The 121,896-nt window shown below is 35.1% G+C and overlaps 9 protein-coding genes and 2 long non-coding RNA genes across 14 annotated transcripts; 7 read left to right on the forward strand and 4 right to left on the reverse strand.

The window, feature by feature from the left end:
* The first annotated feature begins 20,631 nt into the window (after positions 1-20,631).
* On the forward strand, positions 20,632-26,802 carry LOC110682471 (putative pentatricopeptide repeat-containing protein At5g65820). Of its 3 annotated transcripts, XR_002503420.1 has the most exons (4): positions 20,632-21,275; positions 21,392-23,464; positions 24,069-24,319; positions 26,353-26,802. XR_002503420.1 is itself a non-coding variant. In XM_021858810.1 (2 exons), the coding sequence occupies exon 2, from the start codon at positions 21,429-21,431 to the stop codon at positions 23,391-23,393; it is 1,965 nt and encodes a 654-aa protein (XP_021714502.1). In that variant the 5' UTR covers positions 20,632-21,275; positions 21,392-21,428; the 3' UTR covers positions 23,394-23,585. The 3 variants fall into 3 exon arrangements, 1 of the variants encoding a protein (XP_021714502.1); XR_002503419.1 differs by lacking the exon at positions 24,069-24,319; XM_021858810.1 differs by lacking the exons at positions 24,069-24,319; positions 26,353-26,802 and having other exon boundaries at positions 21,392-23,585.
* Positions 24,667-27,391, reverse strand: LOC110682472 (DUF21 domain-containing protein At2g14520-like). The gene is made up of 11 exons (XM_021858811.1): positions 27,214-27,391; positions 26,970-27,046; positions 26,796-26,879; positions 26,594-26,707; positions 26,394-26,480; positions 26,155-26,294; positions 25,961-26,048; positions 25,634-25,707; positions 25,386-25,507; positions 25,023-25,291; positions 24,667-24,936 (listed from the first exon to the last, which is right to left on the reverse strand). The coding sequence occupies exons 1-11, from the start codon at positions 27,389-27,391 to the stop codon at positions 24,904-24,906; spliced, it is 1,266 nt and encodes a 421-aa protein (XP_021714503.1). The 3' UTR covers positions 24,667-24,903.
* Positions 27,392-33,539, forward strand: LOC110682473 (GTP-binding protein At3g49725, chloroplastic-like). The gene is made up of 14 exons (XM_021858812.1): positions 27,392-28,521; positions 28,595-28,851; positions 29,603-29,667; positions 29,772-29,837; positions 29,951-30,040; positions 30,175-30,287; positions 30,958-31,026; positions 31,477-31,621; positions 31,730-31,785; positions 31,867-31,917; positions 32,030-32,084; positions 32,168-32,224; positions 32,579-32,698; positions 32,793-33,539. The coding sequence occupies exons 1-14, from the start codon at positions 28,424-28,426 to the stop codon at positions 33,297-33,299; spliced, it is 1,749 nt and encodes a 582-aa protein (XP_021714504.1). The 5' UTR covers positions 27,392-28,423; the 3' UTR covers positions 33,300-33,539.
* A 6,756-nt stretch (positions 33,540-40,295) lies between these two features.
* On the forward strand, positions 40,296-44,483 carry LOC110682474 (uncharacterized protein At3g49720-like). The gene is made up of 7 exons (XM_021858813.1): positions 40,296-40,661; positions 41,260-41,443; positions 41,637-41,676; positions 42,187-42,216; positions 42,793-43,167; positions 43,430-43,485; positions 44,128-44,483. Exons 2-7 carry the CDS (start codon positions 41,321-41,323, stop codon positions 44,278-44,280), a joined length of 777 nt encoding a protein of 258 aa, XP_021714505.1. The 5' UTR covers positions 40,296-40,661; positions 41,260-41,320; the 3' UTR covers positions 44,281-44,483.
* A 5,244-nt stretch (positions 44,484-49,727) lies between these two features.
* LOC110682475 lies at positions 49,728-52,644 on the reverse strand. Of its 2 annotated transcripts, XR_002503421.1 has the most exons (5): positions 51,730-52,644; positions 51,457-51,559; positions 50,923-50,983; positions 50,740-50,817; positions 49,728-50,034 (listed from the first exon to the last, which is right to left on the reverse strand). It is a non-coding gene; the product is annotated as an uncharacterized LOC110682475 (long non-coding RNA). The 2 variants fall into 2 exon arrangements; XR_002503422.1 differs by lacking the exon at positions 50,923-50,983 and having other exon boundaries at positions 51,730-52,643.
* A 6,699-nt stretch (positions 52,645-59,343) lies between these two features.
* On the reverse strand, positions 59,344-62,013 carry LOC110681721. Its single transcript, XR_002503343.1, has 3 exons — positions 61,727-62,013; positions 60,701-60,791; positions 59,344-60,340 (listed from the first exon to the last, which is right to left on the reverse strand). It is a non-coding gene; the product is annotated as an uncharacterized LOC110681721 (long non-coding RNA).
* A 7,620-nt stretch (positions 62,014-69,633) lies between these two features.
* On the forward strand, positions 69,634-72,375 carry LOC110682477. The gene is made up of 6 exons (XM_021858814.1): positions 69,634-69,862; positions 69,975-70,028; positions 70,202-70,259; positions 70,389-70,524; positions 71,310-71,477; positions 71,758-72,375. Coding segments are annotated over exons 1-6 (489 nt in total). The 5' UTR covers positions 69,634-69,861; the 3' UTR covers positions 71,830-72,375.
* Positions 72,376-80,751: 8,376 nt separating this feature from the next.
* LOC110682599 lies at positions 80,752-87,162 on the forward strand. The gene is made up of 5 exons (XM_021858954.1): positions 80,752-80,962; positions 81,009-82,765; positions 82,866-83,024; positions 83,112-84,032; positions 86,683-87,162. Exons 1-5 carry the CDS (start codon positions 80,752-80,754, stop codon positions 87,160-87,162), a joined length of 3,528 nt encoding a protein of 1,175 aa, XP_021714646.1.
* A 132-nt stretch (positions 87,163-87,294) lies between these two features.
* Positions 87,295-90,045, forward strand: LOC110682601. The gene is made up of 7 exons (XM_021858955.1): positions 87,295-87,412; positions 87,578-88,056; positions 88,100-88,575; positions 88,711-88,950; positions 89,137-89,236; positions 89,320-89,691; positions 89,764-90,045. The coding sequence occupies exons 1-7, from the start codon at positions 87,295-87,297 to the stop codon at positions 90,043-90,045; spliced, it is 2,067 nt and encodes a 688-aa protein (XP_021714647.1).
* Positions 90,046-100,166: 10,121 nt separating this feature from the next.
* On the forward strand, positions 100,167-102,759 carry LOC110681722 (1-aminocyclopropane-1-carboxylate synthase 9-like). The gene is made up of 3 exons (XM_021857849.1): positions 100,167-101,034; positions 101,142-101,302; positions 101,418-102,759. The coding sequence occupies exons 1-3, from the start codon at positions 100,756-100,758 to the stop codon at positions 102,382-102,384; spliced, it is 1,407 nt and encodes a 468-aa protein (XP_021713541.1). The 5' UTR covers positions 100,167-100,755; the 3' UTR covers positions 102,385-102,759.
* A 15,069-nt stretch (positions 102,760-117,828) lies between these two features.
* Positions 117,829-118,926, reverse strand: LOC110682602. The gene has a single exon (XM_021858956.1). The coding sequence runs from the start codon at positions 118,924-118,926 to the stop codon at positions 117,829-117,831; it is 1,098 nt and encodes a 365-aa protein (XP_021714648.1).
* Between the last annotated feature and the right edge of the window lie 2,970 nt (positions 118,927-121,896).

Below are 121,896 nucleotides of genomic sequence, written 5' to 3' on the forward strand. Positions count from 1 at the left end.
CAGCCAATCCAGTTTGGTTGGTCCATGATATGGGTCCAATAGTAGTGTAGTTGGATGGGGCTTGACAAGAGCTTTCCAACGATATATTATAAGCCCAATTCCGATGAATATTGAGGAAGTTATGGCCAATTTATTAAACTGGGCCTGGTTTGAGCCTTATATGCGGCCCAATGATCTAAGGGAGGGCCTAATATGATTTATCATTCCTAATGCAATTAGGAATGGTTTTAGTCCTCTAGATTCTTCTAGAAGGTTCTTTTCATTCCTAATTCAATTAGCATTGATAAATTGACTTTTCAGAGTTTTAATTAAAATCAAAAAGCATTTTCGAGGAAAAGATACGATTTTATCCTCCAGTACGGCAAACTTATCTGATTTTCGAAAACGCGTCAAAAACAGGACTAGCGCCTGACGCCAGGAATTGGCGCCTGGCACTAGGACCTGGCGCCTGGCGCTAGATTGGCGCCAGGCGCCAATCAGCTGGTGCTGGCGCCAGCTCTGTTTCACGTGCGCCAATACTCTGTTTTGTTAATTTTATCTTTTGCCTAATTTTCTCTATAAATAATGACGTAAAAACTCCGTTTTCATTCACCTACAATCAGTTTTCATTCGCAATCATCAATTCTCTCGTTCTCCTTTCATTCATCTTTCTCTCTACAACTAGCTTTTACATACAAAATTCCGCATTCACAAGATCTAGAAACACCTAGCCATATTCTAAGTTGCCTTCGCCCTTGACGTGAAAAGTTTAATTTCTGAGGGTTTGGTCCCAAATCTCTATTTCAATTATTTAATTTAATTGTTTGTTTTATTATTTTCCTTGAAGTTACTAACGTGTGTATTTTGTTATTAGAAAGAGGTACGAGGCATCAAAGTAAGTATTTTAATTGATTTTTATTGATGTTATGATGTAGAAATCATGTTTAAATTGTTATTATGGTATTCCTAGTACCATGTCTAGGGTAATTTTAATATTAAATATGACTGTTACGATGCTTCCTATGTTCTCCTTAATATTTATGATTGTTAGTATCATGTTAGGGTTAAAGATTTGATTTTTATTGCTTAGTGACATGCTAGGAATTGTTATTAATCTTGTTAGTATCATGCCTAGGATCTTGCTATTATTATGCTTTAATATTAACATGAACATGATTATGATTATAATTGTTATAATTTATGATGATTATGAATATTATTATTAATATGATGATTATTTTATTTATTATTATTATTATTATGATTATAATTATTATTTATTATTTTGATTATTATTATGTTGCTTGATCACCCTTTTATGCATGTTTAAAGGGAATTTGTACTTGTAATCACGCTTAATAAGATAATTAATAATCTTGTTTAGGGTTAATTTGATTATAATTTCAAGTGATCGCCAATAATAGTTTATTTGTGCATTATATTCAACCAACATAGATTAAACAGGTTTAGGGTTAATCCTATTGATTGTATGTTAATTGAAAAGCGCACATGAATACGATCAGAACAAAGTAGAGGCCTATTATTAGGGCAGGTTCAATCTCTTTTAGGTTGGATTTGTACCTTCATCCCCGAACCCTTATCTGGTTCTAGACCTTATGGAGTTGACGATCTCATGGATCGTTAAGGGGTGTAACCTTCACCCTGTGAGCGGTTTACAAGTTCCTAAAACTTGTTGGCGACTCTTTTGCTCTATCTTCTTCCGTTTTGGACGCCACCGTACTTTAGTGTATGATCACATTGGGGTTCGAGCTAGGGGTTAACGTTTGGAACCATATATGATCATTATTTGTTGTCATAAATGGTCGTGGTTGGCTTGTATTAATAAAATCGGTGAAAGTTGTAAACCGGTAAATTGGTCGTTTAAAGGCAAATTGGATGGTTCCAACCACCCAATTGGACTCCCGGAGGGTATTAGGGACCATGGTAAACATTTCAGCAATTTTTATTTATGGGCGAAAAATAGTCAAAAAATTCCAAAATAGAAGGCTAATATCTACGCTTTTTTAGAAATTTTGGTGGTTTCGGGTCCCGCTGTCAAAAAGTATTGTAATTATGTGGGATACATCTTGGGGTCTTATAATGCCATATGGAACCATATATGATCATTAAATGTTGTCATAAATATTCGTGGTTGGCTTGAATTAATGAAATCGGTGCATGTTGTAAACCGGTAAATTAGTCGTTTAAAGGCAAATTAGAAGGTTCCACCCACCCAATTGGACTCCTAGGGACCATGTTAAACATTTCAGAAATTTTTATTTTCGGGCGAAAAAAACAGTCAAAAAATTCTAAAATTGAAGGCTAATATGCACGCTTTTTGAGATTTTTTTGAGTTTTCAGGACTCGGTTTCAAAAATTCTTGAAATTTTAGAGAATAAATCTAGGGGTTATATAATGTTGTTTAAAATCATATATGATTATTATTTGTTGTCATAAATGTTTGTGGTAGGCTTGAATTAATGAAATCGTTGTAAATTGTAAACCGGTAAATTGGTCATCTAAAGACAAATTGGATGGTTCAACCCACCCAATTGGAGTCACAGAGGGTATTTATTTGGGATCAGGGTAAACATTTCGGCAATTTTCATTTTCGTTTGAAAAATTGTAAATAAAAATTCCAAAATTGAAGGTTAATATCCACGTTTTTGAAAAATTTTAAAAGTTTCGGGTCCCTGTGTCGAAAAGTTTTGAAATTTTATGTGATACATCTCGGGTTCATATAATGCCGTTTGGAACCATACATGATCATTAATTGTTGTCCTAAATGTTCGTGGTTGAATTTTATTAATGAAATCGGTGTAAGTTGTAAACCGGTAAATTGGTCGTTTAAAGGCAAATTGGATGGTTCCAACCCCCCAATTGGACTCCCAAAGGATATTAGTGATTATGGTAAACATTTCGGCAATTTTTGTTTCCGGGCGAAAAATAGTCAAAAAATTCCAAAATTGAACGCTTAATATCCACGCTGTTTGAGAAATTTTGGAAGTCTTGAGGCCTTGTGTCAAAAAGTCTTGAAATTCTATGGGATACATTTTAAGGTAATATAATGTCGTTTGGAACCATATATGATCATTATTTGTTGTCATAAATGTTCATGGTTGGCTTGAATTAATGAAATCGGTGTAAGTTGTAAACCGGTAAATTGATCGTTTAAAGGCAAATTGGGTGGTTCCACCTACCCAATTGGACTCCCAGAGGATATAAGAGACCATGGTAGACATTTCGACAATTTTTTTTCCGGGCGAAAAATAGTCAAAAAATTCCAAAATTAAAGGCTAATATCCACGCTTTTTGAGAAATTTTGGTGGTTTCGGGTCCCGGTGTCGAAAAGTCTTTTAATTATATGGGATACATCTTGGGATCATATAATTCTGTATGGAACCATATATGATCATTATATGATGTCATAAATGTTCGTGGTTGGCTTGAATTAATGAAATCGGTGCATGTTGTAAACCGATAAATTAGTGGTTTAAAGGCAAATTGGAAGGTTTCACCCACCCAGTTGAACTCCCGAAGGATAATTGCGGCCATGTTAAATATTTTTTGGCAATTTTTATTTCCGGGCGAAAAAAAAAAAGTCAAAAAATTCTAAAATTGAAAGCTAATATCCACGCTTTTTGATATGAGTTTTCAGGACTCGGTTTCGAAAATTCTTGAAATTTTAGAGAATAAATGTCGTGGTCATATAATGTTGTTTGGAATCATATATGATTATTATTTGTTGTCATAAATGTTCGTGGTTGGCTTGAATTAATGAAATCGGTGTAAGTTGTAAACCGGTAATTTGGATGTTTAAAGGCAAATTGGATGGTTCCACCTACCCAATTGGACTGCCGGAGGGTATTAGGGACCATGGTAAACATTTCGGCAATTTTTATTTTCGGACAAAAAATAGTCAAAAATTCCAAAATTGAAGGCTAATATCCACGCTTTTTGAGAAATTTTGAAGGTTTCGGGGCCCTGTGTCAAAAAGTCTTGAAATTCTATGGGATACATATTGGGGTAATATAAAATTGTTCGGAATCATATATGATTATTATTTGTTGTCATAAATGTTCGTGGTAGACTTGAATTAATGAAATTGTTGTAAGTTATAAACCGGTAAATTGGTCGTCTAAAGGCAAATTGGATGGTTCAACCCACCCAATCGGACTCATGGAGGGTATTTTGGGTAAGGGTAAACATTCCGATAATTTTTATTTCCAGTAGAAAAATAGTAAAAAAAATTTCCAAAATTGAAGGTTAATATCCACGCTTTTTGAGAAATTTTGAAAGTTTCGGTCCCTGTGTCGAAAAGTGTTGAAATTCTATGTGATACATCTCGAGATCATATAATGCCGTTTGAAACCATATATTACCATTATTTGTTGTCATAAATGTTCGTGGTTGGCTTGAATTAATGAAATCGGTGCATGATGTAAACCGGTAAATTAGTCGTTTAAAGGCAAATTGGAAGGTTCCACCCACCCAATTGGACTCCCGGAGGTTAATTGGGACCATGTTAAATAATTTTGCAATTTTTATTTTCGGGCGAAACAAAAGTCAAAAAATTCTAAAATTGAAGGCTAATATCCACGCTTTTTGAGATTTTATAGAGTTTTCAGGACTCGGTTTCGAAAATTCTTGATATTCAAGAGAAAAAATCTGTGGGTCATATAATGTTGTTTGGAATCATATATGATTATTATTTGTTGTCATAAATGTTCGTGATAGACTTGAATTAAAGGCTAATATCCACGCTTTTTGAGTGATTTTGAAGATTTGAGGGCCTGGTGCCGAAAAGGCTTGAAATTTTAGGGGATATCTCTCGAAGTCATATAACGCCGTTTGGAACCATATATGATCATTATATGTTGTCATAAAAGTTTGTGGTAGGCTTGAATTAATGAAATCGGTGCAAGTTGTAAATCGATAAATTGGCCGTTTAAAGGCAAATTGGATGGTTCTACCCAACCAATTGGACTCCAAGAGGGTATTAGGGACCATGGTTAACATTTTAACAATTTTAATTTTCGGGCAAAAAAGTCAAAAATTTCCAAAATTAAAGGCTAATGTCAATGCTTTTTGAGAAATTTTGGAGGTTTCGAAGCCTGGTGTCGAAAAGGCTTGAAATTTTAGGGGATACCTCTCAGAGTCATATAATACCGTTTGGAACCATATGAGATCATTATATGTTGTCACAAATGTTCGTGGTAGGCTTGAATTAATGAAATCAGTGCAAGTTGTAAATCGATAAATTAATCGTTTAAAGGCAAATTGGATGGTTCTACCGAACAAATTTGACTCTCAGAGGGTATTTGGGGCCATGGTAAATATTTCAGCAATTTTGATTTCCTGGCAAAAAAAAAGTCAAAAATTCTAAAATTGAAGGCTAATATCCACGCTTTTTGAGTAATTTTAGAGATTTCGGCCTGCTGTCGAAAAGGTTGAGATTTTAGGAGATACTTTTCGGAGTCATATAATGCCGTTTGAAACCATATGTGATCATTATATGTTGTACTAAATGTTCGTGGTAGACTTTAATTAATTAAATCGGTGCAAGTTGTAAATCGGTAAATTTGCCGTTTAAAGGCAAATTGGATGGTTCCACCCACCCAATTAGAATCCCAGAGAGTATTAGGGACCATGGTAAACATTTCAACATTTTTTAATTCCAAGAAAAAAAATAGTCAAAAAATTCCAAAAATGAAGGCTAATATCTACGCTTTTTGAGAAATTTTGGAGGTTTCGGGGCCCGTAATTGAAAATGCTTGAGATTTTAGAAGATATATCTTGGGGTCATATAATGTCATTTAGAACCATATATAATCATTATATGTTGTTATAAATATTCGTGGTAAGCTTGAATAAATGTAATCGGTGCAATTTGTAAATCAATAAATTGGCCGTTTAAAGAAAAATTGGATGGTTCCACCCACCAAATATGACTTCCAGAGGGTATCAGGGACCATGGTAAACATTTCGGCAATTTTAATTTCCAGGCAAAAAAAAGTAAAAAAATTCCAAAATTGAAAGCGAATATCAATGATTTTTTAGAAATTTTAGAGGATTCAGGGGCTGGAGTCAAAAAGCCTTGAGATTTTAGGAGATACTTTTCGGGGTCATATAATGTAGTTTGGAACCATATATGATCATTATTTGTTGTCATAAATATACGTCGTTGGCTTGAATTAATGAAATCGGTGTAAGTTGTAACCCGCTAAATTGGCCGTTTAAAGGAAAATTGGATGGTTCCACCCACCCAATTGAACTCGCGGAGGGTATTAGGGACCATGGTACACATTTCGTCAATTTATATTTCCGGGCGAAAAATAGTCAAAAATTCCAAAATTGAAGGCTATATATATCCACGCTTTTTGAGAAATTTTGGAGGTTTCAGGGCCCGGTATCGATAAGTCTTGAAATTTTATGTGATACATCTCGAGGTCATATAATGCCGTTTGGAACCATATATGATCATTATTTGTTGTCATAAATGGTCGTGGTTGGCTTGTATTAATGAAATCAGTGAAATTTGTAAACCGGTAAATTGGTTGTTTAAAGGCAAATTGGATGGTCCCAACCACCCAATTGGACTCCTGGAGGGTATTAGCAACCATGGTAAATATTTTGCCAATTTTTATTTCCGGGGAAAAAATAGTCAAAAAATTCCAAAATTGAAGGCTAATATCCACGCTTTTAGAGAAATTTTGAAGGTTTCGGGGACTAGTGTCGAAAAGTCTCGAAATTCTATGTGATACATCTCGGGGTCATATAATGCCGTTTGGAACCATATATAGTCATTATTTGTTGTCATAAATGGTCGTGGTTGGCTTGCATTAATGAAATCGGTGAAAGTTGTAAAGTGGTAAACTGGTCGTTTAAAGGAAAATTGGATGGTTCCAACCACCCAATTGGACTTCAGGAGGGTATTAGAAACCATGGTAAACATTTTGGCAATATTTATTTCGGGGAAAAATAGTCAAAAAAATTCCAAAATTGAAGGCTAATCCACGCTTTTTGAGAAATATTGAAGGTTTCAGGACATGGTGTCGAAAAGTCTCGAAATTCTATGTAATACATCTCAGGGTCATATAATGCCGTTTGAAAACATATATAATCATTATTTGTTGTCATAAATGGTCGTAGTTGGCTTGCATTAATGAAATCGGTGAAAGTTGTAAACCGGTAAATTGGTCGTTTAAAGGAAAATTGGATAGTTCCAACCACCCAATTGGAGTTCCGGAGGTTATTAGCGACCATGTAAAACATTTTGGCTATTTTTATTTTCGGGCGAAAAATAGTCAAAAAATTCTAAAATTGAAGGCAAATATCCACGCTTTTTGAGAAATTTTGAAGGTTTCGGGGCCCAGTGTCGAAAAGTTTCGAAATTCTATGTGATACATCTCGGGGTCATATAATTTCGTTTGGAACCATATATGATCATTATTTTTTGTCATAAATGGTCGTGGTTGGTTTGTATTAATGAAATCGGTGAAAGTTATTTACCGGTAAATTGGTCATTTAAAGGCAAATTGGATGGTTCTAACCACCCAATTGGACTCCTAGAGGATATTATCGACCATGGTAAACATTTTGGCAATTTTTTTTTCTGGCGAAAAATTGTATAAAATTCAAAATTGAAAGCTAATATCCACGCTTTTTGAGAAATATTGAAGGTTTTGCGGCCCGGTGTCGAAAAGTCTTGAAATTGTATGTGATACACCTCGAGGTCATATAATGCCGTTCGAAACCATATATGATCATTATTTGTTGACATAAATGTTCTTGGTTGTCTAGTATTAATGAAATTGATTAAAGTCGTAAACCAGTAAATTGGTTATTTAAAGGAAAATTGGATGGTTCCCACCACCCAATTGGACTCCCGAAGGTTATTACTGACCATGGTAAACATTTCGGTAATTTTTGTTTCCGGGCTAAAAATAGTAAAAAAATTCCAAAATTGAAGGCTATATCCACGCTTTTTGAGAAATTTTGGAGGTTTTGGGGCCTGTTGTCGAAAATTATTGCAATTCTATGGGATACATATTGGGGTAATATAATGCCGTTTGGAACCAAATATGATCATTTGTCATAAATGGTCGTGGTTGGCTTGTATTAATAAAATCGATGAAAGTCGTAAACTGGTAAATTTGTCGTTTAAAGGCAAATTGGATGGTTCCAACCACCCGATTGGACTCCCGAAGGGTATTAGGGACCATAGTAAACATTTCAACAATTTTTATATCCGGGCGAAAAATAGTCAAAAAATTCCAAAATAGAAGGCTAATATCTACGTTTTTTTAGAAATTTTGGTGGTTTCGGGGCCCGGTGTCGAAAAGTCTTGTAATTATATGGGATATATCTCGGGGTCATATAATGTAGTTTGGAACCATATATGATCATTATTTGTTGTCACAAATGTTCGTGGTTGGCTTGAATTAATGAAATCGGTGTAAGTTGTAACCCGGTAAATTGGTCGTTTAAAGACAAATTGGATGATTCCACCCACCCAATTGGACTCCCGGAGGGTATTAGGGACCATGGTAAACATTTCGGCAATTTCTATTTCCGGGCAAAAAATAGTTAAAAAAATTCCAAAATTAAAAGGCTAATATCCACGCTTTTGGAGAAATTTTGAAGCTTTCGGGGCCCGGTGTCGAAAAGTCTCGAAATTCTATGTGATACATCTTGGGGTCATATAATGCCGTTTGGAACCATATATAATCATTTTTTGTTGTCATTAATGGTCGTGGTTGGCTTATATTAATGAAATCGGTGAAAGTGATAAATCGGTAAATTGGTCGTTTAAAGGCAGATTGGATGGTTCCAACCACCCAATTGGACTCCTGGAGGGTATTAGCGACCATGGTAAACATTTTGGCAATTTTTATTTTCGGGCGAAAAATACTCAAAAAATTTCAAAATTAAAGACTAATATCCTCGCTTTTTGAGAAATTTTGAAAGTTTCGGGATCTGGTGTCGAAAAGTCTCGAAATTTTATGTGATACATCTCGGGGTCATATAATGTCGTTTGGAACCATATATGATCATTATTTGTTGTCATGAATGGTTGTGGTTGGCTTGTATTACTGAAATCGATGAAAGTTATAAACCGATAAATTGTTCGTTTAAAGGCAGATTGGATGGTTCCAACCACCCAATTGGAATCCCGGAGAGTATTAGCGACCATGGTTAACATTTTGGCAATTTTTATTCTCGGGCGAATAATAGTCAAAAAATTCCAAAATCGATGGCTAATATCCAAGCTTTTTGAGAAATTTTGAAGGTTTCAGGTACCGGTGTCGAAAATTCTTGAAATTCTAAGTGATACAGCTCGGGATCATATAATGCCGTTTGGAACCATATATAGTCATTATTTATTGTCATAAATGTTCGTGGTTGAATTTTATTAATGAAATCGGTGTAAGTTGTAAACCGGTAAATTGGTCGTTTAAGGCAAATTGGATGGTTTCAACCACCCAATTGGAATTCCGAAGGGTATTAGTGACTATGGTAAACATTTCGGCAATTTTTGTTTCCGGGTGAAAAATAGTTAAAAAATTCCAAAATTGAAGGATTAATATCCACGCTTTTTGAGAAATTTTGGAAGTCTTGAGGCCTTGTGTCAAAAAGTCTTGAAATTCTGTGGGATACGTATTGGGGTAATATAATGCTGTTTGGAACCATATATGGTCATTGTTTTTTGTCATAAATGGTCGTGGTTGGCTTGTATTAATAAAATCGGTGAAAGTTGTAAACCGATAAATTGGTCGTTTAAAGGCAAATTGGATGATTCCAACTACCCAATTGGACACTCGGAGGATATTAGGGACCATAGTAAACATTTCAGCAATTTTCATTTCCGGGCGAAAAATAGTCAAAAAATTCCAAAATAGAAGGCTAATATCTACACTTTTTTAGAAATTTTGGTGGTATCGGGGCCCTGTGTCGAAAAGTCTTGAAATTCTATGGGATACATCATAGGGTCATATAATTTTGTTTGGAACCATATATGATCATTATTTGTTGTCATAAATGTTCGTGGTTGGCTTGAATTAATGAAATCGGTGTAAGTTGTAACCCGGTAAATTGGTCGTTTAAAGACAAATTGGATGGTTCCACCCACCCAATTGGACTCCCGGAGGGTATTAGGGACCATGGTAAATATTTCGGCAATTTTTATTTCCGGGACAAAAATAGTCGAAAAATTCTAAAATTGAAGGCTAATATCCACGCTTTTTAAGAAATTTTGGAGGTTTCAGGGCCTTGTGTCGAAAAGTCTTGAAATTCTATGGGATACATATTGGGGTAATATAATGCCGTTTGGATTCATATATGATCATTATTTGTTGTCATAAATGGTCATGGTTGGCTTGTATTAATGAAATCGGTGAAAGTTATTAAATTGGTCGTTTAAAGGAAAATTGGATGGTTCCAACCACCCAATTGGACTCCCGCAGGTATTAGCGACCATGGTAAACATTTTGGCATTTTTTATTTTCGGGGGAAAAATAGTCAAAAAATTCCAAAATTTAAGGCTAATATCCACGCTTTTTGAGAAATTTTGAAGGTTTCAGGGCCTGGTGTCTAAAAGTCTCGAAATTCAATGTGATACATCTCGGGGTCATATAACACTGTTTGGAACCATATATAATCATTATTTGTTGTCATAAATGGTCGTGGTTGGCTTGTATTAATGAAATCGGTGAAAGTTATAAATCGGTAACTTGGTCGTTTAAAGGCAGATTGAATGGTTCCAACCACCCAATTGGACTCCCAGAGGATATTAGCGACCGTGGTAAACATTTTGTCAATTTTTATTTTCGGGCGAAAAATAGTCAAAAATTTCCAAAATCAAAAGCTAATATCCACGTTTTGGAGAAATTTTGAAAGTTTCGGGTCCCTGAGTCGAAAAGTCTTGAAATTCTATGTGATACATCTCGGGGTCATATAATGCCGTTTGAAACCATAGATGATTATTATTTGTTGTCATAAATGTTCGTGGTTGGCTTGAATTAATGAAATCGGTATAGTTGTAAACCGTGAAATTGGTCGTTTAAAGGCAAATTGGATGGTTCCACCCACCCAATTGGACTCCCGGAGGGTATTAGGGACCATGGTAAACTTTTCGGCAGTTTTTATTTACGGGCGAAAAATAGTCAAAAAAATTCCAAAATTGAAGGCTAATATCCACGCTTTTTGAGAAATATTGGAGGTTTCGGGGCCCGGTTTCAAAAAGTCTTGAAATTATGTGGGATACATATTGGGGTAATATAATGTAGTTTGGAACCATATATGATCATTATTTGTTGTCATAAATTTTCGTGGTTGGCTTGTATTAATGAAATCGGTTAAAGTTGTAAACTGGTAAATTGGTCGTTTAAAGGCAAATTAGATGGTTCCAACCACCCAATTGGACTCCTGGAGAATATTAGCGACCATGGTTATCATTTTGGCAATTTTTATTTTCGGGCGAAAAATAGTAAAAAATTTTGAAGGTTTCGGGGCCTGGTGTATAAAAGTCTTGAAATTCTTTGCGATACATCTCGGGGTCATATAATGTCGTTTGGAACCATATATGATCATTATTTGTTGTCATAAATCTTCGTGGTTGAATTTTATTAATGAAATCGATGTAAGTTGTAAACCGGTAAATTAGTTGTTTAAAGGCAAATTGGATGGTTCCAACCACCTAATTGGACTCCTGAAGGATATTACTGACCATGGTAAACATTTCGGCAATTTTTGTTTCCGGATTAAAAATAATAAAAAAAAATTCCTAAATTGAAGGAAATTCACGCTTTTTGAGAAATTTTGGAGGTTTCAGGGCCCGTTGTCGAAAAGTCTTGAAATTCTATGGGATACATATTGGGGTAATATAATTCCGTTTGGAACCGTATATGATCATTATTTGTTGTCATAAATGGTCATGGTTTGCTTGTATTAATAAAATCAGTGAAAGTTGAAAACCGGTAAATTTGTCGTTTAAAGGAAAATTGGATAGTTCCAACCACCCAATTGGACTCCCGGAGGTTATTAGGGACTATGGTAAACATTTCGGCAATTTCTATTTCCGGGCGAAAAATAATCAAAAAATTCCAATAAATACCTTAATACAACCACAACCAAAAAAAAAAAAACCAATAAATACCTTAATACGAATTAGGATGTTAATTTCTCCTCGAATTTGGTTTAATACGGCTAAATTCGGCCATGAAATCTCTAGATCTAGAGATTTCATGGTCGAATTTGACCATATAAACCATTAATTAATATGAAAGAAATAGAGAAATTTAGAGAGGAGAGAGGAAATTCGTGAGGAAAGAAATGAAAAGAAGTGAGGAAAGAAGAGGAGAAGAAAGAGAAGTGAGGAAAGAAAAGAAGTGAGGAAAGAAGAGGAAAAGAAAGAGACGTGGAGGAGAGAGAAGCAGAAAAGAGGAGAAGGAAGAAGAAGAGAGGCGGGGTGAGAGGAGAGAGAGAACTCAAAAATAAATGGGGGGGGGGGGAAGGGCGCCGAAAATATTAGGGTTTGGGGGGATTTTGTTTGTTTGTTTGTTTTTTTTTATGTTTTTTTTTTAAACTTAAAATCCGTCGGGAAGGTATTAAATTCCGTCGGAAAATATAACACTTTCGACGGATTTTCCGTCGGAAGTAAAGAATTTTCCGACAGATTACAATTCCGTCGGAAATTTCCGACGGATTTCCGACGAAAATAGAATCCGTCGGAATTTTCGTACTTTTCGACGGATTTTAGTGTCCGTCGGAAATGACCTGTTTTCTAGTAGTGGAAATCGGTGCAAGTTGTAAATCAATAAATTGGTCGTTTAAAGGGAAATTGGATGGTTCTACCCAACATATTGGACTCCCAGAGGGTATTTGAAACCATGGTAAACATTTCTGCAATTTTGATTTCCGGGCAAAAAAATAAAGTCAAAAAATTTCAAAATTGAAGGCTAATATCCACGCATTTTTAGAAATTTTAAAGGTTTCAGGGCCTGGTGTCGAAAAGGCTTGAGATTTTAGGAGATACTTTTCGGGGTCATATAATGCCGCTTGGAACCATATATTATCATTATATGTTTTAATAAATGTTCGTGGTAGTCTTGAATTAATTAAATCGGTGCAAGTTGTAAATTAGTAAATTAATCGTTTAAAGGCAAATTTGACGGTTCTACCCAACCAATTGGACTCCCAGAGGGTATTAGGGATCATGATAAACATTTCGGCAATTTTAATTTCCGGACATAAAAAAGTCAAAAATTTCCAAAACCGAAGACTATTATCTATGGTTTTTTAGAAATTTTGGAGGTTTCGGTGCCTGGTGTCGAAAAGGCTTGAAATTTTAGGGGATATCTCTCGGAATTATATAATACCGTTTGGAACCATATATTATCATTATATGTTGTCATAAATGTTAGTGGTAGGGTTGAATTAATGAAATATGTGCAAGTTGTAAATCGATAAATTGGTCGTTTAAAGGCAAATTGGATGGTTCTACCCAACAAATTGGACTCCTAGAAGGTATATGGGACCATGGTAATCATTTCGGAAATTTTAATTTCCGGGCAAAAAAAAGTCAAAAAATTCCAAAATTGAAGGCTAATTATCCACGCTTTTTGAGAAATTTTGGGGGTTTCGGGGCCTGGTGTCGAAAAGGCTTAAGATTTTAGGAGATATTTTCCGAGGTCATATAATGCCGTTTGGAACCATATATGATCATTATATATTGTCATAAATGTTCGTGGTAGGCTTGAATTAATGAAATCGGTGCAAGTTGTAAATCGGTAAATTTGCCGTTTAAAGACAAATTGGATGGTTCCACCCACCCAATTGGACTCCCAGAGGGTACTAGGGACCATAGTAAACATTTCAACAGTTTTTAATTCCGGGCGGAAAACGTTAAAAAATTCCAAAATTTAAGGCTAATATCCACACTTTTTGAGAATTTTGGAGGATTCGAGTAGAAGTGTCAATTTGGGTATACGAGTTCGGTTTGAGTCGGTAAGAGTGGGTCGGGTCAATTCTATGACCTATGCGGGTCGGGTTAGGGTTGGGTCATGCTTGATTCGGGTCATGTCGGGTCATACTTCTTATCGGGTTTGGGTCGAGTTTTGGTCAGGTTGTTATCAGGCTGGGTTACATTCGGATCGGGTGAACAATAGGTTGGGTTTAGTTCGGGTTTTCACTGGTTAAAATGGGTTAGGGTAATTCTCGGGTTTGAGTTGGGTTCGATTCAAGTCAATAATTTGCTGGTTTGAATCCGGTCGGGTCATTCTCAGGTTTGTGTCTGATCTAGTTCAAGTCAATAATTTGCGGGTTATAATCAGGTCGGTCATTTTCAAATTGAGTCATTCTCGGGTTTAAGTCAGGTTCGACTCAAGTCAATAATTTGCGGGTTATAATCAGGTTGGGTCATTTCCAAGTCGAGTAATTCTCGGAGTCAAGTCGGGTTATGTTCAAGTCAATAATTTGCAGGTTACAATCAGGTCTGGTCATTTCCAAGTTAGGTCATATTCGGGTTCAACTAACTATAAATAGATAATTATCATTTTTATCAAGCTAATTATTTCCTTTGACTATAATATATATGGCAATATACTAGGGAACTATAGTTTATATCAGGAAGATAATTATCTCCTTTGACCATACAACAAATATATACGTAGTACTATATTTAACTCTTAAATTTGAGGATGATGCTCCTTTCTTTTGCTAGCCTAGACCGACTTGGTCTCCTTAGACAAATGCTTTGATCAACAATAATAAGGTGGTCGAAATTGCATTTAAGGTGATTTGAAATCGGGTTAGGAACAATTTGGGTTGAATTTAGGTCGGGTCAATAACAAGTCGTGTTGATTTCGAGTCGGGTTAGTAACAGATTGGGTTGAAATTTCGGGTCGGGTTAGTAATAGGTCTGTTAAAATTCGGGACGGGCAGTCAATAACAAGTCGGGTTGAATTTGGGTCAGGTCAATAACAAGTCGGGTTGATTTCGGGTCGGGTTTGTAACAAGTTGGGTTAAATTCGGGTCTGGATGAATTAAGGTTAGGTTAGTAACACGTCGGGTTAAATTCGGGTTTTGACGGGTTAAAATGGGTTTGGGTCAATTTCGGTTCAAGTCGGGTTCGGTTCAGGTCAGTAATTTATGGGTTACATTCGGGTCGGGTCATCTCCAGGTCAGTTCATGTTCGGGTTCGAGTCTCACATACTCGGGTCAACTCGAGTCTAGGGTTGGTTTCATGTCGGGTCAGGTCGGGTTTGGGTCACCATTTTATCGGGTTCAGATGGGTCGGTTAATAATCGATTTGAGTCGATATTTCGAGTCGGGTCAACTTTTGACAGCTCCATGAGTACTATTTCATTTATCACATACATCACATAAAATGATTGATTAATATTTCAAATAATAATAATAAAAAAAATGTTATGACCACACAAGTCACAACGAGAAACTCGAATCCAACATAACACGAGCACAAATCAAGCCTAAATCTAAGCCAAACAAGTATACTACTCGTATTGTTTAGGAAAACAAAACATGCTATTCATACGAGTACTATTTCATTTTTTTTAACCACGAGTACTATTTCATTAATCAATCAATAACTATATACTAAAAGACACACCAACAATGACACATGTCATCTCCTGGTGTGTCCTTAGATTTTTTTTTTTTAAAAAAAACTATTTAAGAAAAAAATATTTTTAAATATATAAAGTATTATATTAATTTCCTACAAAGTGTACGAAAATATTTTGATGAATCTTTCCAAAATAAAACAGATTGAGAATCATAAACTTAAGCAAAAAAATTAAGTATAAATTCTTAAATCTTAACATAATTTGTTATGGACTATTTTTGGTAGGAAAGACATATTAGGTACTATGTACGTTTATTAAAACAAGATTATATATTTTTTTCTTGATTTTGTTTAAATTATGTAATAGAATGAAGCTACAAGCTTAAATAACGAAATGCGAATATCAAATCATCAAATGATACTTTATTTATTTATTTTTATTTCCTTGAATGATTTATGATTAGAATTTCAATCCATTAGTACTGTATAGATACTTCAATAATACATGCCAAGAACAACACATATTGATTATTCTTAGTGTCCTTTTTCCGGTCTTTTTTTTTTTTTTTTTTTTTTTTTTTGTAGATTTTCAATATTCAATTGATATGAATATAACATATGGAAGTTAAAAAAATATAATACAGTGTTACGTTTAAAAATAGTTATTGAAAATTACCGTGCATGGCACGGGACCTAACCTAGTCACATACAATACTCAAGCTTCTTCCTTTTTTCTTTTTTTTTTTTAATTTTTATTTTTTTACAAAGTCTACAATAATGAGTAATTACAAATCAACTTGGAAGCAAGCACAAATATAACGGAAATTTCACCAAATGCCCCTAAGTTATTTTTTTATTCACCAAATACCCATCAAAACTTTCAAATTCACCAAATACTCCTGAGTTTAAGAAAAATGTCACCAAATGCCCTTATGACTAACGGCGGTAACACCGTTAGTCATTAATGGCTAATATGCCACATGGCAGGCTCTAATTGGTTGTTTTAATCTTAGTTAATTAATTATTAAAAAAAACTTTAAAAATTAAAAAAAAAATTCATGAAATGCCCCTGAGTAATTTTTTTATTCACCAAATACCCATCAAAACTTTCAAATTCACCAAATACTCCCGAGTTTAAAAAAATTTCACCAAATGCTCTTAATGACTAACGGCGGTTAACACCGTTAGTCATTAAGGCTAATTATGCCACTTGGCGATTTCTTATTGATTCATTTTTATAATTATTATATTTAACAACAAAAATAAAATTAAAAAAAAAACCCAAACCCAGCCACTCTCCTTCCCACTGCACCACCACCCTCACGACAACCCATCCGCTTGCCCCCCCACTACCCTCACCGCCGGCACCGGCACCGGAGGCCACCCATTCACCCCTTATCTCATGTCGTCGCCGTCCCTATTCTTCCCAGAACCACCTTCCCCCCACCCCAAAACCCCATCCTACACTCGAAAAAACCCCGACCTACCCACTTTTCCCGGCCCCCTTAAACCACCTGAGCCAAAATCCTTCGTTGGCGCCAAGTTCTACCCACCCACGTCGCCGGATCGCCGTTGCTTATCATAGCCAAAAACCACCACCCCAAAATCGAAAACCTAGGGTTTCGATTTGGGGTTTTTTTGTTTTTTATTTTAGGGTTCGACGTGATGGTTCAGGGGGTGGATACGACGGAGGGGGGGTGTGGTTTGGGTTCGTCGGTATGGGGATGGGGATTTCGACACCGGCGGTGGGGAGGGGAGGGGTTTTCGAGAGAGAGATGAGGGGTTTGAGGATAGTGGAGTGGTGGTTCAATGGCGGTGACGGGTTCGGGGCAGCGGTGGTTTGCGTCGAGTGCCGGCTGATGCGGTGGTTTTCATTGGGTTTGGGATGGCGCCGACGTGAGGGAAATATCAGAAACGGCGGCCTGGCTGCTGCTGGTGGTGGTTGGGGCTGGGTTGTGGTTGTGGTGGGTGGGTTATTTTTTTTAAAAAAATTTTAATCATTTTTTTATAATTTTTTAAAATTTTAAAATTTAAATAATTTAAATGGTAACCAATCATAGGTTGCCACATGGCAAATTTAGCCTTAATGACTAACGGAGTTAACGTTCGTTAGTCATTTGGGCATTTTGTGATATTTTTGTTAAATTCAGGGGCATCTGGTGAATTTGAAAGTTTTGATGGGTATTTGGTGAATAAAAAAATTACTCAGGGGCATTTCATGAAATTTCCGTAAAAAAAATTAAATTTTTTTTTTTAAAAAAAACCCCACCACCCCAAGGGCCGACCACGCCAAATCGCCGGCGAGGGCAGCCCCCCACCCTCCGACACCCCCTTCCCTACCCCAGCCCCTTCTCCCTGCGTTTTCCCCTCCCCTTAAACCCTTCCCCCACCTCGAAAACCCCCCTTCCACGGCCGGCGCCCAAACCCCCTCCTCGGCGCCGACAAACCACTTTCGCCCCACCCCTTTTCCCCCCTAAACCACCACCCTAAAAACCGAAAACCCCCCAAATCGAAATCTAGGGTTTCGATTCGGGGGGTTTTCGATTTTTTTGGGTGGTGGTTTAGGGGGGAAAGGGGGTGGGGATGGCAGGGGTTAGGGCGAAATTGGTTCGCCGGCGCCGGGGAGGGGGTTTAGGGCGCCGACCATGAAGGAGGGGGGGTTTTCGAGGTGGGGGAGGGGAAAACGCAGGGAGAAGGGGCTGGGGTAGGGGGAGGGGGTGTTGGAGGGTGGGGGGGCTGCCCTCGCCGGCGATTATGGACCACCGGCGCAAGGTGGGATTTGGCGTGGTGGCTGGTGGTCGGCCCTTGGGGGTGGTGGGTTTTTTTTTTAAAAAAATAATTTAATATTTTTTTTTTAATTTTTAAATTTTTTTTTAATAATTAATTAACTAATATTACAACAACCAATTAGAGGTTTCCACGTGGCATATTAGTCATTAATGACTAACGGTGTTAATCGGCGTTAGTCATTAAGGGCATTTGGTGACATTTTTCTTAAACTCGTAAGTATTTGGTGAATTTAAAAGTTTTGATGGGTATTTGGTGAATAAAAAAATAACTCAGGGGCATTTGGTGAAATTTCCGCAAATATAACCTACATTGATCTGATAATAGACTCTTGTGATCTTGTCTTGTAATAAAAAAAAAAAGGTTTTTCACCATATGCCCTCGAGTTTTTTGTTTATTCACCATATATCCCTGAACTTTTATAAATTCATCAAATACCCTCGAGTTTTTACAAAAATACATCATATACCCTTGATGACTAATGATTTTTTATTTTGTCAATCATTAGAGCTAATTATGAACCGAAACCATTCTAAATACATTCCTCTACATCCGAAACTACCCACATTCTTTTTTCTCACCCACAAAACCACCCTTAAATTCCTTTTCTCATTCTCAAAATCAATCATACAAATATGGTTATGGAGATTTGGAGTGGTTTTAGGGGCTAGAAAAAGAAGAGGAGTGATTTGGGGGTGAGAAGAGAGATCTAAGGTGATTTTGAGGTATATTTAACCAAATTCCATTCATCTTATTTTCATTAGGGGTATATTGTGAATTTTGGTAATAACTTAGGAGTATATGATGAATTTGAAAATTTTCATGGATATATGGTGAATAAACAAAAAAAATACTCAGGTTATGTGGTGAAAAAACCGTAAAAAAAAATAAAATAAAAAGTATCACCTTATAGTGTTCATCACCTTTTTTTTTTAAACACACCGAGCAATTTATTAATCAAGGGACAAGGTGTCCGAGAGTACATAGGAAGAAACCTACAAAGGACAATGATTGACCCAAACTTGTTCAACCCCGAACGGTACTACTCTTGCGAGATTGTGGGCGATAGTATTCCCACCTCTCTTAACATGAGACCACTTAAAGCTATTAAAATTACAACTTAAAGTTAAAACATCCTGCAGAACACTATCGAAATCAGAGAAGAAAATTGCAGCTTTGGAGAGACGGTTAATTAAAACTTGACAATCCGACTCCAATAATACATCTTTGTAGCCAAAATGCAGAGCCAATCTAGTTGCCATCGCAAGAGGCTTTACCTTCAGCAATTTCCGTGGGCCACGTAGCCTTGATTCTTCTGGTTGCAGCAAAGAGAACTTCGGCTTTGTGATTATGAGCCACTGTCCCCAAGCCAACCCAGCCTTCACCACCCAAATTTGCATCGGCATTTAGCTTTATGCACCCTTCTGGTGGAGCAATCCACTTTGAGGGGCTGTGTTTTACCTTTTGCACAGGGGTAGCATAAATTCTCTTGATGAACTTCCCATATTCCTCCACTAACCTCTCTAATCTGGTGAGAAGCAGAGCATTTGGCATGCTTTTGCTTTCAAAAATCTAGGTTTTTCGCTCAGCCCATATAATCCAAGCTAGATAGGCAGCTTTTTGCTTGAGCTTGGCATTAGCACCTCTCCACCTCACAATTAATTCGCACAAGGAGCCTGATAGGTCTTCAATTAAGCTCGAACAACCACCATCCTGCCAAAGCTCCTGCACTCTCATACACTCAAATAGCGCATGAGTGCTGCTCTCTTCAACTCCCTCACACCACGGGCAGCTTGCATTTGCAATCAAGGGACGGTGACTAAGCAGGGCACAGGTTGGAAGGGTGTTTGTGCATAATCTCCAAAGGAAATGGCGCACCTTTGGAGAGACTTCCAGACCCCAAATTTCCACCCAAGCGAGGTGGAAATTATCAAAATTGCAGCCCTTCCCCAACATATATGCCGTCTTTGTTGAGTATAATCCATCCAAAGAAAATGCCCATGTGATAGTATCAATTGGCAACCTTGGGCTGATGGGAATTGAAAGAATGCAGTGCTGGTCCCTGGCATTGAAATTTTGAGCTATCAGATCGTAGTTCCATTCCATCCTCTCCATATCTATCAAATCAAAGACCTGCTGCAACCCTTCGACCTCAGCACTTAACACAAACCTTCCCTCCGCGTCTGCTAGCCAGGGGTCTCGCCATATGTTCACCTTTGAGCCATTCCCAATGCGCCATATCACCCCCTCCTTTAGAAGCGCCTTCACACCCCAAATACTACTTCAAGAGTATCTCCCCCCATACCCCAAATACGCATCAAGAAAAGACTTATTCGGATAATATTTTGCCTTGAGAACCCGATTGAGCAAAGAGTTCTCATTATGCACTAAACGCCACGCTTGCTTACCAAGGAGGGCGTCATTAAAGATCGCAAGATCTTTAAATCCCATTCCCCCTAAACACTTGGGTGAGCACATATCATCCCAGGACTTCCAGTGAACTTTGCGAGCATCCCCCTTTCCTCCCCAAAAGAACCTCGCCATAACAGACCGGATTGACTGTAAAATAGAACAAGGGAATTTATAAACCCCCATCAAGTAAATAGTGTTCATCACCTTGATAAACAACCCTTCGATATTAGCGGTTAGTCATCAAATAGATCAAGTTGGGGCGCCCTCTTCACTCTCCAACTTACTTGAACCACCGACCTCATTCTGTTTGGCTTCCATGGTGCTCTTGTAAAGTCGTGAAGGAAAGCAGTATCCTTAAAATCCTAATCAACAGAGAAAACTGTCAATGAGAGAAAAATCAGAAATTTCAACTATTTATCTCAACTTTCGTGATCCTAACCTATAGAAAGATTTGAAAGGGAAAAATAGCAATTTGTGATAGCTTTGCTGAAGCCATTAAACTCCTGAACAGGTAAAAATGTCATCTTTTATGTGTTAATAGCATCTCAACTCCATTAATTCTACTCTAGGATTCAAACTATTTTTTTTTTGAATTTGTAAATTTTTTTTTTTGGATTGATTTTATAGATATCAAACTGCATAGCTAAATTGAAAGAGAGAGAAAATGCGTAGATTATCATTGTATCTCTGCAAGAACAGTCTCCCTTCTTTATTGGTACCCTCTGAATCCTATGCTGGATTAACATTTGCTGCCAATTTCTCCAACATTTCTTCCCCTTTTAATAAATTCCCTGTTCCTCAAAATCAATTACCCCAATTCAATCCTGAATTTGTGAACCCGAAAAATGGGTTTGGATTGGTTCATTTGGATAGTGATTCACAAAATAGTATTTCCCATGATCGTCAATTTGATGAATTTGAGGCTGATGTTGAAAAAATCTATCGAATTTTGAGGAAGTTCCACTCTAGGGTTCCAAAATTGGAGCTTGCTTTACAAGAATCTGGTATAATTATGCGTCTCGGGTTAACAGAACGGGTATTAAACCGATGTGGGGATGCGGGGAATTTAGCTTATCAGTTCTTCACATGGGCATCGAAACAGCCTGGTTACAGGCATAGTTATGATGTTTATAAGGCCATGGTTAGGACTCTAGCCAAAATGAGGCAATTCGGAACGGTTTGGGCAATAATAGAAGAAATGAGGAGAGAGAGTCCGCGGTTAATTACCCCGGATGTGTTTGTTGTGTTGATGAGAAGGTTTGCTTCTGCAAGGATGGTTAAGAAGGCAGTTGAAGTGTTAGATGAAATGCCTAAATACGGGTGTGAGCCTGACGAGTATGTCTTTGGGTGTTTGTTGGATGCGTTGGCTAAGAATGGTAGTGTCAAGGAGGCAGCCTCACTTTTTGAGGATATGAGGATGAGGTTTACACCAAGCCTCAAGCATTTTACTTCCTTGCTGTATGGATGGTGTAAAGAAGGGAAACTGTTGGAAGCAAAGCATGTCTTGGTCCAAATGAGGGAGGCTGGGTTTGAACCAGATATAGTAGTCTACAATAATTTGCTTAACGGGTATGCAGTGGCTGGGAAGATGGCTGATGCTTATGATCTTTTGAAAGAAATGAGGAGGAAGGGTTGTGAGCCAAATGCAGCATCTTACACAGTATTGATCCAGGCGCTTTGTTCCATGGAGAAAACCGAGGAAGCAATGCGAGTCTTTTATGACATGGAGAAAAGTGGTTGTGATGCTGATCTCATAACCTATAATGCCTTGATTAGTGGACTATGCAAGTGCAGAAAAATTGATAAAGCCTATGAGCTTCTAGACACTATGCTTCAGCGAGGCCACACCCCTGATCAAACTACTTATCTGCATATACTTTTGGCTCATGAGAAGAAGGAGCAATTTGAAGAGTGTAAGGAGCTTGTGGATGAGATGAAAAAGATCGGTTGCTTTCCAGATACTAAAATATACAATACCTTGATCCGTTTGGCATACAAGTTGGGGGAGGTAAAAGAAGGAATTGAACTTTGGAATGAGATGGAAGCAAGTAGCCTTAGTCCCGGCAAAGATAGCTTCACTATAATGATTCATGGTCTTGTTGAGCAGGATTGTCTAGTCGAAGCTTCTGACTATTTCAAGGAAATGATTAACAGAGGGCTTTTATCTGCTCCCCAGTATGGTACTTTTAAGGACCTACTGAACTCCCTTTTACGAGCTGAAAAGCTTGAATTAGCTAAAGATGTGTGGGATTGTATCATCGTAAAAGGATGTGAGTTGAATGTCTATGCATGGACAATCTGGATCCATGCACTCTTCTCAAAGGGGCATGTGAAAGAGGCATGTTCTTATTGCTTGGAAATGATGGATGCAGATGTGATGCCAGAGCCCAGCACTTTTGCAAAATTAATGAAGGGCCTGAAAAAGTTGTATAACAGACAAATTGCTGCAGAAATAACAGAAAAAGTGAGGAAGATGGCAGCTGATAGACAGATTACCTTCAAAATGTACAAAAGAAGGGGAGAGAGGGATTTGAAGGAGAAAGATAAAGCGAAAACTGATGGAAGAAAGAGGAGGGCTCGTCGACGTCAGTGGGGCCAAGGTCGTAGTAAAGCTGACATTGTTATTTGATGAATTGTGTGTGAGCTTTAAAAGCTAACCTTAGATGGAGTTTGTAAATTGGAAACATGAGCCCATATCAGGTACATTTTCTTGCCAACCACAACTCATTAACTTCTGTTATGCCTTGTTTACTTTTTTAATCAAAGTTAGTTTCACCTTTATGTAATTTTCAGAACCTTTAAAGAAGATGCCTTCTATTCTGTCAATTTTGTAACCCAACGTTTTCTACATTTGTTGTCATAATGTAAGTCATTTATGTCTTTCAAAATATTTCTCAGATAGGAAAGCTGATATCTGTACCTCCTTACTCCTTAGACTGTTAGTCAATCTCTGGATTGCATACTGGTTGACTTGGTTCTGTGGTGAAGCTTAGTTCTACCAACTACTAATCCCAAGACAATTAGAGTATTAGGCCCATATGCTCTTAATTGTGCATATATTCTACATTTCTATGGATAATTGGACGTAATACTCAAGAGAACTGCATTCTGTACTAGTTGTGCCTAGAGGCTAGATCAGTCTTTTGAGGGAGCAGGATGTTCTATAGGACTTTTTTTTAGAGTAAAGCAACGTGAATAAGGAAAGAGGGAGGACAGGATGTCAAAGAATTTTTAATTTGAATAAAAATAGGTTTTCCAACGGACATGCTACTTACTGTATTAGAAATAATTTTTGGTTTTCTAGGTTTTTATTTGCTGGGCAATATTGGAGATTTGACATTGCTTGGCTTGAGCAATGGGAGGGACTTCTCAGGGTGCTTTACCTGTATAGAAGGCTCTCTATATTGCAGATCCTTATGGATGTATCGCCTGTATGCATGTTTGGAGTTCTGAATAAGTCTACTGTCCAATTGAGGGAATAAACTGCACTTCTTGTTAATTGCCATAATCTGATCAGAGCTGATTTTGGGGGTTGTGCTGATCTAGATAACATAGGTAAGCAAAGCTCTCAAAGTTGAACCATGTTTCTATTTCTTCCATGGCCACAGCAGCTCAACCTAATTTTATGCTGATCCCTTGTAAAAGTGATGCTTGATTTTTTTTTTTTATTCCCATTCCTAGTGTTCTGGTAACTTATGCTTATGTGTGTGAATTCTGTGAAGTGCCTTCAATAGGCATCGTATCCCTACTCATTTAGTAATACCTTTGATGCATCAACTAGAATGCTGTTAATCTCACACAGGTTCTCATTGTGGTTATGCTGTCATGGGTCATTCCTGTTGAACTTAGCATTTGTGTAATACAGAAATTATCAACAATTAACCCACCTTTTTAGACCAGAATAAAAGGAATGAATGAGTGATGTTGTTTGCAAGAGCAAAGTACAGTTATTGTAAATGAAATACAGAAGTCATACTAGTTTGAATTATCAGTATCAATACTTCCAGAATATTATATTACAGCATGATTTTCTTTTTTTATTGTCACCCAAAAAAAAAAAAAGTGTTGTTAAAGATTAAACCTCGCAACTAAAGCGGCTATGTTAGCACCTGATCCTGATTCCTGTGTTATAAATTTTCTCATCTGTAATCAGTCTCATCATATATTTCCTCCTGCACATACAACAGAACCAGGAATATAGAAGGTTTAGAATCTTGGCATATATTGAATAGTTATATGCTTTTATAATGTGACTCACCTGTAGCAGTTCTTCTATGACATCTTCCATCGTGATTATGCCGATAGCTTCTCCATCTCCTGAGAGCTCAGAAAGTTGTTTCTCTTTGATGTCCAAAATTTCAGATTCCACATTTTTTGACCACTTTTTTCCTTTAGAAGTTTCTCTATGAAATTCATGAGTAGTCTTAGGCAAGCTCTTCAACTTCTTCAGTGATCTCTTGCTTCTCAATTCCTTTTCTTGGGGTAGTTGTTTTCCATCCTTCTCCACTTTCACCTCTCTCAAAGGTTCTATAAATTTATCATAATCGAGGAAGGAAAATAAATTGGATGGAAGTTAAGAACTTAAGACATTAACTTTTAGAGCATAAATGTAATTGCTTACCTTCCTGTGGATGTTTGCTGCCTGACAGCTCTGAATCACTATCTCTAACAACAACAGCCATATGACTATGGCCTTTTCGGAATTCGTTGAGTATGTCATACAAAGGCATGTTTTCTGAAACCCTGGGATAGAAAACTAAATTATGAGATAAAAACTTAGCACCTCTTTTCTAAGAATTTGTATTATGGCATGCAGGCTGCATGCCACATTCTAGCCTTTTATTACTTCTGTGTAAAAAGCTATTGTACCTTGGGATTTTACGAAATGTGACATTCTTTACCGGTACCTTGTCTTCTGGGTTAATACTCAGCAAATTCTTCACCTGCATTGGCATGAAGCCATTGGAGTAAGAGGGCAAGACATAAACTGCTTCTGCCTGAATTTTTTGTATTTATCCTTATGAAAGCCATATGCATTGACAATAAGCTGTCACTGACAGCTTCATTACTGCAACTTAACGGCATCTCAAATTCTCAACATATTTCAAGTTTACTAAAGACCATCAAAATCAATTCTGCATAGAAGTGAAAACTGGATTTGTCAATTTTACAACTTCAAAGATAAAAGTGGAGTACCAGGACAAGGCCTATGATATTTGTTGGATTCCCATAATAAACCGGAACCCTGCTATGTCCTTTATCCAATATCATATTCATCAAATTCCTGTCATATTACAAAAGAAAATATGAGATTTAACTGCTTGGACCCCGACGTATTCATTTCCATCAGATTCAAACTTTCAAAGAGATCTTGTGATAATAAAGTTCACCTATCGAGATTAGAATTAATATCGATGGCAAAAGTGTTTTCTATAGGAGTCATAGCATCTCTTGCTGTTTTTTCTGTGAGTCCAAGTGCTCCGCCTATGATAGTAGTCTCATCATGGGTAAGTTCTCCTCCTTTTCCTGCCTGTTCATATGTATAGAATATAGATTATCAGCTTATGTCTCGTTGTCTTGTTTACCAGGTTTCTGTTCATTAAGGAAGAAATAGTAAGGTGCAGTCTACCTCATTTCCATGCAAGTCAACTAGAGTTTTCAATTCAGCTCGCCGAAACATTGCTTTGTGTCTCTTCCCCAACAAAAGGTCCAATAGCTGGTAAAGGAGAGAAAATGAGGAAAGAATGTATGTAGATTCTGAAATATACCTGTTATTTGGAAGGTAAAAAAAGGAGAAAAATGGAGAGCATATTGAGTTAGTTCTATCACCTTGCTTATCGGATATGCAACAGGGAAACAAATCCAGACAAGAACTCGAACAAGAGGGGCAACAGCAGCACCAATTGCCAAACCATACCGTGAGCAAACAGCTTGTGGGATGATCTGTAATGCAATATAATATTAGTTTAAATCCGTCTGGTTTCTAATCTTGGTTAATGAGTACTTCTAGTATATGCTATAGGGATCTCACCTCACCAAACAATAGAATCAGTGTCACTGAAAGAAGAATAGCACCCCAGGCTGCAACCAAACTGTCAAGAAATATCGGAAGGGCCTGCAACAATGTTATTTTTTCAGTTTTACTTTTTTGCATATATACCAAAATACCTATATTACTCAGCACTCTTTCTTTATGGTAAATTACCTCCATGGCAGCTGCATTGCATATTAAGAGGGTACAGAGCAACAAGTGCTGTCTCTGGACAACAGGTAATATCTTTGCTGCATACCAAAAAAAAAAAAAAAAACCTTACTACTGTTGAAAGGATGAATTATACTGCAACTTTCTGTTCATCAAACTATCACATCAGGGATTCAGGGCTTTAGTTTTTTTTTTTTTTAATTAACGACTTTAAAGACGAAGCAAAGAATCAAGGTGTGGAAATTACCAGCATTTTTACGATCAGAGGGAGATCCAGCTTTAGCTATTACTTCAAGGTCTACAAGACTGAGGGACATGAGTCCCAGGGTGAGTCCAGACATCAACCCAGCAAACACTACCAGTATGAAGCATATCGCGATTCGTATGAAGAATTGTGAACCACAACACGAATACTGCACTGCCATTCAACTTCACTGCCTCCTTTTATTCCTTTCTTTTTCTTATTGATTATGAACTCTCAGGTTTTCTCTGATCAAATGAAAGTGAAAGAAAGAGTTCAATGATTCTAACAGTCTTGATTGAGATGTGAATGTTTCAAGATTTTTTCTAATACTGGAAACGTCTGGAACCGGAAGCTGACAACTTTTCTGCCTGTATTCTCTTGGTTGCTTTTTTTTGAAAGAAAGGATAAATAATTTTTAAGGCCCACCGAAAGTATAAATCAAGAGTTAAACTGGAATAAAATTTCAAGTAGGTTTGATTGAACAGAATAAGCAGAATTCTTTTGAAATGAGGAAGATTTGTACTGTTCCTGATTCCCTGCTGTGTTGTCTACAAGCAATATATCCACAACTCACCATCTTCTATTTTGGGTTATGTCAGCATGTCACCTGTAAATTCTAGCATGTCTGATAGTATTTTCTATTGCTATATTTATCTGTTTGGTATGTTTATATTAAACAATTTTTGTCAATGTGTCAAGGAATTCTTGATCTTCTTATCTCTACAGCCTACACGTATAAAAAACCCGAAACATCATTTGAGGGTAAAGTTGCGAACTTCACTTGTATTTTTCCTCAATTTTACACAGTAGACATAGCTCTGGGTCATGCCACTAATGGGCGGCATGGCCCAAAGCAGTTCACCTCCTTTCCTTGAACGAAGAAGTTATTTAATGCCAATATAAGAAGCCATTCTGATCGATTGGTTTGTACCTAACACGGTCCAATAACGACCAAGGAGCCTCGAGACACCATGGGTTTTAGCCGGACCATACCTCGAGTGTGCTAAAGCCCACTGCAACTATAAACCATCTAGTGCCAAATTTGCCAATTTAAGTTCGGACCATGTCTCGAGTGTGCTAAAGCCCACTGCAACTATGAACCTTCTAGTGCCTAAACCTCAACATCTACGGCAAGTCTCAGAGATTCAGAGTTTCAGACCATCAGTGATCTAATTTTCGCAGCATTATTTCATCAAGAAACAAGAAAACAAGCATGATAAACAAGAATCAATTAGCAATCAAAGGAATTTCTCTTTTACAATCACAACTCAGGCGGCTTATTCACCTTCAATCACGTCATTTCTTCTCTCAATTTTCTCTCTCCTAACCACCTTTTTCTTCCCCTGCAATCCCTTCTTCAAACCCATCACTCAAAACCCCATTTTGCTCCTTCTCTCACACACCCCTCAAATGAGGAAGACCCAAATCGAGGTTCTGAAGGTACGCCGAAGCTTTTTGTGGTTCAGCCACGTGTCCGACCAAATGCCAATTTACAGGCCAAGCTTAACGAAGCTCTTAACCTGGCTAATTCGTTGGATGAACAAAGAGATGGCTACTTTTCTACTGATTTGAGTCTGAAACAATCGCCCCCGCATGTTGTTGTTCAGAACCCACTTTCTAGTTCCGGCAAGGGCCGCTCAGGTTGCTTCTTAGTCTTTTGATCGAATTTTGCAAAGTTCCCTTTCCTTTATTTTATTGATTTAATATATGTTTATGTAGGATTTTATGACAAAATCAGTGTCGGTTGTAATTTATTACAGTGTAGGGAGTTGGGTTTTAAATGGGGGTGGGGTAATCCAAAATTGAACACTGGGTTGATATGTGTTATGCAATGTACTTCTTAGAAAATTGGTAAAAATGTCATGTACTTGTGTAGTCGTGTATGTTTGTGGCATATTTTTTGAAGTGATTTTTATGTACTCGTACTCTCTTAATCCGGAAATAAAGTCGCACTATGTTGTTTTGAGATAATCAGGAAAAGTGTCACCTACTATGTTACTCGGACTCTTTCATTTACCTCACATGTCTGTGTCGACACGACTCGTGTCGGACACCAACACTTGGACACTTGGACACCCGTGTCTAATTGGACACTTCATCCGAGTCCAAGTAACATAGGTCCACCTTTACTAAAATCGTAATGACTTATTGCTTTTCTTTAATATGTTGGAATAGTATGAGAAATATTGATTTGAGAAAGGTTTAGTTTGAAGATGAACATAGACAGTAGACAGTGATTGTGAAATAATGCCTGATATAATTGAGTTTGACATAAATTGGTGAGTTGAGGGTTGGGGTGAATAATATTGTCATGGTGTTGATTTGGTTTATGTGTTGAAGATAAGAGTGTTTAGATCATTTTGTGAATGCACTTCATTTAATACATGTGCAGATACGTTCTTTGGACCGGGGACGGTGGAAAACGTTAAGTGCCATATACATGCCATTGAATCAGAGGCAAGGAACTTGTGATTTTGAATAATGCCTGTACAAGTGATACTTCATGGCTTACATAATATGGATTGGTTGTGTTCTGATGCATTATCATTATGTTCGTGTAGCAAGGTGAAATGGATGCTGTATTTGTCAATTCAATACTGTCTGCAATTCAGCAGAGAAATCTGGAAGTAAGTTGCTTAAGTTTGTACTTTTTACTTTTTCAATTAACCAAGTAAAATATTGCAAGGGAAATTGTTGTAGTATATTGAGTACTTATGAGTGAGCATTCATTCTGTTGTAGAGGGCTTGGGAGAAACCTGTTTTAGATCGTGTCGGCCTTATCATAGAGATTTTTAATGCCCATGCATACACTAAGGAAGCAAAACTTCAGGTATAGCTATTGTTTTCATCTATTCATTTCTGTGGTTTTCCTGATCAAATCAGAAGTTATTACCTTACATTTATCAAGACATGGCTTTGGTTTGGAACTAGGTGATTTTTTTTCTGATCTTTTTAGAATTTCAGGCTGAGTTAGCAGCTATAATGTATAAGAAGAGTCGGCTTGTTCGAGTACGGGCTTCTGATGGACGTTACACTTTTGGAACAAAAGGAGAAGCTGAAGTTGTGAGTGCTCGAGGGTAAGTCCCCTACTCTATATACAGAATTGCCTGGGCATACTTCGGATGGTTAATTGAAGCTAATAATTTGTTGGGCTGGTGGCTAAGAAAGTTGATTTCTTGCAATTCTGCCAATGTTTTATTAAGCTAAGTTGCTTTCTAGTTTCTACAAAACTTAATAATGACAGATATTAATCCTAAACAGCAGGAGAATGACGAACTTGTGAAGGACACAATGACAATTTTGATCTGTTTTATCAAGTTACTTGGCTGTTTTCTTGATTAGGATTTAGGCTGTTATTGATTATTGCATCCTAATTCCCAAAGTCGAGTGGTTTGTGTATTGATTTCTGATATCTAGTCTCTATGGGCCTATTGGGTTAGGGTCAAATGAGAATATTGATCATGGAGTGGTACATGGTGATTTTGGGCTCTTCTAAACACTGCTGTTTCATTTGGCTGTTCATTGTGTCCCTGCTCTCTTCTGACTTGAGCCACTAACCAATTCTACCTGACAATCTGATTAAAATTTGAAAACTGTTCTGCTGTAGTGCTGACCCTTCATATGCTATTGAGGTCTATGTCTCAGCTGTTTCTCATTTCTCATCTAAGCTTACAACGTTTTGAGCTTGATTTCAACCGTTAGTCTGTAATTGAAAATATTTCTAATTTGCACTATTGCACATTACAGGAGAGGAAGTGGTGGTCGTGGTTTTATAAGTGGTGCTGGAGAAACCGAGCTTGAGCTTCAACGTCGAAGGTTTACTTCTTAAATCAGATTTTACTAAAACTATATGAACTTGGTGATTACTTTTCTTGTCTTGTGAAGGGTTTTATATAATGAAGGATGCAGTGCATATTGCTATGTGATAATAATAAATCATACAGAGCATCATACTTGTCCAGTTGTTTCTAAGTCTTTCTAGATATAAACCCTGATGTGTTTGGATCAGGGTTGAATTTGGCTCTTATAATTGTGTGATCAATGCTAGATTGCTAGTCCTGAAAGCAGTGTACATGCTGAAATCGCACACTTTGGAGGAGCTCTAGCTTTTTTGCGTGGAAGTGTACCTAGGATTTTCTCAACATACTATATGTATCTCCATGAGCAAAACTCTGTTACATGCTTGGACGACATGCTTATTCTAGTATATGCAGATATGCTTCTACTGAAATTGTAGTGAACTTAATTTTGGACTTGCAATGGCAGAATCTCAGAAAGAAGAAAGCGCCTGCTGGCTGAAATTGAAGAAGTTCGTAAAACACGTGCTGTGCAGCGTGCTGGTCGGAGAAAGCAAGGTGTTTTAGATGCTCCAGGGCTTGCCACTGTTGCTGTAGTTGGGTACACTAATGCTGTCAGTGATCAATGCCTCCTACACTAAATGTTTCCCTTGCCTTTCTTTTGCATCTCAGAGATGTATTTTTTATCTTATGTTTTTGACTGAAAAATTCTTCAATTACAGGGGAAGTCAACTTTAGTTAGTGCGCTCTCAGATAGTGATCTGTATAGTGATGATAGGTAAATTCACTATTATAATTCAAAAGTGCTCCTTCCATATATGGTGTAAATTAAATCACCGTGTTAGTTCAATGTGTGCAGATTGTTTGCGACAGTTGACCCAAGAGTCAGAGGTGTTGCTCTTCCGTCTGGGTAATTAACTGCATAGGGAGCCCCCAACATTCATTCCTCTGGCTGCTTTTGGAGTACGGTGAAGTAATATGCCGACAAGTTAGACCTAACCTTATGAGTTATTTATTTTCAGGAGGAAGGTCTTGCTTAGTGATACAGTGGGATTTATATCAGATTTGCCAGTTCAAGTGAGTTGACAGGACATGTAAATTATACTTTTTTTTTTATAGAATGTGAAGTATATTAAAATTCTAATATGCATAATTTTCAGCTAATTGAAGCATTTCATGCTACCTTGGAAGAAGTTGCTGAAGCAGATCTGCTTGTGGTAATTATCTTTTATATCTTGATTTTGCATTGTCAATGCTATCTTCAAAAAAAAAAATGCTATATTCATAAATGGGGAACCAACAAGGTAGCTCTACTTGTAGTTTTAGACCACTAGGTAGTAAACTAGAAATCCTTCTAGTTACGGACTTACGGTGTTTGAGGATGGGGTTTTCCTCCCCTCCCTTCAGCATGGCCTGCAAATCTGGGCTGAGTTCCATGAGGGATCTGGCGTAGTAGGATTTTCTATATCTTAAGGTCTTACCCGAAAATTGCAAAAATGATTTAGAACTTGATGTGCTTCACTCAATGATCATGAAACTGGTTGGTGATTGATTATGCACATGATGTACAGCATGTTCTGGATTCCAGTGCATTGAATCTTGAGGAGCAACGAGAAGCTGTATTAGATGTCTTGCGACAAATAGGTGTTTCAGGGAAAAAGATTGAAGACATGATTGAGGTTTGGAACAAGGTATATCAATATCTTAATCTTTCCATTTCTTTCTTCTTCCTTTTTTGTCATTCTGGACCATTGATGAATAAAATTTTTAAAAATTAATTTTCAGATTGATTTAGAAAGAGATATAGACACAGACACAGACATAGACACAGACACTGGGGTCGTAAATTTCAACGATGACAATGACTACAGGTTTGTTGAGGATGAAGATGAAATAGCTGATAAACAACTGCAGGAAGATAAGGAGGAGAACCAACAAAATGACGACTTAAGTGGCTGGCTTGGATCAAGGAATGGCAATGAAGATGAGGACGATCAACTTTGCTCTTCTAAGATTTTGACGGGAGTAGTTGATCAGAAAATAAAATCCTTAAATGAATCAAGCATGAAGGAAGATGGCCCAGACACTCATTCCGAATTTAAACACATTACACATGTCAAAACTTCAGCAGTAACAGGGGTAGGATTGCAGGAGCTGCTTGAGCTCATTGATGATAAGCTGGTGCAGATTGACAAGGAGCAACATTCATCACAGAGAGTACTGGAGAAGAGTGGATTTGACCGTAAGTGGCGGCCTATTCAAGCTGAGAAGGTGGGCATTGCCGTGGAATAATTAAGTGCTTTGGTTACCTTCATAATAGACGACTCGTACGACCATACAAATAATGTGCATGTTGGTTATACTCCATACCTAGTTAATAGTAATTAACTGTCAAAGAGGTTATCAAAAAATGTCGGTCTTTTAATTTCGTGTAGAATTTTGTATCTTACAAGTAGCCCAACAATTGTTAGTTCTTGTTAAGATTTTCAATCACATAAATAATGTAGTTGGATGTTAAACTGCTTTTGTTGATTTGGAGTACTTGATTAGGAAGAGTCAGTGTTGTACACTACGTACATAGAATTAGAAAGTATTTTTAAGTTGGTTTTTGAGCACTTTCTGGAGAGTTAGGGCATGGAAGATTAGAGTGATGGTAAGTTAATTTAGCTATGTAAATAGTGTCATTTTGGTGGCATTTCACCTAAATTATTCTGAATAAAGGGGAATAAAAAAAACCATGGTTCAATAATTTGTTTTAAGTGTGTTCGGTATTGGTATGAATATGAAGAAGCCCCAGTTTTTTCTCTATGAATATTGGAAAAGAAATACTTAAATAAGAAGAAAGGGTAGCATAAAGGGTTACCAACTTACCATTATTTTTTGTTTGGTATTCACAAGGAAAGAAACTCCTTGTATCAAATTGGAAATTGTGGAAGGAATCATTTTTGTTACCATAAAGTTGGGAAAGGTAACAAATGGGGGGCAATAGTTACCTTAAGAAATGAGGTGTGTTACCTCACCTCTAATTTTAGAAAGATAATAGGTAATGTCAATGGTTAAATGATTCAATTACCATTGCTTAAAAATACTAAGCCAAACATGCTATAAATCTAATACTTGGGCAACTGTATACAATAAACAAAAATGAGGTTATTTCATTAGGTTGCCTTAATATAATCGATTTCAGCCAACATAGTCCTTTCGCAATTTGTGTTCTTTCCAACATTGGAGGCGAACATGCTTAACCATTTGCTTTCTTTTGGAAAAATGCTAAGTATGGGATTGGGACAAGGCACGATGCCTAAAGTTGGGGTGTTGGATGGTGCGAGGAGGCATGTGGACATGGGCACAAGACATGTGCACCCAAGGACAAGACATAGAAATAAATATTTTGACATTTGAGGGTATGTCATCCTTGCCTTAAAACATGATAATTAAGGAAGGAAAAGGCATAAATGAGATGGTTCGGGCACTAAGTATGACTCTCAAGGCCCTTTGGGAATCCTTGGAAGTTCCTGGATGCATAATCTTGTCGGGTGAAAAAATGATCTGCGGAAGCTAAATTTAAAAGCTATAGTACACGAAATCGGAGCAATTTAGGAGAATTCGAGACTCGATGTCAAAAATTCATGGAATAATATGGGATGCGTCTCGGGGTCATATAATGTTGTTTTGACTCATATATAGGGGTGAAACAAATTCGGGTTAAAACCGAACCGAACCGAAAACCGAACCGAATAAGAAATATGGTTCGGTTTTTTTTTTGAAGTGGTTCGGTTCGGTTTTTTAAAAAAAAATATTTCGGTTTTCGGTTTGGTTTCGGTTTGAGGAAATGGAAAACCGAAAAAAACCGAAAACCGAAATTTAGGCCCAGTATATAAGGAAAAAAAAAAAACCCTAACCCTCATTCTCTGATTCTCTCTCCTGACTTCCTCAATCCTCAGTTCGCCTCTTCCTCACTCCAACCCACCTAACCCTCATTGCGAATTTCTCAGTCTCTCACCCTCACCTTCTCAGTTTCTCAATCATCTCTTTTGTGTTTCTCAGAATTCTCACTCTCCAATTCTCCATCGTTCACCGGCACAGCGCACTCGTTCAGGCGTTCACTGTGACACCGTCCACCGTCCAAAGGTATGCTTTTAAGTTTTGATTATGCTTGATGTTCATATTTTTTTAGGGTTTTAATTATGATTAGTGTTAAATGTTAATTACGAAAATCTGCAAATTACATGTACAAATTTGTTAAACATTCTGATTAGGGTTTTAATCTATGCTTGATGTTCATATTGCGATGTTGTTTCTGAATTTTCTATTCTGTACAAATTAGTAAAACATTCTGAATTTTCTGGTATTTTGATGCTTCGGGGTTTTGGTCTATTCAAGGGTATTTTGGGTTTTGGTCTAGTAAAACATTCTGATTAGGGTTTTGGTCTAGTAAAACATTCTGAATTTTCTGGTATTTTGAAGCTCTATTCGATTGGACTCTGTTGAAGATTGTTTCAGATTATTAGTTAGTTATTAATTCAAGGGTTCGCATGATTAATAGCATTATCATTGTCTTGATAAGTGTTTATTAGATTGTTGATCTTTGTTATTATTGTTAATTTTGATTTTACTTGTTTTGGGTACAGTTAGTCAGTTAGTGCTTAATTTGATTGTTTTTGGGTGGTGGGGTGGAATCTTAGGGGGCTAATTATTATTGCTAAATTGTTATTGTCTTTGGTTTAGTTAGCCAGTTACTACTGATTTTGTTTATTAGGGGTATAATTATTATTCCCTTTAAAAGATCCAATATTCTTAATTTATGAGTTTGCATGTATTCTTACAGATTGTTATTCAACCACGAATTATTGAATGACAACCAACGTGGGTGGTGTTCCTGACCAGCCTCAATCCGAACATGAGACTGACCAAGTCTCTCAAAATCAGAAAAAAGAACAGGGAGCAAAAAGGAAGAGGATGAAAGAACGCTCTGAAGTTTGGGAGCACTTTGATAAAGAAGACTTACCTTCTGGAATGCAGGCAATTTGCAAGTATTGTGGGATGAGCTACAAGTGTGGGGCAAAGAAAAACGGCACTAGTGTGTTATGGGCTCATATTTCGCGATGTCGTAAGTATCCCTTTAACACCCCTAAAGATTCAAAACAAAGTTTGCTTTCATTTAAAAGTGCTAAAGAACCAAGTGGTGGTACTAGTGGGTTGACATACCACAAATTTGATGCTGGTAGTATTAGAAAAGCTTTGTCATTTATGGTGATTGTTGATGAACTTCCATTTAAGTTTGTTGAAGGTATAGGTTTTAGACATTTTTGTGGTGTAATAGAGCCTAGATTTAATGTTCCTTCTCGAATTACAGTAGCCAAAGATTGTTTTGAAACATATTTAACTGAAAAACGAAAGCTGAAAAATGTGTTAAAAAGGTGTAATTCAAGAGTTTCTTTAACCACTGATACATGGACCTCTATACAACAAATCAATTACATGTGCTTGACTGTCCACTTTATTGATAATAATTGGAAATTACACAAAAGAATTCTGAATTTTTGTCCTATTTCTAGTCATAAGGGTGATGATATTGGCAAAGAAATTGAAAAGTGTTTGCTTGATTGGGGGCTTGAAAATGTCATGTGCATAACAGTTGATAATGCTAGCTCAAATGATACTGCAATTGGGTATATGAGAAGGAAAATAAATGGGTGGAAAACTGGGGTTCTTAAGGGTCGTTTCCTTCACATGCGTTGTGTTGCACACATTGTCAATTTGGTTGTTTCTGATGGGTTGAAAACTGTTAATGAGTCGGTTCAACGTGTTAGGCATGCTGTTAGGTTTATCAAACAATCTCCTGCTAGGTTGCAAAGGTTTAAAAAATGTGTCTTAGATGAAAAAATCAACACAAAAAAGGGATTGTGCCTTGATGTGCCTACTAGGTGGAACTCCACCTATTTGATGTTGAATGCTGCTATTGAGCTTCAAGATGCTTTTGAGAGGTATTCTGGGGAAGACCCTCACTATGTAGTTGATTTGAATGAGAGGGATGGTAAGGGTAGCCCAGATTCTGATGATTGGAATAATGTAAGAAGACTTTCTGAATTTCTACAAGCCTTTTATGATCTGACCTTGCATGTCTCTGGCTCTTTATATGTCAGTTTGAATTTGTTTTTTCATGAATTGGTGAGTGTTGCTGTACTTATGAAAGATTTGGTTTCAAGTGATGATGTGGATATGTGTCTTATGGCTTGTAGAATGAAAGAAAAATATGAAAAGTATTGGGGTGATCCAGAAAAAATAAACCTCCTGATTTTTATTGCCGTTGTCCTTGATCCTCGTTATAAGCTTGATTATGTTGAGTGGATGATAACTGAAATTTATGACCCTATTGTTGCATCAAAGTTAGTTGATAATGTGAAGGTAGCTTTGAATGCTTTGTATGAGGAGTATCGTGTTTCTTCTAGTAATGATGTGAATAGGGAGGAAGTGTCTTCAAGTAAGGATGGCAAAACTCCATTGAGTCCCAAACATAAAAGTATTGAAGTCTTAAAGAGTAAGTATAAGAAACACAAGTGTGAGAGAGATGGAGATGCAAAAATAGAGTTAGACAAATATTTGGAGGAGGATACAGCGGAGGATATTGATGAATTTGACATTTTGAGCTGGTGGAAGTTCAATTGTTCAAGGTTTCCTACTGTGGGGAGAATTGCCCGTGATGTTCTTGCTGTCCCTGTTTCGACAGTAGCTTCTGAGAGTGCATTCAGCACTGGGGGCAGGGTTCTAGATCAGTTTAGGAGCTCATTAACTCCTCGAGTTGTAGAAGGTCTTGTTTGTGCTCAAAATTGGTTACGTGCTTCACCATTTCCAAGTATTGAAGAATGTTTAGAGGAAGTTGAGCTTCTTGAAGAGGGTAATATATAAGAACATCTAATCATAAGTTAGTTATTTTCATTATGTGTATATATTTTTAACTTGGTTATTTTTGTTATGAATTATGATAGACTTGAAGAATATGGCAGTTGGTGATGCTGATATTGATGAAGTGCTTGAAATAATAGACTGATGTGGCTCTTTGCTCATTGCTGACTTGCTGTTGCCACTTGCCAGACTTGCTACTGCCTTGCTCTATCACTGCTTTTGCTGCTGACCTGCTGTTATGATGCTGCTGCTGCCCTGCTGCTTGTTGCTACTTGGTCTATGCTGCTTGTTGCTACTTTTTTTACTGCCTTTTAGAACTTGGTCTATGCTGCTTGTTGCTACTGCTGTTAAACAATTGTTAAAGTTGTAATGTTGAACAATTTTTTTTTTTTTTTGGATGAAGTGTTGAACTTTTAAAACTTTGAATTATAACTTTGAAGTTTTAGAACTTGTTAATGTTGTTTAAATCTCATTAAGCATTTATGCTACTACATATGTTGATGAATATAATATTTATATGATTTAAGCCCACAAAAATTGCAGATTAAAGCCCAAATAAACAAGGCCCAAAAAAATTCGGTTTGGTTCGGTTTTTTCTTTTGAAACCGAAATTTATATGGTTTGGTTTGGTTTGGTTTCAAAAGTAAAGTGGTGCGGTTTGGTTTCCAAAAACCAAAAACCGAATTAGGGTGGTTCGGTTTCGGTTTGGCCTATAAACCAAACCGAAAACCGAACTTTCACCCCTACTCATATACAACCATTAGCCAGCTACATAAAGATCCCGTGGAAGCTTAAAGCCAATACAAGAGGCGTGTATGAAAACGACTAAATTAACTGTTTGAAGGTAAAGTGGATGGTTCCACCCACCAAAATGGACCTCCAAAGTGTGTTGGGGTCTATGGAAAGCATTTCGACAATTTATATTTCAGGTCCCAAAAGTCCAAAATTGAAGGCTATAATTCACATTTTTTGAACAATTTCGAAGGTTTTGGGACCCGATGTCAAAAAATCTCGAGATACTAGAAGAAATAATCTCAGAGTCATATAATGCTGTTTGGAACCATATATGATCATTATATGTTGTGATAATGTCCGTGGTGACCTTGAGTTAATGAAATCAGCGTAAGTTGTAAGCGTGTAAATTTAACAGTTTAAATGAAAATTCGATGATTCCACCCACCCAAATGGACACCCAGGGTGTACTGGAGTCCATGGAAAGCATCTCGGCGTTTTTTTTTCAAGTCCAAAAAAATTCAAAGTTAACCAAAATTGAAGGTTATATAATACGCGATTTTTGGTCAATTTTGGATTATTTTTTTTTAAAAAAAATGAATTATATGCATGGGGGTGACCCTTGGGGTCATATAAGTTGTTTTAAAATCATAAGACACCTATAAAAATGTCTATAAAGTCCCAATTATGAGTTTTGTTTGATTTAGTTGTGTTGTTATTTTGAAATTATGTTACATTATTATTGGTAGTAAAAAAGATGGTTCCAATAATAACCAATATGGACTCAATCATCTTCTTTTATATTGTTGGTTATTCCCAAATTCATTAAAATGTTGATTTTTAATATTATACTATTTAAAATATTTTTAAAATTAAAGGCTTCAATTCATGCTTTAAATCCAATTTTGAAAATTATTAGAAAATTGAAGTAGATGTAAGAGGTGTTCCCTAGGTCACAAAAGTTAGATTAAACCATAATAAGCATACCGATCTATTTATAAAGTCTTAAATTTGAGTTTGGTTCTATCACAAGAGTATTTTGAAACTCTCAAAGGTGAGCTACTCAACAATTTCTATCCCCTAAAGTTGCCCTAGAACCTAAATGGTCCTCTTAATGTCTCATAGGTTCCATGGGAAGCACCACATCCACATTTTCAAACTAATTTTGGAATTTTTTTTTCCAAATTTAAAGTAAATATTATGGGTGTTAAGTGTTTACGTAAGTCATAAAGCTGGTTTGAAACCATTATAAGCTAATAAATATGTTCATTAAGTCCTCATAATGAAGGCGAATAGGCGATACATCCACTCCGTATTTCAAAATTTTGTTATAGTAGTAGTTAAAAGCTGCAAGCTTCCATAATAGGCAGTTATTAACAACATATGGGCTGTTTGGCTGTTACATAGTTTAATCCCTTTCGAGATCTACACAAAAATCACTATATAAAAGTACTAAAAACCTCTTCTCCTAGGACACCTTGTACATACATTGCTTTAACAAATGTAAAATGTCTGAATAAGATCGAAGAAACAAGGACAAAAGTACCCCTTAAAATACAAGTAATTGCAGCAACGCCGACACTTCTTAACACACAGCACTTGAAAGCAGCAGCACAGCAATAGCAAGTGGGCAGCAGTGAGTGTGAGAGTGATAAATAAAGTTGCAATCTTTAAAAATTAAATAAAAATGACAACCCTTTAACAATGGCTTATTCTGCGCCCCACCGCGTATTATAAGATCTTCACTCTCTTCTTCTCTTCTCTTCTCTTTCCACCTTTCATACAATAAACGCGCTCTATCACTCTGTTTATCCCTCTTTTCCTCTTTTTCTCTCTCCTCTTTGAGCAACACTATCTTCACTCTCATACTTTTTTAGCAATTTCTAACATACCCGAATCAAATTCTAGATTCTATATCAAATACCCACATAATTTATACTTGCAAGATATATATTTTTTTTTTGTTTAAGTGGATCTGATTCATAAGTGCATCAAACTATTCAATTGGTTAATGTGGTAATCTCAAACCCCATTTCTTGTAATTTCTATATCTTTTAGTAGTTGTGATTAGTAATTTGTTAAACTGGGTTCTTCGTTTTTTGCGGAATTGATTTTTTTTATTTTTATTTTTATTTTTTTAATTTTTATGGATCTGTATTGCTTCAACATATGTTCATTTATTTATTAATTGTTACATTTTTTTATATGGTTTTTAGTCAAGGGCGAATCTAGATAATAATTTGATTTTCTTCGTTGGTAAGATCTGTGATGCTATGCTTGATTGATGATTGCTCTGGAATTGCAATTTACAAATATTATACTAAGAAATGTTTTGCACATTTATATGATGAATAGTATTGATAATGTTAGATTTAATTTTTGTGTTTGGTAGAATAATATCTTGATTTATCTATGCATTGATGTGTTTATGTTAATTTTTCTGATTTTATAATTGTTTGAGTTATATACAATTCGCCTTTTAATATAAGATCTTGTTTTTGTTATGAATGTATTTAGACAGTGTGATTCTTCATGAGATGGTTCACTCCTAGATGTGATTAACTTGATTTGTAGCTCAACTCATGTTGTGTTTTTCATTTATCTTTAATCTCAGGTAAACTTGTATCATCTACATACATTGGAATATATATATTTACTGTAAACAGAAAGAAGTCATGTCAAGGAGACCTGTAAATCCTACTCGCCGTTTGGTGGGCAATGGAGGGTTTCCGCTAGCAGGAGCGTTCCCATCAAAGACACGCTCATCTCCCTTGGTTTCGGTTACCCTTGTGGCACTGGTACGTCTTTAGCATTCTAGCAGTTGCTTCATTAAATGACTGTATCTTCACCAGATCAATGTTTTTACGTCGTTTATAATTGAATCGTAATCATCTGATACCATGTATCCTGTCCATTTGTCTAGGTATATTGATACATGATATGTCTACTTAAAGATTTTGCTTCTAACCCTATCATTTTTTTTGTTTGCAGGGTGTATTCCTTATTGTTGGGTATCTATACAGTGGCTCAGGTGGGTCTTGCATTCTTCTCTAATTATTTCATTTCTGTTTCCTTATATGCCTATGATGTTATAATATGATCATATTGAACGGAATATCTGGTTGTCGTTAATCCTTTCTAGATTTCATATATCTTTATAGAAAAGCTGCAATTCTTCCCGTCTTTTAGTATTTTGGTGGATTAGATATGTTCCATAAACAATTTTACTACTCTTTGAGCTGTATATTAGAATATTGAAACTCTGCTAATTGAACAAGGACATCAAAGGGTTGCATTTTCACTCATACTGTTGGACCTCCACTTCTGTGCAGATGCAGTGTCCTAACTGATTTCTTAAAGAAACCACATTTTTGTTTCTTGTTTTAATGGAAATTTCATGTCTCCTTTCCATCTTTTTTCTATTTGCTTATACAGTGGCTCCTTAAGCATTTGATGTCCATTTTTAACCCTTACCTGGTTCCCCCTTCCCCTAAGGATTATTTTGTGATCACGTATTGAATTGGTTGTTTGTATCTTGCAGGTAAAAAAGACATTGTTAGCAGAATTGAAGGTAGATACACTTGCTCATTTCAAATTTATGATTGATTTCCTAGCACACATCTTCTGTCCGTTTCTTTGTTTCATGTCTCATGCCTGATTCAGTTTAATATTTTGTATGCTTTGTTTGCTTTTCTTCTGTGTATATTAAGGAAAAGAAGCGATGTAATCTTTCTCTTGATTGACATAAATTGTATCAGCAGGCTGTCTGTCAAAACCAAAATTATGCTAAGTTCTTTGATGCAAATAGGTTTCCACTCCTTTTTTTCTTTTAGATAGCAAGCTAATTGAATTTCTCAGTTTTGTAGCTCTTTTAAATCAAAACCTACTTACTGTATAGCAGAAAACTTAGCCTCTTTGTATGGAAGCTTCTGGTCAGTGGTTCAAATATACCTTTCTAGAGGTTTTGCTTGGAAAAGTAGTTCAGCAACACTTAGTCTGCACTGCAGCCCATTAGTTAGCAACTAGACATCTTTCTGTTTGTTTTTGCAAAAATTGTTCACCTCTAGTAGTCTGGTTACTCTTCCTACTTTCCAATTTTAGCCTTTGCTCTGATTGATGTAACTTTTATTGTTCACCTCTTATGCAGGCGAGTTTTCTGGAACACAAGAACTTCAGAAGGCAATACCTCTTCTGAAGAAAGCTTACAGTGATGGCATGCACAAGGTTTTGCATGTTGGGCCTGATACTTGTTCCGTGGTCTCTAAGCTGTTAAAAGAAGAGGATACTGAGGCATGGGGTGTGGAACCATATGACCTAGAGGATGCTGATTCAAACTGCAAAAGTCTTGTGCGAAAGGGCATTGTGCGTGTTGCTGATATCAAATTCCCATTGCCATACAGATCACAATCATTTTCATTGGTTATTGTCTCAGATGCGTTAGATTACCTCTCACCAAAGTATCTGAACAAAACTCTTCCAGAATTAGCAAGAGTGGCTTCTGATAGCATAGTGATATTCACTGGTATGTCAATATCTTTTTTTTTTTTAAACTCCTTGTTCAATATTACTTCTAAAAGCATTGCAGCAACTCATTTGAAAGATTGTGCCTTCGTTAAATATCTTCATGGTTTCATACATGTGGGCCGCCTTTAATGCAAGCTTTGAGATGAATTCTAATAAACTTCTGTAGATCCCTTGATGCTGCTGCTTGAAAGGCCACTTTGCTTAGCTGTCAAACTTTTGTTTAGTTACCTATCTAATCGGTTATATACATTTAATTGTAGGTTTTCCTGGTCAGCAGAGAGCCAGAGTTACAGAGTTGTCCAAATTCGGACGCCCGGTGAGTTCTTAGTTACTCTTATCCAATGCCCAATTATGGTTTATTTCAGAATTTGATCTGCCTAGTTGTAATTGTTAGCAACAACAAAGCCATAGCCTTATCCCTAAAGAGAGATTGGGTCAGCTACATGAACCGGTAGTCTATCTTATGTTTTTATCCACAAAGACTCTCCTTCATTCGCTATATTGTTAATTTTAACATACAATATAATTTGAAATGGATCTCATTACTTGTTACCCTCTTCTGAAAGTTTGGCTTAGTAAATATAATTTCAAATGTTTCCATCCCTTGAATTGGCTATTTCTCATCATTGGATTCCTAGGGAAAAAAGGAGGGAAGCAAAAGAGATTACCAGCTTGGCCTGAAATGAAAGGTGGATTAAAAGATAGAGATGGTAGATCCATCTCAGCGTAAAATATATCCTTGACAAACATAGGGCCGATAGGGGCATTATGAGGTTTTCTTGACTAATCTTTTTTCAAAAAATAAAAAAGAAAATCCTTTGATGTTGGGTGAATTGTCTATTTATGAGATCAGATCATCCTGACTTAGGTGTTTGGTCTAATATGCTAATTTTCAATGTTTAATATCTGGGAAACCTGAAGTGAAATGACATTTTGTTTCTGATGATTCTTCCTGTAGGCTAAAATGCGCAGTCAGTCATGGTGGGGGAGGTTTTTTGTTCAGATTGGATTGGAGGTAAACGAAGCTGCTGCCAAAAAGTTTGATCAAGCTAGCATCAAAGAGTCATACAAGCCAAGCTGCCAAGTTTTCCACCTGAAATCGTTCCATTAACATTGCAAGGGCTTCAGCCTTTTTAGGTGCTTGATGCATATTAATAGAAAGGGTGCTTCAACAGAGTATACACCTGATGTTGTGTAGTGCTAGTTTGGTGTAGGATACGTTGATTCAAAATCACTTTTTGTTGTGTTATCAAATGTTTTACAAATCCATACATTCAATATTTATTAATCAAAGTGCGGAAATTATTTATTTAATGGTCTATGTACTGATTAGCAATTCAGAAGTAATTTTTCTAAATAAACTGAAAAAACTGTCTAACCATCCTCCTCTTCCCTTGATGAATAAATACTATCTACTCTACTTGGTAGTGGGAAGGTGAGAGCTTGATAAATAAATTTACATTATGATAAGCTAATAAGATAGCTTTAAGAGGGCCACTCTATAGCCTAAAATCCTAAATATAATGAAAAGACTAGCGTTTATGCGTATTGTGGCATTATATTAACAAGATAATTCTCATCTAAATATTTTCCAAAAATCAAAAGGCCAGAAGAATATATGGGCATAAGAGTAGGGCAAACTTAATCTGTTACTATTACGAGTAATACTTTATGATATACAAAGAATACTCAGTATATTAACATAAATTTAATAGTGAAACCTTTAGAACCATGCGATTGAACTTATACTATAGGAGTACTATTTTTACTAATTAGACTGCAGCACCTTGAGCTTGAAATGTGCTGGGACACTTAAAGAATACTCAGTGACATCATTGAAACTAGAGTTGTCAAAAGTTGACCCGATCTGAAATACCGACTCAAACCCGATTATTAACCGAGCTATGTGAACCCGAAAAAATGGTGACCCAAACCCGACCTGAAACCAATCCTAGACCCGAGTTGACCCGAGTATGTGAGACCCAAACTCGAACATGAACTGGCCTAGAGATGACCCGACCCGAATGTAACCCGTAAATTATTGACCTGAACCGAACCCGACTTGAACCGAAATTGACCCAAACCCGTGTTAACCCGTCAAAACCCGAATTTAACCCGACTTATTACTAACCTGACCTGAATTCAACCCGACTCATTCCTAATCCGACCCGAATTTAACCCAAACTGTTACAAACCCGACCCGAAATCAACCCGACTTGTTATTGACCTGACCCAAATTCAACCCGACTTTTTATTGACCCGACCCGAATTTTACTTGACCTATTACTAGCCCGACATAAAAATTCAACCCGATCTGTTACTAACCCGACTCGAAATCAACACGACTTGTTATTGACCCGACCTAAATTCAACTCAAATTGTTCATGACCCGATTTCAAATCACCTTAAATACAATTTAGACCACCTTATTATTGTTGATCAAAGCATTTTGTCTTGGGAAACCAATTCGTTCTAGGCCAGCAAAAGAAAGGAGCATCATCCTCAAATTTAAGAGTTAAATATAGTATATATTTGTTGCATGGTCAAAGGAGATAATTATCTTCCTAAATTATAAATTATAGTTCCCTAGTATATTACCATATATATTATAATCAAATGAAATAATTAGCTTGATAAAAATGATAATTATCTATTTATATTTAATTGAACCCGAATATGACCTGACTTGGAAATGACATTGTAACCTGCAAATTATTGAATTGAACATACCCCGACTTGACTCCGAAAATTACCCGACTCGGAAATGACCCAACCTGATTATAACCAGCAAATTATTGACTTGAACAGAACCCGACTTGAACCCGAGAATGATCTGACTTGAAAATGACCCGACCTGATTATAACACGCAAATTATTGACTTGAACCAGACTCGACACAAACCCGAGAATGACCCGACCTGACTCTAACCGCAAATTATTGACTTGAACCAAACCCAACACGAACCCGAAAATTTCCCTAACTCGTCTTAATCCGTAAAAACCCGAATTAAACCCGACCTATTGTTCACCTGACCCGAATGCAACCCGACGTGACCCGACTCAAGCATGACCCAACCCAAACCCGACCCGCATAGGTCATGAAATTAATCCTAATTGACCCGACCCACTCTTACCGACTCAAACCCGACACGCTTACCCGAATTAACAGCTATACCCGAAACCTCCAAAATTCTTAAAAAGCGTGGCTATTAGCCTTTAATTTTGGAATTTTTTGCTTTTTTTCACCTAGAAATAGAAATTGACAAAATGTTTACCATGGTCCATAAAACCCTCAGGGAGTCCAATTGGCTGGGTAGAACCACCAATTTGCCTTTAAATGTCCCATTTACCGATTTACAATTTGCACCGATTTCATTAATTCAAGCTTACCACGAACATTTACGACAACATATGATGATCATATATGGTTCCAAACGGCATTATATGACCCCAGGATGCATCCCCTAAAATCTCAATGCTTTTCAACACCAAGCCCCAAAACATTCGAAATTTCTTAAAAAGCGTGAATATTAGCCTTTAATTTTTGAATTTTTTGACTTTTTTCGCCCGAAAATAAAAATTACCGAAATGTTTACCATAGTCCCTAATACTCTCTGCGAGTCCAATTGGGTGGGTGGAAACATTAAATTTGCCCTTAAACAGCCAATTTACCGATTTACATCTTGCACCAATTTCATTAATTCAAGTCTACCACGAACATTTATGACAACATATAATGATCATATATGGTTTTAAAAGGAACTATATTACCCCGAGATGAATCTCCTAAAATTTCAAACATTTTCGACACCAGACCCCGAAACCTCCAAAATTTCTCAAAAAGTGTGGATATTAGCCTTCAATTTTGGAATTTTTTGACTTTTTTTTTTTACCGGAAATAAAAATTGCTGAAATATTTGTCATGGTCCTTAATACCCTCTAGGAGTTCAACTGGGTGGGCGGAACCATCCAATTTGCCTTTACACGGCCAATTTACCGATTTACAACTTGCACCGATTTCATTAATTAAAGCCTACCATGAACATTCATGACAACATATAATGATCATATATGGTTCCAACGGCATAATATGACTTTGAGACGTATCCCCTAAAATCTCAAGCCTTATCGACACCGGACCCCAAAATCTCCAAAATTTCTCAAAAAGCGTGGATATCAGCCTTCAATTTTGGAATTTTTTGAAATTTTTTCAACCGGAATAAAAATTGTCGAGTTGTTTACCATGACCCCAAATACCCTCTAGGAGTCCAATTGGGTGGGTGGAACCATCAAATTTCTCCTTAAACGGCCAATTTACCGATTTGCAACTTGCACTGATTTCATTAATTCAGACCTACCATGAACTTTTATAACAATATATAATGATCATATATGGTTCCAAACGACATTATATGACCCCGAAATGTATCTCCAAAAATCTTAAACCTTTTCGACACCAGGCCCCGAAACTTCTAAAATTTCTAATAAACTGTGGACATTAGCCTTCAATTTTGGAATTTTTAGACTTTTTTTTTGTCCGGAAATAAAAATTTCCGAAATATTTACCATGGTCTCTTATATCCTCTGAGAGTCCAATTGGTTGCATAGAACCATCCAATTTGCCTTTAAACAGCCAATGTACCGATTTACAACATGCACCGATTTCATTAATTCAAGTCTACCACGAACATTTATGAGAAAATATAATGATCATATATTTTTCCAAACGACATTATATGACCCTGAAATGTATCTCCTAAAATCTCAAGCCCTTTCGACACCGGGTCCCGAAACCTCCAAAATTTCTCAAAAACTATGGATTAATTTTGGAATTTTTTTTTCCCCTTGAAATAAAAATTGCCGAAATATTTTCCATGGTCCCTAATACCCTCTGGGAGTCCAATTGGGTAGGTGGAACCATCCAATTTGCCTTTAAACGACCAATTTACTGACTTACAACTTGCACCGATTTCATTAATTCAAGCTATCCACGAACATTTATGACAATATATAATGATCATATATGGTTCCAAACGGCATTATATGACCCCGAGTTGTATCCCCTAAAATCTCAAGCCTTTTCAACACCTGGCCCCGAAACCTCCAAAATTTCTCAAAAAGCGTGAATATTAGCCTTCAATTTTGGATTTTTTGACTTTTTTCGCCCGGAAAAAAAAATTGGCGAAATGTTTGCCATGATCCCTAATACCCTCTTGGAGTCAAATTGGGTGGGTGAAACCATCCAATTTGCCTTTAAACGGTCAACTTACCGATTTACAACTTGCACCGATTTCATTAATTCAAGTCTACGACGAACATTTATGACAACATGAAATGATCATATATGGTTCCAAACGGCATTATATGACTCCGAGATGTATCCCCTAAAATCTCAAGCCTTTTCGACACCGGGCCCCTAAACCTCCAAAATTTCTCAAAATGCGTGGATATTGGCCTTCAATTTTGGAATTTCTTAAACATTTTTTGCCCAGAAATAAAAATTGCCGAAATGTTTGTCGTGGTTCCTAATACCCTCTATGAGTCCAATTAGGTGGATGGAACCATCAAATTTTCCTTTAAACGGCCAATTTACCGATTTACAACTTTCACCAATTTCATTAATTCATGACTACCACGAACATTTATGACAACATGTAATGATCATATATGGTTCCAAACGGCATTATATGACTCCGAGATATATCTCATAAAATCTCAAGTCTTTTCAACACCAAGCCTCGAAACCTCCAAAATTTCTCAAAAAGCGTGGATATTAGCCTTCTAATTTGGAATTTTTTGACTTTTTTTTGCTCGGAAATAAAATTTGCCAAAATGTTAACCATGGTCCCTTCTATCTCATGTGAGTCCATATGGTTGCGTAGAACCATCCAATTTGCCTTTAAATGACCAATTTATCGATTTACAACAGGCACCGATTTCATTAATTCAAGCATACCACGAACATTTATGAGAACATATAATGATCATATATTGTTCCAAACAACATTATATGACCTTGAATTGTATCTCCTAAAATCTTAAGCCTTTTCGACACCAGGCCCCGAAACCTCCAAAATTTCTCAAAAATAGTGGATATACTAGTAGAAAAAGGCTCATTTGCGTCGCTCATTTATAGTGTATTTGCGTCGCTTCTATGAGCGACGCAAGTGCTCGCGACGCAAATGACCTCATTTAAGCCATTTGCGTCGCTCCTAGGCCAACGCAAATAAGAGTTATTTGTGTCACTCCTATATAAACAAGTGACGCAAATAGCTGTTCTGAGCAACTTCTATTTTTTAATTTGCGTCACTTGTTTATATAGGAGTGACGCAAATGACTTACTGGACAATACAAAAGTGAGTTATTTGCGTCACTTGTTTGTTTAATGAGTGACGCAAATGATGTGAATTTTATTTTTTTTTAAATTATAATAATTGCTTGTATATGTTTGTAGTACCTGTTTCCCTTGGTAGTGGTATAACGTAATATGCTAACGCCAATAATTGAAATTAAAATGCAATATTAATGAATTCAAATGTAAATTTCGGCAGAGTTCCCTTTGTATTTTGGCCTACCCATAAAATTGGGAATGACGGCGGCATATTATAAACCTGTCCAATAAGTTTACAACTCAATATCATTAACATTATGGTCATCATCCAACACAATCACCAATACCAACCCAAATTGTTGGTAAACCAAATACATTCATGTCAAGCCTAACAAATAAAACAAGAGTCTAACAAGTAAATGGAGTTTGCTAAGTGTAGATCTAAAGTTCAACACAACATATAAAATAGTCTGCCCAAATATCTCGAACCTCGTTTATCTCCTCCTTTGTATACGGTGTAGATCTTGAAAAATCCTATTAGCACAACACAAATAGATGAGCAAAGGTGTAATTCAAGTGTAGGTACTTCAAATTGTATTTATCAAGTAAAAATGAAATATTTGACAACTTGTACCGTAATAAAATACTCATTGCTATGATGATTTTGAAGTATTTCAAACAAATACAAGATTCAAATTACACTTTGTGAGAACAAGAAATAATTCAGGTGACAAGCAATTGCAAAACTTAAATTGTACTTTCTCTATTTTTATTTCATTCTCTTTGGATTAGGAGTTATCTCTTTCTTTCTCTTTGGGCTTTTAAACTTCTTAAATTATACTTTCTCTATTTTTATTTCTTTCTTAAAATTTAAATTGCTTGGCACAATTCATAATGAAGTATGATTTAGATTTTATTGTTAATTATAATGTTATTTCCTCTTTTTCAAAGAATTTTTATTGTTATGATGGTGATTATTAAAATACAAAGAACTAAAGAAACCAACGTACAAGTGATTGAAATACCCAGCAGCCCACTTAATTAATCCCAAAAGTCAGAACATACATTAAAATGTAGCAATAAAAAAGAAATTCACTAGTTCTTAGCTAAATTATCCCCCTGCCAACAGCATATATATTAGCTATTTTTTTACCGTTGCATTTAATCAAAAATGTAGTAGTGCATCAAATAAGCATATTGAACTCAATTTAGCAATACTAGTGGCTGAAGCTTTTATACCTGCATTCATAGAGAACACTGCAACTATAATGACTCTCATTCATAAGGTCTCCAAGCTTCTTAAGCATATCATCCTCCCTGTAAAGACAAGTTATTAATTATAAGAATCCAATATTTATTTATACATAAAACAACAGGAGAAAGAGGATCCTAATGCCCAGCAAATAGCTAAATTCAACTCACCTCAAATCCGAGGATACAATCAGGATTCATGAATGGAAACATAGTTGCAACTTGCAAGGGCCTAAATACAATTAACAATCATAGACAGTCAATTAAGTATTGCAAATATGCTGCATCTTTACTATCATACATTCATACCTAATGCAACTTATAGTGTTGGTCGGCCGCCTTCAAAACTTATACTATCATACTGCAGAAATGTTGCATCTTTACTATCATAAATTCATACCTGATGCAGCACAATATGAGCACTCTATTGAAATATGCCATCGTATAACACGACAACTTTGCCCCTAAATAAAATTCTCTCTACACCTAAGTGACCCAACACATTCTAATTAATGGTACTATGGCATAATCCATTGCCCGGTTCCTAAAATAACAAGTCACTAAACCTTGGGTCATGCACTATGATGCAAATATTATTGCAATTTCAATCAATTATATCACAATTAGAAATCCAATAAGATTCACAATCATTATACCAACCACAAAAAATAAGTTAAAACTACAGAGAATGGTTAGAGTATATACCACAAGCGAAGACAATGTCGTATGTGTACTACCGCCTCAATTGTTTGTACCCAATCACAAACTCGTGGAACTTGAGGAATTCACTTCCACATAGTTGAGAAATCTGACATAAATTTACATATATTAATTAAACCAACAAAAGCCAAACAAGCTAAAAATTATTTTCTAATGAACTAACACAATTTTTGCAATTAAACTAAGTATTGTTCAAGTTAAATGCTGAAATTTATCTACCATGAAAATATTTAACATAACAACAAGAACCAATCTTACTTGAGTGAAATTGACTTCACAAATTAGCTGCTACAATGGGTCGAACTTCACGGATTTTTTCCTCTAATTAGGTCGAAATTTCTAGGGTTTATGGGGGTAAAATATAATAAGTTTTTAGGGGGTTTTGCTTGAATTTTCTGGGGTGTTTAGCACTGATTTTGAGCTCGAATTGGGGCATTTTGAGCTCGAATTGAGGCATTTTACTGCTTGGGGTTGAGGTTTGAATTTCTGCTCGAATAATTGGGGGGTTTTTGGCTCCAAAATGTTTAATTTTTCTAGGGTTTTTAGGGTACGAATTTGCTGGGGTTAAGGTACGAATTTCTGCTCAAATTGGGCGGTTTTTGGCCAAAAAATGTTTGATTTTTCTGGGTTTTTAGGGTTCGAATTTCTTGGGGTATTAGGTTCGAATTTCTGCTCTAATTGGGGGTTTTTTGCTCGAAATGTTCGATTTTTCTGGGTTTTCAGGGTTCGAAATTGTTGGGAGTTTAGGTCGGAATTTTTGCTCGACTTGGGGGGTTTTTGGCTGGAAATTTTTCGATTATTCAAAGGTTTACATTCGAATTTGCTGGGGGTTTATACACCAAACTTCTACTCGAATTGGGGGGTTTTTTGCTAGATTTTTATGGGGGTTTTAGTGTTCGATTTTGCTAGGGGTTTTGGTTTGATTTTGTGCTCGAAAATAAGAGATTTTTGGCTTGAATCTTTCGATTTTTCTGGGTTTTGGTTTGAAAGAATTGTGTTGTTGAATTCAATTGTTGAAGGCAACAACAAATGGGTTAGCAAGAGTATTTTTTTGTGGGTATATTGAATTTGGAGGCAGCAGCAAATGGCGAGATGAGTGGAAAAATTAGAATTTATTACTAACCTGGATTTATTTGCGTCGCTCATTCATTAAAAAAGTGACGCAAATAACTTAAATGTAATGAAGTGAATAAACTATTTGTGTCGCTCATTAATTAAAGAAGTGATGCAAATAACTCTCAAACTCATTTGCGTCACTTGTTCCAAAAGGAGTAACGCAAATAAGACTGTTATTTGTGTCGTTCTAATAAATAAACGCGACGCAAATAACATAAAGCTCAAGCATACCAGGCTTTTGTGTCGCTTCATAGTTAATGTGCGACGCAAATAACTTATAATGAAGCTAAAATATATCATTTGCTTCGCTTGTTTCTACGAGTGACGCAAATGAAAGTTTTTCTACTAGTGATATTAGCCTTCAATTTTGGAATTCTTTGACGTTTTATTCCTGGAAAGGAAAATTGCCGAAATATTTTCCAGGGTCCCTAATATCCTCTAAAAGTCTAATTAGGAGAGTGGAACCATCCAATTTGCCTTTAAACGACCAATTTACTATTTTACAACTTGCATTGATTTAATTAATTCAAGTCTACAACGAACATTTAAGACAACATATATTGATCATATATGGTTGCGAACAAAATTATATGACTCCGAGATGTGTGCCCTAAAATCTCAAGCCTTTTCAACACCAGACCCCGAAACCTTCAAAATATCTTGAAAAACTCGGATATTAGCCTTCATTTTGGAATTTTTTGACTTTCTTTAGTTCAGAAATAAAGTTTGCCGAAATGTTAAACATGATCCCTAATACCCTCCGAGAGTCCAATTGGGTGGGTGTAAACATCCAATTTGTCTTTAAACGACCAATTTACCGATTTACAACTTATACCGATTTCATTAATTCAAACCTGCCACGAACATTTATGACAACATATAATGATCATATATGGTTCCAATCGGCATTATATGACTTCGAGATGTATCTCCTAAAATCTCAAGCCTTTTCGACAATGGGCCTCCAAACCTCCAAAATTTCTCAAAAATCGCCTTCAATTTTGAAAATTTATACTTTTTTTTGCCTGGAAATAAAAGTTGCCAAAATGTTTTCCATGGTCCCAAATGCCCTTTGGGAGTCCAATTGGGTGGGTGGAATCATCCAATTTGCCTTTAAACGACCAATTTACCGATTTACAACTTGCACTGATTTCATTAATTCGAGCCTACCACGAACATTTATGACAACATATAATGATCATATATGGTTCCAAACGGCATTATATGACTCTCCAAGACGTATTCCCTGAAATCTCAAGCCTTTTCGACACCGGGACCCGAAACCTCCAAAATTTCTCAAAAAACGTGGATATTTCTCAACCCGAAACCTTCAATTTTGGAATTTTTTGACTTTTATTCGCCCACAAATAAAAATTGGAAAAATATTTGTCATAGTCCCTAATATCCTTTGGGAGTCCAACATGGTGGGTGGAACCATCCAATTTGCCTATAAACGGCCAATTTACTGATTTACAACTGGCACCAATTTCATTAATTCAAGCCTACCACGAACATTTATGACGACATATAAAGATCATATATGGTTCCAAACGGCATTATATGACTCTGAGATGTATCCCCTAAAATCTCAAGCTTTATCGACACCGAGACCCGAAACCTCCAAAATTTCTCAAAAAGCGTGGTTATTAGCCTTCAATTTTGGAATTTTTGACTTTTTTTCGCCCGCAAATAAAAATTGTTGAAATTTTCGCCATGGTCCCTAATACCCTCTGGGAGTCTAACTGGGTGGATGGAACCATCAAATTTGCCTTTAAACGGCCAATTTACCGATTTACTACTTGTAATGATCATATATGGTTCCAAATGGCATTATATGAGTCCGAGATGTATCCCTTAAAAGCTCAAGTCTTTTCTACACTAGGCCCTAAACCTCCAAAATTTCTCAAAAAGCGTGCATATTAGTTTTCAATTTTGGAATTTTTTGACTATTTTTTTGCCCGAAAATAAAATCTGTCGAAATGTTTACCATTGTCCCTAATACCCTCGGAGAGTCCAATTAGGTGGGTGGAACTTTCAATTTTGCCTTTAAACGTCCAATTTACCGATTTACACCTGCACCGATTTCGTTAATTCAAGCCTACAACGAACATCTGTGACAAAATATAATGATCTTATATGGTTCCAAACGGCATTAAATGAACCCGAGATGAATCTCCTAAAATCTCAAGTTTTTTCAACACCGGGCACCGAACCTTCAAAATTTCTCAAAAATGTGGAAATTAGGGTCTGTTCTCATAGATTGAACTTTGCTGAACTGAACTAAACTAAACTAAATTAATTTGAACTTAATTGAACTGAGCTGAGTTGAACTGAACTGAAATGAATATTTTATCACAGAAGGAAATTAGGAACTGAACTAAACTGAAATGAATATTTTATAAGAGAAGGAAATTAGGAGCTGAACATAACTGAACTGAGCTGAACTGAATATAAACATATGAGAACAAGCCCTTATCCTTTAATTTTTGGACTTTTTTTGGCCCGCAAATAGATATTACCGAAATGTTTGCTATGGTCCCTAGTCCCTAATACCCTCTGGGAGTCCAATTGGGTGGGTAAAACCATCAAATTTGTCTTTCAACGGCCAATTTAACAATTTACAACTTGCATTGATTTCATTAATTCAAGCCTACCACGAACATTTATGACAAAAAATAACCAGCGGCGGACCTGCATTTGTGCTTGGCGCCAGGGCCCAAAAAAATTATTAAGTTTCTTAAAAAAAAAATTAAATAAATAAATTAGTTTGTTAATTATTGTGATTATTATTTTAGGTCAATTTTAAGCTTGTTAATTATAAGTTAGTATTGTAATCTTGTCAATTTTCTATTTGGATGATCTTTGTAAATAATTTTTCTTAGAAATTTTGGTAAAATTTTTTTTTACATATTTGGTTATCGATTGTGACTCACCAGTAGGAAATTCCTGGGTCCGCCACTGAAAATAACTATCATATATTGTTCCAAACTGGATTATATGACCCCGAGATGTATCTTCTAAAATCTCAAGCCTTTTCGAAACCGGGCCCCGAAACCTTCAAAATTTCTCAAAAAGCGTGGATATTTTGAAATTTTAAACTTTTTTTCGCTAGAAATAAAAATTGCCGAAATGTTTGCCATGGTCCCTAATACCCTCTGAGAGTCCAATTGGGTGTGTAGAACCATCCAATTTTCCTTTAAATGACCAATTTAACGATTTACAACTTGCACCGATTTCATTAATTCAAGCCTACCACGAACATTTATGAAAACATATAATGATCATATGGTTCCAAACGGCATTATATGACCCCGAGATGTATCTCTTAAAAGCACAAGCCTTTTCGACACCGGGTTCCAAAACCTTCAAAATTTCTCAAAAACTACGGATATTAGCCTTCAATTTTGGATTTTTTTGACTTTTTTTTGCCCGAAAATAAAAAATTACCAAAATGTTTGTCATGGTCTCTTATACTCTCTGGGAGTTCAATTGGTTGGGTAGAACCATCAAATTTGTCTTTAAACGGCCAATTTACCGGTTTACAACTTGAATCGATTTCATTAACCACGAACATATAATGATCATATACGGTTCTAAACAACATTATATGACCCCAAGATGTATCTCTTAAAATCTCAAGCGTTTTCGACACCTGGCCACGAAACTTTCGAAATTTCTCAAAAAGCGTGGATATTAGCCTTCAATTTTTTACTTTTTTTTACTAGGAAATAAAAATTGCCGAAATGTTTACCATTGTCCCTAATACCCTTTTGGAGAGTCCAATTGGGTGGTTGGAACTATCCCATTTGCCTTTAAACGTCCATTTTACGTATTTACAACTTGCACCGATTTCCTTATTCACGCCTGCCACGAACATTTGTGACAATATCTCATGATCATATATGGTTCGAAACGGCAGTATATGACCCCGAGATGTATCTCCTTAAATCTCATGTCTTTTCGACACAAGGCCCCAATACCTCTAAAATTTCTTAAAAACTGTGGATATTAGTCTTTTATTTATGAATTTTTTGACTTATTTTTGCCCGGTAATAAAAATTGCCGAAATGATTTTCATAGTCCCGAATACCCTCTGGGAGTCCAATTGGGTGGGTGGAACCATCCAATTTGCCTTTAAACAACCAATTTACTGATTTACAACTTGCACTGATTTCATTAATTTAGGCCTACCACGAACATTTAAGACAACATAAAATGATCATTAAGGTTCCAAATGGAATTATACAGCCCCGAGATGTTTCTCCTAAAATTCCAACCCTTTTCGACACCGGGTCCCGAAACCTCCAAAATTTCTCAAAAATGTGGATATTAGTCTTTAATTTTTGAATTTTTTGAAATTTTTTTGCCCAGAAATAAAATTACTGAATTGTTTACCATGGTCTCTTATACCTTCAGGGAGTCCAATTGGTTAGTTAGAACTATTCAATTTGCCTTTAAACGACCAATTTACCGGTTTACAACTTGCATCGATTTCATCAACTCAAGCCTACCACGAACATTTATGACAACATATAATGATCATTTATAGTTCCAATCAGCATTATATGACCTCCGAGATGTATCTCCTAAAATCTCATTTCTTTTTCAACACTAGGCCCCGAAACTTTCAAATTTCTAAAAAAGCATAGATATTAGCCTTCAATTTTGGAATTTTTTGACTTTTTTTCGCACAGAAATAAAAATTACTGAAATGTTAACTATTGTCTCTAATAACCTCTGGGTGTCCAATTGGGTGGGTAGAACCATCCAATTTGCCTTTAAACGGCTAATTGAATGGTTTACAACAGCATCAATTTTATCAATTCAAGCCTACCATGAACATTTATGACAACATATAATGATCATATATGGTTCCAAATGGCATTATATGACCCCGAGATGTATCTCCTAAAATTTAAAATCTTTTCGACACTGGGCCCCGAAATCTCCAAAATTTATCAAAAACTGTGGATATTAGACTTCAATTTTGGAATTTTTTTACTTTCTTTTGCCCTAAATAAAAATTGTCGAAATGTTTACCACGGTCCCTTATACCCTCTAGGAGTCCAATTGTTTGGGTAGAACCATCCAATTTGTCTTTAAACGGCCAATTTACCGGTTTACAACTTGCATCGATTTCATTAACTCAAGCCTACCACCATCATTTATGAACATATAATGATCATTTATGGTTCCAAACGACTTTATATGACCCCGAAATGTATCCCATAAAATCTCATTTCTTTTCGCCACCGGGCCCCGAAAGTTTCAAAATTTCCAAAAAAGTATGGATATTAGCCTTTAATTTTGGAAATTTTTTGACTTTTTTCGCACATAAATAATAATTTCCGAAATGTTTACCATGGTCCTTAATACTCCCCCGGGAGTCTAATTGCATCCAATTTGCATTTAAACGACCAATATATTGGTTTACAACTTGCACCGATTTCATTAACTCAAGCCTACCACGAACATTTATGACAACAAATAATGATCATATATGGTTCCAAAAGGCATTAAATGACCCTGACATGTATCCCCTAAAATTTCAAGACTTTTCAACACCGGGTCCCGAAACCTCCTAAATTTCTCAAAAAAAAGCGTGGACATTAGCCTTTAATTTTTGAAATTTTTTAATCTTTTTTGCCATAAAATAAAAATTGCCGAAATGTTTACCATGGTCCCTAATATCGTTCGGGACTACCATTGGGTGGTTGGAACCATCCAATTTGCCTTCAAACGACCAATTTACCGGTTTACAACTTGCACCGATTTCATTAACTCGAGCATACCACGAACATTTATGACAACAAATAATGATCATATATGGTTCCAAGCCGTATTATATGACCCCGATATGTATCCCCTAAAATTTCAAGACTTTTCGTCACCGCGCCTCGAAATCTCCAAAAAAATTTAAAAAAACGTGGATTTTAGTCTTTAATTTTGGAATTTTTTGACTTTTTTTCGCCTGGAAATAAAAATTGTCAAAATATTTACCATGGTCCATAATACCCTCCGAAAACGACCAATTTTAATTACCAGTTTACAAGTTGCACGGATTTTACTAATTCAAGCCTACTACGAACATTTATGACAACATATAATGATCATATATGGTTCCAAACGGCATTATATGACCCCGAGATGTATCCCTTAAAAAATTAATACTTTTCTACACCGGACCCCAAAACCTCCAAAAATTTTCAAAAAACGTGGATATTAGCATTCAGTTTTGAAATTTTTTGATTTTTTTCGCCCGGTAATAAAAATTGCTGAAATGTTTACCATGGTCTCTAATACTCTCTGGGAGTCCAATTGGCTGGGTGGAACCATCCAATTTGCCTTTAAATGACCAATTTACCGGTTTACAAATTGCATTGATTTCATTAATTCAAGCCTACCACGAACCTTTATGATAACAAATAATGATCATATGTGGTTCCAAACGGCATTATATGACCACGAGATGTATCCCATTGAATTTCAAGACTTTTCGACACCGGGCCTCGAAATCTCCAAAATTTCTCAAAAAGCGTGGATATTAGTATTCAATTTTTGAATTTTTTTCACTTTTTTCGCCCGGAAATAAAAATTGACGAAATGTTTACCATGGTACCTAATACCTTTCGGGAGTCCAATTGGGTGTTTGGAACCATTCAATTTGCTTTTAAACGGCCAATTTATCGGTTTACAAGTTGCACCGATTTACCGGTTTACAACGGCCAATTTAATTAACTAGAAATCACCAGGTAGCATAACTAGAAACCAATCAAACGTCATTAAATCTTTTACAAAGTTTGTATCCATACAAACAGAGATTGCTTAATTGAAAGTGTAACAGAATTGTCATGTTAGTCCCATGCAGGACTTTCAATGACATGTTGCGCAAACCTCAAAAAATCTCTTCAGGGTTTCAATGCAAGAATGCACGTGAGAAATCAACAAGCCATGCAATGCACAAGTCTGGACATAATCATGCATTGAAATCATTTGACTTGAAGGATTCAATGAATGAGATGGAACCAAATGAAAACAATGGTCAAACTCCATAATTTTAAAAGTCAACTATAACCACCATGCAAGGTACGTAATTTGAAGCAAAACAGGGGAAAATGCTACACAATGTGAGACTTGGCTTGAAAAGGGAAGAATCTGTTTCTTCTATTTCTGTTCTGTTCCGAATTTTAGTACGTAGTATAATTTTAAAAAGTTCTGAACACTTTCTATTTTCTGTTCGAATCTGGAAGTTCTTAACACTTTCAATTTACACTGGCAAACCCTTTTTACTACCTTATACCGCTTGCTCTACAATATTTATACCTTTTCACTTACTCTCTTCATCCATATATCTCTTACACCCACCCACCTTTTTACACTTTCTCTCCTACTTAATCCACCTTTTTATTAAACCCACTAAACACATCAACCATCCTATTGTCTTTGTGTACAATAGTAGGAATAAATAAATAAATAAATAAATAAATAAATAAATAAATAAATAAGAGCTTCTGAAAACAGACGAACTACATAAAAATTAAATGATACCAATATTGCAATTTAAAAATAAATAAATAAATAATGGATAATTGTCTATTAGATACGAGTATTGAATAGGGTTCACAGATTAATAAATTAATAAAAAAGGATAATCAAAACATGAAGCTTGGATTTAATTATCATTTAATTTAAAACAAAACATGTTCACCTTTGAGAAAACTGAAGTCTGCTTGTCAAATTTCTCAAGCAATTCCTGAAAGATCATACATTAAAAAATTACAAAACAAAATATATGGTATATACTTTCTTAGTAAATTAAAATTTGAGAGCAACTCCAATCAGCAATCAATGTACATGATGTCGGAACCAATTCTATCAACCAATTAGCTAAATTTAACATCTTAATAAAATATATTCAGTAATTATAACTTCAATATTAGCCATCAACGCAAAGAAATTCCATCACAAATTCAGTGATTATAGCTTCAATGTCAGCCATCGGTGCAAAGACACTCCAATACAAAACCTACTAGCTAAATAATTTTCATCGAAAATGTCAAAATCGAGAGGTGAGAAAATGAAGGTCATAAAGAAGAAGATTATGGTACTTTACCAGGAAGAGTAAAAACCCAAAGTCATGAGATGTTCCCAGAAGTTTAAGAGTTCACCATCCTTATACTGCTAACCAAGAGACCATGGACACTCTGCATCAAATCAAAGCTATTCTTAGTTAGACAAACACCAAAGATATGAGTTAGCGTTTCATATCTCGTTTCCTGGCTCTTTCTTTCTCCCCTGTCCGCTAATGGTCCTCCACATAATATATTTGTTTGTTTTCACACCCATCTCTTCAAATACTCGGGAAATTAAATAAGAAAACCATACACTATGAATTGATTATATAAAAACAATTAACTTTAACTATTGTCTCCCACAAACCTTCATACTACACCAAACCCAAGCCATACCTGAGCGAGGGCGGAAAGGACAGCTTCCCTGACCCAGGAAAACAAAGCCTATATTCATAGTTTCATCCTAACATTATAGAGCTATAAACAAATGCCTGCTATATTAGGCTGAAAGGTTGAAGATGTTTAATGGTGTTGAAGTCTTGTTAATTATCGAACTTATTCAGAGGGGCTAATTAAGGATGCTAAAATGTCAAACCAAGCCTGAATAGGTGTAGGCTCGGCTCGAGATCATTAGAATTTAGGCATGCTTAACTCAACAAGCCTAAAACCCGAGCTCAGCCGGGACACCAACAGCCTTACAATGGCCCGGCTTGTGGACTCGATTAGGCTCGAAATATGCTATACATTAGCAACAAAATTCAATTCAAATATCAGATTAGAGTCGAAAAATCACATAAAATTCTTCTCAAATTTCCAATGTAAAGTGCACATAGGAAAATTCTAGCAACAAAAAATTGCTCGTTACAATCTTTCATAATTTTGGTAATCATAACCAATAGTTCAATAATTCACCTTAGAGAAACCCTAAATTGACTTGAGACGAAAGAGGCAAATGACTAAACAGGCAATTAAATTAATGATGGTGTGAAATTAAGTAACTAACCCTAAATTGTGATACTGGTATTCGAAACTAATACAAATATAATTAAAAAAAATTAAAATTGTACCTTAGAAGCAGCTTGGAGGAGATAAAGCGTGGTAGGTGCTTCAATGGAAAACTCAGAGTACGCTAGAGGGCTAGACTTTTTTTTTTTTTTTTTTTTTTTCAATAGAGGAATAGAATTCCAAATAGAAAGACAAAAGGGACTAGACTGTAGGAAAAGGGGAGAGTTTTTTTTCTCAAGATTTTAGCTTTTTAATTACTTAATTTCAAACCATCATTAATTTAATTGCCTGTTTAGTCATTTGCCTCTTGCGTCTCAAGTCAATTTAGGATTTTTGTTGCTAGAATTTTGCTATGTGCACCTTAAAATCTTACATTGGAAATTTGAGAAGAATTTTATGTGATTATTCGACTCTAAGGCCTTGTTTGATTCACCTTAATTTTGCTGAAATGAAATTATTTTTACTGAACTGAACTTAATTTTACTGAACTGATGAACTTAAATTATTTTTACTGAACTGGAATTATTTTTACTAATTTTCTATTATAATTCTTCTTTAAGAAAACTGAAATTTACTGAACTGAACTTATTTTTACTGAACTGAAATTATTTTTACTGAACTGAAATTAATTTTACTGAACTGAACTTATTTTTACTTAATATTATTTTTTAAGGTGAAGAGTACAGGACCTAATCTGATATTTGAATTGAATTTTGTTGCTAATGTATTGCATATTTCGAGCTAATCGAGTCCTCAAGCCAGGATAACTTGAATTAAAGTAATCTTAAAAAATCACAATTAAAAAACTAATAAGAATTTATTTTAACCGATGGTGAAAAGAGATTTGTATTTAAACGACAAGGATTTAGGATTTAAATTATCAAAAACTGTGTTTTTTTTTTCTTTTTAGCTTGCTATTTTGCTAGTTGCAAAGCCTTTGTGCATGGATAATGGCATTGGTGAGAGGTTTGGAACTAGCATGTGATCTTTGAATTAGCAAACTCATGATCCAACTTGATAGTCTTGTTACTCTGTACTGTACAAGCCATATGTAAAGATACATCTAAAAGGGATGAGTGCGCTCACTTGGTTAATCATGGTGGCAACTTGATAGGCAAATAGAAATGGGAGGGAGAAGTGATTCATGTATTTCGTGAAGGAAATAAATTAACAGATACACTTGCAAAACAAAGAGTGACTCAAAATAGGACTAGCATGGTAGAAGGGAGCTTCGACTAACTCTTTAATGAGGATATTAGGAGTGTGACTCTTTCACCTCTCATCCAACCATAACTATGTTTCTTCTTCCTTTGATTACTTTCACTTTTATTATGTTCTATTTTTTGTTTATTAAATGAATTGCAATTTAGTTTATGGGGCTTAGCCCCGCGTGAGCACCAAAAAAAATGAATTGCTATGTACGTTTTTCCAACACGACACGTAATTTGAACTACTCCCTCCATTCCAATTTGTTAGTCTCATATATTATTTTGGGCGTTTCAAAAAGATATACCCATATTTAGCACTGTCAAAAACCGAACCGAACCGGGGAAACCGGACTGTTTCGACCGATCCGTATGAGAACCGAACCGATTAAAAACCGATTTTTTTAAAACCGAAAACCGACCCGAACCGCGTGTTAGTAAAACCGAAACCGAACCGATCCGAGAAAACGTTAAACCGATTAAGAACCGAACCAAATCTAAACCGAACTGAAAAGGAAACCGAACCGAAAATGAACCGAACTGTTTCTAACCCGAAACCGTTTAAACTGGCATAAAAACCGTTTACACCGAACCGTTAACAAACTGCAACCCGTTTGCACCGAACCGTTTATAAACCGAACCGCTTGTAAACCGAACCGTTTATGAACCGAATCGCATATAATTCGAACCGTTTACAAACCACTTCCTACTAGGGGTGGTTATTGGGCGGGTCAGTGCAGGTCATTATCTCCTCAATTCATCCCTCGTTATTATGACCTCAGTATAATGTCCTAAGTTCGAAAAGAGATGGAATTTATGATTTCCATCGTTCAAGAATGTTAAATGGTTTTAAATGCCTTACATTTAAAGAAAAAAACACATAAGACTATCAGACAAGGTTCAAAGGAACAACTACTGATGTACAAATAATTATACAATAGATGTCAATATTTGGAGCTAGTGATGTACAAAAATTTTGTAATTTTGATTTTATACTCAACATTATTTATCATTCTCATTTTATAGCTTATGGAAAGATTAGTCTCCTTAACTAGAATAATTGATGAGTTGATGTTCGATTAACTGTTCTTATATTTTTAATCAATTATTAGGTACGTAGCTCATATAATTTATTCACTTATTAGGTACGTAGCTTCACAGAATCCTATCACAATAGTATATTTTATACATTAATCCATAGAGTGTAGAAGTCTAAGTTTTTGTTCAAGGACAATTTTACTACAGACAATGGTAGGGGAAAGCAAAATGGTCTTATATAGAAGTTCATTCCTTGATCTTGCATCATTGTCTAAGGTATCACCAGCTCCATTTCTAGATCTCCAAGTCCCTGCAATTTTATTTAGTAAGGAGGTTAGTCTGTTGTTTGCACCGCAATCTGAATTTTGTAAGAGTTGAATTGTCTAGTTGCATTAACCCGGTATGTAGCTATGATACAGTTTGTCCAATTGTGATGTTCTACTTTGAGCTAATGCTCTAAGTGTATCGCCTTAGTCTGACTAATACAATAATACGAACATGGCTTAAAAAAACTAAAATTTCATGCATTTTAAAAACAATTCATTCTAAGGTAAGTAGCAATTCAGTGTTTAAGCTATAGACTACACATGATGAAAGCAGCAGACCACATGCATTGAGCATAAATAAATGCATGCATTTTTTAAAAACAATTCACAAAACAACACTTTTCTCAAAAAAAAAAAAAAAAATAAATAAAATTAAGTAACACAATATAAATTAAGCATCACTACAATACAACATCCATACCTTCTTAATTAGATGCAAAACTTTCATCAATCACTTCTTTACCAATTTCAAGGACGTCTTCCTCAATATCACAATCATAACCACGTAACCAATTTTGTGTGGTAACCAACGCCTCAACATTCTTAGGCAAAAGTGCACTCCTATATTTGTTTAAAATACAACCACCCATGCTAAAAGAACACTCAGAGGCAACCGATGTAATAGGAATAGCCAAAACATCCCTAGCCATAACAGCTAATATGGGGTACACACTAATCTGAGATTCCCAATACTTGAGAACATCATAATTTAGCCCTTCATGAATTGGTTGCCGAGGAGTATTCAAATAAGAATCAATCTCCATCGATGGCCAATTTGATGGGCCATCCTCGTCATCATCATCATCAACATACTAGAAAAGTTCAAACAAAATGCTTTTATTAAATAATAAAAATTAAAACATACAATTATTAAATTTGTAAGCCACAATAAAAAGAAATTGATTACCTTGAATATATCATCATCCAAGTGACTATTTGATTTATCGATAACAATTGGGATGGAGGGTGGAACAATTGTACTTGATTTAAAACCGGAAGACATACAAAAATAAAAGTTATACAACTCCAAAAGAGCATCTTTAATCACCTTCGCCTTTTCAGCACATGCCTCATCAACATAAAGCACTTTTAACATCTTCGTCACTCGAACAAGTTTATAGCGAGGATCAAGAACAATAGCAATCGAAAGGATCAAACTATATTCATCCCAATAGCCCTCAAACTTTTCAAGCATAACTTTTGCCATGGGTGCAAGTTTAGAGTCTATATGGGCTTTACTTATTGTGTGCTCAATTTTTAAAACACTAGCAAAATACAAATTTGCAGTAGGATATTCTGAACCAGAGAATAACACAGTGATTTCATGAAATGGCTTTAGGAATTGACATATTTTAGCAAGGGTATCCCATTCATCATCTGAAAGTTTGAATTCATAACCCATAAACCTATCGATAACCAATTTCAAGGCTTCATTTGCTTCTAAAGCTTTTCGGAGCATCGTACAGGTGGCATTCCAACGAGTCACAACATCAAGACGTAACTTTCCATTAAACACACAATTAACCTCATGAAGAGCATGCTCAAATTGAGTGAGTCTAGAGTCTGAAGAATCAATATATTTACAAACCTCACGCAATTTTTAAACACTATTATCAACTTCTTTTAAACCTCTTTGAACAATAATGTTCAAGACATGAGCAGAACATCGAATATGAAAAAATTTACCATTACAAGGAAGAGGAGAAGTCAACATTAAATCTTTTTTCAAAAGCTTAACCATACTATCCATGGATCGAGCATTATCAACAATCATTGCAAAAGCTTTACCCTGAAGGTTCCACTCCCCAATAAGTTAACACAAATTTTTCTACCTCAACACCAGTATGAGGAGGACCACAATATCTAAAATTCAGAATTTTAGACCTAAGACACCAATTTTTATCAACATAATGTGCAGTTAAGGTGAGATAACCTCGATTAGTGCATGTTGTCCACAAGTCACAAGTGAAGCTAACTCTACCTTCAATTCCAGAAAAAGATTGCAACAATAAAGACTTAAACTTATCATGCTCAGCAATGCAATATTTCAAAATAGTGTTTCTACACACATGCTGCACGTTGGGATTCAGGTTCGTAAAAACTTCCCTAAGGCCATGATGCTCCACAATACTTAGAGGATAGGAATGCAAAATTATAGCTTTAGCAAGCAATTGTAAATGACGAGTCTGATTAAACGGGGACAGAACACCACTTTCACGATTTCCAGGATGGTGTGGATTTTTAATCATGCATGTCTTAGTATGAGCTTTACAAGTTGAAGTACCTGCCTTACCAGGTGTCTTATATCCATTACCACAAACTTTGCATCGAGCATATTTTACCGGAGCAAGATCAACCATCTTATCAAAAAAGGTGTAATACCTCCAAACATCTGATGTTCGTCCATGCTTACTACCACATAGTAGAATCCTCATCAAAACCACTAAACTCTTGCTCCATTGCTGAAAAAACAGAAACATAACAATATAAATCAAGTCACAATATGATACTATATGATAAGGTAGAGCTAACCAATGCATCTATTAGAGTATGCTGGAAGAATTAATTTCCTCACGAGTAAAACAGCTAGCATTAGGAACTCAAGTTCAGAATATATTCTATATGAGAAAATTTCATATCAACCAAAAGATCATGAGTCATTCTGAATTATGACATATAAGAAACAGTATGGACATCCTCTGCATATTCAAAAAGGGTTTGTCCATATAAGTACTTTTTAGTACTGCATTAAAAACAGTATGGACATATAAGAAACAGTATGGAGTCTATGGACATATAAGAAACAGTATGGACATCCTGGGTTAGTACTAAAAAGTATTCAAGCTTCTTAAATGAAATACTTAAAGATTATAGTCCATTCATTTTGAAAGTACTTTGGGCATCAAATTTGGTCTCTTGTATTGTTGGTGTTTGACACAAATGCTACCACACAGTGCCCAAACCCAATGGCAGAAAGTATTTCGGTTATAATTATAAAATCAGAAACTATAAATCAGATAAAATAAAAAAACTATTAAGTATAAGGTAGCATGCATGGTATAGTGTCAATAGGTGAAAGGTATTTCCTTTATACGCGTGCTAAATGTATGATTATAATGATTTGATGCTGATAGAAGAATTATTCATGTTGGTTTATGCCATGTAGCACCTCTTCGGCTTTATGTATTCCATTCCCATCACAATGTACAGTAATTCCCTCTTCAATATATATAACTCATAATAACTTCATAATATTCTCGCTTTTTAAGATCAAACTTTGATAATTGTGAAGTTTACGATGTTTATTTTAAACAGAAGGAATAAATGACATTACATGAATCTTTATGAATATATACACTTCATTTTCCAAATACAAATCACAACATAAAATCAAAAAATTAACATAAATTATATGAAGAACAATACGAATCAGAACTAAATATCAAAAAATTATGACATGCAAATCCCGTCAACAACAAAAAACCGAAATGAAAACAAAAAAAAAAAAAAAAAAAAAAAAAAAAAAAAAAAAACAGAAAATTACCTTTGAGTTGTGACGGCTTGAAGGAGAGGAAGATTTGAAGATGGAGAACTGGAGATCGAAATAAAAAAAACGAGAATGGAGAACTTGAGATCGAAAAGAAAAACGAAACGAAAACCGATTTAAATCAACTAAAATTTACCTCAAGTTGAGCTTGAAGAGTTGAGAACTTAAGAGTGAGTAAATTCAGCGCTTGGATTTGAGGATGAATAAGAAGAACTGATTTGAGGATGAAGAAGAAGAACTAAAGAATGAAGAAGAAGAACCAAAACGGCGGTGAAGTGGTGAATGAAAAGGATATGACCTAGTTGGCTACAATACACCTACACACGTTTCACCTTTGTTTTTTTTTTTTTTTTAATTTTTTTTTGCATTATATTCTTTGTTTTTCCTTTTGGTTTTTGGAGGGAAATTTCCCACCATTTATATTTTGTTGAAATTGTCAACCAAAAGAAATGAAATCAATTTTTCACTTTATAAAATTCAAAAAAAATATTTTTATTTTAATAACAATAAACAAATAATTATACAAATAATTAATTACATGGTTTAAAAAAACTAATTTCATTTCTCGAATCCCGATAAAACGATATATACTTTCATAATATCAACTTTTATATTTTTTAACACACACATTAAAATATTACGTTTCTCAAATTATAAAATGTGAATCGGTTAGCGTGTAAATGTTTAGCGTTGCGATTAATAAAAAATCAAAGATTGTTTAATAATATAATGACGTCATACCTTAGATAGTTAGAAGTACTACGGATTTATTATATGGTTATAATTATATCAGTTTAGCTATACCTATAAGCAATACACTTGTAATCGTGTAAACTTATAAATGATAGAATTGACTAGTAGATTAGTACATAAATACAAATTACTTAATTAGATATTATAGAAGAACCAAACCCGTTAACGAACCGAACCGGTTAACCTTAAATAAAACCGATCCATATAATGTTTAATTATAGAAGAACCAAACCCGTTAACGAACCGAACCGGTTATAAACACGAACAAAAAAAGAACCGAACTGTTTCTAACCCGAAAATGTTTGAACCGGGGTAAAAACCGTTTACACCGAACCGTTAACAAACCGCAACCCGTTTGCACCGAACCGTTTACAACCCGGACCGTTTACAACCCGAACCGAATTTAAACTGGGATAAAAACCGTATACACCGAACCGTTAACAAACCGCAACCCGTCTGCACCGAACCGTTTACTACCCGGACCGTTTACAACCCGAACCGAATTTAAACCGGGATAAAAACCGTTTACACCAAACCATTAACAAACCGCAACCCGTTTGCACCGAACCGTTTACTACCCGAACCGTTTACAAACCGAACCGAATTTAAACCGTTCAAGAATAAACCGAAACCGAATCGAACCGATAATTTTTTAAACCGAACTGAAACCGACCCGAAAGACATTTGAACTGATTTCAAACCGACCCGATTTCAAACCGAACCAAAACCGAACTGTCAAACCGTTTTGACAGTACTACCCATATTGAATGTATTCCACTTTTAACTTAGTGACATGATTCTAAGTAAAGAAATTACTCCCTTGATTTATACAAATATGACTAAAACTTTCCTTAAAAAAATCAAAAAAATTAAATAAGACAAAACTATTTATGAATTGTTTTTTAATTTAATGTTAGATTCCAAATATTATCCTTTTCTTATTTTACGTGATTGATTTCATATGGAACTATCATATGAAAACAGAGGGAGTATAATTTTTTATGTCTTCACTAGTAAAGATTTTTACCGCATTAAAGTCATGCAATTGCTTTAGGGAAGAAAGGAAGTAATTAATCCACCCGTATGCCCGATTCCAAATTTCCAATACTTTTTGAAGTTACAAGTTACAACCCGTAAAAACTCACCGGTCATTAGGGAGCTTAATCAAGGCTTCTAATTTAGCCGGCAGCCGACGAGAAAGGAGAAAAACTGAGGAAATACAAGTTTAGAAACAATAAAAATGTCGTCAAAAACCTAAAAAAGAACCTCTAATCTTCAACCCCAGATTAAAGACAGCATCAAAGTGCAAAATCAATAAAATCCCAACAAGTAATTTCATTTCTTTCTCTTTTCCTGATCTTAAATTTGTCAATTTTCATTACTATAAAGTATCAAATTTTTCTAAGCTTTAATTCAATAACTGTGTTTATTAATTTTACAGTGATTGCTGCATTGAGGGCGACCGTCTTTTCTGTCTTCTCCATTCCCTCCAAAGGTAATTTCAATAATTTTTTCATGTTCAAGAACCCTAATTGCATATATACAGTATGGGAAATTCCAAATTAGGGTAATTTTTTTTTTTAATTGAATGGGTGATATTAGCACACTCTAAATTGGATTAAATGTTTATAAAAGATTGATATGATGTTAGTCGTGATTATGGAACAGGGGAATTGAATCAGAATTACAGTCCAATAGAATCTTACCTGAGAAGTTGCGGTTCAAGGTGTGATTTTTACTTATGTTAGACAAAACTGAATATTGTGCAAGGAATATTGTATAATAGTATTGCCTAAGTTTACATATATATGGAGTAGTTATTGATTTTGGTGGTATTTGATGTGGACTATTGCAGCAACACTTTGCTGTTGGGATCAATGATGACGCGACTGCTTGAACGAATGGCTCCATCTAGTGATGATGCTGCCTTTGCTGCTGCTCAAAAAGGATCCGGGGGCCGTCCTCCATGTTCTTCTGTCACTAAACTTCAGGTTTGTATTTTTCCCGAGCTGCATCATTATTTGTTAAAACATGAAACTGTTGTTAGTGAATCTGATGTTCGAGTACGGAGTAAATTAATCTGGACCTAAAGAAAAATGAACTGAAATACTCAGACCTGACAATTTGACATGAACACGATTGTTCCTTATAAACTCCATGTAATTAAAAGTAGATGCCCTTAAATGTTGATTATACAATCTGCAAATAAGTAAAAATTATTTGCTTTAAGGTTTGTGTATTGGTGCAATAGTAAGATTCAGTGCAATTTGGGATGCCAGGGCAGGAAAGTTTGATTAGCTGAATGCTTTGTAAGAGACTTATGTTTGTGTATATGACTTCTTTATTTGGTGATGTAAAAGAAGATCAGGCATTATATAGATTTTCCTGTGCCTGATATCTATTGTAATGCTTTACAGATGAACTTGACATTCCCATTTTCAGTACTGTGTGATATTACCATTACTAGTGCCACTTCCTTAATCGTGTTTCACATTTTTCTTGGGGAAACTGGTTCTAGAGAAGAGAACCTGTTTTTTTGTATAATGTGTACTCTACAGCTTGGTGCACCTACCATTCCACATACTTATCATGATCTGGTAATGTTTAGCGGTCAGTTTAATGGCAACCTTCATTATCATCATCTTGCCTACTGCATGGATTTGGGTAAATAAATATCATATTCAAGAACATGTGTGTTCCATTCATGTTTACCTCTTCCTTAATTTGTGTTACCTTGCTCTAGACACATTCGTGATTTTTCCAAGTACGATATCAGGCTGTGCTGGTAGCAGCAGACTGTAACTCGAGATGGCTCACTAAGCATCTGCCAAGCTTGGCTTCTTCCAGAAATGTGCCAATTATCTTTGTTAAAGATAATAAAGAAGGTTCTCTGAGACTGGGTGAAGTTGTCAAGGTCAAAACAGCTGTTGCTCTTGGAGTTAAGGTAAAAGTCTAAGAGATCAAAACTTGCCTTTCCTCATTTCCTGACATTTTTCTTGTTTCATAGTCATTTATTGAGCTTTGCAAGATCTATTAGCATGGAATGCTTGAAATGCTTATCGTGGTGATTTTGGAATCCAAGTGATAACAAAAGGGTGTATAATTTGGGAGGAATATAAGGGGGCAATCAAAGCTATGATATGCATATGAAGTGCATTGCTTGTTGTAAGCACAGATGATTCTTTTGTTTATGATTTACAAACTTACTATAATTCTTGTGATAGGTTAAAGGAAGTAGTATCAACCAACTTCTTGAAGAAGTTCTTCATGAAAGGTCAAAAGAACTGAATGCATAGACTCCACAAAGCTGGCCAATGTGTCTTGTCAGTTGTATGCAGAATGGAGACAACTTAACTCTCTTGAATCATGTAGGAGACCATGACCTTTAACACATACATCCAACTAAGAACGCATCATGAGCTCAAACAGCAGCTGCCTCAGCGCAAGGGGAATGTTCGAGCGGGGCTGTAGGAGGCCAAGTTTCAAGGATTGGACAACTGCTGTACAAGATGAGCATGTTTTATGTCGTCTAATTCCTTTACTCATTCTCAGGAAAAACATGTATTTGTAAATGTGATTAAATACATTATCCACTGTACTGAGATGGATTGCTGCCCTCTTAAGGGGGATAATAGATCAGTAGGCCATATAGGGCTTTGGGCATTTTAATCCAAAATAGGTGTTGGTCCACCTTTAAGTTTCTTCATGGACCAAAACACGATGCCAATGGGCGATTTGGTTCTACTGACTTTTTTTTTTTTTGGATTTCTAGGAAATCATTGTTCTATGAATTTCCCAACTCAAAAATAACTCGGCTGAAACTTGAAATCGGCCCATACCAAGTGCGAATGAAATCAAACCCTATACGAGTTCATGATCTGGCAGCTCAAAAATCCGATGTGACAACTTTAATTTTACGAATTTATGATCCGGCTCAAAAACCCGATGTGAAAACTCTAAATTCAAGTAAAAAAGGGAGCGGAGAAATAATACTTCCATGAAGGTGATTGACAAGGAGCTCACTCATGAGTGTGGCGAATTCTAAACTACGAGTATAACATTTCCCTTTGTTTGTTCAACGAATGCCTGCTTCTACTCTTTGTATATGGTCATAGATTTGCCAACTCTGATTATAAGTACATAGTGAGAAGAATTAACCCATCAATGAGAGAGATTGACAAAGAGCTCAATCCTGACTTTGTAGCGGCTGATTTCAAGTTAGCTTTAAAAGTCAATCCGTCTCTGTTAGCTAATAAGTATCATGATGAAATGCTTGCATTATAACCAATAACCATAACACATTATTGTCGTATGAATGTCATTTATCACAGTTTATGAATTCTTACATATAGTGGTTAAACTTTGAAATTAAATACCGTCTACATTACTAACTAATTTTTTTAGTTCTATATATATATATATATATATATATATATATATATATATATATATATATATATATATATATATATATATATATATATATATATATATATATATATATATATATATATATATAACGAAAAAAAAACACATGTATTGGATTTACCATGGTAAAGACATTTATTAAGCAGTGTTCCTTACTTACTACAAGCAAGAAATGAGATTTTTTTTTTTTTTGGAAGGAAGCAAGAAATGAGATTTAACCTTCATAATGTTGGTCTTATTATTGTTTCAAAAAAAAAAATGTTGGTCTTATTATCTAGGTTTTGTAGTCCTAATCCAAATTTTGTTTTCTCTAAGAAAATGTTTTCTTGGAAGTTTGGAACCTTTCGTTTATTTTTGAGCAGTAGAAAACTACCCCACACACTAACATGGGTTTTAATTCGGGCCAGACAGGCCCAGCATCATTTTGTATATGTTTCGGATGCCTCTTACAAAGTCCAAGTGGACTAAGGCCGATGTAGCTTATCCTATTTGAAATTTAGACCAACACACTAATACACTACGTGTTGTAGTTCGTATTAGATTAAGAAAATAAGGACAACAGTATTTTTTTACATGTATAGTAGTTCGTACTCGTATGTATTAAAAAAATACAAGCAATAATTTTATATTTTATTGGATAAGGATGAAATTGGTGAGGCTTGAGTGCTTGACCCATGGCCTCACTTTTGAAAGTCAGGATAATGTTAGTGAACGACTCTAAGCTTTTAGAGCCTGTTTTGATTTATTGAAAACAACGGAACTGAATAAAGCTGATATACATTGTTTATGAAATAAGTAAATTAGGAACGTAACTGATCTGAACTGATTGGAGCTGAATTGAACTGAACGGAAATTAGTTGAACAGAACAAACCCTTATTTCGAATTTCATACGGAAAATGACACAAGCATTGAAAAATCGAAACATCTCTACATTTATACTTAATTATTGTACATTACTATACAATTGCATTGGATATTTGGGGACCTTCACTTAAAATTTTAAAAAATACTTCGCACAAGTTGTGACTTGTGAGTCTAATTAAATTGTGATGGGTATAATGTATGATTGTATAGTAACACTCAAGTAGGGGCTTTTAATGTAGGACGAATGAAAGAAATGTAACATTGTTATTACTTGTATAACGTAAAACTTTGATCTATGAAGTTTATGGAATTCACTGATTCACACTTCACATCAGGTAATGAGTGTATGCAAAAATAAAGCAAAATTGCTAGAAGATACACTATTTCCCCACCAAAGAGGGTTTTTAATGCTTTATCATCTACCTCTCTGAATTGTCTCTATCCTAATATTATTAAGCAGCTTCAAATAAGTGTATCTTTCATTGGATGCTATATGTTATCTCTAAATCAATGCTTTAGATTTTTAAAATAAGGAAATCGTTTGGTCATTAAATATTCATTTATAATTACTGTTTACGTTTAAAAAAAAAATAAAAAATCAGTACACACTAAAAATACCTACTAATACTACGTAAGATACCGGTGTTTCTTATATAGCTTAGCGTTGCATGCATGATGAGGATAAGTTTATATAATCACTCATAATTCACCTACCACCCATGGTAGTTCACTTGTAGGACCAACTCAACCAAAAGCTTAAGCTTATGGTTGAGACCCAGGAATATGTTTTATACTCTATTACTTCCTCTCACATGAAAGACCCTTTGGGCTTGAAATGTGGATGCAACACAGGTCCACCCATACCTGATGCGAATTAATTCCACTTTGAAGGAGGGACGAATGAGATTCAAACCCGTGACCTTTGTGTCACGCTGACTCCGATACCATGTTAGAGGACTAACTCAGCCAAAAACTTAAGCTTATGGTTAAGGCCCAGGAATATGTTTTACATTCTATCAATTCATCCTCATCGAAATGGATATTGGCCTGGTTTTTACTCTATATAAATTTTGTGCAATGTAATATTCCTTGTTAAGTAAGAGCCCACAACTCCACAAGGCCACAAGGAGATCAGGTGGGAGATTTATGGCACAACCACAAGGATGGATTTTAAATTGGTCCTTGAGTTAGGGTTTCTCCCTTCTCCCATCCCCCCTCCACATAGTAGCCCACGTTGTCTTTATGAAAGTTATATCTCTCATTTTCAAAATATTAGGTAATATTACTTGACCTTTGTTACAACAATTTGATCATATGCATTATCATTCCATGTTGGAATTGAAGTATCTATATATGAAGATGATCACGTGAAAAAAAATATATTAATAAATTATGAAATCAGTTGCTATTACAATCATAATATCGTTAAATTCAACGATTTTAGAAATGTGGTACCAAATTTGTGATTGAAACAAATAAACACTACTAGTCTACTATGTGAAGTGATATTAACTCTAACGAACAACTTAATTAGCAAGTGATATCAAAGATTAAAACGTACAATATACATGTTATCCAAATACAAATTAAATTAAATTAGTATATAATATTTATAACCAACCCTATAGTTAGTTAAAAGTGACCATCATATAATAATGAACTAACATGCTCAATATAATAATTGTCAAAGTAAAATTGTCAAAGTTGCAGAAAGAGTGAAGACTGAACTTAAAATGCACGAAAGCAGCCAAGAAGTCCTTGTAATACCAGCTATATTTAGGAGCTGATTTAGTAGAATTAAGTCCATCCAAGAACCAAATGTTTCTTTCAGAACAGTTGCATGTTTTTGTCTTGAAATATTCAAATATAATGCTTCTAATGTTATTATTTCTTAACAGTTGGCATAAAAGATGAAGCCATTTTTCATGTAAATCTTGTAAGTTATATCACTTGCATTTGCTAACTTAGGCACTTGGCTATATTAGCTCATTTTGCACCTAATATCTTTGTTTTTGGGTGGTGCCATTCAACGGGGACAATACTTCTCCAGCGTTGTTTGATTGAGACTCTTTCATTTAATCTCAATCACCCTATATCGATCGATCTCTATTTTTCTCGATCTTTCTCTTCACTATATTCGTAGAGGACTAATTAAAAATGCTGTTGTATTGTTGTCATGCATAACATAACTCTGATCTTTAAATGGTATCGAGTGGTGATCAATGAAAACTTATTTAAAAACATATTTTATTAGCTTGTACATCACTCTATTATTGTGCTCACTAATAAATTCAATAGAAAAGAAAAATAAACGCATAAAATTATTGTCCTGTGTTTACAAAACGTACTTCATACTTAACATATATTATGTACTGTACTACACTATTGGTATACTTAACATATGCTACCAGTAGTAAAAATAAATATATACTACGTACATACATATATTGATATATATACTACGGAAGAATAGATGATAGAGAGTAAGAAAAAAAATATTATGGTAGCTAGTAGTAAAATAAACTGGCAAATTTTAACAGATAAACCACATTTATTAATTAAAAAATAGATATATTCAAGTTTATGTATCATAAGGGAGTAGTTACATGTCATGTGTAAACTTGGTCAGCAATAATCAACATGGAATTGAAATAGGACCAGCCAAATCTTATTATTGAGGGTCGAAGAGACCAACTGCAAGATTTCAAGGGTAATAGCTACATGTCTTAATAATGTACATCTTGATATGCAGTTGAAGCACTTAAATGAAACAATTTAAGGTCAAATGATAAGATTCATAAAATTATTATTACTAATAATAATGCTAGTTCAACATGTATTAATTATCTAATAATTCTTGAGAAGTTGGGATCAGATTACATGAAATCTGCTAATTATGCATAATAATTCAATTGGAAGAGGCATAAAATATAGTAATATGTATAAAGTATTACACAAGAATTTCTCAACATGGCATAACATAAGTAACCAATAATTATGTTATGATGATCATATTATAAAAAGATGATATAATCTATCTATGATAAAAACTCTAGTCAAATCAACAACAAACGTATAGTTTTTGTAGAATCCATAAGAAATAATTCTCCCAAAAGATATGGCATGAAATTGCGATACTGTTTGTAAAATAAGCTACTCATCATGATCAACTGCCTCTCTTAATTTAGAATAAGGTTGGTTGATTCTTATTAATCATTCCCCACATGTTTGGTCATAATCGCTACTTATCGTAAAATTGGCATGCTGCCCCCACATGTTTTGCTATGAGGAATTCACATATTTCACCGGAGAGATTTTTAGGCCCCGTTTTCTAGAACTCATTTTCATTTCTTTTTTTTTTGACAAGTATGGCTCATTTTCATTTCATTCTTTCATTCAATATAATTTAGGGCGTATATTATTCACCTGATTTTCACTTATATGAACGTAGCTAAACTATACTGAACTTACTAAAACTTATTTTAATTATAATTTGAACTTGGATAACCTTTATCATAACTTTTTTTTTTATTGAACTGAACTTATCAGAACTTATTAAGCGTAAAATAAGTGAAAACAATGCAGGGTGAATAAAATATGCACTTAGTTTAGTTTAGTAAGCTTCCTTTTTATATTTCACTTCAGTTCAGATTAGATCAAATGTAGCTAGTATGTTGATACCGAAGGTAAGCCTATAACCTAAGCTAGTACATAGGATATGTGAAGACAAAATTAAAGGACCTACTAATATCATTCAATTGTAAGTAGAGAAGAACAAAAATAAGGCATGGTCATGTCCCCTTCTAGGAATATTAAAGGATACCACCTTGGACGTTGAGGTGTTTCATGGTCTCCTAATATTTGGTTAGTAAGAATAGTCATACTACAAAACTATAGAGTCAATTTGTCACATCTAAATTAAAATGTCAAATAGGTCGGATTATCTAATTAATTTCAAGGCAAAAAATTTCAAATCACATCAAATTTGTTTCAAGATCAAACAACTTTGATTCAAAATCAAGTCTATTTATAAATAGTTTACCACATAATTGTTCGGATATAGGTTAGATATATATGGATATATAAATCTGATTTTTGGACAAGTCTATTTACATCAAATCAATATTAACCTACTATGAAACATAATACTTACGGAGTATGCTTTTACTCCATACATATGATATGTATAATAGTTGTATTTTCTACGGAGTAATATTTATCCACCATGTAATATTTTATTGCTAGTTGATTTTTTTTTAAATTGTAGTTGAATAGGAGTATAATTTATACTGATTTTATTTTGCTGAGTATTTTACTGATTTAATTATTTTTCAATAACAAATTGAATACACATTTATTCTTGGAAGGTATTGTTGGGAATGGAATGGGGACATTACATTGACCAATTCACATGTCGTAACGAAATTCTTAAAACACTATCCATGTGGTCCTTTCAATAATTCTCCCGCCTCTTTTTTCCCGCGTTATTCTATGCCATTTCTCCTTGGGTTAGCAAATTAAAATTCATAATATGTAGTCAATGAATAGATTGTTCAACCCAACTACCCTCATTTTTTTTAATCAAACGACATATTTCTCTTAACTTGACCTTCTTTGAATAATTATTTAGCATTTCAGTTTATTTGTATCATAAATTTAATACTAAAGTACTAAACTAACAATAGTCCCTCGTCTAGGGTTTGTATGTCCCTCGTCTAGGGCTTGTGGTTTTCCTCGAATTCCTTGTCCTCAATCTCTTAATTCTTGCTAATTTTTCCTCAAATTTCCCCCTCAATCTCTCTGACGACTTGCTTAATGACTTTGAAAAAATCAAATTAACTGATGAAGAATCGAAGGTTATTGGTATGAACTCTGAAGAATTTGATGATGATGAGATGAAGAATCAGATTGCTTTATCCTTAGTAGGGAGACTTATGACCACAAAGCCTTTCAATGCGGAGGCAATGAAACGAACCTTAACTTCTGTGTGGAGATTACATGACAATGTTTCGATCAAGATGGTGGAACCTAACCTTTTTGTGTTCCAATTTGTCAGTGAGGCTGATAAGGAGATGGTTCTTGACGGTTGCCCGTGGTTCTTTGATGGGAAGCTTCTTGTCCTCAAGGAGGTGAATGGGGAAGAACAGCCCTTGGAAGTTGTTTTCAAGCATGGTCCTATGTGGGTAAGATTGTTAGATGTTCCCTTTAACAAACGTAACAAAAAATCTTTGATCGAGATAGGCGATTTCTCAGGCACTTTCTTGGAAATTGATGATTCAGATCCTTTGAGTTGGGGGGAATTTGTGCGCATTAAATTGATGATTGATGTCGAGAAACCTCTTCGAAGAGGCCTGTTTTTGGCAGTAGGTGCATCATGCTCAAAGTGGGTGACTTTGAAGTATGAACGGTTAGAGGATTTTTGCTTCTTTTGTGGGAGATTGGATCATACGGAGTCGGGGTGCTCTCATAAGGATGAAGCGAATGAAACTGAGGATGAAATTGTCTATCAATATGGACCTTGGCTTCGTGCTTCGCCAAGGAAACCTTCTCGCAAACTTGCTACTGAAATTGAGAAGGAGAAAAGGTTCATGGAGAGGCTGTCTTCTGCGAGAAAGGTGAGGGTTCCAAGTTACCATGACCCCAACGTTGTTAAACTTGGTCCTCCAGGTGTTGCGAGGAAGTTGCACTTCCCCCTTCCTCGTCCTCGAGAAGCTTCTCTGATAAAGGTCGTGGACACGAAGACATCGAAGTCTGTTCTAAGACTGCAAAGCGTGATGACTGATGTCAATACTAAGGCTGGTGAAGATGATAGAGAAGAGAGGGCTGCCCAAAATGAGGGTGATAATTCTAGCCTTGGTGCTGATCTGGTGGGGGATGAGGCTTCTGGGATGGAACATGATATGATTGAAGATACTATTGGTGTGGTGGCAAGGAAAAAGAAGGTTGTAAAAAGGAAATTAGTAGTTTGGCTGGGGGATCCGAGGCTTCTAATTTGGGCAACAAGGGGAAGGAGTCAGGCCTCAAGAGAAGTTTGGATGTAATGGCGCACTCTGACTCATTTCTGATGGATTCTGAAATAATAAAAAAACAAAAATCTGAGAAGTTTGATATTGTCGGAGACGGAATAATTCAAGTAAGGGGTGTTGGAGTGAGCCAACCCCCTGAACAACAATGAAAATATTATGCTGGAATTGCAGGGGAGCGGGCCACTCTCGTGCAATTTGTGCTCTCCTTTATTGGAGTCGTAGTGTTTGCCCAGATATCATCTTTTTGTCAGAAACCATGATCAGCAAATATAAGTCAGAAAATTTAAAAAATAAATTTAGCTATCCTATGTCAGTTGAGTGGACAGTACAGGGAAATCAGGTGGTTTGTGTGTGTATTGGAGGGAAGGAGTGGACTTTTCGTTAGTGTCTTTCTCGGATCACCATATTTGTGGGGATGTGAAGGAAATCGGAGGTAGGATTTGGCGTTTTATAGGAGTGTATGGGTGGGCGGATAAGGCTTTGAAATGTCATACTTGGGACCTAGTTCGTGAGCTGTATACTAACTCCCCTCATCCTATTGTCTTTGGAGGAGATTTCAACGAAATAATTGGGAATCATAAGAAGTCGGGGGGTGTATTGCATGAGCAACGTGCTATGGATGCCTTTAGGGAGGTCCTCGATGATTGTAGCTTGAGGGACCTTGGGTATGAGGGGTCTTGGGTCACTTGGGAACGGGGCATACATTCGGGGGAGGTGGTGAGGGAAAGGTTGGATAGATATGTTGGTTGTACAAGGTGGTGCGCTTGGTTTAATCAGGCACATATGACACATTTAACAAAATTCAAATCTGACCATGTGGTTATCCTACTTGATTCTGATCCTAAGGTGAGCAAAAAAAGAAAAAAAAGAAGAAGAGATTTAGGTTCGAAACTTGCTGGATGCTTGCGGAGGGCATTGAGGATGTGATTCGTGAGTCTTGGAGTGGAGCCCATCATCTTGATATGCCTCAGAAGCTGCTGGCAATTGCCCAAGATTTGACAAAGTGGAGTAGTGACACTTTTGAGGATTTAGGTGAGAAAATAACAAAGGCAGAGGAGGATCTTAAAGAGGCCCAATTGCATTCGAGTAATCAGCCAAACTTTGAAGAATGTAACAGTTGGAGGCTATTCTTGATGATTTACATGAAAAAATGAAGCTTATTGGTTTCTTCGATCGAGAGTCTCAGAAATCAAAGATGGGGATCGCAATACGAAATATTTTTACCATAAAGCGTCTCAAAGGAAGAGTAAAAATTACATCAAAGGGCTTATGGATGCTAGTGGAGAATGGCGCACGGGTAAACTCGAAGTCGAGAAAATTATTCTTGACTTTTATGGCTCTTTATTCACAGGAGGCGAGATTGATGATGGTTTATTCACCGAGGTTCTTGCTAGTGTGCCACATTTGGTGTGCGAAGGTACGAATAACTCTCTATGCTGTCCTTATCCTAAAGATGAAATTTTTGCTGCCCTTTCTCAGATGAGTCCTTGTAAGGCCCCGGGGCCTGATGGTTTACATGCTATTTTTTATCAGAAATATTGGCATATTGTTGGTGATGATGTGACTTTGTTTGTCAATAATATTATTTCTGGTAGAGTTTCGATTTCCCATGTGAATCGTACTAATGTGGCTCTAATTCCGAAGGTCAAGGATCCCACTTGCATTTCACAGTTTAGACCGATCTCCTTATGTAATGTCTTGTATAAATTGGCTTCTAAATCTGTGGCTAATAGGCTTAAACCCCTTCTTCAACGGATGGTTACAGAAAATCAGAGTGCTTTTGTCCCAAAACGCTTAATCACTGATAATGCTCTTATTGCTCTGGAACTGTTTCACACAATGAAGAAAAGATCAAAAGGTCGCAGGGGCTCTATTTCTATGAAGCTGGATATGAGTAAGGCCTATGATCGGGTCGAATGGGAATTTTTGAGAAGACTTTTGACTAAGTTGGGATTTGCTGGAGCTTGGGTGGATACTATAATGACTTTTGTATCGACCGTCAGCTACTCTTTCATCATCAATGGGATCCCCTCGAATGACCTTATTCCCTCTAGAGGCCTTCGTCAAGGTGATCCTATATCCCCTTACCTTTTCATTCTAGTTTCTGATGTTCTTTCTAGAATGTTACAGTTGGCCTCGGAGAAGAAATTGATCCATAGTGTGAGGGCTAGCAGAAATGGCCCCGATATTACTCATTTATTCTTTGCAGATGATAGTCTCCTTTTTACTAGAGCTACTCGACAGGAATGTTCAGTCATTGTTGACCTTCTCAACAAATACGAAGCAACTTCCGGGCAAAAAATTAATTTAGAAAAGTCGGAAGTATCTTTTAGTAAGGGGGTTTCTATGCCCGCCAGGATCACTTTTAGCTCTGTCCTTGGGACGGAAATGGTTGAGAATCATGTGAAATACCTTGGTTTGCCAACTGAGATAGGGAGATCGAAGAAAGCGGTTTTTGCATATGTGAAGGATCGAATTTGGAAGAAGGTTCAAGGTTGGAAGGAGAAGCTTTTATCGAGGGCCGAAAAGGAAGTCCTTCTCAAATCTGTCATCCAAGAAATCCCAACTTATCTCATGGGGGTGTATAGATTTCCAAGTGGTTTGATACAAGAGATTCATAGTATGATGGCCCGGTTTTGGTGGGGATCGAATGAGATAGGTAGAAAGATCCATTGGAAAAGTTGGGATGCTCTATGCCAACCTAAATTTCTTGGAGGTGTGGGTTTTAGAGATTTGGGGGTATTCAATCAAGCTCTTCTTGGGAAACAAATTTGGCGGTTAGCAACTAATGAGGGCTCACTTGTGAGTCGGGTTTTGAAGGCTAAATACTACCCGAATACGTCCATTTTTGAGGCAGCTCTTGGTCCGGTTTCGAGTTATTCTTGGCAGAGATTATGGAGTTCTAAAGCCTTAGTAAAGGAGGGCTTGCTATGGAGAGTTGGAAATGGTCGAAATATCAACATCTGGAAGGACCCTTGGCTCTTCAATGGTGACAACAGATTTGTTTCGACAGAAAGCAGAGGGCGAGTTTGAGACAGTTGCGGAGTTAATTGATGATGATGCTTGCTGCTGGGACTTGGCTAAGTTGGAGAGGTTTTTTAATGAGCAAGATAGGCAGGCTATTTTAGCCATCCCGATCAGCGAGAGAATGCCAAATGATGCTCTGACTTGGGCATGGTCGAAGAATGGCTCTTATGAAGTGAAATCTGCATATCTGTTGGGAATGTCCCTTGCTTTAGATGATTTTGAGAAATTCTAGGTGGAGATATGGAAGACAAAGACTACTCCTAAGGTGAGTCAGTTCTTGTGGCGATGTTGCTCTAATTCGCTGCCAACCCGAAGCATCTTGGCTCATAGGCACCAGATTGAAGATCAAGTATGTCCCTGCAGCAATTCGGCAAATGAAACAACTATTCATGTTGTGATTTTGTGTCCTAATGCTCATCAATTGTGGCTGAAAAGTGGATGCTTCGAGGCTCTTAAGTTTGCTACTTCTGATTCCTTCGGTGAAGTAATTCTTTCATGGGGAAAACACTTAGAAGAGGATGTATATCAGAGGAGCTTGTTCCTTGCTTGGTTTATATGGTTTCGCCGCAACAAATGGATCTTTGAAAACTTCTGGGATGCTGATGAAGCTGTTATCCTGCGCCATAGTAGGCTTGTGATTGATTTTGAGGAGTATACCGAAAAGATCTATGGGGGTACTACTCCCTCAGAACCTGCTGGCAGAACGGTGTGGTTACCTCCCCCCCTTGGTGCTGTGAAAATCAATGTTGATGCATCCATATCTGAAGATGGGTGGGTGGGGCTTGGTGCTATAGCTCGTGACAGTAACGGGCAGGTGATGTTTGCTGCGGTTAGCAGGGCCAGAGCTCGTTGGGAGCCTCTGGTTGCTGAGAGCAAGGCTGCGCTATTTGGGCTCAGGAAAGCAAGGGAGCTAGGCTATATGGATGTCATATTGGAAGCCGACTCTTTGCAGCTTGTTTCAAAAATCAAGAAGCATTCTTTTGCCTTTGCGACAGTTGATGGTATTTTAGAGGATATTGTTGTGGTTAGCTCGAATTTTTCTTCCATTATTTGGTCCCATGTAAAGCGTGAGGGTAATTTTGTAGCCCATCACCTAGCTAGGTTAGTGTCGTTTGGTCATGAGCAATTGTGGGAGTTCCTCGTTCCGGATGAGGTTCGCCCGTATGTACTTTTGGATAACCTTTCATTGATTTAGTGCACTAACCGTTTTCTTCAAAAAAAAAAAAAAAAGTACTAAACTAACAATAAGAAACTAATGCTAAAAAAGCAATAAAAGAACATTTGGCTTGTCAACTCGTATCATATAATGAACAATAACTAATTGAGCATAAAAATTAATCTTGGGCTTCTCAATCATAAGATTAAGTGTTTTCCGTGTTGAATTGATTTAACATAGTATATGATTAAGAAACAATGGGTAAGGTCATGAGTTCAAATTTTATGTACCTTTATTTTAAAGAGGAATATTTAGTACTAATTTAACTTCTAGTTGAGTTAGCTAGTCCTTTAACAATGACAAATTATAGGCAAATTTCATTTACTTAGGGCCTATTCTCATTGACTGAACTCAGCTGAACTGAATTGAACTGAGCTGAACTTAACTGAACTGAACTGAAATGAATATTTTATAAGAGAAGAAAATTAGGAGCTGAACTAAACTGAATTGAGCTGAGCTGAACTGAACTGAACTAAACTGAGTTGAACTGAATTTCAACGTAAGAGAACATGCCCTTAATCCTCACTTAAAAGTGTGCCAACTACTTATCTCAATTATTTACTCCACATTAATTATTAATATTTTCACTTGTAAATTAAATTTGAATAACTTATATTAAATTTTATAATAACTTATCTTTTTTAAAGTTATCTTATTTAACTTACTTGTAAAATTATTATTGTAGCAAAAAAAACAAACATAAAAACCCGAGCTCTAAAATTTTGACTAGAAGGAGCACACATAGGAAAGCATCCCACGCTAATGAAATATTTTGGTGATGGTCTGGCCATTGGGAGACTAATACCATACACTAAAAAAATTGTTGAAGTCTAAAGCAAGATATCTTTCTACCAAATAATTCAATTGGAAAACTTTTCATTAACAATATTATAAACCCACTTAGCTTAAAAAGTTAGTGACCGAGTTTAAAACACTACTAGAAATTGATGAAATACCGATGGCAATTATCGTTGGCTATTAAATTCCATCAGTAATACCTTCAATTTCCGATGGTTTACGTGACTATCGGAAATTACTAAATTTACCGATGGTCAACCGATGGCTAAACCATCGGGAATTTATTACCGATGGTTTTCTTCCGTCGTAGAATTTTCTTAAAAAAATAAATAAAACACTTAGTTTTTTACCGATGGTTATAGGCATCGGTAATTTAAAAAAAATATTATTTTTTTTCCGATGGCCATTACCATCGGTAAAGACATCGGTAATATGCTGATATATTTAAAAAAACCACGACTTAGTTTCAGGTTTTAGATCTATTTTTTTCAAAGTTCGACCCAACGGAGAGATAGAGTGCAGGGTGACGGCGAAGGGTTTCGGTGAAGGCGGCTGTTCCTGTTCCGGCGCATCATCGCCGGTAGCACCGTCGGAGTCTTCGCCGGGTCCTGTTCCTCCTGTCGTTGGCCGGTTGTACATGGTAAGTGTTAATTTTTTTTTGTTAATTAAACATTATTTTTTTCACTCAATTATTTACCGACGGATCATAAATCTTTACAGATTCGAAAACCTAGTAGCAAGTATACCGACGATCTCCTTCCATAGGTGAGTAATTTGTTTAATTTTCAATTTTTGATGTCAAAACCCTAACTTTTTTTGAGTTAAATTCCCTAAATTCGGTTGTACTAGTTTATATGTGTTAATTATTTAGTTATGCTATATGATAATAACTTAGTTTTTTTAGTACTTAACTTGTTAAGTAAAATATAATAATGTGTTAGGAGCTTGTTAGTTGGATGTTTAAATACACCTATTTGCTTCATGTTTCATAAATTAAAAAACCAAAAATTTATATGTTTCTAGCTTGATTGATTATGGATTTTGTTGTGAATTAATTGCACATTTTTTGGATTTTTCTTTTAATTATTTTTATGTGTTACTTTTTTATGCAATGCTATGTGGATAATGATGTTAATGTCTATAATTTTGTTTCTTGATCTTCATGTACTCGTCTCAATTTTGATTCAACAATTGCATCATCATTTGCCTAGATACCCGTTCAAGACATACACATTAGGTGTATGTCTTGAATAGTCCCCGGTTGGGACTGTTCTTGGACGTTCATTCTCACTTAGGTGGTTATTGTATGCCTTGTTATTGATTCTATGGAAAATTTTGGCTACGTGTTTTCCTAATCTGTTCTCTGGGTACACATATAAGTATACATAACTACTCATATTGTGTACTTGGAGAACTGTAGGGAAATGCTGCCGAATTTTCCATGGAATTGAAAACTTGGCATACAATTACTAGTGGGATTACACGTCCAAGGATGGGTTAGGTTGGAGAGATAATGACCCTACGATGTCATTCATAACCTTATTTCTTGCTTTAATTGTTCAAACAACATGATTATTTTATTTAGATTGAATATTGTGGTCATTTGGGTGAGATTTGTAGAATTGCAATCATGAAACGAATAGATCGTAGCTGGATGTATGAAAGGTTGGATGGCCGCAACATTAGACCGGAGTTCGTGAAAGGGGTTGATGAATTCATTTAGTTTTGTAAAGATCATCTAGAGAGCAGTAAAGTTGATGAGGTTAGGTGCCCTTGTGTTAAATGTCAGAATCTTCAGCTACATGATTCTGAGACGGTTAAAGTGCACTTATATAGAAAGGGTTTTGTGGAGGACTACCATGAATGGTTGTGTCAAGGTGAAGGGTTTCCAATCATCCCACCTCCCCAACCTAATCCATATCGTGACATGCTTATGGATGCCCTTGGGAATGACCCACCTAACATGGGTGGTGGAGAAGAGAGTCATTTTGAGGAGGAAGAGACAAATCCTCAAGCTAAGAAATTCCTTAATTTGTTAGAGGAATCTGAGCGTCCTTTATATGAAGGGAGTTCCATGTCTGTTTTGGAAATTGCATCTAGAATCACAAGTTTGAAGTGTGAGTACGAGGTTAAGAAAGTAGTTATCGGGTTAAAGCTTCCTCATGAGAAGATACATGTCTTTCTAAAAGGTTGCATGTTGTTTTGGAAGGATGATGTGAACTTGTCCAACTACAGAGTGTGTGGTAGCGAAAGGTATAGCAAGACTTAAAAAGGAAGTTTAGTGCCCTTGAAAGTGCTTATTTATTTCCCGATTACACCGAGGTTACAAAGGTTGTTTGCAACAAAGAACATTTCAGCGGAAATGACATGGCACGCCAATAATCATAGAGTTGGAAACACAATGGCTCATCCTTCTGATAGTGATGCTTGGAAACACTTGGACAAGACCTTTCCAGAATTAGCCTCAGAACCTAGAAATGTGAGACTTGGATTGTGCACCGACGGATTTGATCCTCACGGTAAGTTTGGAGGACAATATTCCTGTTGGCCAGTGATATTGACACCATATAACTTGCCTCCTTCAATGTGCATGAAAAGACAATTCATGTTTTTGTCTCTGCTTGTTCCCGGTCCTTAAAACCCAAAGGGCAACTTGGATGTCTATATGCAACCACTGATTGAAGAACTTAAGCAATTGTGGGATGTTGGGGCAAACACCTTTGATCTTTCTAAGCAGCAAAACTTCACTATGCGGGCTGCCGTACTTTGGACCATTAGCGACTTTCCAGCATATGGTATGCTATCTGGATGGTCAACTGCTGGTAAGAAGGCATGTCCGTACTGGTTAGACAAATCCAAGGCTTTCTGGCTTGATCATGGTGGCAAAGTTTTGTGGTTTGATTGTCACCGACAATTTCTTGATCTAGATCACCCATTTCGAAAAAGCAAAATAGCTTTTTGTAGGAACAGAGTTGAAAAGGGGTCACCACCGCATATTATGTCTGGGCTAGAATTATGGGAATGTGTTAAGGACCTGGCAAAGGCAACTGATGGTCCTGCTGCTTTGAAATTGCTTAAAAAGGCCAAAAAAGGTTGGTTTAAGCAAAGCACTCTTTGGGAGCTTCCTTATTGGAAGCACTTGCTTATACGTCACAATCTAGATGTAATGCACATCGAAAAAAACTTGCTTATACGTCACAATCTAGATCAGTGCTCGAAGAGACATTGCAAAATACTGCAAGAGACCTGGACTTCATGTTGTAACTGATGAAAGAGGTAAAGAGACCAAACCGAAGGAACCATTTGCCCTCGACAAGTCTCAGAAAAAGGTCCTGTGCAAATGGATTCGAGAGTTACGGTTTCCTGATGGGTACACTTCTAATTTGAGTAGATGTGTCGATATGCAAGCATGTAGACTTCATGGCTTGAAAAGCCATGACTGCCATGTGTTCATGGAAAGATTGCTTCCGGTAGCTTTGAAAGAGTTGCTCCCTGTCCATGTTTGGAAATCTATTACTGAAATTAGCCAATTTTTCCGAGATTTGTGTTGCTCCACTATAACACATACTGACATGGAACGTCTGCAAAACAACATTGCTGAGATTCTTTGCAAACTTGAAAAGATCTTCCCCCTGCTTTCTTCAACTCTATGGAGCACTTGCCTATTCACCTTCCATACGAGGCAAGAGTAGGCGGCCCAGTTCAATATCGTTGGATGTATCCATTCGAGAGGTAATGTGTCTTACGTTTTGTCAATTTCACTTTTTGGAAAAATGTCAGTACAGTACACATCTAACTAGGATGTCTACGTTTTTAGGTTCTTGAATAATTTGAAACGCAAAATTGGTAACAAGGCTAGAGTAGAAGGATCTATATGCAACGCGTACCTTACGGAGGAAATTGCAAACGTTTTCTCTAATTATTTCCAAGATGGTGTTGATACCAAAACTAGGGATCTTAGTAGAAACGCAAATGTCGTGGTCGACACTGAGATGGAACCTAATAACAAAGTCCCTAAACTCTTCAAGGTTGATTGTGGTCGTGTTCCTAATTCTGGGCGATTACGTTATATGGATTCTAAGGAACTTGAAAGGGCACACCTTTATGTCTTATAAAACTGTGGCATTCTAGAGGTGTATGAAAGGTAACCCCAAAATTATCTACTTTAAAGTACAAAATTTGTTATGTAACGGAGTTAGATTATATAGCAAACCATCAATTACTGCTTGTTTGAATTTATTAGGGAGTTTGAGGATCACATTCTTCACACACAACCTAATTTCCGTAGAGAAGATGTGTGGCAACGATCTGAGAAAGAGTTTCCTAATCGGTTTCGTGATAAGGTAATATTTGCTTTTTACTTGTCCAAAGAGATTAAGTGCTAATAACTTGTCTCACGTTATGGAATTATTTGGGTATTCCTTAGGTAATTCGAGATAAGCCAGCAGATGATATCGTGCAAACATTGTCAATGCGCCCTTTTAGTCAAATAAGGACTTGGAAGCAAATATTTGTAAACGGATATAATTTTCAAACAGAGATGACCGGAAGATACAAATCAACAATGAACTACGGTGTTTCTGTTTCAAATGCAGAAGGGGGTCAGTATTTTGGGACCTTAGAGGACATTATTGAACTAGTTTACACAGGTCCTACTAGATCATATAAGGCCATTTTGTTTAAATGCAAGTGGATGGATTCTGTCAGGGGGATGACGGTACATGAGGAATACAAGATCATAGATGTCAACCACACCAAGAAATACCCCAAGTACGACCCTTTTGTGTTATCTTATCAGGTTAGTCAAGTGTACCTTGCACCCTACCCGAGTTTGAAGAGAGATCGAACATAATGGTGGGCTGTGATTAAGACAAAGGTCAGATCAGTTGTTGATGCTCCCGTGGACATGGAATTTTTGCAAGAAACAACTAGTGACACCACCACAACATTATGTGCACCAAATGATATTCCGGACTATGGTGTTGGTACTGAAGAAATAGATGATGATTCGGACAATAAGGATTTGGTTCAAGAAGGTTCATTCTCCAGCGATGATGAGGCAGAGTTTGATTCAAGTGATAGTGAGGATGGCGAGGATGATTGCATTTGGTTATCGAATACTGATGATGAGGACAGTGATGATGATGAATGATGTCGATGATTGTAATGATAGTTGTGATGAATCCCAGTAGTAGTTTGTAATTCCTCCAAGTACTGATTCTAATTCGCTAAGTTGTAATATTTGTGATGTCATGAACCATGCATCTTTGAGTAGTAATGGCTATATTGTGTTTTAAATCTGTCCCTGAAACGTTCATGTTATTTTTTTAATTAGTTTATGGAGACTATTACATGTGATAAAGAATTTGCATATATTTTTTAGTGTTTTTTAGTTACATGTAATTTTGAGGTTAATTTTTGGTTACGTGTATTTTTAATTTGCATAAAATTTTAAGTGTTTTTTGGTTACATGTAATTAACCTACGCGTAGTGTTTATTTTCGTTATAGGTTAACATGACAGGAAGGGGAAAAAAGGTAAAGGCAAGGATTCTTGTTCCAAGGTGAATAACTCTCGTCACTTAGAAGATAGTGAAATGCAAGACTCAGAGACGCAGGATGAGGACGAGTCGTATTTGGGACTCGGCAATAACACTCAAGTCCCTAATACGCAGAGCCAGACACAATTTCAGCAAGGAGAATGCTCACATCCATCTGGAAAGAAGAGATTACACCTGACCGGCTTGTGGTAAGAAACCCATGATTTAAATTTGTATGCATTTAAGTAATTCTAACGACAATACCCTTATTGCCTTTTGGTTTATTTCTAGGTTCGACGACAGTTCGGTTAGTAAGGCCATCTCGAAGTGCATAAAGGGATATTTTTTATATGGCTGGCATAACTACGGAACAATTGACGATGCCACTAAGGAACATTGGTGGAACTTGTTTACCGTAAGATGTAGTAGATACTCTTGTTTTTTAGTTACTCTTTAAACTTTGTCCTACTTACTTTGTTGTTGTGAATGCAGAAAAAGTTTGAATGAGATGATGCCATAGATGCCCAAGTAAGAAAAGGATACCACCACAAAGCTGGCTATCGCCTTCGTGACATGTTCAACCAAGTGACCAAAAGAATGAACGGTAAGAAGCCAAAATGGATGAATGAAGAAGCACACAAGACAATGATGGATGTTCCCAACACCAATCAAGAATTCATGGCTAGATCAGAGCAGAACAAGAAGAATAGGAGGGGCGGTTCCCTGTCTAATGAAATTGAACCGTCGCACTTCCAAGGTTCGATATCTGCTTCCCAACATGCAAAGAAGATGGTATGGACAGAATCAGTTTTAGCTTAATTTAATTACATAATTACAAATCCAAAAATTTTCAGATTTCAATACTATGGTACTGTTTTTTATGTTTAATAGGCGAAGGCTAAAGGAGGTGCCTTGCCACATGCAGGAGAACTTTTCTTGAGCACTCACTTCAAAGAAGTTCCTGGAAAAGGAACAGTTCCCGCTAGTAAGAAAGCTTTGGAGATTGCGGTAATTTAAAATTCCTTAATTTAAAAGTCATAAATGTTATGAATTAAGGTTTATGTGAAGTGTTAGAAAGTTGTAACTACATGTTTAAGACATGATTCAAGTGTTTATTCAAGAATTTGCATGAGTATGTGGATTATAGGAAAGCAAGTACCAAAATATGTCCATTTTGAACTAGTTTCATGCACATTGAACCTTAACACTCTTAAAGATGCAAAATAATGGTTATGTGAAGTGTTAGAAAGTTTTAAAAACATGTTTAAGACATGATTCAAGTGTTTATTCAAGCATTTGCATTAGTATGTGGATTATAGGAAAGCAAGTACCAAAATATGCCCATTTTGAACTAGTTTCATGCACATTGAACCTTAACACTCTTAAAGATGCAAAATAATGGTTATGTGAAGTGTTACAAAGTTTTAACAACATGTTTAAGACATGATTCAAGTGTTTATTCAAGCATTTGCATTAGTATATGGATTATAAGAAAACAAGTACCAAAATATGCCCATTTTGAACTATTTTCGTGCACATTGAACCTTAAAACTCTTAAATATGAAAAATAATGGTTATGTGAAGTGTTAGAAAGTTGTAAAAACATGTTTAAGACATGATTCAAGTGTTTATTCAAGCATTTTCATTAGTATGTGGATTATAGGAAAGCAAGTACCAAAATATGCCCATTTTGAACTAGTTTTGTGCACATTGTACCTTAACACTCTTAAAGATGCAAAATAATGGTTATGTGAAGTGTTAGAAAGTTGTAACAACATTTTTAAGACATGATTCAAGTGTTTATTCAAGCATTTGCATTAGTATGTGGATTATAGGAAAGCAAGTACCAAAATATGCCTATTTTGAACTATTTTCGTGCACATTGAACCTTAAAACTCTTAAATATGCAAAATAATGGTTATGTGAAGTGTTAGAAAGTTGTAACAACATGTTTAAGACATGATTCAAGTGTTTTTTCAAGCATTAGTATGTGGATTATAGGAAAGCAAGTACCAAAATATGCCCATTTTGAACTAGTTTTGTGCACATTGTACCTTAAAACTCTTAAATATGCAAAATAATGGTTATGTGAAGTGTTACAAAGTTGTAAATACATGTTTAAGACATGATTCAAGTGTTTATTCAAGCATTTCCATGGATATGTGGATTATAGGAAAGCAAGTACCAAAATATGCCCATTTTGGACTAGTTTTGTGCACATTGTACCTTAAAACTCTTAAATATGCAAAATAATGGTAATGTGAAGTGTTATAAAGTTGTAACTACATGTTTAAGACATGATTCAAGTGTTTATTCAAGCATTTCCATGAATATGTGGATTATAGGAAAGCAAGTACCAAAATATGTCCATTTTGAACTAGTTTTGTGCACATTGTACCTTAAAACTCTTAAATATGCAAAATAATGGTTATGTGAAGTGTTAGAAAGTTGTAACTAGTGTGAATTATATGAATTTTTAAAACTCAGATGTTTAGTATACCATGTTATTTCGTTCCTTTAATATAAACAAACATGTTAATTACAGGAACGTTTCAAGAAAAGAATGGATGAATCAAGTAGTTAGGGTGTGGCTTGTGATCCCAACCGGGCGTACTTTGAGGCAGCTGGGGCCGAAACAGGGGTTATGTGAAAGGACTAGGTCAGAGTGATCACTTGTACTATGGAAATCCAGCACGACATGGTGCTTCCCAATCATACACACCGTCCATTGTGTCTCAGCTACAGACACAATTTGAAGAGAGGGTGCAAGCAATGCAAACTCAATTCCAAGCCGAGTTCCAGACACAAGTGCAGAATGAGGTGGAGGCACGAGTACAGGCACAGGTTCAGGCACAAGTGGAGAAAGCTTTGGCCGCCGAATGAGCAGAAATAGAGAAGAGACAAGAGTTTTTGCTTGAGGAAATTAGAAGGTGGATGTTGCAGTATGGGTCCCACAACTTTGATACCCCCCCCCATTTCCTAGGTAACATCGCGATGATGAACCAGATGCGGGTGGTAGTTCAGGGGCAGCATGTGTATAGGGTTTCGTATCTAGATTAGCTTGACCTTTTGACTTAGATTAGCATGGCCTTTTGACTTAGTATGGTAGTAAGAACTCGGTTGTTTTATATATTTAGTGTATTATGAACTTAGTGTGTATGCATCAACTAAGATATATGTTTCCAAGCACTCTTTGGGTGTACAACTTTGTAGTTTTATATGCATGATCAGGTTTCATTAAAATGCAGGTTCTCAATATGGTACATAACAGGTTTGATAATATCGCCAATAATCAGTAGTACCTATTTTTTATTTTAGAAAAAAAAAACCAAAAACAATTACCGATGGCTTTTTATATTTACCGATGGCCATCGGAAAAATTTGTATACATATAAATACAATTTTTTTACCGATGGATAACACCATCGGAAATTTTCAGATTTTCCGTTGGTTATAGTGCCATCGGTAATTTTTGGAAATTTTCCGATGGTTAAAACCATCGGTGATTTAATAGGTGATTTAATAAAACCGATGGCAAAAAACCATCGGAAAATTAAAAACTCCGATGGGTTTTAGCCATCGGAAATTATTACCGATGGAATAAACCATCAGCAAATATAATTTTCCACGATGTGTTTCCCCATTGGTAAAACCATCGGTAATTTTTTTTCCGATGGCTTGTCCATCGGTAAAGTCTGGATTACCGATGCATGGGCTTCCAATGGACAATTACCGATGGTTGCCATCGGTAATTTTGTTTCCGACGGTTTTTGTTATTTTTTCCGATGGATTTTGTCCATCAGAATACAGCTTCATTCTTGTAGTGAAAGTAGTTAAATAATCTATACACCTCTAATTATCTCCAACATGAACGTAACAAAGGGATTCTTCCCATGCAATTTCCTCAATCAAAAGATGGAATAAATAGTCAAAATTATATGAGTCGTCAGATAAGTTAAGTAGCTGTTTCTCACTGAATCTGGTATATGTGAGATTTGCTGAAGCACAATAAGAATATTTATTTCATGAGATTCTTACCTTTTGATTTTTGTTATTTTGGTGGAAGAAACTGCAAGAATGTTTAAAAGTAGGAAACATAAATCGGTAGTAAGAGATTTCTATTCTATCTTTTTCCTAACTCAATCAATTTTCATTAACAAAATCTGGAAAGTATGATCGTTTTTTCAGAACTTTGTCACACTGCATTTACATACATGAAGATCTTCCTCCGTGTTTTGCCTCGATCTATCTCCTTGACTAGTTAATTAATTAATAAATTAATTACCAACATTAATTCAGATGTTTATTTATTATAATATAATTAGGTTGTATTAGTACGTACGGAGTCTATCTGTTTATGTCTCTCAGTACATACGCATGCTTATTAATTAGAGTCGTCAAATATTGTGACCGGAATATCTGAAATTAGGTTCCCAAATCACATACTTCATATTTGATTATTTAGCCGTTGCTTTTGAAATTTTGGGTCACACATTGTAAAAATAGTACTTGGTACTATAGAGACGTTTAAGGAAATGGTGTAAATAAGGTACAAGCGAGTCAACTTTGTCGGGAAACAGTGTAAAAAATACTCCGTACAAACTAAGAATAATGAGTGAAACACTGAAATTAAACTAAAATAACCGAGGGACTATAATTTACATATCTATCTTTATGTTGACTTCAACCAACAATGCAATTAAAGACACTTAATTGTTCACGAGACAATATAAGTAATTTAGGGTAGATACGAGCTGAGTCAATTCAAATTATCAACTACGACTTTTATCTTTTTATGTTACTCTCTTTCAATAATCAGTAAGTTTGGACACCTTATAATTGTCAATATTGTAGAATATTAATATTTTGCAATGTTTCATGTTCACAAAAACACTCACGTGTGAATTGTGATTAATTGTCTCGCATAGAAGAGAGCAAAAAAGGATGACCAACTTAGCTATAGTGATATGGATCATTTAGTTAAATTCTAAGATGCATTTCTGCAATTCTACTAAGATTGTACGTGGTTATACTTTCTCCTAAACATATGTAGCTAGCATAATAAAGATTTATCCAATTTTTTATTGCTCAACGAAAACATACGTGTACAACAGTACAAGTATATTTTTTGCCAAATAAAGGAAGTTCCTTACTAGAAGTTTAAGCTCAAATCTAGGAGCGCATATCTCTTCTCAAACCAAAACTTAATTATTCTATATTTTGCCTTGAAAGGTGAAAATTTATAATTACCTCTAACAACTACTAAATCTAGTTAGTTCATGATGTCCTTTTTAATTTATCATCTAGATTTATTATTACTATTCCATCATTCATAATATAAGTGAGGTTGACCAATTATCAGCCCTTTGAACTTTTGATGGGCCCCACATTATTCAGGTAGCTACAAAACCAACGGGCCGTTTGATTGGTTTGCAGTTGTTGAGTTTGATCATATTTGAAAGTATAAGATTAATAATTAATCTCAATTAAAAGTAAGATTAGTTCACACTGGCGGCTTCAATTTAATCGGCAGTTGCTAATTAACTAAATGATAACGCGCAATTCTGTTGATCTCAAATAATATGTATGTTTGGACTTTGGAGCATTGCCTCATTTGCAAATATGTATACAATACAAAGTATTTATCCTTTATATATTCTTGATGTTCTGACCTAATTAAAAATAGAAAAGAAAAAAAAAATACACAACACAACTTAAATTCGCCGAAATCTCTAATTATTCATAGGTATTATAGGTACAAGAAAGAGGTCAGCGGCCTCAAAGATGAACTATATTATCCAAACTTGACTCTTGGAAAATGCGGTATTTCTTATTGTAGACTTGGAGTATACCTATAAAGTACAATTAATTGATTAGTAAAATTTGGTATATTTTTGAACATTTCATGTTACCTTTGCCTATTGGAGCAATACTACATCACATGTAAAAGAGTAGGCAGTATGGTTTGTTCTGTCGTAAATTTTCATACTAAATAATTGGCCCCTCTTCAATACTTCATTAGATTAAAAGTACATTGGACTCGATCTTTCACCAAAGTTTGTCTTTATGAAGTACATGATAAATTTTTCCAAATTAAAGAGAGCTTCAATGTCTGGAACTTTATTGACTATCAGGCATAAAAATTGAAATGAGCTACAACATTTAATTCAATCCCACTTGATGCTTATTTCTTAGCCATTTTAACGCAAGCCACCAATTCAAGTTACTTATTTGATGTTTTGCCCTCCAACGTTGTCGACTACATGTGAAAAGGAAATGATCTTTTTACTGAATGACCAACAAGAATTTAATTTCAAGTACATTTCCTTTTTTTCATTGTGTTAAATTTCAAGTTTCAACACTCACCTAATTCAATGAATTAAGTTAAATTACATCAGCCGTCATACAATTCAAGGTGGTGTATATTAAAAGAATAGTTTAAGTCTAATTTTGTGGAAATAATTTGATACAAAGTACTATGTACTTGTTTGCGACGAATTGTCCATACACATTCAAGTATGTATGTAAACCAAAAATGAAAATGCTTGAAAATTCTATGACATTTTGAAGAAATAATTTCTCAATTATGATATGAGATTCTCAATCACCAAATTAAAAATAAGTGATGTAATATGTATGTGTTTAAATAGCTAATTAGCCAAGCAATTAGTGTACACCTAATCCTAATCCAAAGCAAAAGTAAGTAACAAAGAGGAAAGTCTAGTCTCTATTAGAGAACAATTATGCATGGAAAGAAATGTTGTTACTAACAACGTTGACTTTGAATAATTTTTTAATTTTTTAAGGTTGCTTGCTGAAGATGGGTCAAGAAACAAAAATAGAGGAAAAACTAAAAACAGAGGCTAATAGAAAGTTTTAATTTTAATTTTTTTTTTTTTAAAAGAAAGTGGCCGACAAAACTTGTAAAGTGGGGCAACCCGGCAGAAAGACAAAGGGTTACTGTTTTGGGTCCGACTTTGCATGGGCCTTGTGGGTCAAGTATAAACCTTGTCGCTCAGATATCCTGTCGGTTTGGCTTTCTCATTTTTGTTAATGTACTTCTTCTTGTCTACAATTTTACTTTGATTTCCTTTAATTTTGAGGATTTTTTACTTTGAAATGAAGTAAGTTTAGTTCATCCGTTTTAAAATAAATTGTAACTCCGTATATTTTTATAATAACAATGAATTAAAAGAATAGAAATAAAAGAAAGTGGTGTGTAATTGTAGCCTACTAAATAGAAAATAAATAAATTGTACGCAATTTATATCAGTTGTAATTAATGAAACGTATCGGACCAAAAAGGAATTTGTGGATTTGTGATTTGAGTGCATAAGCAAAATGCAAGGGCTTGTTCTGATTGAATGAACTGAAATTATTGGAGCTAAACTGAACTAAATATTTTATGAGAAAAGAAAATTAAGAACTGAACTGAACTTATTAGAGCTATAGTGCTTAAAATAACTGAACTGAAAATCATTTGAAGAGAATAAGCCCCGAGTAGAAAAAAACTCCCGTAAAAAAAAAAGGTAAAAAGCTAAGGCTAATGATAAATGTGGTGACTTTGGATATGAAATTACTTAATAGATTATGAAATTCGGTTTTCTTTTTATTTTATTTTATTTTTTTTATTTCAAAAAGGCCTAAGTGTAACATAAAAATTTCCATGAAATTTGAAATATATAGCTTAATTATTGTACCTATATGCATTTGACAAATTAAAGAAGGTTGAGATTCTTGCAACCACTAAACTGTATCATATCAGTAGCAAAAGAATAGGCTAATGCAATGTTACACATTTGTTGTTGTTGTTGCAATGAAAGAAGTAATTATATTATTATTTTGGTTTACCATTTCAAAATTAGATGACATTTAACTAATTAGAAAAATTGTACTCCGTATATGATAGATTAAACTATAGAATTTTTTTCAAGACGTTTCACTAAGCTTGTAGACAAATCTAGCTAATTAATAATATTGTGGTCCATTATAGAATTCAGGCCAAATACTTTATTGATAGATGTTAAAATCAAAGTTTCAAATTAAATTGAAATTGAGATTCTTATGTATTAAGTATCAATATGCACTCAACTACCAATCCGTACATAAATTGTAATCACATTTTAAAAGAGGAATAAAGGAGGAAAAAAATCATCTATATATTAAATTCACCAATCTTTAAATGGTTGGAATTTCCTATAAATAACACATCAGAGAAATTTGGTAATATTGACTTCTATTGAAAGATTCAAATCAGCAAATTCTTAATATCCCCGAAATTAAATGAAACAATTATTTCAACAAATTAGAGGAGATATCACATTGGTCTACTATTTTCTAGACAATTGTTATTGACTAAAAAATATTGCTCCTCCATACAAAAACTAAGTTGCAAAGTATATTATCAACCCTATCATAATCTTTTGATTGTTTCATGCATTTGTTGAAAAATTAGTACGTGAACAAAGCCTTTATGTACTATTATAAACATTATACTCTTAGTCTAATGTCGACTTTCGTACAATTGTCTTATAAACTTCGAGACAGCAAAATCATAAAGATAAAACAATTTCTCAAAAAGTATAAATCTTCCTTTTCTTTTGTGCTTTGTTTTCAGCTTTTTACTAACCACCTTTTAGTAAGTTCCACCGACTTTATAAATAAAATTAACCTCCATTATTTGTTTTTCCCGGATGTTACGTTATCACTTTTTTACCGCACGTACACTACATGCATAGTGTAGAACCATATTATTATGCATTAGAAAAAAAAAATGGAAAAAAAGGGGAAGAAAGAGAGAAGAAATAATAACAAAAAAAAAATTATGACATTATGTGTGATCGGTCATTAATTTAGAATCAATAATATTTGATTATTTGAATTAATTGAGATTCTAATTAATTAAGTTTTGACTAATCACCAACCAAATCCACAAAATGAAATAAAAAATATATACGAACTAGTTCTCATAAATATTTGATGGAGATGCGTAGCTTTCCTACAAGAATATGGTCGGCTCCGAAATTGGAGCACGTTCTAGCTGGTACTTACTAGAATAGAATTAGTTCACATTTACTTTTATGCTAAATTGGGGAAATTAATTTGCTTGAACTACGGCATTTATCACTTAAAACATTGTTACTTCATGGCAAGTCTGCCATTACTAGATCCTCCTATAAAAAAATATACTTCCTCCGTTTTTCTTTTATTGCATCATAAGGACTTTTACATTATTCACTTAATTCTCTTTGACCATCATTTGTGATTTATCCATTAGGAATAACATAGTCATGTGAGATCTAGTTAGATTCGTTTCGAAATTTACTTTTCAAATATCAAATTTTTATAATTTTTACAAAAGTAAAATTGAAGATATTAATAGTTAAAGTAATGCATTGGGAAGTGTGAAATCCCTCATGGTGCAATAAAAAAAGAACGGAGAAAGTATGTAAATATGTCTTTATATTATTTTGTGTCCAATATATCCTAATACTAACCACCTTTTATTGATAATGTTTAGAATATTAAGGGTATGGTTGATATAAGATTAAGATTTGAAGTTATTCTAATTATGATAACATACATTAAATCTACCTCAAATGAACTCATTTATAACTCAAAAGTTAGTACTTAAAGTAAATTTTTTTGTAGTCTTCAATAATTTTGTATATGACCTTTGGTCGTATCTAGTTAAATAAATATGAGTAATAACAACTTGTACTCCATACACTTTAAGATTTCGAAAAAAAAAACAAGTTTACGATCCAATTTTTTCTTAATTAACTAGCAAAGAAATATTACGGAGTAATCAAGTACTAATCCGTCTCAACATTAATCATTAGTAACAATTTATAAGCTGTATATTATTAACCAACATTATCAAGGGAATTAATGTTTGAACCATCGAACATGATGACACCGAGTGTAATACGAGTATAGGATAAAACACTTTTATTTTGTTGTTGTTACTCGAATTGGGAGAAAGAAAAGGCAGTAATAAAAAAGATAAAAGGAACAAAAATAAGCTAAGATTTGTCTCTCATTTTCATAATAAGTGGACCCCAAAAGGGTCCCACAGAAGTAGCTAATAAAGCTGACATGGCAAAATGAGTTTCCTATAAATAGTTCCAAACTCAGCACAATCAAAGTCATAAACTCCTCCACTACTACAACAACAACAACTCATCCTCTCTCTAGAACACTTTCTCTCTCTACAAATTCATTCTTCATCACTTTACTTCGTTTCCACACCAACAAAAAAAAAAAAGCTCACCACTCCCTTAATTCCAGCTTGCATTTCATCAAATCTCACTGTAATTTTACAATGACGATGCTCTCGAGCTTAGCTGGCACCAACAATCACGGTCAAGATTCTTCTTACTTCCTCGGTTGGGAAGAATATGAAAAGAATCCTTATCACGAGATCGATAACCCGGATGGTATGATTCAAATGGGTCTTGCTGAGAACCAACTCTGCTTTGATCTTTTGGAATCATGGTTAGCTAACAACTCCGAACCCGCTTCGTTTACAAAGAACGGTAAATCGTGTTTTAGGGACCTTGCTCTCTTTCAGGATTATCATGGTCTACCCGAGTTCAAAAAAGTAAGTTACTCGTTCGATTGTACATTACTGAATTCTCTTCGTTCTATGATTTTTGTTTGTTTTTAAAATGTTCAATTATTGATGATTCGTACCTTTGCTTGTTACAGGCTTTCGTAAATTACATGTCCATGTTGAGAGGAAATAAAGTCACATTTGACCCTAGTAAGCTTGTTCTTACCGCTGGCGCTACTTCGGCGAATGAGACCCTTATTTTTTGCTTGGCCAACCCCGGCGAGGCGCTTCTATTGCCTACTCCATACTACCCAGGGTGAGTATTGGTTCATTTATAATTTTATGAATTTTATTTATGGTACGAGAAGATAGCTAGATATATAGAGAGAATTGGACCGACTTATTGAATGTTATATGTTGTATGATTTCAGGTTTGATAGAGATCTCAAGTGGAGAACCGGGGCGGAAATAGTCCCAATTAAATGTTCGAGCTACAATGGATACAAAATCACCAAGTCTAACCTGGAAGAAGCTTACAATTCCGCCCAAAGGCAAGGCCTAAAGGTAAAGGGTGTCCTAGTGACAAACCCATCAAACCCTTTAGGCACTACCTTAACAAAGGAAGAAATAACGCTTCTTCTCACCTTTGTGTCAACAAAGTCCATCCATCTAATCAGCGACGAAATCTACGCTGGTACCGTCTTTCCCGGGTCCGGGTTCATGAGTGTCATGGAGGCACTCATGGACAAGAAATGGGCCAACAACAAGGAGTTGATCGAGCGTGTCCACATTGTGTCAAGTTTATCCAAGGACTTGGGCCTCCCTGGATTTAGAGTCGGAGCTATCTACTCCAATGACCCGCTTGTTGTCTCAGCCGCCACTAAGATGTCAAGCTTCGGTCTAATCTCGGCCCAAACTCAGTACCTTCTTGCAGGACTATTGTCCGATGTTAAGTTCATGAATTACTACATTGGTCAAAATCAAAGCCGTCTTAAGTCCCGACACTCTAAGCTAGTGTCAGGACTTAAGAAAGCCGGTATCAACTGTCTAGACAGTAACAGCGGATTATTTTGTTGGGTGGATTTAAAGCATCTACTTAACGCCCCAACATTCGAGGCCGAAATCGAGTTATGGAAAGAAATAGTTTACAACGTCAAGTTGAATATTTCTCCAGGATCATCATGTCACTCGGCTGAACCCGGTTGGTTCCGTGTTTGTTTCGCGAATATGTCCGATGATACGTTAGACCTTGCCATGCAACGCATTAAGGATTATATTGATGTTAAGTTCAACAAAAACAGTCATCATGCTAAGAGGAATGCTAGAAGAATGAGGTCACTAAGTAAGTGGGTTTTTCGACTGTCGTTCGACGGCGATAAGGTGCCGGAAGAACGATAGTTTGAGTCATCACCACCATGACCACCACCCACAACCAGTGTGAATCTCACATTCTTCATCAAAACAAGTAAATTATTATATAATATATTTTTTTTCTTAATTAAGGATTAATTAGTGTGAACACTAAGCATGTGTCCATGTAATTTTTCATTTTTATTTTTCCCGCCGCTGCTGTTTTTAGTTGCTTGATTGGCAGGGTACAAAATTTCTGTTTTTGGAAGGGTCGGCCTTGTTTTTGAAGGAAATTGATTGATTAACAATTCAATTCCTCTTAGAGGAGAGATAAAACAAAAAGAAAAAAGAGTAAAATTGTAGAGTCTTCAGCTAGCACTCGGTCCATGTGGACACGAAGTGGCTTTGATATTAATTAATTACCCATTGTTTACATTATTCTTTCTTGGAAATAATAATTAATTATTTTTTTTCTTCTTATTATATTATTACTCGTTGTTGTACTCTTTGAAAGTCAACTAATTTAGTTAATTATATTCCGTAATTCTTATTACTTATGGTAAAAGTAAAATCTATTTTGTGTCTATACGTGATACATTAGTACCGTAATAAATAAAATTAACTTTTGGATGAGAGAAAAAAAGTAGTTATTTATGTAATGGTACGTACCATAATTAGAGTAATCAACAATTAATTTTTGGTTACCTCTTTTAACTTAGATATTGAATTTCCTTCCTATATTCAAAGGTTAGAGGCTAGGAACTATACAAGAATACTTTATATACTTGGTAATTCTCAAATTGTAATAAAATAAAGAGGCAGAGATTCTACCGTTGATGTTCTAGTTGGTTAGTTAAGATCCCGTTGAAAAAAGGCCGGTAATGAAGTTATTGATACTAATAATGTGATGCATTATGAAATCCTATAATTGGGTTGGTGGTTCTCGTAGTTATTTACAACATACTTCTATTATTAATTTCATTAATATAATTATTAATTTTTGGGGGGAAGGGGGATGATGGATAATAAATGCAATAATAATATAAACGACCAAAAAATAATGCCACGTGTACGTCTTCTAGATCAGTTTATGTTGCTTGATAAGTGCACAAACGTGTAGTAAATGGTTAGTTGTTACTAGTAGCGGCGAGATTAACGGCGAGTTTGGCCGGTTTTACTACCCCTTACACTTAACCGACCACCACCCTTTTTCATGGAGTATGTCTCATTAGTTTTAATTTTAATTTCTCTCTAATTATTTGGTGGAACGTCATTTGAGCCGTTATAGTAGGATTAGGAATTTAATTTCTTGGGAAAACTTTATAATATAATCATATGAATGAAGATTATAATATATGCTTAGGGATAAGCATAAATGGAAGGAAATAATGATGAGTATAGTTAGGAAATAATGAATAGTAGTGTTCGTTGGATCTTTTTAAGAATAGGAGAGACAAATCTTTCTAGTGGTAAGATAAAATCTTTGTAAAAGCTAACTTAATGATGAATTGAAACTATCCATATAGTGCATTGTTTTTGAATGCATGGAATTATGGAATGGTGTGATGAATTGAGTGAAAACCCAAGTCATTCATGTTTTCCTACTTAAGGCTTACTTGATTAGTTACTACCACTTGCTACTAGTACTAAATTCATTCAATGCTAATTAATACTTTCTCCCATTTATAAAGTTCTTCTTGTTTAGATGTACATTACCAGTAGTAATTGTCTCACAAAAATTATCTAAATAAGAAATTTTATGCATTGATCTAAGGGAGTACAAGTTTTTAATACATGTATATACTTGTATTTAATATGGAGTATGAATTATCGTGTCAACTGTCAATCCCACACTTGACAAGCTCTTTAAAATAAATTTTATTAGGAAGTATTTTAGGGTTCCAGTGACATAATATATGGAGTAAAAAAAGTGAAACTTTAGACTTTTATGTACTTTGGTCTTTTTTTTTCATGACATTTTGGTAACAGATAATTAAGCGACCTGTAAATTCAATACGGAGTAATTGTTCATTTATGTTACATTGACTTTTCGCACTCCTTAAAAGTTACTTGTTGATGGTCTTACACAAGAATATACGGGAATATAAAATCGGAGGTAGGACGAAGTATTATATAGAAATAAAACCCTGAGAGGAAGTTGCGATAACAAGTAATATCAACCAACACACCAAATAGAAATATAAAATTAACAGGAAACTCCCAAGTCAACCAACCTGACGTTGGCGGTGGATGTTGGAAGTCAGTTTTTTTTAATAGCTTGATTTTGATTTTCGATCTTTTTCAATGTTGCAAAACTAATCTAACGACGGAACGTACGTTTAAGGACTAGAGCATCAGCTAAACTGCTATTTGCGCAAGTTCTATGTTTTATTACGTCAACTAAAGCCAAAATAAGCTATGTATTCTCTTCTAGTGCATGACTTTAGCAAATTTAATGGATACGGAGTATTAGATTTAGCTAGAGTATCTACCCTTCCTTCATACTCTTATTAATCAATTTCATCCCCTTTCAATTTTAAAAAGTAATAAACAACATTTGTATTATTCTTCATCAATCCCTATATTTATATTTTAGTGTTTAAATTAAAAAGAAAAACTATAATGTACTCGTAATTGTTTTATTAGAATTCTAAGTAGTTAGGACAACAAAGTCCACAATTGACAATTTGTAATGGACCACTCAATGATTTTTCTTGTTCAAGGTAAAAGTTAACTATAATTATGAGATGGTATTAGGGTTGTTAAACATATATTTTTTGTCAAATAATTGAGTAGAAACCGAGTTTAAAATAAAATGCTAAATTTAAAACAAATATACACTGTAATTTAATATCATAACATTATTTATTAATGAGATAAAATACTAAATTTTCCTCTTTTAAAAGAAATTTACTATCGCACATCTAATCTCCAATGAGGTTCTTGATTAAAACAAGACACCACCTTGACTGAGTGGTGGCAATTATTATTAGGTATTATATAATTACGTGTGTTGGACTGAGCCTTAGATAACTCCAAAATGATGATGAGATACACTTTGACTAATTGGCCACCAAAATTATTAGTTTGGAAGGCATGCCAATTTATGCTGGCTAGGTATTTATTTTCATTTTACTACATATGAGTTGAGCTAGATAGATAGAGCTAAATCTTAATGGTGTAATTGACCAATCCATTTGACCGATAGATAGGTCAGAATTGGGCGATTATCAAACCTCACTTGGTTTAGTAGGAAGTCAATTCAAATCAAACCGCATCCACTATCATTATATTGAAATTTATATAATGCTTCTTTATTATTACCATAGAGATTCCAAACTTAATTACAAAATCCTAGTAATAATTATTGGCAATAAAGGATGAATAGAGCCTTCCTTGACTGAGTCGAAAAAAATCTCTACTTAACATTTATTTATTGACATTAGAATGTTATTTTAGATAGCTTAGTGATGGAATCTGCAGGAAAATGTCACTGTATTAGCGACAAGTTGAATCCATCTATAGATAATTAGCGTAAGTATCATATCCTTTGTCAAAAAAACAAGTTTTAATGAGCATCAACTCCAGATAAAAATATTTAGAGATGACGACACAAAATCTTCAACTCCAAATATTATCTTGTATTATTCTCCTATGGTCTTCTAATGATTTTTTTGGTTAAAGTATTCATTTATATAATTTAAATACATCTGATTTTATTTTACAAATTAATTAAAATGAGTTCAATTCCTTGAAACGCGGCTATTCGCTTACGATTATGATCCCATGATACTTGCATGTGAGTATGTGACAAGTGGTAGTTAGTTTGGTACGTCCATACACTCTTACCACTAAATAATAAGTTAGGAAAACAATTTTTATTATTATTATAATTATTTATATTTTTAATAAAGGGTTACCACGATAAAAAATAATTTTAAATAAAAGGTCTAATTATGGAAAATTCTAAATGAAATACTTGAACAAACATAGAATTGAGAATTTTGGTCGATTTTCATGTTATACTTTGACTATATACCATGTGCCTCAGATATTTTTTTTCTTGCTTAATTCAATCTTACTCGTGATACTTTATTTAATGTGCCTACTATTTATTGATCAAACTATGGAATACATTAATAGATTCAATCATAAGCTAATAATCTGCTCCCATGATAATATGATATACTTATACATGTTGATCACTTAGCATATGCATATACCCCCTAAATACCAAACAATATATAATATTGGATTCTTCATATCTGAGTTATTATTAGGTGATCTAATAATGTACTATCACATAGATTAAAAATTATACATAGATTCAATAGATGTGAACGGTATAACGAGTCTTTTTTTTATGAGCGTACATATGCCTATGTTATGTTTTTCATACTCGTGTTGATGCATTATCAGTTCATGTCTTGTATAAACCATGAGACACCTTCATTTTTAATTACATAAACATACAATACAATCCCTTTTTTAAAAAAAATAAAATAAAAACTAAGTTATAAAGGAGTTAGTTCGTTATATATATTACTTAGTCTTCGTCAATTTGATTTGTGTGGTGTAGTAGTCCAACTTAAATCATTTCAACAAAGATAATTTATTATTAAAATTCTTTACATGAGATCATGATTTATGGATCAGCTATTCAATTTCATAAACTGGGCGGCATGGCAGTTTGAATCAATGATATAATTTTTAATACAACAACCCAATCAAATTGGGGGATCATCCACTAATTATTCAAGCATGATCACGGTAGTTGCGACGAAGATGACTAATTATAGGAAATAACTTGATTAAGATAATCAAGATTATTATTCTATAGTTGGATATGATTCTAATTAATTAATCAATTAATGTTGGTTCTGTAAGTGACCAACATAAAGTATTACTGTTTGGTATTTAACCTAGATCAAAAAGAGGGGGCATGACAGTTCATTAAAGCAACATTGAAGGTCAATAAACTTGGCTAATTGTCATTATGTCAAAGAAAATTAGCCAAATTGCAGACAAAAATGCCTTAGATTTTAGAAGCTGTTCCTCGACAAATAAACCTAAAGACAGTATTTTGACACTAATTTGTCATTCTTAAGGACAAGACTAATACGGACCAAAAAGAATTTGACTAACAAGTGTATTTAGGTTATTGTTGTTTTATCTGTCTAAGTACAGTACACGTATCTTGCGTGGAAACTCTAGAGAGTAGTCAAGTGTTACTAAATGGTTATTTGCTTGGACTGATGAATTTCCATCGGAGAGGATGGTGGAGCGAATCAACCACGAGAAGAGAAGAGCTTGATCAATCAAATTGAAATATATTTAACTTCTACTTGAACTCGACTTGACTTGAAACTGAACTTCTCATAATATAATCACCTCGAATTTTATAAGCATTGCTCAACCTAAGCTCTAATTGAACATAAGTACATTTTCAGTCTTTTACACACAAACTAATTTTCACTTTGAATAAATGATTTAGAAAAAATAAAAAATCAATTGAAAAATATTCCAGGCTTAACCTAAAAGATTTTAATAATGTAAAACTCATCGAGAGGGATTGAATTTTAATTACTCGCTTAAGCTCATTAATTAAGACCCGTTGTTTCGTCTCATAATAATACAATGATTAGGTGGGCCATGGTATTAGGTCGTATAATTCAGTAGTTTAATGGTTTATGCTATATTAGGTAGTACACATATACACGAAGGTATTTCTCATATAGTTATACGAAGTATTTGTGTTTGAGATATATAGGACTACACAATTAAATCACACTGCATTGTAACATTTATCGTTTTCTTGTTTTCTTGTCAGCATACTCGTAATTAGCTAGACTTAAATCAATTTTTTTTTTTTTTAAACGACATCTAACTCAAATTCACGATTTTCAAGAGTAATAGTAAATTAAAACCTACCAAGAAATTAAGTTGATGAAAAAGCTCCGGAAAGACCAAGTATGGAAGGGAGTCATGTGGGAATCACATGAAGAAAGATGGGTGTAGGCAAAGCACATGCCATAAGGTAACTATATACAACACCTGCATAATACAAGGGCGTATCCCTCGTGCCCAAATTCAAGGGGCAACCTGGTATGCCCTCCATCTTCCCATGCTTCTTTATATAACAACATTAAGGGACCATCCCCATTATATTATGGTCTCCAGGCTCCTACATAATGCTATATATCTATATTAACTACATACCCTTTATTAGTAGGGCTAACCTACAAAACTATCCTACAAGTAAAAACAAAAATGTTTTTAGTATGAACTAGTTAATTAAATCTATCAATTGTATTAATCAGCTAATAAGGAAGTCGTTTTAACTTAATTAACAGTATGTTTGAGTCCTTATGAAGCATTATTATAGCATTTATCGGTAGTATTTTTTTTTATCCTTTTAATTAATTTGGAATGTTTTTGTCCCGACTCTCAACTTTTATTCAAATTAGCCAAAGTTAGTAGTCTAGTAGGCCTTCAAATACCCGCTATTTGTTTCACCAAACAAAATATAGGGGGACCGACCTTAACATGTCATATAGTGGCTTGTTGGCTATTAGCTAGTTAATGTTCTTTCTATGACCATCTTTGTTTTTCTCTATAATAAGCACTTTCTTATATTAATTGAAATGATTGAGCTGTATAATTATTTATACATATATGATATGAGGCATTTTACCACACCCTTTTATTTGTCTCATTTACAACTTTTGCTAGAAGGATAGACTATTTTCTATTCATCTATCTCGTGTCCATGTCCCATCTTCTATCAAGTGGCAATATTATATGGAATATTTGGGTTTTTTTGCTTCTAATTCCTTCGTAGACATAGTGTGTCATACCATAGGTAGCGTGACTGTGGTGTGAGCTTTGCAATTAATAATAATTCTCCCTCTCCGATCCATTTTAAATAATTACACTATTTGTACAAAATACCATCATTATTTTGATTATTTTAACATAATCAATAATAAACCTATCTGAAAAACAGAAATTGCTAGTTTATCTACTCACATTGTGATTATAGTATTATATAGTAGTAGTATTCTTGTTCATAAAATGAAGTCTAGCTAAGGCTAAGGATCCTTAGCTTATTTCTAGTTATGTTAATGTACGAAAAATATAGTTAGATAAGTTTAAATAAAGGTCAATAATTTCAGGTAAAATATATTCACAAAATTAAAGTTCGGATCAATAATGAAGATTAAATTTGTCTAATACGAAGTAACTATATATTTGTAACAAAAATAAATAAATAAATAATAAATTACCAACATTATTTCCAATTAAAATATCCCTCCGTCTCCAACATAACATGTATGATCATCATGATAACTTATTCTTCTCATGTCTAGCTACAAAAAAATTAGATTACCAACTCATTTTATATTATATATAATTAACTCATTATTTATATAGTGGTATAATATTCTTCCATACTTCATCTCCGGCTGTTTACATCTATATATTGCTGGAGTAAATTGTAAATTATACACCACTTGTATTATAACTTATAATACAATGCAAGAATGTAAGAGGTATAAATGAGAGGAATCCAGAAGGGATCTTCTATAAAAACAAATAAATTTGATACATTATATGATTGCAAGCATATCATACCTACTAAATATATACCAATATCCCGTCCACAAATAAAGGAAAAAATTGGAGTTGAGTTCTGGACTGCATTTATAAGATAAAAAAGTATAATACTTGCCAACAATATCAGATCAACAACAAATAATATTGCAACAGATAATAATTCCAAAATTATCTCCAACTAGATACGATTTTTAGTCGACATATGAAAATTACAGCCCTATTTATTTGCCACATTGGAAATATCTTTTTTTTTTTTTTTCTTAGGCAATTTTTTTATTTTTTATTTTGATGTTGTATGTTTCATTATTGTGAGCATTATGGGCACCCATGATCAATTCAAGTTATTCTTGATTTTGTTCTTGCAAGTTGCAAATGATAGAAACAATGACTTAATTGTGTTAATTGGCCGTATAAATAAAATGTATATTGTCGACTATATATGTAAAATAGTGATAAATTAAACTTATTTTATTTTCCACTTTAACATGTCGCTCTACTTACTTAAGTGTAGTATGTCATTCTAATATATATTCCGATGTTGAATTTCTCAGGTCACTAATAATATATAGGTTATTATTGGTATAGTTTTCAAAAATCTTATAAAGAATTTTGTTAATCAAGTTTGCTAGCTAGCTCTAGATCGGATCGAATCCTGAGAAAAATGCATTAGTGGAGTCGTGGAGAAAGAAAGGAGGATGTGATCGTTGATTCGTAACTCGCAAGAATGCAAAATTCCACATAACATTAAAAAAAAAAAAAAAAAAAAAGGAAGCATTTTGTTTTGTCTCTACAAAACAATTATTTAAAAAAAAAAAGTGCCCCAATGGAGGGTTGATATGATGACTTTATTGTCCTAACCCTTTTTTAGGGCAACCTTTTTTGCTTCCAGAAAGTTGAGCTAACTTGTCATACTTCTACCCAAGTTTGACAAAAAATACAACGTATTCCCTTTATCCTATGACGTTCTTCTCATTTGCCAAACATGAATTTGGTTATGAATGTGAAACAAATTCGGGTTATCTTTTGGATTATAAGGAGGTTTTAATAAGGTGATGTCATTTTTGGGTGGAATGACCCCAAGGGTGTCCTAGGGCCTCTCATCAGCCTAAGTTAGCTAGTGGGAGTGAAAGAGTTGTCTTTCTTGGTATTGGACTATTGCCCTATTGGTGTTTACAATGACTTACATTAGAATTTCCTAGGATTGACAATTTATGTAACATTAATTGTGTTAGTGCAAAGGCTTGGATCGTATTCGGGCTTTAAGAAACTTTCAGTGGGCCAAATTTGTTAGGCTCTTAATGTTTAGTGAGGCCCATAGTAGGAAGCCATATGGGGCACCAAACAACTTTCAATCTACATTTTTATTTATTAAAATCTTTTGTTCTATTAGTATAAGTAAATGACTAAAAACAATTTTCATTTGACAGTTGACACATATCTAACAAGATTAGATTACACATGAGTTTTTTCTTTTTTTCTTCTCTATGATAAACCATTAAAAATTGTCAAAATTAGTACATGGAATGAAAGTCATGGATATGAGAAGTACTGGAAAAAAAAAAAAAAAAAAATTCAAGATTGGTGGTAGAATTCAAGGAACAATGGCTTAATCAGAGCCCAATAAAATAATTCAGCCAAGCGAAAAAAACAATTATACTTCTTGTTTGCAGTGGTCTCAAACTCTCAAATCTATTAATCCAACATCCTACCATAACTTGGCCTTGATCTATATAGGGGTATATGGTTTCAAGCAACATTATAACAGTCTGTTCTCTTAAGCTTATTTTTAGTTCAGTTTACTTCAGTAAATCAGAACAGGCCCTAAAACCCCATATCTCCAAGATGTCTTCCTTGTTTCAATTAAATTTTGACATTGGGTAACGAAATGTTAATAAATTGTCTAATTTCATGCAAGTATATCATAGCCTTCGAATTTGGCTTTTAGATAATTTTTGGACCTTACTAGGTCATGCTTTAAGGTTCATTTCAGTCTCTAAATGTTCCAAGAAGCCTACTTGGTGTCCTAAACCATCTAATTCATGCATTAACCATTAAACCCCCACCCCACTTTATCATATTTCAAGATACAAACATAGGGCATGTTCGGCAAAATATTGCTGTTAGCTGTGTAGGTAGTTTTTAACTGTTAACAAGCTGTTAGTTGTGAAGATAGATAATTTAGGTATGAGTGTTCGGTAAAGTAGCGGTTGATGAGATATTACATTTAAAAATCAATATTTTATATTAAAAATTATAGATTAAATTTTCAACATGTACCTCTAACTTCAAAAACTAATATTTCTAACTTTTCATAAAAGCTACCCTAAACACTACTTTGCCAAACACTTACATTTTTTGTTAAGTAGTGGTTTCATTTGGTCAAACCACTAAAAGCTACTCAAATGCTAACGTTGAACACGCCCATAGTAGTAAAAAAAAAGGGTAATAATTTAAAAGGTTAATATGATATAATTATTGTGCAACACAGGGAGTTTCAAAGATATTCGGCTATATGGAAAGCTAATTTGACCATTGTTTATACACTCGACAATTTGTGTTCTTTTTAATCAAAGAGTTCTTAAGCACTTGTAACACTTGTCTCTTCTATTACATACTCCACACTTGTGTACATTTTTATTCGTGCTTTCAATCATTTTGTGATACACATTCACATAACCCTATTTAATTCGACATAACTTTCACAAATCTTTTGAAGAAACACAATTGGAACACAAATATTACGAATATACATATTTAAAAAATTAAAGACGATAGGGCAGTCGGATGATTCTTTTTATCTTTCTCCGCTAATATATGAATTATCCTTTTTTTCTCACCCCTCCAGCTAAAATTGTGCAGCCTCTTACAAAGTGAGAGATATATATTCCCTTTTTATTGCGGAGTATTTTGAAAAATGGCGCTTATCAGCCAGAAGCCAAAAACAAGGTATTCCAATTCTCCCTGCATCTCTCTTCAACCTCCGTATTTAAAAATTTCGTCGATTACTGCGAAATTTAATCGGCTTCTTCTGCAATTTTATTTCGTTTAATCAATTTCTTCTTTAATTTACTGTATATTCATTCGATTTTTGGTGTTTTTTTTTCGTAATTTTGTTGAATGCTTTGTTGAATCGTTGACGATTATCACTTAATTGATACAGGTAAACCTAATTTAATTGTGATAATACATTGTCAGATGTCATTGATGATGACGATGATGCAAAACATCAGAAATTATGGTGTACAGGTATGAAATTATGACGTCTTCTTATTAATTGTTCAAATTTTGGTGTTCTTTAGATTCTATTACTTGTTCATTTGTGGTTAGGATTCTTAGGAGGAAAATTTTAACATATTTGTCTATATGAAGCGGTAAGAGTATAATTTAAACCCTAACTTTTGAATTCGTTGCATAAAATGTATAATTTGGTAAACTAATGCTAAGTTTTGTCTAAAATCTTAAAAAACCGAGCATGACTCGAGTATTACTGCGTACTTGTTTGAAATAAAATGATTCTCTATTTTTAGGTCTTGGTTTGTAATGGACTAAAATTTAATGGCTCATTGAATTGGAGTTGTTTTTTCTTCTTTATGGTGAATTAGGTGATAGCAGTTGAGTTTTGGATTGAGAGGTTTAACACAAAGAGAATTTATGAATTAGTTGGGGATAAAGTTGCCTAGATCCTTGGGTGGAACTTTTTAGAGGTTTTGGAATAATGTTCATTTTTTTTTTGTTAGAAATATTGGAGCGTGTTAAAGAATTTACCGATAGAAAAGTTTTGATTAATAAAAGGAGTAAAAGAGTGAAAGAAGATGGGTGAAATTGTTGTAGTGTTATCATTGTATTCTTACTTCTATGGCATTGTATTTATAGCCATGAGTTACACTAATAATACAATAATTACTCACATAGAGCCATATGAGTTCACAAGTGTTTGGACCTATATGAGCATTGTGTAATCAAATCAATAATTGGCATTCACTTATTAGACTTATCTTCTAACACTCCCCCTTGAATGCCACTAAAAATCTTGTTAGGTAAAACTTTATGGGATAAGACCCATAGCCAAAAGAGTACACCAATATTATTGTATTATATGCTTTGGTATACTGCCTCGTTAAAAACCTTGTCAGGAAAAACCCGGTGGGATAAAAACCTGATCGAAGGGAAAAAGAGTGCAGTACATATAATACCCCCCCTGATCTCAGCATAGTTCACGAAGATGTCGCATTCCGATTTTGTGAACTAACTGTTCAAATTTCTTCGAAGGAAGTGATTTGGTGAAAAGGTCGGCAAGATTTTCACAAGACTGAATTTGCTGGATATTTATTTCCTCGTCCTTTTGCAGATCATGTGTGAAGAACAGTTTTGGGGCAATATGTTTCGTTTTATCTCCTTTAATATATCCTTCAGTTACTTGAGCGATACATGCTGTATTGTCTTCAAAGATGATGGTTGGGTCTTCTGTTATTGCGTTCATTCCACACTCCTTTTGGACATTACTGATCATCGACCTCAGCCACACACATTCCCGTCCTGCTTCATAGAGGGCTATCAACTCTGCATGATTTGATGATGTCGCGGTCAATGTCTGCTTTGTTGATTTCCATGATATTGCAGTGCCGCCATAAGTGAATACATATCCATTTTGTGACTTGGCATTTTGAGGATCTGATAAGTATCCAGCGTCTGCATACCCAATGAGAGCAGCATCTTGTTTTGGTTGGTAATATAAACCAAGGTCTTGTGTCCCTCGTAGGTACCGGAGTAAGTGTCGAACTCCCTTCCAATGCCTATATGTTGGTGCATTGCTGAGAAAGCTATGTCGGGTCTAGTATTGTTAGCTAAGTACATTAAGGCTCCAATTGCACTTAAGTACGGTACTTCTGGACCCAGAATCTCTTCATTTTCTTCTCGGGGTCTGAATGGATCATTTTTCATATTCAAAGAACGAACAACCATTGGGAAGTTGGTTGGGGTTGCTTTGTCCATGAAGAAACGTTTCAAAACTCTTTCTGTATAGTTTGATTGATGGACAAAAATGCCATGACTCAAGTGCTCAATTTGTAGTCCAAGGCAAAATTTAGTTTTCCCAAGGTCTTTCATCTCAAATTCTTTCATCAAGTATTTTGCAGTTTTCTCGAGTTCATTTGGGGTTCCGATGATATTTAAATCATCAACATAAACTGCAATGATAGCGAATCCTGATTGTGATCGCTTTATGAAAACACAGGGACTAACTTGGTTGTTTTTGAATCCTTCTCTCATAAGGTATTCACTCAGACGGTTGTACCCAGATTGTTTCAATCCATAAAGTGACCTTTTTAGTTTTATGGAAAGCAGTTGTCTAGGCTTGTGGTTTTCTGGTAGTTTTAGTCCTTCGGGGACTTTCATGTAAATGTCCGTATCGAGTGACCCATACAAATACGCAGTCACTACATCCATTAATCGCATTTGCAGTCCTTTTGTGACTGTCAAACTTACCAGAAATCTTAATGTAGTTGCATCAACCACTGGAGAATATGTCTCTTCATAATCAATCCCTGGAATTTGAGAAAATCCTTGGGCTACAAGTCTTGCCTTGTATCTAACTATTTCATTTTCTCATTACGTTTTCTTACAAATACCCATTTGTATCCAACGGGTTTTACACCTGCTGGTGTAAGGGTTATTTTCCCAAAAACTTCTCGTTTTTCAAGTGACTTTAACTCAGCCAGCATTGCCTCCTTCCACTTTGGCCAATCACTCCTACGTCGACATTCTTCTACAGTTCTTGGTTCAACATCATTTTCATCAGACACGATGTCGATTGCGATGGAATTTGCAAATGTTTCATTAACGATAACATCTTTCCTATTCCACCGAGTCTTTGTAGAGACGTAATTCATTGAAATTTCATTGTTATCGATGTTTTGAACATCTTGTTCATTCCCCGTAGGGTTGTCTTCTTGTTCGTCCCCTTTTGGATTATCATCATTTTCTTTACTTTCATCCACATTTGGTCTTTCTTGACCTTCTGACGGGGGAACATTATTAGTCTCATTTTCTATTCCATCCAATCTTTTTAGTTTCCTTGGCTTAGAATCTTTTGAACCAAGTTGTCTTCCACGCTTTCTGCGTGCCTGAGATTCATTTTCTATGGCCTTATTACCAGTTGGGATTTCAATACGTGCAGGGGCATTTTCTGCTGGTATATGTGATTTTGTCACCTTCTTTGTGTCTACAAATGCATCGGGCAATTGATTTGCAACACTTTGTAAATGAACAATTTTCTTAACTTCTTGTTCACACATATTTGTTCGTGGGTCTAACATCAACAGTTGTGTTGCATTCCAAATGAGTTCAATTTCTTTCTTATGTGGGTCCACTTTCTCTCCCCCTAAGGCTGGGAATACTGTTTCATTAAAGTGACAGTCCGCAAATCTAGCCGTAAATAAGTCACCAGTCAATGGTTCAAGGTATTTAATTATAGAGGGGGATTCAAACCCGACATAAATTCCCAGCCTTCTTTGTGGACCCATTTTTGTTCGTTGGGGTGGAGCAATGGGAACATATACAGCACAACCAAAGATTTTTAGATGTGAGATACTTGGTTCTCGACCACAAACAAGTTGTAGTGGTGAGAATTTATGATAAGCTGTAGGTCTCAATCTAATTAGCGCTGCTGCATGTATTATAGCATGTCCCCAAGCAGATGATGGCAATCTTGACCTCATTAATAATGGTCTTGCAATCAGTTGTAATCTCTTAATTAGTGATTCAGCTAGACCATTTTGTGTATGAACATGAGCTACTGGGTGTTCAACATCAATTCCAATTGACATACAATAATCATTAAATGTTTGGGATGTAAATTCCCCAGCATTGTCAAGTCTTATTTTCTTTATTGTATGATCTGGGAATTGTGCTCTTAATTTGATGATTTGGGCAAGTAATTTTGCTAAGGCAACATTTCTACTTGAAAGTAGACTAACATGTGACCATCGTGTAGAGGCATCAATTAAAACCATGAAATATCGAAATGGTCCACATGCTGGATTAATTGGCCCACATATATCTCCCTGAATTCTTTCCAAGAATTTTGGAGATTCAGTAGCAATTTTGTTCATAGATGGCCTTATTATTAATTTGCCAAGTGAACATGCAGAGCATGTTAATTCATCTGATCGGGGAATTTTGACATTTCTTATTGAATGTCCAACTGAATGTGCTATTATTCTTTGCATCATCCCAGTTGCTGGATGTCCCAAACGATCATGCCATAAAATAATCAAATGTTTGTCATCTAACTTCTGGTTAGATATCATATTGATTTCCACGAGTCGTATGTTTATACGGTATAACCCTGAAGAGTATGCTGGCAAATTCTCATATATATGTTTTTTGCCATGTTTTTCTGCCGTGAGGCATATATACTCTTTTTCATCTGTCGTCATTGTTTCTAGATGATAGCCATTTTGGCGTACATCTTTAAAGCTTATGAGATTTCTTCGAGATTTACTCGAATATAAAGCATTATTGATTATTAATTTTGTTCCATTTGGAAGCATTATACAAGCCTTTCCAGATCCTTCAATTAATTTAGCTGACCGGAAATGGTGTTTACATTTGCTTGAAACAACTTTAGTTGTGAAAAATATTTTCTATCTTTTAAGATAGTATGTGTTGTTCCACTGTCCAAAAGGCATTGATATTCGGAACTAACTTCAGGTAGATCCATATCTTCATAAAATAAATTTAAGATTAGTTTAGAATAATATCATACAAACTTTTATTGATGATAAAGATTTAAAGTACATGACTAGAAATTTAAAATACAGGGAACTAAGAAAATACATTAAAACATAGCATATGTTACATTAGTAGATGGGGAACCTAAGCATTGTTGTTTTCTCCAAGAATGAAATCATTCCCAGTTTCAGCATTGTTCATGAAGAAATCGGACACATCAAGGGTAGGACATGGAGCATTTTCTTCATTAACATAATTTGCTTCTGCATTTGTCTCTTTGCCTTTTACAGAAGCCTGGTAAAGGTCTACCAAATGTTTGGCCGTACGACAAGTACGTCCCCAATGTCCTGTCATGCCATATCTGTAACATGTGTCTTTTCCTTTTGAAAGAGTTTGTTTGTGGCTTCTAGATGACTGTCCCTTCTGTTTTTCAAAATTTTTGAAATTACTGTTTCTTTGAAAATTGTTTCTACCACGTCCTCGGCCTCGTCCGCGATAATTTCCACGGCCTTTTCCACGGCCATTGTAATTTCCACGTCCACCCCTTCTTGTAGCATTTGACTCGGGTGGATAAGAATTTGTTGCATTTGCCTCATGATGAGTGGCCAAAGACCCAGTTGGTCTCAGGTTATGATTTTTCAACAAAAGTTCACTATTTTGTTCCGCAACAAGCAATACACTCATTAATTCATTGAACCTTTTAAAACCTCTTTCACGATACTGTTCTTGCAACAGTATGTTACTTGCATGAAAGGTAGTGAGTGTTTTTTCAATCATCTGTTCATCCGAAACTGGATGATCACAGTATCTCAATATAGACACTATCTCATGTATGGTTGAATTATAATCAATTACAGATTTGAAATCCTGGAACCGTAAATTTGTCCAGTCAAATAATGCCTTAGGAAGGAGCACCCTTTTGTGGTGTCCAAATCTTTCATTAAGGCAATCCCATAATTCTTTGGGATCTTCAACCATCATGTACTCAGTTTTAAGGCCTTCATGTAAATGATGCCTTAACAACACTAAGGCTTTTGCCTTATCTTGTTCAGTAACAGGTTTTGCAACAGTCATTGCAGAAGTGGTAGTATCAGTTGTTTGACCAGAGGGACTTTTATTTTCTTTAAAAGTGTGCTCCAAGCCTTGAGCTTTCAAATTCATCATTACGTCCACTTTCCATTCCAGAAATTTCTTTCCAGATAAATCTAAGATGCTGAACTGTCTTTTCATAAGGTCTCCCATTTTAGCTACAACAAATTTCGTGATAATTAGTTTATAATAACAAATTATATGTACAACTCACATGTTTAGTTCTTCCATATTTATAATTAAGTTAATAAGACACGTGATAATTAAATTTAATAATAATAAACCATAAATAATATAGTCTTTTCTCCCCCTTGGTTTATTATTGTGAGTAATTATATGATTAGACAAAAATTAATCATGTTAGTTGCAAAAAAACAGCAAAACGACAACAATGACAGTAGTAACAATAATTATAATGATAACGGTAATATTATACAATGATGATTAATAACAACAAACATACATAATAAAACAAAAACAAGCTTTTAATATACTAAAACGACAAAATAAGTGAGTTTTACTTATACATAATGACAAAAATTAATATTGCTACTAATAAAATTACAAGCGCCGTAATTAGAAGGAAATATTGTTTTATCTTCATTAAATCTTCCTCAAAAGTGAAGTTGTGGGTGTTTTGGGTGTTTTGGTTGCCGTCGTCGGGGAACATATCGGAGAAGAAGGGGGTGAATTTTTTTTTTTTAGGTGATTTTTGGATAAAAAGTGGGAAGGGATAAGGGATTTGTGGTGAAATTGGGGGAAAAATCCGTCTTTTATAGAGGTAGGTTTATCCGTTACTGTTCTGTACAACTGTAAAAATATCATATAATAGTCTAACGTACTGGCATAAAATTATGGTCCATATATATATATTTATAATTGTAAAAGGTTATCACACTGGGAATGCAAGCCATAGTGGTCCGAGAGCCCTAATATCTATAAAAGATCATGGGTTCGAAAACGGAAAGAAACACAAAAAGTATGTAAAAGTAAGAAAAATAATAAGTATAAAAGGCTGCATCTTTTTGTTAATCTAGTTAATAATAATATGCATGCAAAGCTACTACTTAGCAATTATAATAACTAAGATAAAAATTTACGTAAAATGAGTATGTAATATCAACATGGATCAAACAAAGAAACATCAACATGAATAAACAAAAGATGATAGTAGTAAATTCACAAGTAAGAGAACTTTCACCGTTGTTTTTGAGGTATATATAGTAAATGTTTGAGTTTATGTTATAGAGGATCCCAAATATGGGCAACTATAGAGCATACTCCTCGAAACATTTAGAAGTAGATAGTATTATTTGTTATAAATTTTTAGAAGGAGGTATAAATATACCTGACTGAAAACTGGTGCTGATAACGTGTTAAAGAATTTACCGATAGAAAAGTTTTGATTAATAAAAGGAGTAAAAGAGTGAAAGAAGATGGGTGAAATTGTTGTAGTGTTATCATTGTATTCTTACTTCTATGGCATTGTATTTATAGCCATGAGTTACACTAATAATACAATAATTACTCACATAGAGCCATATGAGTTCACAAGTGTTTGGACCTATATGAGCATTGTGTAATCAAATCAATAATTGGCATTCACTTATTAGACTTATCTTCTAACAGAGCGAGCATTTTTTTTTTTGTTAAAATATTTCAAAAATAGAAGTTTTCTTAGTAGAAGAAGTAACCTGAAATCCACATCCATGGTCATATTGTTTGAAAATTTTGATTGGCGCCTTGGCGGGCAAACTAGGCTAGATTGGCAATGTAAAATTGTTTTGCAGTGTGACCTTAGTAAATCTCTAACTAAATCAAATCTTAGGCTGTGATCACTTCCTGATTGGAGTACAATGTTTCTGCATTTAATCATACATATTCCGTTTCATGGCTCAATTGGTGAAGAATTACTCTGTTATGGTTGACAATTAGCTGCATAGATGTTGTTTTATTTTGATTGGATTTTGTCTTTATTTGACTTGCTAAGCGTATTTAATTGAAATTAGTCAATAGTAAACCCCTGTGGCCCTGTTTAGTTTGTGTAGTTTATCCATCATACCAACGTGCTTTACATCCGCCATACTTTTTTGCTTCCTTCATACGCTTAACATTCACATGACATGTTTATTGATATTTGATCTTCTATGTGTGCTCTGCTCAGTGTACATGCGGTGATTATGGATAAGATAGTAAATGTTATGAAAGATCATATGTCTTTCTCATACAGGCACACAGAAAATGACAGCTTAATATGATGTGTTGGGAGGCCAATTTTTTTCTTGTTGCTAAAATCCGAACTGACATAGAATGTTTGAAGTCTGTGATTCAGGTTCGCACTGGATGTTTACGTTCTATGATTTACTCAACCGTGCAATTCCAAATCATGCAGCTTTGTCATCAAATTATTTGCAAAATCTATATGAATCCAAATTCTAGGTTAAAGGTACTTCAAGTTCTCTCCTTTTTCCATAATCTCTGGTTCAAGGCATTTGGTTGAATTGTTGAGAATATTTTCAGTAATTAGTATAGTATACACAATTTATGCCTTATAGCTCTCAATCTTCTGTAGTTGTACTGATTGGTACATGAGGTCTGTTTGTACATTTATAGTCAGCTAAGGATTGTCATTGGATTTCCAATTCATTATCCTTGATGTTGGATTCATAATATCCTTTCTTTTGTGAATCTGATGCTCTTTTAACTTCAGCTTTGAAATTGTGGAGTGGAAGTAGGTATTCACCGAGTCGTTAATATTTGTCTCAAGCTATAACTAATATTCAAATTTTGAAATACTGGATGTGGACTAATTTAATTCACTTTCATGCCCAATTTCTGTTCACATTCATCTCTTAATCTCTAAATCAATTCTTTTGGAGTTCCATATTCCATCACAATTGGTGTTAAATGATGATTTACAGCAAGTTCTCTAGGCAAGACAACAGTTTTAGAGTTGAGCAAGTTATTAATTCTACATAGCAGCATCTGCCTAAGTCCTTAAAGTGAACAGATTTGTGAAATTTGATTTTGATATTTTAAATGTGTAGAATTTCTTGGAAGCAAGTCTTTGCTTTCTACTTTGTATTTATCAATTATCAATAACTATGTTGCTTAGAGCAAGTC

The sequence above is a fragment of the Chenopodium quinoa genome, unplaced genomic scaffold (genome assembly GCF_001683475.1).
Source record: "Chenopodium quinoa cultivar QQ74 unplaced genomic scaffold, ASM168347v1, whole genome shotgun sequence".
NCBI classification, from domain to species: Eukaryota; Viridiplantae; Streptophyta; class Magnoliopsida; order Caryophyllales; family Amaranthaceae; genus Chenopodium; species Chenopodium quinoa.

Coding starts and splice junctions, on each gene's coding strand:
- LOC110682601 (XM_021858955.1), top strand. CDS start 87,295: ATGGCTCATCCTTCTGATAGTGATGCTTGGAAACACTTGGACAAGACC. Junction 88,057..88,099: donor TTATACGTCACAATCTAGAT/GTAATGCACATC, acceptor GTCACAATCTAG/ATCAGTGCTCGAAGAGACAT. Junction 88,576..88,710: donor CTATTCACCTTCCATACGAG/GCAAGAGTAGGC, acceptor CTACGTTTTTAG/GTTCTTGAATAATTTGAAAC.
- LOC110682474 (XM_021858813.1), top strand. CDS start 41,321: ATGTCAAGGAGACCTGTAAATCCTACTCGCCGTTTGGTGGGCAATGGA. Junction 41,444..41,636: donor CGGTTACCCTTGTGGCACTG/GTACGTCTTTAG, acceptor TTTTGTTTGCAG/GGTGTATTCCTTATTGTTGG. Junction 43,486..44,127: donor TGTCCAAATTCGGACGCCCG/GTGAGTTCTTAG, acceptor TTCTTCCTGTAG/GCTAAAATGCGCAGTCAGTC.
- LOC110682473 (XM_021858812.1), top strand. CDS start 28,424: ATGATAAACAAGAATCAATTAGCAATCAAAGGAATTTCTCTTTTACAA. Junction 29,668..29,771: donor TACATGCCATTGAATCAGAG/GCAAGGAACTTG, acceptor ATGTTCGTGTAG/CAAGGTGAAATGGATGCTGT. Junction 31,027..31,476: donor CTTGAGCTTCAACGTCGAAG/GTTTACTTCTTA, acceptor TTGCAATGGCAG/AATCTCAGAAAGAAGAAAGC.
- LOC110682477 (XM_021858814.1), top strand. Junction 70,029..70,201: donor CTTCTCCATTCCCTCCAAAG/GTAATTTCAATA, acceptor ATTATGGAACAG/GGGAATTGAATCAGAATTAC. Junction 70,525..71,309: donor CTTCTGTCACTAAACTTCAG/GTTTGTATTTTT, acceptor GTACGATATCAG/GCTGTGCTGGTAGCAGCAGA.
- LOC110682472 (XM_021858811.1), bottom strand. CDS start 27,391: ATGGCAGTGCAGTATTCGTGTTGTGGTTCACAATTCTTCATACGAATC. Junction 26,708..26,795: donor TGATTCTATTGTTTGGTGAG/GTGAGATCCCTA, acceptor ATTGCATTACAG/ATCATCCCACAAGCTGTTTG. Junction 25,292..25,385: donor CAGCAAACATCCACAGGAAG/GTAAGCAATTAC, acceptor ATAAATTTATAG/AACCTTTGAGAGAGGTGAAA.
- LOC110681722 (XM_021857849.1), top strand. CDS start 100,756: ATGACGATGCTCTCGAGCTTAGCTGGCACCAACAATCACGGTCAAGAT. Junction 101,035..101,141: donor GTCTACCCGAGTTCAAAAAA/GTAAGTTACTCG, acceptor TGCTTGTTACAG/GCTTTCGTAAATTACATGTC. Junction 101,303..101,417: donor CCTACTCCATACTACCCAGG/GTGAGTATTGGT, acceptor GTATGATTTCAG/GTTTGATAGAGATCTCAAGT.
- LOC110682602 (XM_021858956.1), bottom strand. CDS start 118,926: ATGGGAGACCTTATGAAAAGACAGTTCAGCATCTTAGATTTATCTGGA.
- LOC110682599 (XM_021858954.1), top strand. CDS start 80,752: ATGCTTGCGGAGGGCATTGAGGATGTGATTCGTGAGTCTTGGAGTGGA. Junction 80,963..81,008: donor TCAGCCAAACTTTGAAGAAT/GTAACAGTTGGA, acceptor GAAAAAATGAAG/CTTATTGGTTTCTTCGATCG. Junction 84,033..86,682: donor AGTTCCTCGTTCCGGATGAG/GTTCGCCCGTAT, acceptor GTTAAATGTCAG/AATCTTCAGCTACATGATTC.
- LOC110682471 (XM_021858810.1), top strand. CDS start 21,429: ATGCGTAGATTATCATTGTATCTCTGCAAGAACAGTCTCCCTTCTTTA.